Source organism: Athene noctua, chromosome 2 (genome assembly GCF_965140245.1).
Source record: "Athene noctua chromosome 2, bAthNoc1.hap1.1, whole genome shotgun sequence".
Classification (NCBI taxonomy): domain Eukaryota; kingdom Metazoa; phylum Chordata; class Aves; order Strigiformes; family Strigidae; genus Athene; species Athene noctua.
This window is the reverse complement of record NC_134038.1, coordinates 66,033,805-66,148,940: the sequence shown is the minus strand read 5'-3', so window position 1 is coordinate 66,148,940 and position 115,136 is coordinate 66,033,805. Positions and strand designations below refer to the sequence as shown.

The 115,136-nt window shown below is 44.3% G+C and overlaps 2 protein-coding genes across 5 annotated transcripts; one reads left to right on the top strand and one right to left on the bottom strand.

Moving 5' to 3' along the window:
• The first annotated feature begins 47,580 nt into the window (after positions 1-47,580).
• Positions 47,581-100,112, top strand: RIPOR2 (RHO family interacting cell polarization regulator 2). Of its 2 annotated transcripts, XM_074899332.1 has the most exons (23): positions 47,581-47,868; positions 64,957-65,083; positions 66,308-66,463; positions 67,077-67,155; positions 67,374-67,397; positions 68,421-68,474; positions 71,397-71,546; positions 72,488-72,551; positions 76,695-76,738; positions 78,059-78,184; positions 79,454-79,602; positions 80,627-80,756; positions 81,318-81,464; positions 82,799-83,488; positions 86,081-86,265; positions 88,081-88,249; positions 89,685-89,820; positions 90,757-90,918; positions 91,913-92,071; positions 93,101-93,303; positions 94,784-94,867; positions 96,951-97,041; positions 98,486-100,112. In XM_074899332.1, the coding sequence occupies exons 2-23, from the start codon at positions 64,983-64,985 to the stop codon at positions 98,584-98,586; spliced, it is 3,204 nt and encodes a 1,067-aa protein (XP_074755433.1). In that variant the 5' UTR covers positions 47,581-47,868; positions 64,957-64,982; the 3' UTR covers positions 98,587-100,112. The 2 variants fall into 2 exon arrangements, with proteins under 2 accessions (XP_074755433.1, XP_074755434.1); XM_074899333.1 differs by lacking the exon at positions 81,318-81,464.
• Positions 100,113-104,773: 4,661 nt separating this feature from the next.
• Positions 104,774-110,901, bottom strand: GMNN (geminin DNA replication inhibitor). Of its 3 annotated transcripts, none has more exons than XM_074897783.1 (7): positions 110,831-110,901; positions 110,200-110,263; positions 108,294-108,392; positions 107,773-107,911; positions 107,021-107,103; positions 106,835-106,945; positions 104,774-105,251 (listed from the first exon to the last, which is right to left on the bottom strand). In XM_074897783.1, the coding sequence occupies exons 2-7, from the start codon at positions 110,254-110,256 to the stop codon at positions 105,054-105,056; spliced, it is 687 nt and encodes a 228-aa protein (XP_074753884.1). In that variant the 5' UTR covers positions 110,257-110,263; positions 110,831-110,901; the 3' UTR covers positions 104,774-105,053. The 3 variants fall into 3 exon arrangements, with proteins under 3 accessions (XP_074753884.1, XP_074753886.1, XP_074753885.1); XM_074897785.1 differs by having other exon boundaries at positions 107,773-107,908; XM_074897784.1 differs by having other exon boundaries at positions 110,789-110,885.
• Between the last annotated feature and the right edge of the window lie 4,235 nt (positions 110,902-115,136).

Here is a 115,136-nt window from a genome sequence, read left to right as displayed (position 1 = left end):
ACGGTCAAAGATGTGTCTACATGAAGGCACTAGGTAAAGAAAATCTAAACCAACAGAATTACAGATTATATTTTAACACACAAAGGAGATCTGGAAAACAAAAGGAAGTGAAGAATGTGAGATTACTTGAAGCTGATTCTTTGGCTAATTGTGTTGCAACACTAAGAAAAGGGACTGTTGTGATGTCTCTCTGCATCTTTATGTGACATGGTGTCCTGCACCACACATCAAAAGCTACATAGTTCTTCTCTCTCATATGTACATTGACTTAAGCCCTGTAAAAGTATTAGTAAAGCATTATCTCTTCTGGAACTATGACTGAAGGTCATAGTCTTATTTTTCTGGCACAGAGGCATATGTGCAGTATTTTTGTACTATGACACAACTCTTCTGGTATTGCTTTAATTAGCAACTATACCTGTTAATTAAAATGAAAACAAGGTACTCTGTGTCTCAGGTATTTTAATTAAATGTAATTTAATTTTAAAAAAACACAAAAAAAACCACAAAAAAACCCACCAGGGGCAACAACAGATTTCACGTACCTTCTAAGCTTAAGGTTTTCTCCCAGCATGGGCTCAGTGTGTACATACAACAGTAACGTGAGCAGGGTGGACGTGGTGGCTGCAGGAGCTGTGTGCACAGGGAGGCTGTCAGGTGCTCTGATGGGGCACCCATGGAAGGGGGTGCTCTTGGGAGGGTGATCTACCCCCCACAGGAGAGAAACAGGAGATCTGCCCTTCTGCACAGCCCCAAAGAGCCCCTCTCCTGAAATTGCTCTTGACTCTAAAATAGCCCATCCTGCAGCATATACACCCGTGGAAGGCTTTTGTTCCGATTTTCCTTCTTTTGCGGGTTTTTATCTTTCTGCTGAAAAGCAGAAGCTTAAAACCCTCTTGCTGTCGTGGCAGATGGCATTTGGGGGGCATTTATTCCTTGAAGGCAAAAATGTGTGTCCAACTTACGATTTCATTTGTATGGTAAACTTACAATGTGGCTGGAGCAGAGATGCTGAGCTGATTATGCCAGCTTCCTCTAACCAAGTTCTCTGTAGAAAGAAAGTGCCAAAAATAAGGTGTGATCTTCTTTTCTCCATTACTTCACAAGGATTGTTCAGTCACATAGAAACAAAGTATGTCTGAACAGAAAAATTCAGGTTGGTATTGCAAATATCAAATTGGAGGTGGGGTAAGGCTCAATAAATGCTAATACATTGCATGCTTGATAAATCTATATGTGCTGCTAACTCCACTTGCCTTACTAACACAATGGCAAGTCCATCATCACAGCTCTTTGGTGGAAAATTTTTGATACAGCAAACACTTAATCAGGGGTTTGAGTGGTCTATGTCCCCTGCACTTCGAGATAAACCTGCCTCCATTTTCTTCCAGACCCTGTGGGTCCCATCAGAGACTATGACTGCTTATTTTCCCCAGGAAGAGGTGCAGAGCAAAAGTCTGCAGCCTGTCCTGCCCTCCCTGCAGCCATGCAGCCTCTCTATACTGAGACCAAGCCTCCTCTCCCAGGTGCTGGGAGTGTGGACCACTGATGGACTTGCAATCAGCTCATCAAAGGTGCAGCACAGTCCTAAAATCTCCCAAAGGAAAGTTCCCCTCTACATCTCCTGAAGAGAAGAAAGTACTCTGGAGGCTGGGGCTTTCAGTGTGATACATCTGATGCTCAGCTGCCCCCAGATTGTGCAGAATTAGGTACAATTTGTCAGGCATTTATGTTCTTGAGACTGAAAGAGCCTAAAACAAACAAACCACCCTGTAAAGCTGAGGAAGAGCGGTGTAATTCTCCCATCCATGGTTTAGGTATGACCATAAAAGGACTGAGGACTGAAACATCCTGCTCTGTTTGCTGAAGGCTAAGATTGCTGTGACTTTCTTAGTAATGGTCACAGTTGTCCCCTTTGAGGGGGCCTGTGCATCAAGCCCACCAACAGGAGAACCAGATCTTTGCTCAAAGTCAGGCCCTGCTATTCCCATCTGTGGTCTGTTATTGACAAGGTCTCTGCACTCCATTCGGTGTATTTCCTGTGCAGCCACAAGAAATAAGATATTAAAAGGAAACAGCTCCTCTCTCAAAACTTACATAGACTCTCCTTTTAGCTGTAGATCTCTAAGCAAGATCATCAAAGTCTGGCTGCTACAGAGAGCACTTTCATTACAAGCTCACTTCATCTTGGGCTAAAAACACATGACTACCTCTTCACAGATGGCATGTCCTCCCACCCGCTAATTCAAAGGGACAAGTTTGTCACTGTGATGCTCTTCCTGAGCTGTTACATAGGGTTTAGAGAAACAGGTTTGGGGAAAACAAGAGGGCAAGCCATCAGCAGCCTTACCAAGAATGAGCCTCCAAGCTACTCTGCCCAGGCAAACCAACTGCAGGTCCCTCCACCCAAGTTTCCTGATTCTGCAGAGAAAAAAACCCTGCCATATTCCAAATGCCTTCATATTTTCTTGCTACAAGAAAGGCAGCTGACCAGCATCACTGTACTGGGTTTGTGTGTGTGCCAGGGGTTTTTGGTACCGGGGGAAGGGGCTTCTCAAAACTTCTCTGGCTCCAAGTCGGACATGTCTCTGGCCAAGGCCAAGCCAATTAGTGATGGTGGCTGTGCCTCTGCAATAACATATTTAAGAAGGGGAACCTGGGGGGAGTGGGAGTTGTGAGGAAGAGTTGTGAGGAAGTCACCTGTGTGAACACCGAGGTCAGTGGAAGAAAGGAGCAGAAAGGGGGGGAGGTGCACCAGTGCAGACACCACCACCACCACCCCCCGGTATCCTGTGGTGAGACAGCAGGGCTGCCCCCCTGCACCTGACCCCATGGAGATCACTGGAGGAGCAGATGCTGACCTGTAGCCTGTGGAGAACCCCAGCCTGGAGCAGGTGACTGTGCCCAAAGAAGGCCAGGACCCTGTGGGGAGAAGAAGCCCCCATCGTTGTAGTGCGTTGCTGGGAGGGTTGCAACTCATGGAGGGAGTCCACGCTGGAGCAGCCTGGGGAGAGCTGTAGCCTGTGGGAGGGACTCATGTCAGAGAAAGTTTGTAAAGAACTGTCTCCCATGAGAGGGGAACCATGCTGGAGCAGGGGAAGAATGCCAGAAATTACCCACCCAAAGGTGGAAGAAGCAGCAGGACTGACTGCACCCGCCATTCCCTGCTCCCTGTGCTGCTGCGAGGGAGGAGGAGGTAAAGAAATCAGGAGCAAAGCTGAGCCTGGGAAGAAGGGAAGGGTGGGGAGAAGGTGTTTTTAAGATGTGGTAATGCTTCTCACTGTCCTACTCTGTCTGTTAAGTGTTGTTGTTGCTAGTGTCTGAATTAAATGGATGTTCTTTTTCTCCCCCTAATGAGCCTGTCTTTTGCCTGTGACTAGAACGGGTGAGTCATCCCTCCCTGTCCTCATCTCAGTTCCTGAGCCTTTTGATTTGTTCTCTCCTTCCCAGTTCTGAGGGGGAAGGGGTGAGTGAGCAGCTGTGTGGTGTGCAGTTGCCCTCTGAGTTCAAACCACGACAATCACAAAAGGATTTCCTCATAGTATTTATTCAACATTTCCGTAATACACATCATAATGCGACTGCTTTTTACTCCTAAGCATTATGTGACTTAATTTAGGTGGAAAAATTAGCACAATTATCAACTGAAGCTGAAAAATCCATGCTGAGATGCTGCAGCTCATACTATTAAAATGCAAGATAAGATAAATGAACACATTTTATTCAGATAATGCAGCAGACTGTAAAGAAGGCATTTCTCATCGTGTGTGAGATTTTTTCTGAGAGCTCCCTGCTGGAGGGGAAGCACGGCTACTGCTGGTAGCTGCAGCATGAATGCTCTGTGCTGACCATGTACCTGTGCAGGCAGTTAGGCAGCTACCCATCACCCAGGGACTGCTCACATCCCAACAATACCCATTTTCAGAAGGCAGAAAAGGGGAAAAAAAATGAGGGAAGCAAAGCAGATGCTTGGAGCATTGAACAGCATTAGGTACCAGACTCCTGTTAGCACTGGCCTGAACCTGTACAGGGAAGAGCTTTCTGCAAAAGTGGAAAGTGCGTGCATCAAGGCACGCAGCTGGAGGTTTATTCACGCTAGTGCTCCTGTGCATTTGTTTGATTTGTACCTCCTTATTATGGTGGTCAAGCTTTGGAGCTGGAGGAAGTTGACTTTGGTCTCATTACCTTCAGTTCCTGATTTCATGCTAATTAGCCACAATAGCTTCACGCAAGGCTTAAATGGTCTAAACAGCTCCTTTTCCTGTCTTTTTTCTGTTATTAACTTGCCACTATTGTTCCTTTTTTAAATATCCAGAGATGCTATAAATAGAGATGTTGATTGAAAATAATTCTTTATCTTGTTTGAGTGATGCTAAATATTGGTGACACTCAGCTACATTTCCCTTTACAAATGGGGCTGACAGCACCATCCGGCATTGTCTTTAGGCAGCTATAGCTATCATCTAGAAGCACTGAAAGTATTTTGAACATGTTGCTAATTAAAGCCCAGAGCTACAAGAGGATTTAGGTGTGGCCAGGATCCCTGACAATCATAAATGTTGAATAATAAAGTGACACAGCTGCTTTGAGCTGTGCCAAACCACATGCTGGTGTGTATGTTAGGAGTATCACAAGCACACCCAGGAGACCCAGCTGCTCGGGGAAATTTTTTTGTAGGTTAGGTTTTACTGACTGTGCTCCATTAAAGGGATCATGGTGGGAGTAGATGCGTTCTGGTGTCAACAGCAGGGTGGATGGGGCCACCGCAAGGCCCACATAAATGACTTTATCCTGTGAAGGAACATTCTTCTGCTGCCTGAGGACACTGGGCTGCTGCATTGAAAATGGTCTCATGTCTGAAAGGTGCTGAGATAGATATTCAGTAGTATCTCTGGGAGTCAGCAGTGAAACTTTTGGGGTGTGTGCTTGCTGGTGAAAATGTTGATTCCTATGATCTTTGAAAAGCTTTGGTTAGTCTGAATCTCAATACTGCCAGTGGACTGAGGAGGCCAGGTTCCACTGAAGTTGCACTGTGGGTGCAAACATGTTTTGTTCTTTTTAGTTTGGGTTTGCAGTTGGGTTTTTTTTAGGCTGTCCATTATGTACAACCACACAGGACCACACACGAAAGCAGGTGAAATTCTGGTTTCACAACACCTTCTGAGATCTTTGTGATACGTTTCCACTGCATCTCACTCACTGTCTTTTTATATGTCTAAACTTATATTTGTAATAACTCTTGTAACTCTGGAAAATACTGTCCTTCCTCTTCATTCCATCTGCTAGTTCATTAGCATTGCAAGAATAGTCATGAGGGATTCAGGACTGGTAAAATTAACTTTGGCACCTCTTTCTCTTTGGAAAATGGTATACAGATAGTATAACTGATAACCTCTGCATTTTCCAGTGACCTACTACAAGTAGGTGAGATATTGCTAAAAGACAGTTTTAAGGCGTCGAGAAAAAGAACAAAGGTTTGTCTTGGATTGGAAGGCATCCTGATAGAATATCATTTATATGTGAGTGGTTTTAGTTGGTAACTGCTAACATTTAATATTTAGCAATAGAAATACTTAGGGAGGAGAACCTGGAACAGCTATGAAGCTGTAGTACCTTACTGGAGACTGTGGGAGCACTGGATGCCAGATACAAAGTACTAACTTTGTCATTATGTCTAATTATACAAACTATGTAATGGAGTGGTCAGGAATATAACCCAGTTCTTCTGAATTTCAGCATTTTATAAGTCTGTTCTCTCACTGTGAGGTAGTTGCTCTGTCTGAGATAAGACTCCTCACAGGAGATAAGGACACACACTCACTGACTAGTTTCCACATTAAAACTGTTCAGAGCTAGCAATGATGCCAGTCAACAAGTTCAAAAACCTCTGATGGTAGTGAAAGGAAGTAATAAATTCATAGTTACAATGAGATAAGACTCAAAGGGACCTTCTCTCGTTCAACATGTGGATATAACTGAAAATGCAAACACATGCTTTTGGGCACAGAAACTCTTCAGGTTGGAAGCAGCAAACTTTAATGCCAAATCACGTGTACTAGGAGTTCTGAAGTAACAGCTTCGGAAACTGCAGGGTTTATCCTAACACTGCTAATCATTTAGATATCTCAGGAGAATAAAGAAGCTCCTAACTGTGGTGGAATGGGGAATGCTAGTCAGAAGAAGGGTAATGAAGTCATTAGCCCCCATCATACAGACAACGAGAGAGATAGCCATCACGTTAAGGCATTAGCTGGGATAAGGCATAGGAGAATTATTGTGTTACGAAATCAAGTTCTCAGTTGCATTAATTATTTTTTAATTTTAGTAGATTTATTAATTTTACTTCCCAGTCTAGTCTTTAGAAATATTTTGTGGGCCTACCTTAGTTTTTTATGTTTAGAGTATGTCACGACATGCAGCAAGAAAGTCCCTGCAGGATGAAAGCAGAACTCAGAGGCAGAGAGTGCTGATATTGCAGTGTTCTAAAGAATAACACATCACCCTTCTGCTGTGCCCTGGGCAGACACATAGCCTTTGGGCCACTTCTCTATTTTAGGTGAAGTGGTGGGCACTCATGAGAGAGGAACTGATAGTGCTACTTAACACCCAGCAACCTGTTTTCAAGAACAAGCCAACCCACAAAGCAAGAACAGTTCTTGCTACGGCTGCATCTTAAACCTTGGCCTCAAATGTCCTCAATGCCAAAACTGTCAGAAATGGATCATTAAAGCCAGCTTGTCCTGTCTGAACTTGAAGAGGCCACTGCATGTTACTGAGAGAATAGAGCCAGCAAAAGGTGTGTGTTAAATTAATGGGATTGACCAGGAGTGAAGAATATTGAGAATTTACATAAAAGCAAGAGAGGAAAGCCTGTTAGACTAGTCAGATCAAAAAAAAAAAAAAAAAAATCACTGGCTGCGACAATCTTGAAGAGAAATTTTTATGCTTGGCTACAACGGGGTTTCTGTAAACACAGATTGTTGTTTGATGGGTTCAAGAAGGAAAATGGTGTAAGAGAAGAAGTGCCTGCAAATGCCTTCTCTGAGCATTGACTTCTACCCCTATGTATCTTTAAGCAATGGAAAGATTTCTTTTTTCCCCCCTATTTTTTTCTTTTTTTTTTTAAAGAGGGTGTTGCCAAAGGGTGTACTATGGCAGCAGCAACCTGCAGCATGTTATTTGCTTCCTTCCTAATCAAAATATTATGGAGTTGTTATTGCATATCCCTGCTGTAATTTTGGAAATGTAATCCCCAGCATTTGGGGGATCACACTCCTCTCTGTCATGTAAACTTCCTAAGCAAATTCTCTGCCAAGTTTTCAAGTGTTCCAATTTCAAGTTATTTTGATCTTACCTCCGTTGTGTTTCCTTAGTGTATTTTATCATTAAAGATTATCACAGTCAAAAATTGCATATGATTGCACTCAGGCTCTGTGAACACAGGCCATTGCAGTCTGGAGCAGCCACATTTAATGAAGACAGAGCAAAAAGTCAACTGGGCTGCTCCAGTAATTCTGAGGAGAGGCACAGAGATTGTAGCTTCAGTTTGAACAGCTGGAATTTGCCTCACCTAACTTTAACAGACCACGTGCCACACATCTAGGTGACCCCTCTAACTTCAGCTGGTTTGGAGTTTAAATCTTCCTGAAGATTGCTAGAATTTTCTAGTCTAAAAGCTACAGAGTTCTGCGAATAGATCCACGCTGACACAGGTATAAAAATGAAGTTTTGAGTTGTGACTGGTATCCTTAAGTGATACAATAACACAAATAGGTAGTAAATGTCCCTTCCCGATTCCTGTCTTTTTGTAGAGGTAGGGTGTCCTGAGGGAATTCCTCCTGCAGCTGCTTTTCAGCAGTTGTTGAAATGCCTGCCGTGTGTAGCAAGGGCGTTGATGGACCAAGCTCCCTTCACACCGACTTGCCCGTTAGCTGTGTTGCTAAAGACGGCTCCGGTTGGTGCCTCCCAACAGCAGTTCTGGCACAGCTGCCCTGCCTTTGCTCCTCACATACAGATTAATTCAGAGCTGGAAAACAGTGTGTAACACCCCAAATCTTTATCTTGATTCTAGGGCTGTTCTTTCATGGGAAAGAACTTTGTGCACTTTCGGTTCATTTTATATTTGATAATTTATTCTTTTTAAACATCTTTCCTGAACTGCCTGCTGTTATGAACTCTTTCTTGGACATCCAGGTTTTTGCAGCAGTAGAGAGCGTTGCATGGCGCTGGGAGGCACATTCCTCCTGGTGAGACTCAGGTGGTTCATTTGCACCTAGACACTCGGACACTTATTGTCACAGCCTGTCTTAAATTCAGGGATTGACATACTTGATAGGAAACATACCTTCCAGTATGGCTGTTTAGAAACATCTATAGCATATCTTGGGTCAATGAAACACTTCACCCACCAAAATGGTGTGTTATGCACAAAGTGCACTTATGTAGATGTGTTGAGGCAGATGGAGGCAGAGACTATAACTGAGCAACCTGTGGAAAATTGGCTTTAGAAGAAAAGCTTTGACACCTGTGACAACCACATAGAGCAGGCAGGAATGTGAGGTGCTAAGGTCCCAGACAAAAGTTACCACTGTGCATTAAAAGCAGAAGGCTTAATTTATCTGCCTTGGAAGCATCTGAGCTTGCTGTTCCAGAGGGCTGATGACACTTGGCCATGACAAGGTGAGCATAACATGTTCAGCCAGTCACTTAACGAGAAACTAAAGAAAATATTTATACACAGTAGGATATCAGTACCTATATACCACCATACCACATGCCAGTGACGAATAACTATTCACATCTCCCACAAAAACTGGGCATCACACCCTCATGAAGCAAGCAGCAGCAGAAACATTCACATAGTCATTCTGAGTCCTGCCTCTTACTGCCATCAGGAATGGCTTTTAAAAAGTTTTAACGAATGTTTTACATCAGTCACAATCTTGATAATGCACAGAATGACTCTGTGTCAAAACCTCCCTGTGATACTGAGGAGGCAAGCAAAACATTCACTTAGGAGGGTTTTCCTCCCCTAGGGCCTGCTGGGGTTGCTGGACCATACTTTGCAATCTTGGGTGAGCGTTCCCTTGTTTACACCCTGTCCTCCCTGGGATTTCAAACCTCATGCAAAACAGCCTTCTCCTGCTGGGACAGTCATGCAAATAAACAACTTGCTGCTATTTTATGACTTCCCTTGATTTTCTCAGTGAGACATTTCTAAGCAGCAATTAATGAAAACAATACCACATAGCATCATCTCTGCTCTCTTAGCAGGATTGCTCTAACGCTTGCAGCTGGAACTGCACATTCCTGAATGAGGGCTGACTTAGATACAAACCTCTCTGTCTTCCACTTTCTTCATTACTGGTTTTAATAAGCCTTTACTTACGTCAAGTATTTCCTTCACTTATGAAAACGAGTGACAGATGATGTGTGATGCTATTTAGAAAACTAACAACAACAGATGATGCATGATGCTATTCAGCTGAATCAACCCATTCATTCCCTACAACAAGCAACACGTTTTGTTTTGCCTCTCTTTGTCATGTACCAAAAGAGTTTTTCCACCAAGACCACATCAGAACTGCTTCACCCAGACACAGCTGCACTCCGCCTCGCCCTGTACCTCCCAGCAGCTTGTATCCCTGTTACACCTCATGCACAGTGCAATATCAGATGCTTGCTAGAACGAGCGGCCAGCAACAAGCAGAGCTGAACCGGTGCCAAGCACAAGGGCTGCGGCAACACTTAAACATCCGAAACCTCCCCTCCTGGCGGCAACAAGTATCAGGTGTGGTTCGGTTTTCTCATGCAAACCCAGCTGTGAGGTCAGGGCAGGACAGTGCGGGAGGAGCCCCTGGCAGGTCATGGACTGGTGCTGGGGAAGGGGAGAGGCGCTTGTGGGGTGACAGGTAGCACCGGGCTGGGGGACCAGGAGCGGCTGTGTCTTGGTTTCGGCAAAAGGGGTCCACTCACCCATGGCAGTCATCCTGCTGCCCACCTGATTGAGGTCCCAGAGCCAGCCAGCCCGCAGCGAGCCTGGCCAGCCAATCCATCGTATCCACCCCTTGGCACAAGCCCAGATGTTTCTGCTCTGCGGCCCATTACTGTTGTAAAGTTGAGGGTATGATATGAAACCGCAGCATTCATTTCACTACAGAAAGGGGATGTTAGACTCAAAACCATAACTCTTTTTGACATGTTAATATTTTTGTTCCCAGAATCAATCTTTGCTTTTGTGTCATCCCTTTGAAAAGTGACTGTCCACAAGGAATTCAGGGGAAAGGCTTGAGACTGTTGCAAATAAAGGCTTCCTAAATATCTTGCTTGAGAAAAGTAAAGAAAAATTCCCTAATCAATATATTTCCATTTAAATTGTACATAAATTCAACATATTCGCTAAAAGGTAAACGTTGCATTGATGTTTGGTCTTAAACTGCTGCAGGACAGAGCTAGATTAGACTTTAGGCAACCTTTAGTAATGGTGAAGACCATGGAGCAGTGAGACAGGCTGATGGGAATGGCTCAGATCCCCATCACCCAAGGTCTTAGGGAACAATTTAGCCAATATCTGTCTAGAGTGGTCTTGCCTTGGGGCAGGAGAGTTAACTTCTGCAGGTTTCTTCCAGCCCCCTTTTAATTTTCTACACTTCTAGATTTTTTCCTCTGTACCTCTGTCCTTAACTGTCGTTCCCAGTCAGCATTGGGTGGCAGCCACCAGCAGGTCGCAGGCCCGGTGCCAAGGGGGAAAGTGGGTACCCTGTGGGTGCGGGGGGGAGACAGGAGGCCAGGTCCCAGGTGCTTGCCTCCTCCTGGAGCTGCAGGGATGGCAATGGGTACAGAAACACCGTCTCCCACTGGGGAGACATGGCTGCTCTGCCCCACACATGGCAGGCTGGGAGCCCATCCCCGCCAGCACCGAGCAGTGTCTTCACTGCCTGGCTGGGCTGCTTTTATAACCAGGCATTTGTTGTGCTAAAAAATGAACACAAATACCAAACTGTTCTCCTTTTAAGTTATTCCATGAATAAGATAGTCAGCTTTTAGTGACACTTTATTTTCCTTGGCTGACAAGAATCCGCTGACAAGGAAAAGAGCTGAGGGTTTATTTTGTGACAAGAGGGCACATGATGTAGAGCACACCCTGGGATTTGCATAAGGCGATTGAGCACATGCCGCAAGAATTTGTAATTATTTCATTGTGTCGTCTTTGAACATTTTTCCTGCTTTTTAAAGACCGACTTACTACCAGGAGGAGTAAAGTGTTTTCCATGAGGCAGAAGACTTGTTGTCAGGCAATGACCTTCCAGCAATTGTGATACCACAGCCAGGTTCTGCCCTGAAAGGACATTTTGCCAAGTAGCTTCAGCAAGGAATCGTTCTCTTACATTCGCTGCCACAGATTTTTCTGATGACTGTTGGTAAACATTTTCCCAGTCTGTGCCTGACTTTTCTCAATTCTCCAATGTTGATGAGAGGGTTATGTGGCTGCTGAGTGTTTGCTGGTGAAACGGGCCCTAAAAACCCCACGCATGACCACAGTTTTCAGATCAAGTGGAAATTATAACTGATGATCATTTCTACCTCTACCAGAAATTGATTAAATTCGCTGAGATGGTTTTGCAAGATACAAAATGTCCTGTCAGAAAGTTACTGGGGATCTTCTTCGAGAAAGAGATTTTCAAATTCAGGTTAACTTTAAGGGCTTAAGTTTAGGGTTAAATTTAGGGTTTCAGCATCTCTTTCTGTCAGGAAGTGGCTCTCTGAGGTCTCTGACCCAGCTGCTGAGTCTCAGCTGGGCCAGGGGCTTTGTATTTAGCTGATGCTACATGACTAGTTCTCCAAATTCCTTCCTTCCTTGTCCCTTTTCTCTTCCTCCTTTCCTTCAGGGGAAAAATTGGCACATGTACCCACAGTTTAACTGGGTTACCAATGGGTCTTTTCCAATCTGCTTCTGTTGTTCTGTTACCTCATCACTTATCTACAAATTATAAATTGTCTTCTTGACAGTCACTTTGCCAACCCATAACCAGATTAAGAGATTGCAGATTAAGTGATGAGCTGTTGTTTGGCTAACAAGAGTGCACTAACATGAGAAGCTGAGCTCATGATTTTCCTCTGCTGGGATGCTCCCCTTGCCCATTAGCCTGCCAGAGCTGTTGGCAGTGCTCATAGCCCCCATCCAAGGTGCTGTCACTCCTAGGACATCATAACCAGGGCATTAGCAAAGCTCTGCAAAACTCCCAACCGTGACAGCAGGGCACAGTGATTTCATGGGATTTGAATTTGCTCTCCAGTGTAGTGGATTTGTGTTAGTATCTGACTTTGCTTAAAGAAAAATCATGTCTTCTATGCCTAGATAAGAATATTAAGTGTATGCCAAAAAGGTGTACAACTCTGTATTCCCATCATGGGTATTTTGGGAGTCCTTTTGTTGTTCTTGTTTGTTAGGCTTTTTTGTTGGTACCCTTCTAAAGCATAGCAATAGAACATTTGTCTTTGGAGCTCAATTCCTGCCACCAAAGTAGAATAACAACTCCCACTATTTGATATCAGTAGAGGGAATTTGTACCAGTAAAGACGTGTTCAGAAAGTACAGCGATATATTTTTATTTCTCACATAGTTCGAAATTTCAATCCTTTTAATAGGGCTGATTCCCAGGCTTCATCTCCCAATTACTCTGGGGTGATTAAAGATACACATCTCCCAACGGTTTGTGCCCTCCCTCCTCCCTTCCCACCATACTTAAAGCCATAACAGGAGAACCTGTTTCTCCACCCACCTTCAGACTGTTGTTGACCACAAGGCTGTTTTGTACCCAGTGGTTGTGGATGCTGCATTCAAGGGTGTGATGCTCTGGCTTTCCACAAACTACTCTGGAAGCAGCCAAGATAGATGAAGTCATCATCCTTCCCCAACCCTCGGCAGCCTCGCCTGCCCCTCACCAGCATGGGTTGTGAGGAGTGGCTGTCTCAGCTGTCACCACTGCTGGACTGTCCCAAGGAATGTCACTGGGACCTTGTTGAAAACCTCTGTTCGAGGGTTTTGTTTGTTGGTTGCATTCTGCATGGTGTCTGCAAGTGCCAGGATGGGCTTGGGGCAAAAGCTGGGGGTGGGAGACCAGGACTGTTTCCTCGCCCTGAGAAAAACCCAGGAGGCTAGCCCAAAACCTCAATGCTGACAACTGTGTGCATGGTGTGTTACTACTGGTGGGACTACTGTTTGCTCGAGCCTCAGTTTCTGACTGCAGTGCTTTGTGCTTGACGATTCCTTGGCCTGTCCATGACTTGGGAGCAGAGGAGAGCCCCTAACCCCTGCAGCCAGCATTGAATAAAGGACATGTTACACTCCTGGATCTTCCCATACCAGCCTTTTCCTCAGCACTAAGATACTCAGCAAAATATCTGTGCAAGTAATATTTTAAGAAACAAAGTGCAACAATTCATTAAAGGGAACATTTTTAACATAATCAGAAGTGAAACCATGCAAGCAAAGCAAAGGAAAGCTCAAGGCAAAACCAGCTACCGCTGAGTCCTTGGCCCTGGGAGTGCATTTCTGCACAGGTCAGGTGATGGTGGGGCTGTGGGATCTGGTCAGAGAGGTGTGTGGAGCAGAGGGAATACGCAGGGCTGAGCACAGCAGGGATGAGCAAGCGGTGAAGGTACTCTGGGCATTTTCTAGCCATGCATCCAGCAGTACATCCACATAGTTTTGTGCCCTGAGACACTCCAGTGTCTCTGAGGGCCAGTGCAACTGACTACTGAATCACCGTGAATGCATCAGCCATCTGGAGGACTGTCTTCTGCCTAAGAGTGTTATCATCTCTTGGCTTTTTGGTTCATGCCCATTTATTTGACTGTTCCTCCCCTCTCTGTGGCTTTGAGCTACTGTGCAGGTCGTGGTGGTGCTCTGAGCATCACAGTTCTTTTCATTCTCTATTCCACATCCAGACAAAACTCTTGATACTGTACCTGCACCTTCCTTGCTGAGGAATACCAGCCCTATTATAATGTGTCTATCACCCTGCAGTTCCTGAATGCCACCCACATGCTCACCTTCAGTAAGGGCTGCCTGTTTTTTTCAGGTGGCTGGAGTTTGTGGATTTCTGGTTTGGGGTCTTTTGTACTAAGAGAAAGGTGAAACTGTAGGACTACAAAGAAGCCCAATGTCTTCATTCATCCCCTTTTAAACCTTCATGAAACCTCTGACAATCTCTGACAATCTTGGTCATTAAGGTCTGTACTTCCGTCACAGACAGAAACAAAACCCTGAATGACAACATTCCCAAACCAGGCGATTTTGAACTCTGCATTGACTGCACCCAAACATAATGTCTTCTAACATTTCATTTGGATTTGGTCAGTAGATAGTAGACAGGAAAATAAACCCTGTTCTTTAAGGTAAGGCTCAGATTAAACCTTTCATTTTATATTCTGTGCAGATTTTATCTCCTAAATATTTGATGTTATCCCTTAAATGCCTACTTCCTGGCTTTTTGTTTTCCAAGTGATGAGAACAGATCTAGTCTAGCAACTGTGTATCTTTAGAACAGATCACGCTATATGCTTGTGCTGGCAGTCATTGCTTCCTTGATGGAGGAAATGAAAGAAATCAAGTTTTTCACCATCTTGGTGATAAGAGAAATTCAATACCTTCATTGCCTACGCAAGCAGAGAGTTTCTTTTTAATCACATAGTACTAAAAGCAAATTAGTCTACCTCCAGATCTCCTACCATGGATTCATAACACCTCCCACATTCATCACATAGAATAATGAATAAATAATGTATGAAAAAATGCCTCTTAGCTATGAGTGGCATCCTTATTACAGGAACACATAGCATTTCAGACTGGGGAAATCTGAGGAAACCCACTGAAATGAGTTCTAAAATAGCTGCCATAAAAATTCACAGAAGGCTGGTATGACATAGAGATGGCTTTTTCCCACCAGAAACATCGCCAGGCTATTAGCAACATGGCAAAAAGCTATTATAAGTATCACGGAAACAGTAGGAGTAAGACCCAGCCGGTACTGTGAGAGCACCTCGGCTGCTGCTTTGCTCCCGGCGCTGCTGGTGTGTTCGCTGGGTGACGGGTACGAGTTCATCCTGTTCCTGCAGCTGCTTCAGTCCTTGATGAGAAGCAGCAACCCGGCTGCTGGCCGTCAATCACGCAGTAGTTAGGCCTTTATTACTGCATTTTAATTACAGCATTCTCAGAAAAGAAGAACCATCTCATCTCTCATTTCCACACCCTCTGGATAAACTGGTGAAAGGATGCCAAACTCATGTGAAAACTTCCTGGCTTTAACCTCAACAGTGGCACCAGGAGCCAGTGTGCCTGGCTTTTATCAGTATTTTTAGGTTGTGGCCTGGGGCCCGTGCAGTCGTTGCAGCTTTCTTTTGTCTCTCTCAGCCTCTTAGATGACAAGTGGGTCTGCCCCTTGAACATGCTGCTGCGGCTGGTCTGGTGGGGCAGAGCCAAGGAAGGGTGGTGCAGGGACATGCTGCTGTTCAAGAAAGGGCTTCTGTGTGGGCTGCCCCCATCAACCCGCTGCTGAGCTACTGCCTTGGCAGGGTTTGCTAGGGATGACAAAGTGACAGAGTGGAAGTATTATAAAACCCAGTCACAAATACACTGCATAGGGTTAGTCATTTATCTGTTGTTGGGTTTTGAAAAGTGAAATTAATAAAGACAATAAATTAAAAGTAAAATTTAGTATAGGTAGTTTGTAAGTCATTCAGTCAGGATCTTATTTTGTACGCAGAAAAGTACTTACAGTAACTAGCTTTGTAGAACTTCCCTTGTTCATGAAGGTTTTGTGTGTCTTCAGCAAATCTCTCCTCTTTTGTCGTTTCTTTTAAACTAGCTATGCCATATAGGCATCTTCCTGACACAAGCATAGCTGCGTCACTGCTGTCTGCCACCCAAAGTGCTTGTGAAAAGAGTTATTTGTCCCCAGCTAGAGTTATTAGAGTTATTTATCCCAAGACTTAGTCCTTCATGAGCTTCTATTTGTATTTTGGTAATTCACCAAAGGAATTATTTAGCTCTTCACAATACATGCAAAGTATCAACAATACAATATATCAACCCTTCCTATCTTAATATGCTTTAAGTACTCAATTTCCCAACTACCAGTTGGCTGTCTATGAAAAGAGACCAATACCACTAATGAGCAAAGGGCTCACTGCTGGTGGAAACGAGTGGGATGATCCTCTGGGCTGCTGCAGTTCTGTCACTTTGGAAGACCATTTCTAATCACAGAAGAAGAGGAAAGGACTGAAAAGGGATTTGCTGCTTGGTGGAGTCTGTAGTTCTGTTACTGACAAATAGCACCAAAAATTGCATTTGCTTCCAAATAGAGACAGGATATCACTGCATGGGGATCAGATCGTGTTGTCCGAGCCTCTTTCACAACAGCCTTTGGATTGAATCATCTCAGTTTTTCACCTACAGACTGTGAGAATCCAAAGGCTTTTTATGTTGTTCTGGCTGAAATAAAATCTTCTCCTTGTTGAAAATTAATTATTGAGTGTTCTGCTGCTTTATAATATATTTATGTGCTCTTGGGAACTTCTCTCCTTTAGAGCATGGAAAGCATCATCTTAAACACAGCTCAGGCAAGAGAAATGCCCCACTCTGCCACGTGATGCCTTTCCTGCAAGTAATTCGGGAGGTAATGCTATCCACAGGCAGTGCTAATATGCCCATTACCAGACCTTGTGAGCATTGGCTATGAAACGGAAGATAACCCTGATGTTCAGGATGGGCTGCTGCTCTTATGAAAAGCACTTTGCTCAAAGGGCTTTCCTCAAATCCAGGTTAAGTGAGCACTGTGCAAGCCTACGAGGAGTTGTGTTCCATTTTTTGCTGAGGTCCACAGCTGGGCTCATGCCCACAGCAAGTGCACCCTTCCAGAGGTGTGCCAGACAGCATGACTGACATCTGCCATAGCTCCCTTAGTCTCTTTTCCTGTCCACAAGTGATAAGTGTGCGTAATGGAGTGTTTTGGTTTGGTAACCTGTCTGTGAGGGTTTTTCTAATGAACGTAATTATACTACTGCGTGTGTGTCAGGAAAGGCCAACTAACAAAGAGCAGATTGGACTGGCAGCTGTGTCAAGAACGGTCGCCAGCTCTTGCAGCAGTCCTCTCCATGGGCATGGGCCATCCACTGAGGAACATGTGTTTCTGTCTCAGATGGTTTTGCTCCGCTTATTGGGCTGCAAAGCAAACGATGGACGGTGAGAGCTTACCCGCAGTCAGGTCTGAAAGGTGGAGGCAGTCCTGTGCAGTACAGCTCTGCTCTGCCTGCCCTGTTCTCAGAAAAGAGGGCTTGAGCAAGCAAGAGTTGCTCACCCTTGCTTGCTCAAGCTTGCTAGGGCCAGGCAGAGTCACTTGCCTGTGAGAGTGAGACTGAGATGAAGAAACAGGAGAGCGTGGGGTAAAAGGTCAGTATATTGCTGTTCTTGTAGCTCCCAAGAGAGAGAAAGGCAATTATGAAAGTAAAACCTGCAGATTCACAAGGCTGGGTCAGTCCTTCTGTTGCTGTTATGCCATTAACATATTTTGTGATCCTCCTACAGTGAGTTACTTTCTTCTTATACTTAACCTTGGCCAGTAAGTAAAAAAATAAATCTGGTGACTTCAAATTTGGTGATTCATTCCACCAGTTATTGCATCTTCTAAAATGTAATCTATTCTAAAGGCTTAAGTGCAAGCTTATTGCCTGCCTCAAAAGTTTAGCTTTGGCCTTGAAAATGAATACAGCCTTATTCAGGGACATTTACAGAGCTAGGCCTGCAAGCACAGCGGTGATGGATTGCTGACCTAACTGCTGAAGTAAGTGGGGACTAGAGGGAATTTCATTAAAACCTTCAAGACAAGACCGTTTGCCTTTCTTTAATCGATCACAAGTCCCCAGACTTGGCACAGGTACAACTGGGCACTCTGGGAAGGGCTGGCGTTAAGGAGTGTCCTAGCTTTTGTGGAGCAAGGAGAGAAGAAAAAGTCAGGCTGTCAGTCAGACAATAAAAGTGAAGAAATGAAGAGAAAATCTCTATGAAGATTTCAGTTTCCTAAGCCCTTGTCTGAGGGGGTTCATAGGTGTTTCCTTCCCACCTCCAGCTTCCCTGCCACCCCCAATGACATCCTTCCTGCACGGCAATGCCTCACCTTCCTCTGCTCCATTCATCAGCTGCAAGTTGAAACAGCATACTTTTCAGGTGGAAATAACATTTCTTGGACGCTAAGAGAAAAAAAGCATCATTGTTTGCTCTTAGGAACGAGAACACGGCAAAAACAAAGGGCTTGGATTCACTCAATTCTTTATTCAAGATGCAAGCCCTGAATATTAGCTCATGAGCATAATAAGGTTTGGTTCATGGCCAGCTACACAGGCCTGGCTGTGTTTGAGCTGGGGAGCTCTGCCTGCTCACCCTGCACACAGGAGGTGTGTAGTGCTGGAGGAGGTCACCCCACATTTTCCACAGCAGCCCCCATTTTAGCAAACAGTTTCCCAGGCACCACTGGCCACACCTGGAAATCCTAACATAAATTCATCTGCCTAGCATCTTTCTTTAGCCTCTTCTAAGTCTTAAATTTACCGGAAAACTTGCCAGCAAGATTCAGAGACCAGATTGAGATTAATTTAAAATTTGGCTGACGAAAGAAGGCTCAGACAGAGCCAGTGTTGCACTGAATATGTCACCAGATGCCTTTCTTCTCTGCTCTGCTCTGCTCCAAAAGACAACCTATCTACTTCAAACAGGCAGCCTTCATTTTCCACCTTTCTCAGATGTTTTATGAGCAACCTAATTTCACTGGAGAGCAGTCCATGGGGGTTGGGGTTTTCTTACTTTGAAAATGTGAGACCTTCTGGGCATCAACTCCAAGGAGAGCACCAGTCACCAAAAACAGGTAGTTTTGGATAGTTACCAAAGCTGCTGCAGGGGCACTTCTCCACAGGGAGAAGAAAGGTTTAGAAATTGTTCTCAGACAGCTTGGTCCACATGGTGAAACCCTTGCAAAAAGGAAATGGTCTTCCTATGTGTCAGTTTTGACACCACCATCCTGTTTCTTGCCTGTATTTCAGCATGCTAATTGCTTGGAGAGGTGGGGGGTAAAAGATCTTATACTTAGATCTTCGTGTAGGTGCTGTTGCTAAGATGCATGATGAAAAAAAATATTAACCTTTTTTCTTTTGACACTGTATTTTATCCCCATCCTCGCCAGCCTCTGAAGAGCAGCAGGGTGGGCACCATCCCCATTTCCCATCAGCCCAGGGTTTGGTGGGAGGGCAGGATGCTGCGTTGGGGTCAGCCACCCAGGGAGAGGAATGCCCAGAGGGCAACTGAACACCACATAGACACTCACTCACCCCTTCCCCCCCCCAGCGCTGGGAAGGAGAAAGTAAAACAAAAGACTTAAGGATCAATATAAGGACAGAGAGGGAAGAGTCATCTATTAAGGTCAGGGGCAAAAGACAGACTCCTTAGGGGAAGAAAAAGAACATCAATTTATCTTAAACATCAACAACAACAACACTTAACAGGCAGAGTAGGACAGTAAGAAGCATTACCACATCTTAAAACCAGCTCCCCCCACCTCTCCCTTCTTCCCAGGCTCAGTTTTGCTCCTGATTACTCCCTCCCAGTGGTGCAGGGGGCAGGGAATAGGGTTACGGTTAGTCTGCTACTCCTTCCTCCTCAAAGGGAGGCCTTGCATTCTTCTGCTCCAGAACGGTGTCCCTCTCACAGGAGACAATCCTCCATGAACTTTCTCCAACATGAGTCCTTGCCATGGGATGCATTCTTCCCGAGATGCTCCAGTGTGGGTCCCCCCCTGTGTGTTGCAACTCTCCCAGTGCCGAACTACAACAGCAGGGGCTTCTTCCCATGGAGTCCTGGCCTTCTGTGGATGTAGCCACCTGCTCCAGCGTGGGATCCTCCATGGGCTGCAGGTGGGCATCTGCTCCAGCAGTGACCTCCATAGGTGGCGGGGAGCGTGGCTCTGCCATCTCACCACGGGATACAGTGCGAAGTCTCTGCTCCAGTGCACCTCTCCCACTTCCTCCTCCTTTCTTCCACGGATCTCAGTGTTCACATAGGTTTCCTTCTTGTAACTCCTCCTCACAACTCACCCCCCCTCCTAGGTTCCCCTTCATAAATACATTAGCATCGAAGGGCAGTCACCATCACTAATTGGCTTGGTCTTTGCCAGAGGTGGGTCCAACTTGGAGCTGGGGAAGCTTCGAAAAACTTCTCACAGGGGGCCACCGCTGTAGCCCCCTCCCCTGCTGCCAAACACCCCACCACACAAACCCAGCACAGGTGGGGAGAGGCTCTCCCCACGGCTCTGCCTCACACCACAGCAATGGTAAAGGTGAGCAGCTCCATGCTGGGCAGTGCCCACTGCTGTCCACTAAGCCAGCCCACACCCAGGCTCCCCCATCCCATCCCATCCCCAAGCGGTTGCATCTCTCTGCCTATCTCCAGAACCAGGTGGGCAGCACGAAGTCAAATTGCAATAAAATATACACTTTTTTCCCACATCCCCCCCAAACTTTTTCACAGGCTGTAGCACTCTCCATGCAGAGAGCATGAAGTAGGGCATGCCAGTGTGACTTCCACAATAGCTGCTTTGTTGCTCACTGTAGGTGAGCACTTTGCTGTCACCAATTTCTTGTGTCTTCTGCAATAGCGAAGCCTGTACAGAGGCTGTTGGATCAATCACAGCACCATTCTGTACTAGAACAGAGAGTCTGCCCACAGGAATACACTAGTTTGTTTCTGGTTTTCCTTTTGGCCAGCATATGTTATTTTCTTTCAGTCATTAATATTATTTATGAACTGCCTGTTGTGTAAAATACTAAAACACATTAACACTTGTACTTTGGACTGAGCCATTATTTGTTTACTTTGAGAAGCTAACTCCATGGTCCACCACTTTTTAGGAGAGCCTCTCACTAGCCTCAGTACGTGTGTGGGGGTGGTCTCTACACAAGAGTTAAACTTGCTAGAAAAAGAAAATTCAGGAGATACAAACAGGAAAAAAAAAAGTAATTGCATGGAGTGCCACATTTTGCTGAAACTCTTGTTGCTATTTTTACTTTTCTATGTTGTATGGCTCTCTCTGAAGTAGCTCTTTCAGCAAACAAGGCTAGGATGAAAGACAGGCTGATTAACAAAATCAAGGCTGCTGAAGAAACACTGATGCAGTGGGTGGTGATCTTTTCCTAAACCAGCTAAGTATTAGTGTAGCAATGCAGCAGGAGGGAACCAAAATCCTTGCCGTGTACAGTCAATGGAAGGTTTTAGATATATTTTATGAGTGAAATTTGTTTGGGATACCATGGTCAACAGTAGCCAGTTTATGTACACCCATCATTTGAAGGTGGAAAAGTTGCTCTTTACTTCCCATCTTAAAATACTATACACCTTTGTGGGCCAGGGAATTGCAGATGCATGTAAATGTTTGCAGGGATTTCCTCATTCTAAAGTATTCTAAGGTACTCCACAAATATTGTCATTGTTTGTCCACCCAGCTGCCAGAACTTCTTCCTGGAAAATATGGATGTAGCTCTCCACTTCTTTCTTTTCATGGCCCCCAAATCCACATCCCTTCTTTCGACTCTCTGTGCTTTGCTGGGGAAGCAAAAGTGTTACTCTTCAGTTAAAAGCAACCAAAACCACAAATGCCTAATCAGTCTGCTCTGGTCATTGCAATGTTTCTGAGCTGCTAATCACTTCAACATATTGTGAAAAGTGAGACACTGTGCTAAAAAAAAAAAAAAAAAATAAATTAAAAAATCCTCTTTTCTGTCCTACTTTGTAGGAGTAAAAATGAAGCAATCTCTCCAGGAGAGCTATTACCAGCCCTGTGCACATCCAACCCCACGCATGCCCTGTACTGCTTGCTCAAGAAGGAAGGCAAGCAGGGCGGGGATCCCTTGCGGTGAGATTTCCTTTACCACAGGTTCCGTTCTCAGCTATGCTTTTATTCTAGGGCTTCAGAAAAAGGAGAAGTAAATCCTACTGTTGCAATTATTCAGAGAACTTGATCCCAGAGTGGCACCGATGTACCAAGAGGTTGCAAATATAAAGCGGGGACATTTTTCAGAAAAAGTTCTCAAAAAGCTGCCTGGAAGCCAGAACAGAATAGGCTCATCTCAACAACCTTTTTGTCCTTAACAAAAAAAGTGCTCCTCTGCTGTCACTTGCAAAGCAGGCAATATAAGAGAGCTTTTATATCCTTTGGAGCTAACTGTTTGTTTTTCTAAACCCAAGATGCTCTGGTTTTAATACAAGCCCACTACTAATTGTGCCATGGTCATCTGCAGTGCATGGGTTGGAACAAGCAGCCTGGGAAGGATCAAAAGCTTGAATGTTATCATTGCAACTAAGTTTGGGCTTAAATGTTCAGATTCCCTGGGACCTTGGTACCAGGTGTGAGTGACACATGGCCTGGGAGAGAGCACCTAAGTCAGGACCAGTATCAGCAAAGGTTTCACAGAAACCAGACCAGGCTAGAAACCAGACTGCCTCACTGGTGTCTGTCTCCAGCCTGTGGTAAACCTCGTGTCACACCGGCTTTGCAGTTACCTGTGTGAGATAGATTGAAATGATGCCTTCCTACAAAACAGAGGAGGTTCAAGGTTTAGAGCTGTTTCAGCTCTTGCAAATATAGAGTCTGGCAGAGAAAACCCTGCCAGAGAGGATCTGTGGTGTTTGAACCATCTCTGTTACACAATTTGGAAGCAAAGGCATGGACTGAATTTCATACTTCTTACCTGGAATTTTATTTGCAGCAGCAATTCCTTATATCCACCAACCCCTGCTAAGTGGTGCTCTGCAAGATTTCTGCAGAATTGCGTTAAATGGTAATTTATAGCATTTTAGTGACTGATGAAATGAATGCATTGTGGGTGAGGGGGAAATGCTGACTTGACAGTGACCTGGTGATGGAAGTGGGTAACTCAGACTGCCTTAGAGAAATGCACGCATGCTCCTTTTGCAGCTGCTGCAGGCAGGGTCTCAACCATCTCACAGCTGCAGCTGCCCATCTTACACAGAGTTTGCGGGAATATGTCTTCAAAAATTCCTTTAGCAGAGAAACCCCCCACATTGCAAAATGCCTGAGGTCAGTACTGTCAAGAACCATCTCACAGCAGCAGAACAAACACTCTGCTGCTTGGAAAAAGCAGAGAAGCCTAGGAGAGAAGGCCAACTCCTGAACTGCTTCCAGCAGCTGGAGAAACTGGAAACATGGTGTACACAGTGAAGAGCAGTAAAGACCCCAAAAACTGAATAGTCTACAAGGAGAATTAATTTAATGTGAAAGAGAGAGATTATTCTACAGGCACCATTTGTTTGACAGTGTGACCTGGGAGTCTAAAATAAATGCCCCTTCATTTCTACTAGTCTACCTAAAGTGAAAGAAGGGGAACTCATATTTTTCTGGAAATATTAATGAAATAATGCTGTAAATCAACTTGCAATATACTTTACCTGGGATGTAAGACATAAAGCTGAACAATGAGATGAGTTTCTTCCCTGTATTTCCTCCAAAACTCAAGAAAATTACTATTGGGGAAAAAAAGTTTGATTAACAAATGCTGTGGTAGAGAAAATTGGGAAGGACTTGTGACTTTGGCAAAGGCAATAGAATATCATATCCACCTCTCTGATCCATTGTATAATTTGTTCAAATTGATAAAAAGATTCTATAACTGATGTGTAATCCTTAATAAACATAAAGTTTTGATGAGATTGAGCAGGATTGAGCATTTCTGTTGGTTATGCTGGGTATAGCATCAGCTAGTTTACATGTTATTATGGTATGCAGACTGCTTCTCTAATTTATGGAAACAATCTGAAATACTTCTGAGAGAAATCCATGGAATTTAATAATCAAAGGATGAAAAATCCATCATCTCTTCTTCTCTGATGACAGTGACCTCACTGGATCACAGAGGAATAGGTGTGAAAATAACATGGAAGAAAGAATAAAGGCAAAAGCAACCAGACATGAATATTTCTTACAGAAGGAGAAAGATAGTAGGGATACTTAAATTGGTTGAAACAGCAAAGATATTCCCATCCCAGCCAAGAGCCACTTGAATGAATGTGCTGGACCCCTCAAGCAGTGGGAAAATTTAGCACTCAGATAAGTATCACCAAGAAATAAATCTAACAAGTAGAAATCCAGCATTACTCATAGCTGCTGTAGCAAAATAGCATCGAGCCTAAACTCAAGAGATCCCGTACTCCCACTGCCCTTCCCTGAGGCAGAATCAACTATTTTTATATTATGCCCAATAGCTACTTGTCTCCTCTGTTCTTCAAAAGCTTTACAGATGCTTTGTAAATTAAAGAAGCACTCTGATTCACTCGGCACTGACTCATCCAAGCACTTGCTTTTGCTTCTTCACCATCTGACTGTTGGAAAGTTCTTTTTCCTAACTTACTTATTCCTAGTTTCTGCTAGTTTACCACCTAATTTGCTTCCTCCATTCTGTCATCTAAGTCCATGACTCCTTGTGCACCACAAAGGTGGGGAAGAGGGCTTGAGGACTGCTCTTATCTCCTTTATTCATCTTCTCTCCCTCAGATGAAGTGGTTCTGGTTCCTCCTATCTTTTCCTTAATTTCCTGTTTTCTATCCCTCTGAGCAGTCTGGTTGCTTCCCTCAGAACTGTCACCAAACACATCTCTATCCTCCTTGAACTGAGATGCCTGAAACTGTGTCCTGCCTTGGCAGAGGCCTTGCTAACCCCAACCACAGTGACCAAATTACTTTGTGTCTCTGCTTTTGATCACACCTGATGGCAAGTTGTCCATGGTTTTCAGGTGTTATTATGGAATCCTATTTGGCTGCCTCCAGCCTCCTTTCTGAAAACATGCTACTTAAGCAGCCATCCCTCAGCCTGCATTTATAAGGTTGATTATTCTTGCTTGATCATAGTATTTCACAGCTCACTCTCTTGCATTTAATTTTTTCCAGATCACTTCTCCAGTTTGCCAATAGTAGCTTGAGTTTTGATTCTGTCCTCCAGTGTACATACACTCCTGAGCAACTTGGTATCTTCAATTGTAATGAGTGTGATTATATCAATTCTACCATCTAGGATATTAAAGTGTATATTGAATAATACCAGATCCAGTGCTGAGCCCTGCAAAATTCACACTTGACCATTTTCTTCTCTTTTGATAATGAACCACTGGGAACTACCTACTGAGTACAATTTTCAAGATTGTATTCATTCTGTAGGGGTTTCATCCAGGATACTTTGCTTCCTCCCTTTGAATTGAGAGTATTTGCTGTGAGAAGGTAATGATTTACTTCCATAGACCAAGTGATACTGGGATGAAAAATGTCTCTCTTAGCAGAGGAAGAAAGCCAAAGTCACTTTTTGATGGGCCCAGTGGGATGTGCTAGGTGTTGTGGATTGCAGTGACACACCTGAATGGACACACAAACAACTCACCTCCAGGGCACGTGATGGGTGGTGGGGAACATGAAGGCAGACAGTAGGGCATCAACAACATGTGTGTTTTAGGTCCTGCTCACTGCGATGTGCACGTCCACTGGGGCACTGAGTACCAAGCTGTGCACAGACCCCCTCCCAAGCCCCCAGACTGAAGTGTCCAAGATGGATGTGGACACCAGCTGGGCTAGGGGAGCCAGCCGGTGGTTCTTCAGCCACTGTGGCTTTTGCATAGCTCAAGTGCGTTGAGCTACATCCCAAACTGGCACCATAACCTCCCTGGCACAAGAGTGCAGTTTTCCTTGAGGGCAGCTCATACACCCAGCTTGTCTCTACCATCTAATGCAGCACAGGGGTCCTCAGGAACCACTTTTCTCTCCGCTGGGTGAACAGTTCCTGGGGCCTGACCTTTTTTCAGTTCTCCAAAATACATGGGGTGTATTTTATAGCCCCAAAGATTTGCGCACAGGGCCTCTAAGGTCTGTGATGTTGTGTGGCGTGAGTCATGTCTTTGGCCATCCTGGCCTGCTGACTCTCTGCCAGACAGTAAGAGGGAGAATTTCTCGCAAGTTTTCTCTGGAACTGAATATCCCTATTTAAAGAAAAAAAGGAAAGGAGAGGAAAGGGAAGGGAAGGGAAAGGAAGGGAAGGGAAGGGAAGGGAAGGGAAGGGAAGGGAAGGGAAGGGAAGGGAAGGGAAGGGAAGGGAAGGGAAGGGAAGGAAAGGAAAGGAAAGGAAAGGAAAGGAAAGGAAAGGAAAGGAAAGGAAAGGAAAGGAAAGGAAAGGAAAGGAAAGGAAAGGAAAGGAAAGGAAAGGAAAGGAAAGGAAAGGAAAGGAAAGGAAAGGAAAGGAAAGGAAAGGAAAGGAAAGGAAAGGAAAGGAAAGGAAAAAGAAAAGAAAGGAAAGGAAAAAGAAAAAGGAAAGGAAAAAGAAAAGAAAAGAAAAGAAAAGAAAAGAAAAGAAAAGAAAAGAAAAGAAAAGAAAAGAAAAGAAAAGAAAAGAAAAGAAAAGAAAAGAAAAGAAAAGAAAAGAAAAGAAAAGAAAAGAAAAGAAAAGAAAAGAAAAGAAAAGAAAAGTTAAGTTTAGGGGCGGGGGGGGGGAATGTGCAAAAAGTTTCAAGAGTTGGCAAAGAAAAAATTACACTAAACTCAGTCACTGACACAGACAGTCTAAACATAATCTAAATCCCTGGAGTCCATGTAACTTGCAAATGAGTTAACAACTATTGTAACTCTGTCCTTCGGTTTCTGAGGAGGGTGTTTACTGGGAGAACTGAAACTGTAGCAATAGCCAGAGCAAAACTTTTGTGAGTACTCTAAATCCATATGAACACTCCCTTTCCCAAACTGACCAGTAACTGGTGTCAGCCACCTTTTCCTATGTCCTCCTTCATACTGTCTCCACCTTAAGTTCATCTGCCCTTCATTTGTCTCTTTTTCCCTCCTTGTTTTCCATGCAGGTTATTTCCCCCAATGCAGTCTTCACTCCTCAAATGGCCCTAGAACTAAAGCAGGGCACTAATGAACCCTCTGACGCACAACTTTCTGTATCTTGGGAATCCTTCTTGGGCTGGAGCAGGAGGAGAGTTCAATAGAGCAGAAGCTGTTTAAGACACACCCCTTCTGCTACAGCATAACAGGGCAGAAAATGGCCAAATTGTGTCTCCTACTGCTTGTGGAGGTGTTGGTAATTTAAGGTATGGATGAATTAATACAACCCCATCCAACACTGCCAAATGGTGTATTTTTGTACACTTCTTTCTCATTAAGAATGTCTTGGCTTTTAGTCCTGTATCTGAAGATAAAGCATCAGAACACTTGATTCTTGTCCTGGATCAGAAATTCTAAAAAAGTTGCAGGCAAAGAAGAATAAAGTTGGGGTTATTTGAAGAAGCTGCTCTAAAAGCTGCTTCCTCTTGCCTGATCCACCCTTGTTTTTGACATTTTCCCAGTCTCCTCCGCTTTTTGTTGACAGGTTCTTAGAGGATGGGTGGTGGCTTTTTCTGAGAGCAACATCAGATGTGGTTACATGAAAAACATGCATGCGAGAGCTTTGCAGTGACTGCAAAATTGATTTGGGGATTTTTTGGTGTGAAGTGGGGCTTCATTAGCCAACAGGTGAAAAGAAAAGTTGCCATCTTTTGGAACAGCTCAACAAGAAAACCGTACTTCTTGCGGGTACAGGAGAAAAAATAAAGCTGAGATGCTACAAAATAAAGCAGGGAGGAAGCCACTTCGTTAGGCTAGATGATTGAGATCAGTAAACAACAAAGACAAGGGCATCTAAACTGACAGGGCAAAATTATGCTGCCTCAAATGCAAAGGGACAAGGGGGGCCTGGGCATCCATGAGAGGTGGGCTGGTTTTGTCTGTGTTAACTTATCCTGTCTCAAGGGAAAGAGCACCGCACTCCCCTAGGGGACAGGTTTTTGGGGGAACATTGCATGTTGTGAGTGATGTAGGTGATGTGCTGTCAAGGAACGATGTGGCAAACGGGAACAAATCAAAGCGACTCCTCTTTGTGCATCTGCAATGGAGGCTGAGTCATTACCATTCATCACCAGCCAGGCTGGCGTGTTCATTCTGGTGACAGTTGTTTTTGGGAGAGAGGACAGCTTTTGATGCCTTTTAATTCCTGAAAATAAAAGAAAAAAGGGCTGTCAAGGTAATAGGCATCTAGAGAGGCTGACTGAAAACAGTGGGTAAGGAAATAAATTTAAGTCCCAGGGAAATGCAGTGCAGAAGGGAGCTGCCACAATAACCAGGACAGCATGGCTTGCTCCTTCATGTTTCTGAAGGAAGTGGTAAATGGCCAAAACTTCCCATACCCAATTTACATATGAGCTCCAATTGCAGGACAACACATGAAAGTTAGCATTGCTGTTGCAGGGTATATTCTCCAGGTTTCTTCCTGCTAGGCTGTCTGTCTGGTTTTGAGTTAGTCATATATGTACGTGTAGCATCGTTTATCTTGCAACTTACTCGAATCAAGCCCAAAAAACCTCCTCAGCAGCAACAATGAAGCCACTTCTGGCCCAAGATAGTCCTCAGAGACTGACGTGCTCCAACAGCACCCTGGGGTAGTTTAGCCACTGACTTTATAGGGGCTCAAGTTTTCTCCCATCCACCTCCTGCTGTTTCAGGGAAACAATATGGCAGCAGCTGCCTATTGGTGGGAGCTGCTCTTGACGGGAAGTTTTAAGGCAAGGTACACCCTGTGACTGCCTTTCCTTCAGCACTTCTTTCCCTCACCCCCGCTGATATTCTCATGTGTTTGCCCTGCCAGGCTCTGCAAGCTCAGCAGTTTCCAGCTCCAACCCTGGAAGGCAGCACCCTGAGAGGTGCTGTCCCCATGTGTTGGCATCACCTCCCTCCAGATTGATACTTTTCCTCTGCAGCTTTCATGTTCCCATCTTGTTATTCCTCTTCTCACACCTTTCTCCTTTTTCTTACTGATCCCCTCTTCTGCTCTGTTTTCCCTCATCACCCTGTAATGGTGTTTCTCTCTTTTTACCACTGTCTTCAACTACTCACCACCATGGCAGGAGGGCCTTAGCGAGGCAGAGGGCTGCTCCTGTTGAGAGCAATAGGGTGCAGTTACCACTTAGAGTCCTTGCCTAAAGAAATCACCTCAAATAAGCAGGAGAGGAAAAAGGGTGAGGGGGGGAAGTCTAGAAAGGAGAAGTCACCTCTCCAAGCTTGTCCAGTGGGGCCAGAAACAAGTCCTTTTTCTTACCCATTGAGCCAAACTGTCATCTTTACTCTTCAGAGACTTAAACAAGTGCAATTTTAAAGCAAACCAAAGCACAAGAGGGGCCTCCTAGGAACAGAGCTCCTCAAGGAGTCTTGCTGCTGCAGCAGAGGAACAACCAGGCAGTCAAGCTCCATCAAAAAACAGTCCTAGAAGGCTCTTGTCTTTGGCCACATCTATCTAGGAAAACACAGGCTCCCAGCCCTGGCAAGGAGCAGCCCCCAGGTTGCACAGCCAAGAGACCCAAATTGACAGCAAGGGAGAGGCTTGAGCTCCATGGGATGTAGTGCCACTTCCCAGGGACTGGGAGGCACCTTACCCTGCACCGAGGAGAAGGCTGTGCTTCAGCTGGAAAGGGGTTTTTCACCTTCCTATGATGATCAAAGTGCTGCCACAGGATCTGCTACATGAACTAATGAACATAGGTCTAAGGCCTGAGCTGGGGTTAGGTCAGGCGCTCCAAATGGACCTGTCCCATCTTTTGTCTTGTCTTCTCCATCTGGACTAGTTCAAGCTGTGCACTGCCTAAAAGGCCAACTGTCTCCATTTTCAGCCCTGCAGAAACCCACTGCTAGAACTTTACAAAACCCCAAACATAATAATTAGAATGAGTTCATTATATCTGCTTGTGACCCATCTACCGGAAGCTGTAGCAAACACTGCTGCTGTGCTGGGAGTTTTGCTTTCAAGGGTGTGGTGACACATGTAATTACTAGACTGAGTAATCAAAACTCAGTACAGGTTTACTGTCATAACACACAAACTTCTGATAGCAGAGATGTGAGAGACTACTGTTGTCAGGCCCCACAACTGTATGTGCACACCCATGCACATGAATATCCCCGGGTGGTCTGATAAAGTCAGCAGAACTGTGCAAGGCTCAGACACTACCAGAAGCCCAAATGTATTTTTGTGCAAGTTTAGAGTAAGTTAGTTTGTAGGCAAGGTCCTCTCATAAATTGAGAGACCTCACAGGAAGGAGTCAACTTGCTTTATAAAACTCAGGAAACACAGTGATGGAATGAACCAGTATGATACAGAATTAGCAGTGACAGAGATACTCGAATATGCCTATTATTGACAGACATCAAGTTTTACTTTGTTATTTGTTGTTCACCTGATCATCAGGAAGGTCCTTAGGCTTGGTAACGCACCAAGGACGGTGACTTGGGAAAGCCCAACTGCAAGAATCACATCCCTGATAGTTCATCTGTTCATGGGACAAATGGTGTCACCTACAGCTTTCCAGCTTGTCCACACATCCATTGCTGTGGGTGAGCCCAGCATGGGTGAGAATGTGCTATCACTGGTGCCGTACAGTACTAAATAAAAACTAAAACCCCATGAACGCATGGCACTGAGAGAGCCTGGGGGGTTACTCTGGTCAAACTGGCCCTGGGGTGAAAGCGAGCTGCTCTGCAGACAGAGCAGGGTGAGTTGTTCCCTGGCTCTACCTCTGCCACCAGAAAGGATTGACATTCATATGCAAAACCCCTACACCCCGAGCTGACAGGGCTGCTGCTGCGCAGCAGCATTCTCAGAGACAGGGCAGGGTGTGTTTGGAGCCCGTCCTGCCTGCCTCTGCTCTCAAAATCAACTTCTCTCTCAGCAGTAAGGACACCCCACCTCAAAACCCGTCTCAAAGGCTGTCTGTAAAAAACAAGAAGCGTTTTTCATATGAATGAGACTACTTTCATAAGTGCAGATGCGGAAGCTGTTACCACCAAAATGTTTAGGAAACCGGTGAAAGGAAATAGTCGAGCTGTAGCGTAGGGACCAGTTCAAGCACTTGGCTCTGGCTGCTCCCCGAGCCGCGTCCTCGCCACAATGCAGCACGCCCAAGAAGATCTGACTGCACCGGGAGAAGAAGATGATGCCTTTGGGGAAGGTAAAGTCATCTTTTATTAAACTAATCCTTCCCCGACTCAGACTAGAGAGCGGTTTCTAGCTTGGGTGGTATTTCTTGGGTAAATCTGAAGTTGGCTACGGGCTCCAAGGTCACAGGGTGACCAGACTTTCTTTTTCTCCTAAGAGAATGGAGAACAAAAGCTTCCCAAATACAATAAAAATAACTTTCACACTGGTTCAGCAGCTTGCTTCCCCAGCAAGGAGGTTACTGCAGAAGAAGAAAGCTGGGGGGACACCAAGTGTGTTTTCTACAGTGGCTGAACTATGCGAAGTAGCGCATTGGGCATTCAACACTGCAGGTGCAGCTGTTGTTAAACTACTAGGGGCTCTTTACAGGGGCTAAAGGCGAATTGCTGCTTAAATTATGCAAGCAAAACTAGCCTCCTCCTCTCCGACTGCCACAACCCCGGGCACAAAGCAGGTGCTATAGTTTCTTATCCCTAAAACTGCCTCTGCTGACGCTTGGTTCCTCACTGCTTGCATCCTGTGCCGCCATTTACATGTGTACCGAGTGCTACCAGGTGAAAATAGCAGAGACGCAGATAAGAGGACCCAGAGGAGGAGGAAGAATCTGGCCCTCGGTGTCTAATTTCTGCCGCTGCTCCCTGCTCCCCTTTGCACTTGAGTGGGGGGCCGGGGGGAGAACTTGCTCATGCAAATCTTCTCCCGGCCCCCAGCCCTCTGCAGTTTCCAAGGGAGTTGAAGGCACAAAGAGCTGCCTGGATCTGCTCCAAAGACTGTGAACCTTTAAACTCACTTTCAGCACAGCTTCAGCAAACCTCATTTAAACAAAGCTCAGCTGCGGTTGGTATGGAAAACTTAGCAGTGAATAGTGCCAAATCAAGTTATCTGAGCCCCAGTGAAAGGCATCAACACAGAAAAGAAAGCAGTTTCAATGAGGTACTGTCTGTACTCAGATACATTTCTCACATATATATCCCCCACTCCTCACCCTGTGTCCCAGTCCAGGCTCAGAAGGGCAATGGATTTTCAGAAATGAGAAGTTAGAGTATTTGCGTTCAGTAAAAAATCCTGTTGGCCCTGGGAAGACCTGATGCCACTGCACAAATTAGCTGGCATTGAAAGTACCCTGTTGCATTCTCTGCATGCTGCCCCCACACAGGTGGATGCTTCTTCCCAGGACAACCAGCCGCATGCTCTGACTTGATAGGGACATTTTCAAGTGCTCTGAAGAACCAGTGGGACTTAGAGTACATTGCTGTTTCTGAAACCTCTGGCCTATGTTCTTAATCAGAAACGTAGGAGGGAAGGAGAGGAATGTGTGCAGGTTATTTGACATTTATATTGTGTTATCTGAAGGGAAAGATACAGCACTTAAGAAATTCTCTCCAGCCTCTCAGCTAAGTTGTTTCTGGCAGGGCTGATCCAGCAACAGCTAGAGGAGACTGGCTTTTCAAAGGCAGGAACATTTTTAAAACCTCTCCATGACCCTGCTTGGAGCAGGAGGTTGCGCTAGATGACCTCCTGAGGTCCCTTCCCACCTGAGTTATCCTATGAGCCTATGAGTTGGTGACAGCCTCTTCAAGTCATCTGCATATAACTGGGAACAAATCTACCCCAGCTGCTCTCTCGGCCAGAAGGTCTGTTGGCTCCCAAACCTGCCAGCTGGAAAACCCAAACAACACAGGCACAGTGCTAGCCTTCCCCTTCAGCCCCCTCTCCTCTCTCTTGAATGGGTTAGCAGGGAAACATCAACTTTCTGGCTGCTATTTCTGGAGCGCTGTTGACCCTGCACAACCCAGCGGGCTCCGCTGGGCTGGGTGGGATCCGAGCAGGGAGGAGCAGAGCCTGTTGTGATCACAGGGCAGCCCCCACCCTGCTGATGCTGCAGAGATCTAGGCACCAGCCAAAACTTAGTCGCAGATTTTCAGGCCAGATGGAGGCGTTTGTCAGGTGCGGAACTCCCAGCTCAGCACAGACCACAGCTCTTAGGGTGTGGGCTGTTTTTTTTTATTTTCCACATCCAGCTTGATTTGGAAAACAGTGATGGCAGATCTCCTGTCCACCTTTTTAACTTGTTTCAATGCTTAGCTACCATCACAGTTAAAGATAGTTGCAAGTTATTTCTTCTAGTGTTGATTTGTCTAGTTTTTTGGAGTTTGTTGTCCTCTCATCCAGGAGAGCAAAGAACTCACTAGCGCTTGTACATATAACTGTCCACAGACTGTATTCAGACTGCTCTTACCCTTTGCCAAGCAGACTGTTATCAGATGACTGTTTCTTTATAAAGTGCAAGTTTTAATCTTCTAAGCATTTTCCTGGTTCTTCTTGAGATCAGTCCCCTGGGGATGTGGACAGCAGCATGGAGCCCACTGCCCCAAAACTGTTACACCAGGGACAAATCCAGAAGATAGATCATCTGTTCACTCACACTTTATAAATATATATATCAGGATCAGTTCAAGGATCAGTTAATATGTACAAGGACTGCTTGAGTCCTTTTGGATCCCAGCATCACATGAGCATCTCCTCTTCATCAGCTTTTCCTCTATAATTCTCAAGTCTTTCAGTGCCAAAATTTCTCAGGACAGGGTCAACACTATCCCATAATTATGGCTTATCTCCTTTGCTCCTGTCTATGTCCATACTAAAAACAGGTGAATGAGCTCACTTTCTCAAGTAGCCTGTTCTCAGAGTGATTTACCACTTCCCCAGACATTGTGCTATCTGCATATTCAGTCAGTCACTGTTTGAAGATCCCTTTCAGGTCACTGGCATAAAAAGAGTTAAATCTCACTGGGACAGAACCAATCTGTGCAGGTCCTCGCTAGAAACTGGCATCCTTGATGATTCCTCAGCTGGATTACATCTGTATTCAGAATTGTTTCGGATCCATTCAGCACATCTCAAATTGGTCTACTCCATTTCAAGCTTCTTGGTCAAGATCTCATGCAGTACCAAGTCGTATTTCTTAAAAAGTCCAAGTATACTATCAATACAATTATTTTCTATAGAACCTTAATGAGTGCCACTGATTATATTCCATCTCTTTAATTTTGCCTATATGATTCCTACATCAGCTATTCCGTAACGAGGCCAGGACCACTGCCAGGTTATTGCATTGTTAGTGACATAGCATTAACTCATAGCTCTCTGGAAATCCTCTGGTGTTTCAAGATTTCTGAAAAATCAACAAAGAGCTCCTTGACTAGCTTTTTTCAAAGATACAGTTTAAATTGTCCTTTGGGAAAGATAAAGGGGAAAATGTTTTCCCATTGATATAGACCATAAGCTGGCACTGATATTTTCCCACATGCAAACAAAAACATTTGTTGAAAACTTCTGTATTTTCTGCAGCATCATTGATATTGCCACCATTTTCACCTACTTTTGCTCCAATAGCATCATTTTTCCTTACCGCACATTGAAATCCCAAGTCACAGAGCTGGGTGTGACAAAGTATACTATACATTTCTTCACAAAAAATCAGGCTGACTCTTGCAATAGGTATTCAAAGCTTGAAAATATTCATCCTTAAAGAAAATCTGTTAGCTAATTTTCTTGTTTTCTAATAACAACCTTGCACTTACATTGTGCCTTCTCCTTCAAAGGATCTGCAGAGACTGTGCGAATGACTGCTTAGGTTCAGTGAAGCGCAACTCCTTCTCATCTGCAACATGGCCATTGTTTAACAGGGCACAGCTGTAGTATGCAAAAGTTTAGAGAAAGAACTATTTTAGTCTCTTGAAAGTACAGGCAGTGATATGTTTTGGTTTTTTTATGGCTTTACTATGTTAATTCAAGGCAAGTAACTTCAGCTAGTCTCACACCTGCATTAGGTCAAGATACATACTTTGGGGAAAATACATTTTCATTTTTAGTGACTCTGAGGGCCTGAGATTCTGGAGTTATATTTCATTAAAAAGAAATCACTTCCACTAGCACAAAGCTTCCCCTCGTCACTGCAACCAAACAGTCGTGGGTTTTCCTTGGGTCTGTCTAAGCTGAAGAGCCAGGAAGGCTCCTGTGGCTCCCAGGCTCAGGGAGGGAGGGAGATTTGGGCACAAGTCAGCTCTCTTGGCAGATCCTGGTTTCCCCTGGGAGGAGAGCTGACTGCTCGCACAGAGGCACGATGCCACTGTCCCAGCACAGCCTCTGACCAGGGCTGGGAACTTGGCACAGCAGGAGCTCCTGGATCAATGATGCAGACACATCCATGCACAGACTCTGCAAGCACTCAGCAATCATGGCAAGCGTGTGGGTGGGTCCAGGCATTTCATTAGCAGTGTTAAACTGAGAATGCAGGGGAGGAAGAGAAATTAGAATGTGATTTATTGCACATCTTTTCATACAGCTGCTCCATACTGACCTCACATCTCCATTTCCCACCTGCTGTATGTGCCCTCTGGTTGTACCTGCATTAACCAGGACCTGCCTCTCAGTCCAGTGCTGACACAAAATCCCATCCATATTTCCAAAGTAAAAAAAGCAAAGCTGTCTTGTTCAGTAAGTAAGTGCATGCTCCATTTCAGTAGACCAGAGCCCTACTTTATATGGTGCACTGCATGGTGTCAGAGTCCCAGGGCCCTCTCCTTGCCCAGGACTGGTGTGCTGCTATGGCACACAGACATGCTCCAGCACTGCCACCCATCAAGGCTCCCAGTAGAACAGTAACTGCATCAAACTTTTAAGGTATGCTTCAAAAATGTACCAGATGCCTTTACATCCTTGTAAAGCCTGCCTGCCCTTTTTAAGAGAGAAAAGAATTTTAGCTCTGGGGTTTGGGATCAGCTTTGAAGCTTAGCTGAAACGAAAGGTAGCTGCTGTTCATGGTTATGTGCACCGCCTGGTGTATTGTAACATCACTGCTGATGTTAAAGAAAAATGAGGATAAAGTCTTGGATGTTAACTTAAAGTGGAGACATGCTCTTTATTCAGCAACAATTCAGGTTAAGCAACCTTTCTCTTCCCCTAAAGCAATACAAAACGCTAGGCTTTCCTTGGCCATACAGCTGCAGTGACTTGTCTTAAAAGTCAGGTGGGAAGATTACTGTCACAACTTGTCTGTGACCCACTGGACCAGGCTTCTTTCCATGCATAGCTAGCCAGCCATTCACCCACTACTGCCAGCCCCACTTTGGTGGGAGCCAGTGGTGGCCCCTCTCCACAGAGTGTATCAAACTGATGCAACTTTAAGCAAATTATGTCTTCTAAGGATATTCATGTGTATATATCAGTATGGCATTCCAGAGGATGTCTACCTCAGAGACCTCTACTTTTCTAGCATACGAGTGCCTAATATCTGAGAAGGCGTAGCAAAGATGAGCAGCCTTGCAATGTATTAAGCGTGGGAACTTCTCCTCCCTGACTCCTGGGAGACTATGGATTATTGTCCCGAAAATGACTATAGGTCCCACCAGCCCTACCTGTCCTTTTGCCTTATCTTGCATTCATGGAGATGGAGAACACAGAGAACCTGTGTGCTGCACTCACTGTGGCCGGGAGGAAGGGAAGTCCCATGACTTCATCACCAAGGCAACAGTGTCTGCTTCAGCCAGATAGATGGATTGTAGTAAGAGATGTTTGGCCTATAAAGTCAGATTCAATCACCTTTCTCCAGGAGCATGGCAGACCTACTTAATGTGCAGGACAAGGATGGTGTGGAAGAGAGGATGCTCTCTTACGGAGCGTTTTTGCTTATTCCTGTTCATGCTAAATGCTTTGTTCACCTGCTTCTCGCAGCTGCTTCTTTTTGGTTGTGGTCCATGGGTAGAGACAGAGTTATGCAGATGGGTGAGAGAGCTTTTTGTGGTCGGAGGATTCAGTGTGAGGCACTCATCCTCACATGGGTGCCCCCACACTGACCCACCCACAGCGCCCCAGCCCCCCACCGCTTCCAGCTGTCCTGGGCAGCTGGAGGGCTATTTTTAACAAGGCATCACGCTCCATAGTTGAACCAGAAACGACTGAGTCCATGAGACCTGAAATTAAAAAAAGATTGACATGAGAGGCATGTCAATCATTCTGCTTTGTTGTCTCCCTAATTTTTAATTAAAGATCTTTGATCTTTTTGTTTTTTCCTTTTCCTTGTCTTGAAGGCAATATGTTTGGTATGTATTTGTTGACAATATTTCTAGATCACTAATAATGACAACAGTGAGGGGAAAAAACAGGTCAAATAATAAACAAGTGGCATTTAACCAGCCCTCAGAGAAAAGAGGAAGGTATGTGCAAGCTGGAGAGAAACCACTGATTAGGTGTGCTGGGGCCACCTTATAGGCTTTCAAAACAAGTGTCTCACCAAAGGCTGAAGCAAAACTGCCTTCCTTTGCACCCTTTTTTCCCCTCCTGTTTTTAGACAGTGTCTTTACAAAGCTCTGTAAAACACAAGCTTTTTGTCATCCAGTCCCATCATTAAAGTAACAAAATAAATGTGACTTGGCTAGCATGAGCTGGTGGCGTAAACAGCTTAACTCCTTTAACAATTCGAGGCACAGCTCAGCCGCCTCTGAAATGAGCTTCCGCCTGCCTGGATGCTATAACCAAAGCCTTGTGGTTGGTGTACCAAGGGTGTGACAGTAACAAAACAAGCGAGTCAGGAAGTGCAGAGTTAAAAGGCAAGAAGTGAAAAGAGTCTGTGAACATGAATTCAAGAGAGAGGGGAGAGTAGTCAAGCACTTGACAATGTCACAGAGGCACTAAAAAGTTGATGGTGGGATGATTTCCCGATGGTAGGATTTCTATTATATCACAGCATCACTTGGGGCATGAGGGATGTTGTCAGGCCCCACAGACTTTTAAACCATGTTGCCTTGATCTGCCATCTAAGAGCAGGGAAATTGTTTGAAGAGGGGTCCCACTGTGGCTGCCACCTTGCTTGCTCACTCCTTCCTTGCTGCTGAAATTCACAGCTCAGCCTACAGACCTTCTGCCAAGGTGGGGCGGATGTACGTATATGCATTTGCACACCCTGAAAAAGATAGAGTGCGAAGGGTGCAGGAAACATTTACAGTGTGAAGAGTCATTGATATTCCTGTGTCTTTGGCAACTGGATAACAGGTGAAGCAAAATTGCTATGGAAATCCTGAGCACAATAGGCTTAATGCTGCATAACATCTTACGGGAGCCAATGTTGGCTGAGGTTTAGTTGCAGGTAGTCTGGCAATTGGAAGGTTCAGAGACCCAGAGCTTGAAAATGATGCCTAGAGTTCAAATAGTTGCTGAAAAGATGGAAAGACAAAAAGTGAGGTGGAAAGAAAGGAAGCCACAGAGAGAGAGAGTGAGAAAATAAAGTGGAATTTTGGGGAAAGTCCCAGCCCCTGCCCAAAGAAACGGCAGTGGATAAACACATCTGTCTGCACCCAAATTGGGGCAGTTCGCATCACCTCTATTCCAACCTTCTCAGATACTTAGGGTCCTAACTCCCCAATCTGGTTACCTTAAGTTCACCTTATAGTCAATAGTGAGTGTGTGGAGAAGGAGGGAAGGCAGGCATGGTAATGAGAAGCCCCTCCAGGTGCCGATTCAGAGCACGGAAATGGGGAACCTTTGCTGCTGGAAGATCCTGCCTCTTTCCCTGCCTGTGGCAATCCACTGCTGCTAGCTGGGCATCATTGGGCACGCGTGTAGCTGGTGCCTGTAAGGCAGCACGCATGTCTCTGGGGGTGGCTGGTCCCCAGGCAGGGCGACAGGAGGCAGATTCACTGCAGGAGCCAGGTAGACACATCTTTGTGATAGCAGGTCCCAGCTAGGAAGCCCTGCAGCAACTGCTTACTATTAAAGTTATACTCTGCTTGTACTTTGCTCTAACTGGGACTCAGGAGGTGAGGTACTGCCCACACATGCCTAGGGTTAGGTTCCTCCGGTGCACAGTGGTGCTTTTCGTTATGCTCCACTGGGAAAACTGCCTACACTTGCTGCTGCCCTGTTGCACTGCAGAGGGGGAGCTGAGTGCCCAGGTTGCTCCTGCAGCATCATTCACCAGATCCATGCCAGGACAACACCTGGCTTTTTACGGCCTACATCATGGCATTGCATAACTGCCCTGGGAAGCAAAACCCAAAACTGCCCCAAAAAGTCAGACAGAACTGTCTGAGGTGCATGTAGCATTACACACAAGGGCTTGCAACATGTCCCCTTTCATCATGCCAGGCTGCTCCCCCAGCCAGCCCTGCCTTCCTGCCCACCCTGTGCTCAGCCCAAGGGGAAGTCACCCACGGTGATGAGCTTTTGTGCAAGTGATCCTCTCTTCATTAGGTGCAATACCAGAGCGGAAAGCCGCTTGGGCTCCCCTGAGGAGTGCACATACGGTTCAGGAGCAGCAGCGCAGAGCCGTGGTCTGGGAGCTTCCCTTGAAGGGTGTCAGAGCCACCTGCAGCAGAAGAGAGAGGGACAGCCTCTCTGAAGGACTCAACAGGATAGCTAAAAGCTCTGTGGATATATTGTCATTACCATAGACATTAAGTAGACATTAAGTTTTCAAGGATTCCTGCAGGAGCCTCTTGGAGATGAGCCTATAAAACCTTACATCTTTGCCTTACAGCTCTCTGAAGTTTGTGATTAAGATGCTAGTGGCTATCAAGGCTGGCCAACATTCAGGCTCCACGGCATGAATGGAGCTTCCTTCGCATCCTTCTCACTTTTGTAGCTCAGGGCAGTGGAAAAGTTCTGCTGTGAACACAGATATGACCTACAAGGCACCATGTTCATTTTAGCAGGGTGGTTGGGTTTGTGTAGAAGTGCAGTTTGCCAGCTGACAGCTCCCTGTAAGTTTAGGAGTGCCATTCACTGCATTTTCTCACTCGAGAAGGAAGAAGAAAAAGATACGACAGGACCCTGGTAATGTCACAGAGCTAACAGAGGTAGCACTTAGCAAATGAGAACTTTTTCTGTCTCAAGCATCACCAGCAGATAAGAGGTCACTGAAGTTTCTTAAAGGTGGTGTTGTAAAGAGCAGAACAGGCACAGCCTGCTTCCTCTAGAGCACCCCTAAGTTCTTGGGTTGCATCTGGAGAATCTGTCTGATTTATAAATTGAATGATTCGGGGAGTTTGGGTTACATCAGGACTGAAGGAGTAAATCATAATGTGCACCTTCACACTGAACTAATGGATTTCCTTCTCTTGAGGGTCTTGGAGAAAAGAGAGGTTTTATAGATGTAGATAGATTTGAATCTAGATTGAGTCTCTGAGATCACCTTACAAACACATGCAAGGAGTGGCACGCTAGCAGTATTAGCGTACATTTAACAAGGGAGGCACATTTTTTATGGGGAGGGGTGGGAAAGTTGAAAAGAGTCCATATAAAAATATTCTCAAAACCAAATGAAACCATAGGAGGAGCAGAGCCCTCCAGCACTGCTGAGCTCAGCTCTGGAGTTGGATGGCTATAGCTTTTTTTTCATTTTCCTGTAGAAAAGCAGGCAGCTCGGGAGGTCCTGATCTGCTCTGCTTCTTCTGTTGCTCTGGGGAGCTTCCTGCCCTTTCTATTCCTGATGCCTGTTGTGAGCCAAGGAAGAGTTATCTTAATCAGCAACACCAGCCACTGATTAGTGCCAAGTTGTTGTCATTAATCACTTCAAAAATCACTGTGCTGAAAATAGTACCCAGGGTCAGATGTTCAAAAACTGGTGTGGTTTAACTGGTGTCATTTAATCTCAGTCACAAAGCCAGACCACACCCCTAAAGAAACACAGTTTATTTGCTTTATGTTACAAATTATTTGTGATTTTTAAATTCAAATCCACTCACAGCCCCAGTGATGTGGCACAAAATCTACTCTTCACCTTTCATAGAGGAAAAGACTTCTGCAAGTGGTTAAACACCTCCAGGTGAAGGCAGGCTGGACCAACAAGCAACTAGTATCCCCCCTAAAGATGCATAGGGTTATTGGCCTGGGGGTTTGGTCGTGAGCTTCTTTGTGCTGTGGACCCCCCCTTGCCTTTGGAATCTCCGTCCAAATATTTGGCAGATGCACTTGGGGCTCATTACATTACAGAGGCAGCGTGTTCATTGCGCTCCCCCGAATGGCATTTCATGTGCTCTGCACTTGTTTTATATTTGCTATATTTAAGCCACAGAAATATGCACTGATGAGGAAAAGAGGGCTGTGGCGGTATCTTGGAGGCTGGAAGGGAATGAAAATCATTTCTCAAAGCTGCAATCCTCTGTGCAGAACTGTGGCCTGAGGGAGGAAAGAAGCGCGGTCAGCTCGGGTCGTTGGCCACACTGAAGACCTGGTTGGGTCACCCATACTACTGTCCATCTGGAAAAGATTTCAGGGCAACTCTGGTTTTATCCTAGCATAACTGAGGATGGAAATTGCTTGGAGCCTTTGCCCCAGAGGACTCTTCCTGGGTTTCTATTATGAAACCGCCACATTAGGATCATGCAGAAATATAGGTGTGCAGCACTGCAGGGTTTGTACATGGCACTTGATTTTAAAGCTTGTCTGGCATTATTTGCTCCTTTCTCTCCACATCAGCCTTTTCATCCTTCTCCTACCTGACCATCATTTTCCTCAGACCATGCTCTTCAAGCCTGCAGCTCCTCCCCATTTTGCTGTGACCTGTGGGATGTGCTGAGCAGGCGGAAGGCAAAGTCTGCCTCTACACTGCTACGCTGCTGCTGGAGGGCACAGCAAGGCCGGCCAGAGCCCTGGGTGCTTCCGACCCACTCTTTCAGTCATGGACCTAGGGTACCTTTGGTGGTTGCTAACGCATCCCACAGTGTCTTGCCCCATACACTAGCTATCCTTCATGATCCTTGGTCCTTTCAGGTCAATTAACTGCTTCATAGCATGGGGTGGATGAGGATGGGGCTGGCCCAGCCATTCCCAGGACTGCTAACCACAGTGTGTATGGTCATGAGTCACAGAGAAAGGCTTTCTCCTCCTCTGTGCTTCAGAGCTTGCTCCCAAACTGCCTCTCAGGTACAGGTGAGGCTGCAAGGAGAGTCTGGAGGTGAACATGGGCTGGGTTCACATTTTAACTGCAGTCCTGATGTAGCCAGCAAGTTTAAGCAGCAGGCATTACTGCCTGGTAATGTGGGTAGAGATGGCATCAATCCCTAAGAGACCCCCAAACACAGTGGGGAGCCCAGTCCGCTGTCATGACGGAAGATGAAGTTTGTGGCAGGGAGCCAGCTCTGGGCACTTGGAGCCAAGAAACAGGAAAGAACCAAGAGATTACTTAAAGATTCAAGAGGATCCCAACAAGGAAGCTGGGGTCAGATTATCTTTCTGTCTAAAAAGCTGAATCCTTTCCTAGAGATGGTCTAACAGGGCCTTCTTGAGCTTGATATATGTTGGTTGTACTGGGAAAGGCAGCCCTGAGCAGGTATCTCATGTACTTTGTCCCACTCTCCACACTCCTTCAGGCAAGGTGGGAGAGAAAGTTTCAAGGCTGTCCAGCAGCAGGACTTCAAGCCAGCCCATCAGCGTGGAAGAGGTTGTCTGACAGCCACATTCCCAAAAAGCAGGCCGACAGTGCCATACCTGTCATTTCAAATCTCTGATCAGTACTGTAGCTTTGATCATCGCATTGCGTAGCTGACTTCCAGCTGTACAGGAAAGTAAAAATAAGTTTTCAGCAGTATTTCGTATGCCTTAATTAGAGAACAAGGAATGCTCTTCAAGAACAAGAAAGGGAAAAAAAATAAGGCTAGAGCTGCAGTACTAGACATGCCATCCACACACTTGGCGTGCACTTAAAGAGTGGCTCAGCCGGCCCTGGTTGCTAAGCAGTCTGAGAAACTGGAATGTGCTGCTCCCTCCAACTCTCCGTGAATATTGCCACCCAAAAACTGCCCAGAAGAGGTATTGGGGCTGATTTTGAAATGAGGACAGTTCTGGGGGGAAAAAACGCAATCAGTATCTCCTTCATCCTGATCCCACAAGTTATATATGTGAGGGCAGGTAGAGTGTATGCTTGTGCATACACCTCCCAAAGTTAAGTTGCTATCTTCAAATGCTGCCAGAAGCACAGGCCATCGATGGGAAATATTCTTGCTCTGAAGGCAGCTATCTCAGACCACCACAAATGCAGCAAGGTGGGACAAAGAAGAGATAAAAGAAGGGTTACTTATGGATTTATCTCTTGCAGTACATTAAAAGCTAAAGGCAACTTCCCTTTCTGTCACAAGCCCTCTCCCCCCACACCCACAGCTGTTCCTCGGTATACCAAGTGTGTCCTGACCACCATGACACAGGGCACAACCACTGCATTATACTTCAGTCATTCTCAGAGATCCAGTTGCACTGAGCATCTGGCCACAAGTCCCAGAAAATTGAATCCTTTCCCGATTCACTGCAGAACATTAGCTCAAGTAACTTTTTTTTTCCCAGAAAGTGTCCTGATTGCTGCAGGTGGAAAGCTTTGCAAATGCAACATCAAGAGAAATGAGGAACTTGAGGGTGGAGCAGCAACACAGTGATCGGAAGTAAAAGGGGGGGAAATGATTGCACAGTGGTCAGAGGATGTCAGCAGTGAAAAACAAGTGGCTATCAAACTCTTTTAGAAGGAGAGCAAAAAGTGTTACAGGATGATGCGTGCAAGCCAGATGTACTGGGCAGGCTCAGCTGACAGAGAAGGTATAAATATGGTAGTGGAGTCAACCCAAAGAGCAGCATGGACAGGGTGTAGTATAGAGAGTAGGAGAGTTGTGGCAACATTACGTATGTTTAGCTGGAAAGAGTAATGAACTTGTGTATGGTCAGCAAGTTAAAGTTCATGTCTCGTCCAGATTGGTTGTGGCTTTTGTCTTTTATGGCTTCCATAAAAGCCTTTCCAAGTGATGGTTCTGGCACCTGCCATGCTCCCCACTCCCAAATATGATCATTCATCTCTTTTTTTGGACTAAGGTCCCCAGGTAAGAGCACTTATGTTTGCTACCTGTGTTCCCACAGAAGGCTTGCCTGGGTGTGATACCTGATGGAGACATCCTGTGGGGTGTCTGTCAGCGATATGAAGACAGACACCCCTTTCTGAGCAAGGGAGTTACACAGAAACACAGCAAAGAGGAGTTACAACAGAAAAAGCCCATATACAAACTGTCTTTTTTCAAGGCTAGGGCAGGCCTGGTCTACCTCATGCATCCAAAGCTCAAAGCCATGGTCTGCCCACCCGTCTGCCCAGCTCCTTTGGCTTTTTGCTGATTTGAACATGCTAATGAGACACCTTCACGCAAATTGCTATCTGCATGGTCTGCTGAGCGTTGCCACCCACCACCAACCCTCACTTTCAGGTGAATGAAGTCAGACAAGACTGGGCTAAGTCTTCGTATGTGCGTAACAGACGTACATCCCCACAGTAAGCAGGGAAACTGCAGCAATATCCCACATTTTCACAGGGCTCCTCACAGAGCCCTCCCGCAGAGTGTCTTTATGGGGGAAAGAGGGTTTCCCCCAGACCTCTGTCCAGACTACCAGGTCCTCCTTCCCATTTCCAGGTTTCTTTAGATATGTCTGCAAGGGACCTGGAAGCCAGGGGGTCCTCCTGCTCTGCTGATTTGGGGGATTCAGTGGGCTGGAGCCTGTGGGGTGATGGGAAAAGTCAAGTACTTCTCATTATATCCACTCCCTAGAGCGATGTGTAACTGATGCATGTCAGCCAGAAAATCCTGCTCAGCCCTTGCGAGAAGCCTTCCGGCTGCCTGGGAGGAGCAGAGCATTTAGGTATTCTCAGACTATAATCTCCTCTCTGATAATCCTGATTTACTCTTTGGCCTGAGAGCAAAGGCTAATAGAAAGCAAAGTGCTCTGGCAAAGCATGGCAGGTAATTTAGGAACTCTGGCTTAGTTGTCTCAGGTATAAAGTGGGGTTACCATTGCTGGGAAATAGTGTTTGTGGAGGTGCACTGGAGCTGGCAGGGAGGTGGAAGTGCAGCATAATTGTCAATTACTGGTTTGGAAAGGTCACTGTTTTCTGGAGACAAAGCTAGAATCAGCTGTTGTCACTTAGAAATTTCACTGGGGACATTCATGCTGACCTATTTTTGACATAACAGCAGATTACACTGCAATACAGTGAATAATTTATAGGAGTAGTAGCATGATCACAGCCACAATACAATGGCAGCTTCGGTTCCTGCCTAATTACGGAGGGAGGCAGAGCTCTCTGGCATTTTCCACTGAATTAGCAAAACGAGACACACGTGGAATGACTGACCCGAGCCTTTCAAAAGCATGTATGTCAGGATGAATACATGTCCGGAAGGACTAAGTGGGGCAAAGATTTTATCTAGAGCATCTGTAAACCTACTCAGTCTTCCAGCAGTTTCAGTAGGCTACAGCACTGGGAGCAGGAAAGTGGGAATGTGTGTAGGGCTGAGGGTGACAGAGAGGAGGAAATCAGCTTTCTGCGTTTGCTATGCAAAACTATATTGAGAAACCAAGAGAAACAGCTCATACATCCTTAGCACATGTATTTGCATAGGATAGAGAATATTTCCTTGAAAGAGGAGGCTGCAAATGAATGAGCTATTTGCATCTGCAACCTTAAGTTCAAAAAATCTTCAGCAAGATAAGACCAAAAGGGCCGGAGGGAATTTGTAACATGGGTTACACACAGAGTAATTGCCAAGAACTACTGTAGGAGGCTCAAGGTTGAAGTAAGATGCTGCATGCAATTAGTATATGGCACTGAAAACCTTTAACAAATTAACCAGGCTTCCACAGTGAGAGCTGCCACCCCCTAAAAGGCTGAAATGGACTCAGAAGCATATTAAGTATGCATGATGAGACATTTATAGCTTTCAGCATTGCCACAAATATTCCCTCTCCTCTTCCCCTGGCATTCCACAGCTCGAAGCGTACAGCTGCTTTTTCCAGAAAGCAACTTCTCCGCCTTGGCCTCAAAAGTTCATGTCTTATGTGAAACACATGAAATGGGGGCATAGCCGATTCAGTCAGAGACATAGAAAGGTCACCCTAAAAATTCTGCCTTGGAGCTACAGCAATAGCGCTGTCTTGGCAGCAGTCCCTACACTTTTTCCAGTGGAGAAGTGGGTGCCTCTGGAAATGGCACCACCATGATTGCCGTAGAGCCCATCTGAACTCAGAAACTTTGGAAATGGCCTGTAGGCCTCGGAGGTCTGCACACCAGTGTGAAGACCATCCTTTTCTGCTTTTACTGAATCTGCAGCTGTTTTCTCTCATTTCTACTTCTTAAGGCTACAGGGTGCAGTTTATTTTCAGCATACAATATAAATAACACATGTTCATTATTACTGCTGAAAATTACTTAAGATGATAGGTCAGCTGGAATTGGCAGCTTGGATTTTTTTTATTCAGCAAGGTTTTTTTTTTTTCCCATGCACAATGCTCTGTGCAACCCCAACTCTTCTTCTTTTTCGTAATTTCCTAAACTTCTCCCTACAGTATCATCCTCTGTGTGACAGGTCTGGTGCTCCAAGAAAAACATTTCCATTTGAAAGGGTGAGTCTAACAATCCTGACCCGAATGGGGAAAGATAGAGGCATATAGGGAGGGTACTGGTATTGCCACCTCAAGCCACCTTCCAAATTGTGGCTCTTTACCAACCCCACAGATTTGCCAGGGATTCTCTCTGCCCCCTCTCCCCAAAAGAAGCACTTCCAGCTGTTTCAGAGGCACAAGGAAGAGCTTGTTTGAAGGGCTTTGCAACAGCTTTAGATGTTGGAATAGCAAATACAGAAAATACGACATGGGTGTTTGGTACTTCTGTTGGGTGATGGCTGATGTAAAGTCCAGTATGGAAAAAAAAGGCGCAGAAGAGAAATGGAGAAGTTTTAAGCGCAGCAAAAAACATACACAGAATCCTTACCTCTATGGAGAGATGTATTTATAGCAAATAGGACTACACAATTTTTGGAAGGAAGACAATTTGAAGAAAATACCCTCGCAGTCTCTGGGAAAATACAGCATTCCCGCTTTTTTTTTTTTTTTTTTTTTTCTCCTCGGGTTAATACAGGAGAGATGTTCAAAGGAAGAAATGCAAGGTCCAGTCATTGCACTGTTCTTTCATTTACATTCGCCTTTAACTGCTGTCCTCAGCCCTCCCCATAGCCAAGTTCAGAGCCGGCTCTGGCACACACTGCTGAAGGTAAGGGAGGCTACGGCTAGTCGCCCACCGGCCACTGGCCACCACGGGGACCCCGGGCCCCGCACGGTTCCCCGGGAGAAGCACCGGAGGCGTTCCGCCAGTGTCCCACCATCCAGCCGAGCCGCCCCGAGGCGACAAGCGTCGATTGAAAACATGGAAGAGCCCCGTTCGCCGCCGTCGCCGCTCCCAAGAAAAAGATGCAAAGCCACCGCCAGCGCCGGCCTCGCCGCATCCCCCCGGGGCGAGCTGGGGGGGGCGCCCGCGGGGGACCCCGCGCCCTCCGCGCCGCCCCGCGCCGTCCGTGGGGGACACCCCACCCCTCCGCGCCTCCCGCGGGGGCGGGCCGCGGCCGCGCATCGCCGCGCACCGGCGCCTCCTCCTCCTCCGCCTCCTCCCTCCCGCGGCTCCGCAAGGAAAAGCCGGCGGCGGCTGCGTTCGCTGCCAGAGCGCGCTGTGAGGGGAGACGGGCTGCCCCTGCTCCTCCTTCTTTTATTTTTTTTTTTATTTATTATTTATTTAAGATTCGTATTAGCTATTACTAGTTTTCTGGCTGCGGGCGCTGCAGCCGGGGATGGGGCGCCGCGGTGCCCCGGGATCGCGGGGAGGCGGCGGGCGGCGAGCGGCGGCGTCCCGGGACGGGCTGTGAGCCGCGGCGGCGACCGGCAGCTCCGCCGGCACCCACAGGTACCCGGCCGGGGTCGCGGCGGGGCGGGCCGGGGGCAGAAACCCGCGTGGGAAGGAAGGGGGCTTTTGCTGCCGAGGCCGGGAGGTGGCCGAAGTGAGCCCGGGGGCTGCAGGGCGGAGGAGCCGCCGTCCCGTCCCCTCCCGTCCCATCTCGTCGGCCGCCGCCCCGCCAGTCGCGGGGATTAAGCGGCGACAGGTTTTTGAGGAGGGAAAAGGGGCTTCGGTGGGGCTTCTTGTGTATGGTTTTAGGCTGGAAATGTGAAGAAAATCTTGTTTGTGGGTGTTCGCTGAGGGATATGAAAAGCTGTGCGGGGGAACTGGTTTAATGTTTCCTCATAGCGCGTGGAAGTGCTTAGCCTGGTTTCTATAAAAAAAAAAAAAAAAAAAAGAATGCAAGCAAGCCTCGGCGTTTCCTTAGGTCTTGTCTTTCTATTTCCAGTGAGCTTTTATGGTATTACTGGTTGGAGGAAAGCTTAGACCCTCGTAATTCTCCTTTCAGGCTCTGGCTCATTCCCAAGAACTGATGCAAACACATTACACACTGGCATTGCACTTCAGTTTACCTTTGAATGCCCTGGTGACAAAAGGTCATCCTAATCCTATGACTGATCTTTCTATCGCTGTGTCAACTGAGCATTTTTCTGTCTCTCATTCAAAGTTTCAAAAAGGTTTCTGGAAACTCCGTGTGTGCGTTTGCGTGCGTGTGGCCATTCTGCCTTTGCCCCCTTTCATCCATCTCCCTGGGAAGAGCTGAATGTATTTTCAGAGTAATCTCAGTGTTCATTAATCTGGCCGTGCATTCAGCCATGCTCATCTTAATGACCGTGTTTGAGCTGCTGTCACGCAGCTGGAGCCCGGGGCAGGGAACACACTCCCAAACAGAAACATTATCTTCATCTTCTCCAGTGGCTAATTAGGTTTCACAAGCATCCCTCTCCTGAATAAACAAAAAGTGGGAGCATACCCAAACAGGGGACTTGAGGAAGGAGGCAAGAGGAAGGTGTCTTTTTCCTGGAAGGCTTTCCTGGGCTCATTGCCCAGCCGTCTCCGAGATCTTCACACACTGGGAAGAGTGGTTTATTGTGGCCAGACTCGAGGAAGGTATCCACTGGGATGGGCTAGGAGCCCTGCTTTGTAACCATAACAGGCAAACATGACAGATTGCTCCACACTTACTTAAATGTGGGTGGGTATATATTACACAGTGGGAGTCTAAAGGCAGCAAAATCTATCTTCCATAAATTCAGCGTTTTTCAGCCAGTAACTAAATCACTAGGACAGTCACTTAAGATGGTGTCTGTGCTGCTTGCAAGGGCAGTTAAGCACTTGTGCAATGTGGACTTTTAAAATCCCAGCATCCATAACCAGATGCTGGTTTAACTTTTGAAATCCGAGCAGCATTTCCTTGACAAGGTGTGGGCTTTGGGTTTTATTTTGTTTGGTTTTCTTTCTAAGAAGTAACAGGTTGAATTTCTTTCCAGGACCCTGCCTAAGGAACAGAACAATTAGCTTTTTTGTGTCTCCTCTTCTCTAGAATGACAGTAACATTGCATCCTAGAGGTATTTCTGTAACAGAATTAATATTTCTTAAACACTTGGGAATGTGTAAGGGGAGAGGTCTGTGGTTTGTGAAGGAGCATCCCTAAGTGAGAAGGTTGCTTTACCTCCTTGTGGTCTTGAGGCACATGACTATTTTATTCACCTGTATCACAGAGCAAACACTCAGGGTAAGAGCAGTACAAAGCACAGCCTCAGAACTCATAGCAGCACGTTCATGTGCCATGCAGGGTTACCTTTTGCTCTTTGATATTTTTAAACCTGTGCAAGGAGGAAGGTAACTTCCAGACAAAGCACACTACTGGGAAAGGTCCGGTTCTGGGGGAAGCCTCCTTGCTTCTCCGCTGGGAAGAAGTGGGAGTGAGAACGAAGGGAGCATTGGCTTTTTCCAAAAAAGGGATGACTGGTCTGACTTTTTTTTTTTTTCTCTCGTGCTATACATGTGGCAGTGACAAGCTTGCTCATGGACAACCCACTTACTGGGGTAGTTTTCATCAGTCAAGCTAAGCTGCAAACAGTGGGGAGACAGGCAGCTTGTGTCTGTGGCCGTTCAAGCAGCACAGAGCATCAGCTGCCAGCAGACAGGGAGGGAAGTGATGAGAGCGATGCCTGCATGATGCTCCTGGCATAGGCTTGTTAGAGAGGACCGGGACATAAGTCAGTATCAGATAGGGTCCTGTCACATCACTTCCAAGCTATGTGGTTCCTGGATGACTCTGTTAACAAAATGGAAAGAATCATGGTTCTTTTCCTACTTAGCAGGAGCTTGGAGGTCACTGTTTTGTTCACTCCACTTCCAGTGCTTGCTGCTCTTCTGGCAGAGAGCTTGTTAAAGAAGTTTCTCACTAAAAGATTTTCAAAATTAATCAGCAAGAGAGTGCACTTTTTTCCCCCACCAGTTTTACATAGATTGTGTCACTGACTCCAAGATGTGCTTGTCCTTTTAAAAGGCAGAGAGAAAGAATTGTGCCCACTGTGAATTTAAAATCAAACTTAAAGCCTTTTGACAGCAGAAGCAATTTTGTTCCAGGGGACTTAACAAACCGTGGTGGCTCCCCTTTGGATGTGCAACAGTGTAAACGAGAATGTAATTTCCTCCCTGTGGCAAAGTTGCCAACATCTTTGTTTCTCTCCCTGTCCTTCAGGCAATTTAGTTTAACTAGAATGAGGCAGGAGGGCAGTCTGTGCGAAGAGGAGCGTGGCAGCTGGAGGAGGAACAGCGGGATGGGCTTTGCCAGCTCCCTGTGAGAGGGCTGGAAGGAGAGCGGCAGCAGGAGCCAATCCTGGACGCAATAAACCGGATCATATTATATCTCTTTGCCTAGTGTCAGGAATGGTTTATCTAAGGCTGGGCAGCCAGCTCACTTTGAGCCCCAGGACTGTCCTTCCCTGCATACCCCAAATCAAAGAGAAACCACGTATTTTCGTGGCCACAGCTGCTCAGCAGCTTTGTTTCTGCTCCTTGGTGCAAATGCTGCCCTATCCCTGGCTTACCTGCACCTGGGTGGGCTGTGTGACAGGGCTAGGACTGGCTCATTCCTGTCCTGTCCCATCCCACAAAGCTGGTGTCTGAGTCCAGCTCCAGGCAGGTGTTTCCAGGAGAAAAAAAGCAGCAGGTGTGGTGTAATCCTCTCCAGGAGCTGGTTTTACCCCCATTTGGCAACCTGGAGACAGCTGACATACTAAAACCTGGTCGAGCATCCTCCTGTGGGTGAGCACTGTTTGTATGCTTCCCGGAGCACTTTGAGCTCTTTTTTTACTGCAAGTGTGCAGCAGTTCTATCTCAACTTTCATAGAATCATAGAATGGTTTGGGTTGGAAGGGACCTTTAAACATCATCCAGTCCAACGCCCTGCAATGAGCAGGGACATCTTCAGCTAGATCAGGTTGCTCAGTGCTCCCTCCAGCTTGACCTTGAATGTTTTCAGTGATGGGGCATCTACAGCTTCTCTGGGCAACCTGTTCCAGTGTTTCACCACCCTCACTGTAAGAAATTTCTTCCTTATAACGAGTCTGAATCTGCCCTCTTTTAGCTTAAAACCATTACCACTTCTATCACTACAGGTCTGCATCTAGGAGATTTGGATTCAATCCCCTGAGTTTTGCCTCTCCAACTCTAGCTTTCAAGTATCTTTGCTGTTGGGTCTGGTGCTGTTGGGAAGAAGGAGGATTCCTCCCCTCCCTAAACATGTCCAGGTTAATTAGGGAGTGCCAGCGAGGCTCCAGGAACCGGCTCCATCCCATCTGTGATCAAAAAGCAGGTCCCGGTACATGCTGCCCTGCTCCCTGGAAGGTGTGGAGAAGAGCAGGTTCCTTGGTGCTCTTGAATTACTTTTTGGCAGCACAAGCACAGACCTTGCCTTGGTCTTTGCATTCAAAATCTGTACCCAGTGGCCTAAATATGAAGCGAGTCTTCTAAGTGATGTAAGAACTGTTTGTTTTTTTTTTTTTTTCTAAAGTTGTCTTTTTCTGCTGTGTTTTCATGTTACAAGGGTATCCCTGTAATTTTTACCCCCTAACAAGCACAAAAGAAATGAGGGATTAGCACAGAAGTATGCAAGTATCTTTCTTCTTTTCAATGGGAAGAACAAATTGAAGCTGACAATTCCCTGGAACCAGCGCAACACATGAAGTAGTCACAATAATATATTTTATCTTACAGCCTTTTTAAAGCATCAGAAGCTCTCCAGTCTCTGATGCCTCCAGTAAGCTGACCTTGGCTGGCAGAGCCAGCCACCTCATTACTGCTGTCCCATTGCTCACAGCCTGCCCTCTCTCCCAGCCCTCAAACAGCCCGATTAGCTGCAGCAGCTAGAGCTTCCCAGGTCAGGCAGCCTGCTGGTAACCTTTCAGTGACACTATTATCTGCTTCAGATAATCCCTTCTGAAAGAAACTATTTTTTTTTCATAATTCAAAAAACCCATTTAGTAACAACACCCAGAGATTTGTCAGACTTGATTTTGTCCTGAAAACGTCACCAACAGGAAAAACTTCAAGCCATCCATCAACTCCAGAAAGCAGTTTCAGTAGAGAACATCTGTCTAGTCATCACTGAGGTTCTGGTTTTAGCTTGTGCCTTCACCTCTCCAAAAGACCAATCTAGACTGACCCTATCTATTACTATTTAAACCTTTCTATTGGGGTGACCAAAGGAAGGAACTCATTTACAGTGAAATCTGTTGGAGATAGGCAAATAAGCACCTGCAAATAGCTGCAGGAGGTTCAACAGATGGGGCAAGATTGAGCACCGCGGCTTCCTTTCTCTTTCCCCAAATTATCATCTGTCTGAGCATCCAAACCGGCTTGATCTGTCCCTTAATGCGGAGTCTGTCTTTCTTTGTCGAATTTATCTTGCATCTGCTAGAAGAGTGAGGCAAAACAGATAAAAAATACGGTCTGTAGTGAACACACCCATTGAAGATGCCTCAGAAGTCTTGGGGAGCGGGTCTTGTGCTTGGGGCTGAGGCGGTGGCCCTGCTCCATGGTACTGCTACAGGCAGGCAGGTAGGGCAGTCGATGTAGCTCTGTATTCGAAGTCTGACAAGCATTTTCTAATCGCATAATATGATAGAAAGGACCTTTTGCATAATTAAGAAACTGGACATCCTCTGATGGTATTTAATTTAAAAATGTTTGGGTTTAAAACTTCCGTTGTGGTACAGAAGTAGGGATGTATGTTACAGCTTTGTGTGGTAACATCCCTGCAAGTAAGTCTTTGGCCAGGGAGTCTCACCGACTATGGAGACATCTTTTTCTCCACTCATCCCTGCAAGCATTGCAGGATTATGGTAGCAACAGCTATCCTTGTGTACTTTCCCAACTGTACGGGCACGTCTGTGGGTGACGATGCTGTTGAAAAAATGCCACTGCTCAATTAAGTGTATAATGTGTCAAGTCCTGCATGACTAACTGCCCTTTCCATGTCATGTTCAGTACATCTGCAAAATACCGTTTTGTTAGTTCAAAGAAGGACTTGGGTTCTGGCATAGCTATGATTGTGGGATAGGAAGCAATTTACTGTGAGGTGCTCTTTGAACCGTGAGGCTTTTTCCTGAATTCACTGTAACACTCGCAGCCCACATCTACTTAGATATACACAAAATCCTGTGACTAAGAGTAGACATTCACTAAAGTAAACGGACATGAATGTTTGGTTTATTAGATGATCAGATTAATAAAACCAAGGGCTGGAAATGCTTACTACGTCATCTGTGCTACACAAAACCAAACTGAAGCCATATTAAAAATGCTAAGACGTCAGCTGAGGCTGGAGAATAATCAGCTTAAAATCCTGCCTGCATATACTAAGGTTTTGCTTTCTTTGAGATCAGAGGGAGATATTGCTGTCATCTCTCCAGATGGCAGCTGGACCATAAAGCCTTGTTTCCATGTACGCAGGTGCTGGACTGGAAGGGTTTGCAGTATATTTGATTTCTGTACCCTGTGCTGGAAGCAGAAGCTCCCTGAAGGGTAGATGGCTTTTCATCTGCAGTTATCCAGCAAGGAGTTGCTTTTTCCCCATTCTTTCCTGGCACTACCCTTAAAAAGAAAATAATGTCCCTTCTTCCTAGTAGAGAAAGCACTGGTGGATCCAGCGTGACAAGCTCCTATGTGAGCATAAACCAAACACTGTGTGCATGATTTTCGCAGCCACTGTATTTCTTGTGGGCATGTCACACAGCCACCAGGTGAGGAAGACAATTGCTTCCATTGGCAAAAGTGCAGAATAGTTTTCCATCATCATATAAAGCCGTTCTATCCTCCTTTTCCTATACCCAGAAATGACAGTCAATTACTACGATCTGAATTGGAAAATGCAGAAATCTCAACAGAGAAGGAAAGGAGAAAAGAGTGGGATGGCAGCGGAGGACAAGTCTGTCATTAGCCTGTGATGGCCCTTGTGGGTTTTTCCTTTAAATGACAGACTATGGAAAAGCGGGGCTGTGCCGAGATGTGTCTTGCCTTAATCTGTGCAATGAAAAGTTACGCAGGATAATTAATTACCTTGTAGTTCAGCGACAATAAATGCTGTCAGATCTCTTCAGTCCACGCTCGGTTTATCTGTAGTATCTCTGTGTCTAAAAGACTCAAATGGTAACTAATCCTATAGCATGGCTGCAGTGTTGGATGTTTTAAACTCAAGATTTCTTTTTTTAATGTTCACTACAGAATAAATTTACCAATTTAACCTGACTAGATCCACTTATTATATATTTAAGGTTTTCATCAGGTTTGCATTGGCTGTGCCTGTGACAGTAAACTGTGGGCATTTGGGATTGTTCTCAGGCAGTAATGACAACAGGCATAGACCAGCCCATATCTGTAGCATTAAACTCCCCTCCAAAAGAGGGAAGCACATGAAGACTGTTTTGGGAACGGTCCTTGGCCCACGCCACTGCCTTGCACCGTGCCTGGTGTGTCGGAGAGCGCTGACTGGCCCAAGCCAAATCCGTGCCAGCGAGCGATTGCTCAGGCAGTGTAATCTCCTTTGCCCCAAAGAGCAGAAAGCCCTTGCAGTTTCAAGAGGGAACAGCTTTTCTATACCAAGCAACTTGATAGCTATTAAAATGAAATGTGGTTTCAGAAAGCAGCAGCGAGGATAACAGTTCTCCATAAAATTCTACTTTTTTTTTCAAGTGGTTTCTGTAGACACTTGTGTGTCTGTAAAGCTGTCCTGCTTTTTGCGTTGGTGGGCTGTGACTACTCCATGTAAAACATCAGCGTGGGGACAGGGACCTGGGATACCTGTGCCTCCTGGCCATCTGCACATAGCAATAACCTTTCTGGTGTTGCTCAGCTGCCCTGTTGGTCATCAGACAAGGTTTTCCAACAGGGACCCTCCCTTACCCTTTACCCCTTTATCCTGCATGAAATATCTTTCAGCTGCTTTTTATATCTCCTTTAATGATCCTGGCTAGAGAAGATCATGGTGGTTTGGGGGAAGTTTAAGATATTGATGATATTAGATGTGCACTGTTGCCTCCTACGCCTTTGAGAGTTTTTAAAATTTAGAAGATTTTATTCAGAAGAATAATCTCTGCCATAATTTTAAATAAAAGTTTTAGAAGTCATATGTAAGATCTTCTTCAGCACAAGATTCAAGTTTTGAATTTAAATGAACTGAGGCCGAGAGACAAGAGAGTTACATCAGAGCACGCAGCCGCTCTTGGTTGTGCATGGACAGTGTTCAACCACTCTATGTACTAGAAGAAAGCTTCAGACACATGCTATAGCCAAATATAAATTAAGTAACACAGGACTTTTATGGCAATGCTCTTAAGATGGCCACACTTGTGAGGTGTCAAAAAGATTAAATAAATCTGTTGCTGCAGTACTCACATCTAGGACAAGAATGTCCAGCTTTAAAGATCTCCTGTCCTAAAACATGTAGCGATGCATCTTCCACAATATTTTAGTGATCGATGTGCCATTAAGACACCCCTTGAAATAGAACGATCATATAAATATCCAAGGCATTTTAAGTCACCCTAATCCCACATATTTAAAGAGGAGCAGCAAAGTGTTTGTGTCTCATTAGCAACTGAAAGGATTTGACAACAGTGATGTTTTACTTGCCTTTCAGGGATGAAATGCCTGTCTTATTTGTTTAATTTGGCTCACTTATGCTTATATTAGAGCTACCTGGAGTGCATACCCAGTACAGCTACAGTTTGTCTGTCTTGGTTGAAGCGAAACAACTGATCACTGGAGCATCCCACTGGTTACCTAAACTGTCCTACATATGCTTACTTGCTGCGTTTACTTTCTTGCAGATACAAAGAGGTAGTAGCCTTGGCTTGCTGTCCTTGCCAGTGCTGCTGCCATCTGCATTAAACGAGGGTTGTAAACAGCAGAAATACTGGTGCAAAGAAATAAAAGAAAGCAGCACTCTTAAAGATGATTTCATATTAAACACTAATGGATCGTTGCTTTTCTCTCCTGCCAGTGAGAAGGTTTTTATGTTCATCGCTTACACAGTCTGAGAAAGTGAAGCCACTCTACTGCTTAAACTTGACACACAAATTTAGGTCACTGCTCAGAGTCATCATGGATTTTGTCAAGAGACTCCCACCAGAGTTGTATTTATTGACATCAGGTCTGACTTACCCCACTTGTTCTCAGATCTTACTCATGGGCTCGTCCAAATGGTCAGTAAGGGACAAGGGAGACCACCAGCACCATTCATGGTTTCACAGGCCTCCCCTACTGCTCATGCTTGCAAAAGTGCAGAATAGGTTGTTCGCTTTTTTGTGATCTGAGCTAAGAAACTGAAATTCTACCCAATGTGTATGGTCAACCAGGCAGTGTTCATCGGCACATGCCAAAAGAGGTGGAGAAGTAGCCAGGCTGCTGCTAGACAGAGTAAGTAATTCCCACAGCCTGTTTTGCACCCTGCTAATCTTAATACTTCTCACAAGATCACTCCTTGTAGTTTATCCCCTAATATAGGGATGGATAATGGAGCAGCACAAAGCCTTCCTCCTTTACTACTGCATAGTGCTGCCAAAATGACAGCGAGATGTATTACTTGCGCAGGTCACTCACGCTGAACTGCTGTTACAGATTTGGTGCGAGGTGGGTTTAAAGCACAAAAAGATCATTCTCGGTTGATTTTCAGAAATGCCTTTTCTTTAGATTATTTGCTGGCACTTGACTGACAGGGGGCTTTGTTTTTAACTAAATATCTAATTGACATAGTCATCAGTGATGAGTAGTATTGGAGTTGACTTCTAATCAAAGATAACTCTGCGTACCGGAGTGGGTTTGAAATGAATGAACGTCAAATCTAATTAGACGAACAGATTCTGATCCCTCAGCCACACTCGTACGTACTGTTACATACCAAATTTTGCTTCTCTGCACTAATGCCAGCTGAATATGATTGCTCTCTGTTTCTAGTGCCGTAAGGGAACGGCATTAGGGAGGGCACTGCGTGGCCTCGTGCACACGCTCACGCCAGCTGCCAGCACAAAACAAATGTTGGAACTGAAAAAAAGGAGGTCATCTACCATGAACCCATCTGTCGTGTGCGGGAGCCATTTAGGATCAAATTTATTTTCCTTGGATTTATTACAGTGAAATAACTCATTTGCATTTCCCTCTTCTTATGTTTTCAGCATGTGCTATATCAAGGGTAAGGAGCAGTGCTGGAGGTGTTTCTCTGAGGAGAGGTTAAGCAGAGGAAAGGACAGTTTGTGGCTCCCTGGCGGAGGAAATGGGGCATGTACTGAGAGCTCTGGTGTACCGAGAGCTCTAGTGAAAGAGTAGCTAGAAAAAAGGCAGGAAGAAAGCTAATCACGGTACAAGACAGAAGGGGTGCTGCATTTACCTTAGCCACGCCAGCCATTATTTCTGTGCTAGTGAGGTGATGAGAGTTAGAGCCAAAGGCATGTTTTACGGTGAAAATAAAAGATAAAGTTAAAAGTCACCACACTGACTTTGGCACCTAGACCGGTGTGAAAGACAATCAATGCTTACTGAATTTATGGAGCTATATTGGGGTGGGAGCATCGGGTATCAGGTACTATACATTTACAGCCACATACTCTTAACCATTTTGCTATTGACCTGGACTGTTACCTTTTTTTCTTACTATTACTATCGCTTTTTGGTTTATGTACTTCATCCAGTTTGGATAGGAGGAGCAGAACAAACAGCATGAGCTATTCCAGATGGTAGACAATTTGTGTTTCTGCTCAGGGTGTCTAGTGATGAACTACCAAATACTGTAGCATTTGAGTTGAAAATGTCCTTGCATACAACATAAAAAATGTTCTTATGGAAATGAGACCATAGAGTAGTCTTGCTGTTAGTATTGAGTCTTGGGAAAAAAAAATATTTGAAATAAAACCTAAATTTAGTACCAAAATACCCAAAGCTAACATTTTCATTTATTAGAAACAGGTAATGGCACCTTGTGCTCACTCACAGGGGTTTCTGCATGACAAAGTAAAGCTCCCAGCTATGGGCTTAAGTAGAGCTATAAAAGATGCATGAGTTGCATAAACACTTCTTTGTGCATTGTAAAAACTGAAACCACCCAAACTGAAGGTATTGAAATAGGAGTAATAAAAGAAAAAAATCATTGCAGGTGTCACTGACGCAGATAATGCCATCAGTGGAAAGTGAGCACTAGCCTTCAGAGGGATTCTGCTGGATAGTCGGTGGTGAGACTTGGATGTGAATGGGGAGTGGGGAAGAGACCCACCTCAGCCTGCCAGCAAGGGCAGAATGAGCTGTGGTGGGTTAAACTTAGTTTCTTGTTGCTGCAAGTGATGGGGCAGAATTTGCCTCCTTGTGCTGGGACAGGAATACATGGCTACCAATGGCTTTGATGCCCACCCAGGTGTGACCTGGGTGCTCCCATATCTCCCATTTGAGGGAGAGGGAGCTGTCTTGGCTATAGCTCCTTCTCTGTGCAATACTGCTCTTCGCAGCCATGCTGGTAAGCCCACGTGGCTTTTCTGTATGCTAAAATTAACATTTGAAGCTCACAGATCTGCTGGCCTTTCACCGGCTGATGTAGGCTTGGGAAGTGTGGTTGTCAGTATAGCCATATGCTGCTATTTAGGAATATCTCATAGTCTTGGACTTTGATGGAACAAATGCACATGATTTTGTTCTGGCAACCAAGAATAGTTCTTCAGATGGAGCTCACATGTCTGTACAACTCTGGCAAATGCTACCCTGCACAAGGAAGGAGCAGCCCAATCACTGGGAGCATAAAGTGTGCCATGAAAGTTGTAATTCATGTAATCCAATAACCAACAGAAGACGCCCTTCTGTAGGTGCTTCCAGGAGATCCTGTCCCATAGAAATGTTCCCGACACATCCAGGAATTATGAGCCTGTGCACTAATGCCTAACAGTTTTGTTCTAAAAGTGTAAAAACTCTTGTGCAAGAATTAAATTTCTTGTGAAAGTTTTTATAATGCTCCTGAGTGCTCTTACTCATATATTATTGTCAAATTTTTATGTTAAAAAACCATCCACAAGAATGTCTACAATCTCATCCAAGATGCATACCTCTGTGCCTTCTAGGAGTCTAGGGAACATGGAAACCATAAATTCCAGGTGGTTATTTGGGCTACTGGCCATGCTGGCCCCATATTGCCAGGGTGATTCAATTAAGTCAGAAGGAAGAAGTTGGAAAATAAATATTAAAAATGATTAGACTTTAGGCTGCAGAAACAAGGGATGCCAGATGAAGGTGTACTGAATGAGCTTAGCATTGAACTGAGCCTGAGTGGGTTTAGAATTTAATTGTGCTTTTTGGGTTCATGAGAGCAAAGCAGAACAAATTGGCTGGCTGGGAAGAGGACGTGACTTCTAGGGTATAATCAGTTTCTTCCTTTATTGGATTTATTCTTTTGGAGATGCATACTCCTAAATATGATTTTATTGCAATTAGAAGTTTTTACCTTTGTAAGGTGACCAGCTAGTCAGATAAGCAGAACATAGGCCTTGACAGAGATCAGAGGAGAACATACTCTTTTCTTTCATTATTCAAGACATTGTTAGACATACCCCAGGTTTGCAGGTAAGAAATGTTCCAGCATGCAAAACAGAATCAGTTCACTTCTGTAGCCATCCACTTGCATCAGTTTAGTAGACCCCTTCAGTTTACCTTAACCTGAATAATTCTAATCAATTTTCAGTGGACAGCCTGCAGACCACAGATCAGCAGAATGAACAACATACAAACCATCTCACCTTGAAACATGTCTCACACACACACAAATAATAATAGGAAGAAAGGATTATCAAGGATCCTTTCAGTCATTGAGTCCTACCCCACACTCCCATTTAATCGAGGTTTATACATATAATCCCAAAGTGTCCTCAAAGCCTCTATTCCATGAACCCTCAACTGCAGACAGCTTCCTAGCACCCTACAGCAAACACTAGACCCAGAGCCAAAACCATAGCTGCTACAAGGAGAGACCAGGAGGAATCAAGAGCATCATCACCACCGGTATATTTACTGCAGCTTTACAGGATTGCTAGCACATGTTTAACAAAACCAACTTCCCCTCATCATGTCATGAACAAAAAATACCTTCTCCAGATTGATCATTGGGAAAACGCAAACAAAAAGGGACCGGCAAAAGTCAGTCTAGATTTGGCAGATGTGTTTCTGACTGAATTTCCATTCTCTTAGTTCAGATTGAAGTCCACACTCTTTATCAAATATTTTGGCATTATGGGAGGTGGAGGTCCATGCTGAGAGTGATGAAGAGAGGTCAGCCCCATGGAAGTGATGGGCTCAGTGATCCCTTCCCCTCTCATTAGCTCAGGCTCAGCTGTTTCTCTATTTCCAGACTGAAAGGAGAGCTGGGAGAGGGGACTTTTATTTCCCTGGAGACAGAGACATCATCAATTATCTGCCATTCCCTGCTGCAAGCTGTCAGTGAATAGGGCAGAGAAAGAGTACTGATAGGATTTCACCTTATCCCTCAACTTACTGATGGGCTCATCATTCAACTGCCATGCACTTAGTACAGGCAGTACTAATTATATTAATTGTGTTTCTGCACAGCTCATGCTTATATTAGCAGTAAGCAGACTGGTCACTTTTCAAATTAAACATCAGTGGTTCGTTAGCTATATAGATTTTAAAATGTCAGCATACTCATTGCAGCCACTGCTGAGGTGGATCTCTCAAATCTCAAAAGCATTTAATACCATTTTAGATGTGCAATATGCTTTATACTGAGAGAAAAATGTATGCTGTATCTGGAAGACTGTAGCATTAAGTACTAAATGCAGACTTAGAAACGTGATCACTACGTTGGAGTAGCACTAAAATCCCTTAGTGTTTATCTGTAGGGATACCGGTCAGGACAGCAAGAGATCTGGGTAAGTCCTTGTGGACTGAACCTTACTGAAATTATACTTGTAGCTACATCTGTGCATATAATCAGAATACAACTGTATTAAATTCAGAAGTAGGTTCTGTGAATGGTTTAAGAGGCAGGAAAATAAATCCCCGTCCACAAACTGTATTAAAGCAGTGTGACAAAAGCTCATCGCTCGAAGTGTATTTGCTAGATGTAGGTATCATAAATAATCCATTGACGTGGTGCCTGTATCCAGCCACCGTCTCTGTGAATTTGGGCTAAGGGGCTGCTGCTGCTAGGCAGAGTTAGTGTGATTTTGTGAGGTCAGTTGGAAGTATCTGAGATGTCAGCCATATAAGTTTAAATCTTAAGAACAGATTGTGTTTGTACAATAGAGTCAACCTCTAACCTGATGAATTGAAAAGTAACTGAACAGAACTGTGAGATTTCATTACTTCTGACTCTGTTAACTCCTTTTATCACAGTTTTCTTCTGTACAGAAATTAAACATACATTAATCACCAAGATTATATATAATATATATAGAGAGAGTACAAGCCTATCTGGGCTCTGAGTTCTGACCATTTTATGCAAAAGCAAAGCAGAAGCTCCAGGCAGGTCTTCAATTTGCATTTCAATTGCACTTCTTCCACACTTCCTTCTAGTATCTTGAGGAAAGTCTTGGGTATTAAAGCATTGCAAAGCCATCCGAGTGCTTGAGCAAAATAAAAAAAAAAAAATCAGTAAATTCCTTTTCCAAAATTATTAATTTTTTAAGTTTCTCCAAAGGAAAACTGAAACGCAGTGTATCTACACACAGTCAGTCACACATGGACACAAAGATTCTGTTCAGAGCAAAACCCATTCATCTTTTCGTTCACATTAATACAGAAGATACTCATTGTGTAGATGATGTTAGCATTTTGACAAGAGTTTTGAATCTAAAGTAATTACATTTTTATAGCCAATGTGGTCATGATTAGCACCCATCTTCAAGTTTGGTTTTATTCCTCTTATTTTTTGATGAATGGCTGATGTTTATACAGTTAAATCTCCTCTGACTGTCAGTGTTGTTTAGCTTCCACCCTCAAAAGTCTCCAGATGCTGTCAGAGTGTGTTGTTAATCATCCTGTCAAACAATGCTATTGCTGAATACTTGCAGGAGATTTTCTGTTCTCTGGCACTCTGAACCCAATTTTTAATGCAAATCTTTGTATGCAAATGGGAGCATACAGCATGCAGCCTAAACGTCGGGTGGTTTCTGCTTTATCTCTTGGGAGCTGGTTCTTGATAGGATTTGAAGTGTTAGACGTCAGCTGGCACCGGTGGGTGCTGTACCATCTGCAGGGATGCGAGTTTGACCCTGGAAGCTGTGAAGTGTCTTCTGCCAAGTGCTGGGTATCAGCAAGCCTGAGCACAACTCAGCCCTACAGAGGTGTGCTGAGAGACTTAAGGAGCCAGAGGTGAGTGGAGGGACAAATCTGGGCTCTCCTTGACCAAAGACTCAAGTATCTCTGTCCATGGCTGGAGCGTATTTCTCCCTGTGCAAGTTAGCCAAAGCTCATGCTCACTGTGGTTTTTCCTGAGCTTGCCAGGAGCGGTTGCTCCTGAGCCCCTCCTGCTCCCACCCTCTCCCTTTCCTCCGTCTCTCCTGGCCGTGGGTTTCTGCCCAGTGCAGGTGCTCACAGCCCTGGTCTGCCTGAGAGCAACTTCTCTATCCAAAGGGTTTATCCTCACTGCGTCTGAGCTCAGCCAGGGACAAGAATGATGGAGCACCATTATCTGCTGGCCAGAGTGGAGGAGAAAACTCACCTTAATTGCAGACCAGATGGTATCTCTGAGGGCTGTCCAGTCACAGAGTGAAGCACTTGCTTCCAATACATACAGATTTATGCAGTTTTGGTCATGCAATAGAGAAAATTTCACATCACCAACAGCGCTGGCGATGCTGGGACTGGAAGAAGTATTTCTGGCAGAGCTCTTGCAGAAATATTCCTGACAAAGCAGCATTCCCTAGGAAGGGCAGTGCAGTCCTCTCCACAGAGAAGCAGTAGCTTGCCATGGCACCTACTGCCACCTCAAAGAGTATTTGCCCAGCTTAGCACTACAAATAACTGGATAGTACACAATGTCTCCCCATGTGTTTGCTTTCTCCATTGAGTGTTTGCTGTGCAGGCACCTTGCAGCTCTGGTACTTACCTTTAATATTTATCAGTTGTGAGGTCTTACATTGCAAATCTCTGGTCTTCAGAAGTGGCTGCTTTTTTGGGTGCTCATGATCATTTCCCATCTGTGGGGATGAGAGGGTGGTTTAAACTCACTGTCAAGCCCCTCAGCGCCATAGGTCATGGTTTCACAGAGCATCAGCTCCATCAAGCTTCATCATCATTGGCTACAGCAACCAAACTCACCCCTCGGCAGGCTGGGTCCAGCTTTTAAAAATGAAAAAAAAAATCTTTTTTTCATTTTTAGTCAGGTTATTTTTAAGCTGGCCTAGTTTCTCGATTCATTTCACAGTACAACGGCATTAGCAGCTGTGTTGGCACCCCAGGAAGGAAGGAGGCGGTGAGAGATGGGTCCTGCGAGACAGAGAAGGCAGTCCTTGGCAGCACCTAAGGACCAGTGCCCCCTTCTCCAGCATCCCCCTTCCCCTCCTGCTCCCTGCTCTGCTGCCTGGCCTCAGCTGACTGTGGTGCTCCTCAGATGGCTTGGTGAGGCCATTCATCTCACCAGAGCAGCACAAAACTGAGGCAGCATAAAAGTCTGCTTCATTGTCTGTCAAGGACAGTGAACACCAGAGTTGGGACACAGAAGACAGCAGAGCAAGGAGGAAAGGAAGAGGGAGACATCCCCCTTTCCCCTCGTGGCAGCAGCAAGCTGATGGACCTGTTGTGAACCATGGCACTTGTTTGCCATTTATTTATGAGCAGATTGAAACCACTTTAGTCTGGTGCCGATGCCAAGCTAAGCATTGGAAATGAGCACAGACAGAGCAAGTGCTTCCTCCCGGGGTGCTGAACCCCACTGATCACATGAAATGCAGAGCATATAGTGCCTGGAGCTTGTTTACTTGCCTCTCATCATGGTGGAGAGCATCCCTCTCTCATCACAGCATGCCATGGCTGCGTGTACACCCACTGCATCTTCCTTCTCAGTGGCCGGGCGGGAACAGCCACAGGGAAAATGAGCAAGGATCAAAGGGGAGCTGCAGGACTTGATTCATGCTGAATTAACCTTCTTTTTTTATTTTAATACACGTAATAACACTTCACAGTGATTGTGAGAGCGCCTGATGAGCTCTGCACACTCCCGAAATAATCTCCAGGACACCCTGATGTAGCACATGGGGATGTCAGGGCTGGGGAAGAAGCATGCCGGGCATGGCAGAAGTTGGGGACAGCATTGAGATTAGCACTCTGAAGCATCTGGTTTCTAGTCTCACATCCAGACCCACTTTGTGTCTCTGGCACATTTTCAGTAGACCCTGGGCTGTAAGTCAGAATGGAAAATAGGACTGTCTTATTTTTGAGGTAGGATGATTTGGCAATGCAAACAGATTTGTGCCCTGGCTCACTGCCACTTGTGGGATTCAGTTACCCTTCAGCATGTCTGATGGGCACCAGGCAGCCCTGGCCTCACTGCCTGCCTCTTACCCATCATCATCACTGACCTGCTTTCTGTTGTTTTTCAGGAATATCTTACCGGCTCCCCGAAATCATGTCAATAGGATCGCATTCATTCTCTCCAGGAGGTCCTAATGGGATTATTAGAAGCCAGTCCTTTGCTGGCTTCAGCGGGCTTCAGGAGAGACGGTCCAGGCAAGTACTGTGCTCTCTAAGGGGAATTTCCTCATCAGGCCCTAAGGGAGGGCGAAGGTGGAAAAGAGGCGAGAGAGGACTGCATTCTCTCTGCTGAAAAACGTCTTCTGCACTCTCTGTGTCTCTTGTTTGTGTAATTAAGCTGTTACTCTCTGCTTTAGCTACCAAGCGCCTGTTTGCCTCTTCCCCATTAATGCAAGGCTTCCTCACATGTCTCAGAGCTGTGAGAGAATTTCAGAGAATCATTTTAATTTACTAACTTATGCAGTGATCTTTTCAACATGTGAGATGTGCGGGAACATGATACACTGCCCACCACTCCCAATTTAAGACCGTTGCTACCTAGAAGACAGTTTTCTCATTGCCACGCTGCTGTGAATTCAAAACAATTCCGTTTCCCTTTCAGGGCTGCCTTCATGTCCCGCCGGAGACAGGGCAGACCTCGGCTGCAGAGCCTTTCCTGGCACAGCCCTTTAGTTAGACAGGGCTTGGGGGTCTGAGTCAGAGACTTAGCAAATCAAGTCCCTGATGCCTCCAGAGGCTACTTCACAATTAATTTTAACTTGTGTAAAGTATCTTAGTGCCAGACCACCAGTTAGCAATTGAGGAGGAATTGCAGGCAAAGGGTTGCCTCCCATTGTCAGCTCAAGTCAGTGATGGTTGTTAGATGCTGACCTAGCTCCAGCAGAGTCACCAGAGAAGCTCCTGTGTGCAGCACAACTATCCTGTTGCTCTACAGAGCTACCTGTGGTCCATGTTCAGGACCAGCAGCATGATGCTGTCCTCTAGACATGCTCTTAACTGAGCCCAAATCTTCCTTAGGAGCCCCCAGGCTTAACGCCTGAGACTATCTGGGCTGCCCTTTGTTTTTAACACCTGTATGTAGCTCAGCCCCTTTATGGCTGTGGCTGAGCAACGTGAGGCAGAACAGGCATGATATAAGACAGAGAGAGAAACATCTCATGAGCCTCAGACTCAGCCTGGCTCTTCCAGACCAGTATTCATATCTCAGCAAGGCAACTGGCACATCAAAAGCTGACAGCACATGTCCCAGACTGCTGAGACCTCTTAACCTGTAAACAAATGCAGTCCCTTAACTGGCAGGCACAGAAGCAGATTCGTTTCTGCTAGCAGAGATAGTATCAGAAGATTTCTTCAAGCTACACTCCTTTGAGATCATTATGATTTATAGGGGTTTCCTCCTCTTGAATGTTCTTTTTGCAGGTGTAACTCCTTTATTGAAAATTCCTCTGCACTCAAGAAGCCCCAAGCGAAGGTGAAGAAAATGCATAATTTGGGCCATAAGAACAGCACCACACCCAAAGAGCCTCAGCCGAAAAGGATGGAAGAGGTCTACCGAGCCCTGAAGAATGGCCTGGAGTAAGAGTCTTTTTTTCTGCCTGTTGATTGAAGCTTTCTGTGACATTTTAGATCCTAGAGAAACGTATCACAGAACAGGGATCCTTAATCATAGGAGGGGAACATACAGCTACTGGAGCCTGGATTGTAACAGTTAGGATCTGAAATATTTGTATGGGAAACAGGAGTACAGGGGACAAAGTCCACTCAAATTGCTAGGAAAGCTCCAAAAGGTTGGGATTTCAACATCAGATTTTTTTTCCTCCAAATTTCCTATCAGAGGCTTGTATCACCTTTAAGATAACTTACCAGATGATAACAGGGCTTTTACCAGCCAGATACAAGGGCAGTGGCTGGAAAGCATCAGTCCATAAACTAAGCAGCAGATTGGCTTACTTGAAACTGTTGTTCAGCAAAGGAGACCACTGAGCTCTTACACATAGTGAAATAAATGGCTCCCAAAAAGGCAGTAGGGAGCTGCTTTTAAGACAGATCAATGGAAATGAATTTTTGTCTGAAAACACACCTAATGAGGAAAGCCATTTGTGGCACAGATTTTCTTTTAGGATGGTCAGCAGCCAGCTCGGTATGTGCTGCAGAGCTCATGCATCCCTTCTCTGGTTTGTGTTTGCAGTGAGTATCTGGAAGTTCACCAGACAGAGCTGGATAAGTTGACTACTCAGTTAAAAGACATGAAAAGAAACTCACGCCTGGTACGTGTCATGTTTTTTCATTGTGCAGATGCACAGTAACCTTCTTGAGGTGCTGTAGCAGCCAGGGGGTGGGAGCAGGATACAGAGAACTTTCACTGATGCTCTTCTTCCCTTCCAGACCTGGCCTTGTTTGTGATTTCTGTTGACTAACAAACACTACTTTCTCGTGGTGCTACTATGTTGCAAAATTAATCACAGTTTCATATCTTCTGTTGCAGGGAGTCCTGTATGATTTAGATAAGGTACGTTACTCCCTTTGAGACTGGTTTTGCAAGCAAGCGCTAGTATCTGTACGGTGTACGGAGCTGGCATGGGAAGCCTCTCAGCCAGACCATACTACCCAGGTCACTGCCATTGAAGAAGTTATCTGACAATTTGCATTCGCAAAGGAGGAAGTCCCACTCCCCTCTTCTTCCCAGGGGCTCTGGTACTTGCCAGGCAGCTCCACCAGCAAGCTGTGCTCACTAACCCAGCATCAAACTTACCCCATCAGCCCTTTCCTGGGGTCTGTTGAGTTAAACTGGCTCTGGACTAGTCACAGGGAAGGAGGCAGACCCCTGTCAGGGGAGGAGGGAGGCAGAGGAGTGAGACCTATTTCTGTCAGCTGCCAGCAGTTAAATCCATCGCCCTGTGTAACTTTGCCCTGCCAGCTCTCGGCGGGTGGGAGGCTGGCAGGGGCACCGGAGTGCCTGTTGGAGCTGGGTCAAGCCCTGGCTCACCCCTGCTCCTGCCAGTTCTGGGGAAGGAAAAACTGAAAAATTTAAAATATTTTCCCTGCAGGAAAATTTGAGTGAAACAAAAGGAAAGCTTTCAAAAATGTTTCCTGAAGAAGTTTGGCTTTTTTTCAGTCAAAATGCCAAGCTTGGTTTTGCTGTCAAAAACAGTTTGCTGAGGAAGAGAATGGATTTTGAAATACAAACCCCAATCAATTTTAATACAGGTTTTCAAAGTATTTTGGGCTAAAAAAGTTCTGATTTGTTTTTTAAGAATTCAAAAAACTAGGGAAATCCCAGCAAAGATTTTTTTTGTTTGTTTGTTTAAAAATATATTAAGTACGTGAGTCAGTGAGCTCCATTTTCAGCAGCAGATTAATGGTAGTAAGGTGAGACAGCTAATTCCAGATTCACGGGCAATGAAACCCTGCGTGTTTTAAGGAGGAGTTTCTCAACCTCACGGGGACCCGAAGACCCAAGCAGAGCTAGCATGGTAGTGTCTTACTGATTTATTTAAATGTGCCTCACCCTCTGCCTCTTCCTTTCCTTCAGCAAATCAAGGCGGTTGAAAGATACATGAGAAGGCTGGAGTTCCACATTAGCAAGGTAATGAGCACTCCTATCATCTTTCTTCTGCATCTGCTCCTATGTTATTAGGAAAACAAACCCTTGGCCTCCTGTTACACCCCTGCACCAGGGAGGTCGCCTTGACGAAGCCTCTCCCAGATTCAGTATTTTTGCTGTGATGGGCTGGTGGTTGGAGCCAAAGAAAGGGTTGTCATGTGGTTTGTAGCCCCCGAGGTCCAGCCGTGCCTGGAGACACTCCCACCTGCTTTTAGGTACAGAGAGAACATAGGGTCAGGTGCTTGCTGGGAAAAATCTATCTCATTGCATGCTTATTGTTAAACTATAGGTAGAAAGAGAGTTGCATCTGAAAGTAATTTAATTCAGCAGTTGTCTCTACTGTATGCAGCAGCTAGATTGGATTTATTCCTGGATTTCAGTGCTAATGCTTTTGCTGCATGGTTTGGGGCCCACATCCACTTCATTACATCCGTGAGAATATTCAGTAGAGGTACTTGTGATTTATACTAATACATTTTAGAGCTGGACAAAATCCATGTCGTGTGTTCTCTTAGTTATAAACATATCTGCTAGCGATTAGTTGCTTTTCTGAGCCTGACAAAAGAATGAATTATTTTTGATGGATGAAATGTCTTTTGAGAGTCATTTGAAAAGCGTTTGCACAGCTTGAAGTGTTCCAATTATGACAACCCATCCAAACCTTTTAATTTCAGTCTTCTCTTACTCTTGGAGCTGAAAAAAAATACCTAAATCATAAGGCGATAGACTGAAATTTTGTTCCCCAAACCACCTTCTCTCTTGCTGGCAACATGAATGGCAAAATTAATGCTGAAAGAACATTTCCATTCAAGTCCTTCCCACTCCATCCTGCTCAGAGCTAATGGTTTCTGGGATTATAATAGGCCTGAAAAGCACCAAACGCAAGAGGTAACGCTGGTCAGTATTACTCAGGCTTGCCGAGTACATTAGTTCACTTTCTGTAACCCACAGCAACAGAGACAAAAGGAACGGAGCTGTGCTCTGTTAAAGCTTACAGGCTTGGACAGGTAAATAAATATTTGTCTCTAATGATAAAGAAGGTCTTTTTCAGCTGTACCAAATCAGGGCAGCAGCGATGCCTTCTGCCATCTACCCATCATTGCTCTGTACAGGAACCACAATGAGGAGAACGGGATGCGTGGCAGCAGACCCCAAGTATTTAGCGGGGCAGATGAACATGCCCTAGCCACACTTGCATGGGCAAGGGCAGGACATCAACCCCGGGTTAACACTTCACCCTGATAGCAGAAGTAAATACCAAGTGACAGCTATTTATAGTAGCTGTCTTTAGCTTTCTGACTCGCAAGAGAAATAGAAGTGGATGTGACTCCAAGAAGCTTTTTTTGTAACTTTGAAATGGCAAAATGCTACCTGTGCCTCCATTTCTCTTTGCTGAACTCTCACTTTGCAAAACAGTCCCTGTTTTGGTTAGAGATCTCTCAAGTCAGGGGTTTTGGCCATCAGGAATCCAAGTTGGCCTTGTACAAGTCGACCTGAGGCTTTGAAGCTGTCAGGAAGACCTGTCCCTTTCCAAACAAACAAGCAACAGTACTTTTTGTTAGAGGTTAATCAGGCTTGGAAAATGAGATTTGGAACATGCCTGGATTGTCACATCAGGCTCATCTCTAATGCAGCAGCATAAAGTTATAGACTGAGGGGGCCAAGGTGCTGGATGCTTTCATAGAAATTAGGCTGTGAAAAATCACTACTGAGTAACAAGCACCATGGGGTACAGGGCAATCACTTGATGTCAGAGATAACAAAGGAAAAAAGTTATTCTAAGTAAAAACCAAATATCACCCTATCTTAGGAGGGATATTAGAAGCAGAAGGAAGAGACATCTTCTATTCCTATCCTTCTCCTCACCTTTATAAGGTCAGGTTAGAAAACTTACATCTTCGTATCTGGCAGATTAAGTTTATATAAATATATATCACTACACATAGTTGGTATATATACATATGTACGCACCAGCTATACCACTGTAGACTTCTACCAAACAGGTCAGATGGAATAAACGTATACATTCAGTACAGGGATAAGAGGGAAAAGGGAAACCAAAGCATGAGACATGTAAATCCATTGCACTCTGAAGCTACATCCAGGTGACACTTTAAACACTGTGTGACTAGGTTTTATAAAACTTCCAGAGTGCTTACAAAATGTTGGGTGCCTAATTCATGCTAGAGGAGTTTAAGAAGATGACCAGGAAATTATGTGAATGCCTGGGGGGGGGGGGGGGGGGGGGCGCTAAAGTTCAAAACACTTTCTTAATTTGATATCAGCTGTTTCTAAGCCCTTTACTTGTGCTGATTCTGACTATGACTACCAGTTTCTGGAGGATGGGCAGTGAGAATTAAAAAAAATCACTCCCTGCTTCCAATACTACCTATTAGTCAAATATTGCAACAGCCTCAATCCACAGCTGACGTTAGCAATACAGAAGACATTGCTGGCCCTGTTAAATGTGCCATTTAACACATCCAGTCCCATTTGGCAGTGTGGATATTGCAGTTGCCTTTGAAAGAGTCCTTCCACACCGATACATTTGAGAAGCTTGCTGCATACCTGCCCTTCCCTTACGATTGTACATAACCCAGACAGGGTTGGGGGGGGGAAGGGAGTAGCAATGGTTAAAGGCATGCAAGGCAAGAAGGTGAATTGCTGGCAGCACCTAGTGTTGCTGTGATGAGATTTTTACAGTGGAAGTTATTTTTATCTTGTGTATCTTGTGTTTCTTTTTCATAGACTGTAACAGTATCACAGCTTCATTGCTCAGCCCCTCCACTGGATCTAAGAGTTTGGCTGCGTTTCCTTGTAATGCAAATGACTTCATTGTTTGTTGGCTTTATTTTGTTGGGTTTTCTTGGGTTTTTTTCAAGACACCCTCATTGTTCCCACTAGGTGGATGAGCTTTATGAAGCCTATTGTATCCAAAGACGTCTCTGTGATGGTGCCAGCAAAATGAAGCAAGCTTTTGCAATGTCTCCTGCCAGCAAAGCGGCTCGAGAGAGTTTAACAGAGATCAACAGGAGTTACAAGGAGTACACGGAGGTACATTCTCATCAGTTCAGTCTTTTTACTCTCACACTGTTTGAGGGCCATGGGAACTTCGCCACTGATTTCAGGGAGAATTTCATCCGGATAAAAGAATTAAAAGCAAAATCAGCAAAGAGAAATGATTATTTCTTTGTTTGTCTTCAAATGAGTACCTGATGGCTTACAGAGAGATAGGTGACATGGGCCCAAAGAGTTCCGTGAAATAATAATGTTTATGCTTTGTGAGAGCAGGGTTATACCCAGGAACTGCTGCACAAGAAAACAACAGAAATATGCCCCAAACCTACATATATGCTAACTTTGTCCTCCCCACCCTTCAGATTTCGGGATGGCAGGTTGGCTGGAACCCATGTGTATACAGACATCTGGTGCATTTTACCCTGTTTTACTTGCTGCAATCAGCATCTGTTTTATTAAACAGGTAGTAGATGAAGAAGGATCTAATAGTGCCACAAACACCCCAGCACACAAGCTGTAACATCCTTCTAAAATCTGAAGGAAGAACTGGAAAGGTTCCGGTACCTGTCTCCCACAGTCATTTTTTTTCTTAATGTGGTCCACATTTCTTGAGAGATTAAAAACAGGCTGAGAGCCACTCTGACAGGGAGCTGCTGCTGGCACATGTCCTGACTGGAGAGGATTGGAAGAGGGACCAGGTTACACTTCAAGGGTCACAACTGCCCTGTGCCAATGGGAGGATTACAGTGCAATCCACAGAAGAAGGGCACGGGGTTACATTCAGCTTCAGCGTGAGCAGGCATAGCTGCCATTTTTAGGGCCAGACCTAGCTAAACAGCAGGGCTGGCTCTGGCAGATTGACTTTATTGCAAAATATCTTTCAGCTGCATAGCAGAAATTTCTCTTTCCAAAGAGACCTTTAAAAAAAAAGCATCAGGAGGGTTTGTCTGATCTCACTATTCTCTTTTCCAACGCAGAACATGTGTACTATAGAAGCAGAACTGGAAAACCTATTGGGGGAGTTTTGCATCAAGATGAAAGGTAATTGCCTTTTCACCTTTCCCTTCTTTCCCCCTGAACAGTAGCAGTCTCTGTGAACGTTAGTGAGGGCATCGAGACATGCTACTGTGACGCGTATTTATGATAGGTGTGTTTTTCCCCCACTGCACCCATTGCTGCCCCTTCAACCCCCCCAACTTAGACCTCTGCCAAGTGGAAAAGATCACAGAGCCAGGAACTTCAAAACTTACAGAGAGATTTTCTGAGATGCTGCTTCTTGATTTCAAGGCTAATTACCTCCCACAAACACTCCTCCCAACAGCCAAAGCAATTCAATTTCCAAGGCTGCTGTACCTTTTGCCTCTTATTTCCATTATCCTTCAAGAAGATGACGGGGAGATTATGTGAATGCCTGTGGAGCTGAAGTTCTAAATAGTTTCTTAATTTGACATCAGCTGTTTCTAAGTCACTTACTTTTGCTGATTCTGACTACTACTATTTTTGAACAAATGTAAAAAAGCAAAGACCTGGGGCTAGTTTATCATTTAAACACCTAGATAACTCAGTGGTAACATTCACCTCTAAGTTTTCTTCCTTGTCTTTATGACGGGAGGGACTTTATGGATTTGAATACAATGGAGTCAGTTTTACCTAAAGACTCGGTGAATCACTAGGTATTGTTAATGCTGTTACTTCTTGAAGACTAAATGTCTTGAAGAGATTGCAGGGGGATATCTTTTTCAGATCTTCAATCACTGGCATGAAAATAGTTCTATAAAGCAAAATTAGCATCTAAACATTTGTGGGCTCTTAATTCTTCACTTGAAATCTCACCCATTTAGAAAACCCATTGTATTGCTGGTGGAGTTTTTAGAATTCACAAATCTCATACAGGGTTTTGCTTTTGCCTGCCCTATCACAGCTGTGAGTTAGTTGTGTCCAGGGGTTGCAGTGCACAAGACACGATCTAGCTTAGATCAAGCTGAAATAGTTACTCCAGGCTTGCATAGTAGAGAAAACAAACGCAGCAGCTATTATTGTTCTCTTAGCTCCATCCCACAGCACCAAACCTCAGGTTTTAAAGACGACACTGTTTGCATCTTTGACTGCCTTTTCAGTAGCTTAGACGTAAAGTTACAACGTGGACATGCAGAGCCTGAGCCAGATATTTCTCTATGAAAACCCACAGCAGAACCACAGTGTAGGTGTGCTGAAGGAAACATGAGATCACGCAGCGTAGAAAAGGAATTGCATCAGGCCAGGTCCCTCGGAGCGTTTCCTTACTTGCTGTAAGTGCAGTGCAATGCACAGTCCTGACAGCAGGGCATGTTACAGAAGGTGTCATGGCATCACAAATGGCTGGGCTGAAAAGGTCTGGCCCCTTCTCTTTGGTATGCACCAGCAAAGCTCAAGGGCTGTCAAGAAGGCAGGTGCTGCACTCACAAGCAGGAGCAGAGCATAAACCACAAACAGCCACTTCTAAACACAGTTCTCATAACATAAAGAAGCCCAGATTAGAAAACAGCAGAGAGAAATGCTATATCATTAAGTATTCTCTAATTAGGACATCTAAGATTTCTATCTAGATAGTTTTCCCTAGGAGTAGGAATCCAATGGGACAATCCAGCCGTTGCTCTTGCTAAAGCTTACAACAACTCTAGCACAAAAGCCTACAGATCACGCAGCAAGCTTCCCCCTTATGTTATATTGCAGCATATCCAGCTAACTTTAGGATCTAATTTAAAATCAAAGCATTCCTCTCCCTAAAGCTTATCTGTTCTAGCCATTCCAGTGAAAGTTATTTTTATTTTGTGCCCTTTGTCACTTACACTGAAAGCAAGCCAACCTACACAGTGCTGTCAGGAAGCAGGGGACTCACACTGTGTTTTTGTGACTGATATTTTAAAAATAAAGCCTAATCATTTTTCAGAATAAAGATAATAAACTTGCCAGCAGGCTTAGATTACTGCTCAGGATTAATCAGCTGTTGAAATTAAACAGGGAAACCCAGCATGGAAATTTAGAAGTTCCTGTATGGAATCTGTGTGTCCTGTTATGATGTATAGGGAAGTGCCCCTATACCTATTGGAAGTGTCTGGACAGCAGGAGGTGAAATGCCCAGCCGTTTGACACAGGGAGAGCAATACACTGGCCTGATGCACCAGGGGCTCTGCAACATGGAGCCCAGCACCAGCAACCACAGTCACACGTCCAGCATCCTGCACATGAGCAAAGCTGTACATGCTGTATGAACTTCAGGTGGCCCTGCTGCCTTACCACAGCCACATGATGACCCTATTCCCTAATTACCTGTGCTGACACCCCAGGGCAATCTCTCCCTCCATGTGTATTACAAGCCCAGTGCTTTTACAAAGGTGTGATATTTGAAATGCTACAATAGAGCCGTTGACACCTGCCATGAGTTTAGTCCCCCAAAGCCATTCAGTTACCAAAAAGTTGTTTCCTATGAATGTACTTACCTCCTGTAATCAAGTCAGTGCTTAGCCCCCTCTTCATCAGACTGAAGAGACTTGACCAGCCTGGTTGGGCCAGTCACCGTGCACAGAACCTCGACTCTGGACAACGTCCATTTCGAGTTTTAAGCTGTGTTTCCCCATGCTCCCACCCCATCCACTGAGCAAAGAGAGGACCTTTTATTTTCCTCAGATACTTTCAGTTGTATGTCCCAGCAGAGATCAAATTCACTTATAAAAGCATGCCTGGGGAGAGAGAAGCAGCAGTGGAGTGTTAGTAAGCTTAAATTATTTATAAACAGTAAATAAATTAGAAAGGAATCGGTAATATGAGCTCTGTGCAAGGGCCTCTCTGTTCTGCTAAACAGCAAGATGAGCGAAGAAAACTTTTCTGGTGAAAGAAATGGAAGAGGAGAATCAGCAGACCACAGGGACAGGCCATGACTGCCTGCAGGGATCTAGTTGCTCCTACAGTCCAGCTAGCAAGACTAATTCAGCCCAGTAAAGAAAGCCAACACTAGGGTTCATCATACTTACCTTGATTTCAACACACCCATATATGTTCAGTCATGGCATTTTAGGATAAAAGACCCCAGCAAGTTCATTCCTTTCTCTGCCACAGGCTTTGTGTGTGTCCTCAAGATGTTTTCTTTGGGCGTTGCAACACTAGAGGCATAGTTTTAGGCTTACCCAGGCAAGGCTGGGTAAATTTTTATACTAAAACAAATGCAATAGCTACCTACTGAGGAGATCTGTGAGAAAGGAGAAGTTCCTCTTTGGAGGAAGATGGTTAAATTAATGAAAAACAACCAGCTGAATGCTGTAGAAGAGCAAGTCACAGGGCCAGGAGAGGGATGGTAACTTCCCTGGTATTTCAGCATGGCCCCTCAAGAAACTTCCATTTCATATGCACAGTCTCAATATAGAAATAGCATCATCATGTCCTACCTTTAAAAAAAAGAATCAAGCAAACGTATACCACAAGTGCTTTGCTGCACTGCTTCTCCCCCTCTTGGGAAAAATGGGATAAATCTCCTATTACAAATGTCAGTCATGCTTTGTGATGTACTTATTATTGAAAGACACTCGGATGGTATGGGAATGATAACATTATGGAAACGCCAGGCAGAAGGAGCCCCTCGCACTTGCTGTGTCTCTATTAAGATGTACTAAAAAGCAATCTGTGTTATAATGTATAGCTTGGTCTGATTAGTGTTAAGCAGCAAGCATTACATGGTAATCAGCAGTTCGCCTACACCTCATGATAGTAAGGGTGTTAAACTGAGTTTCTGAAGCCAGATGACATCAGGAAGCTGTTTCTACTTTTTCTATAATTATTATATAAAAGGAAACTTAGAGCTCTTGTAGGAAAAAAAGCTGGAAAGTACAAATCTTTCATATGCAAAAAAGCACAACCGAATGAATTTTATACCAAAAAAAAAGAAAGCAAAAAGAAAGAAAATTAAATGGGGGTGAGGGGCTGGGGTTAGTCTTGGCTTGTAGGATGCGGAGGCAGCAGTAAGAGGGCATTTAAGAACAGGTCCCGGCGGGCCCCAGCAGAGCAGCCGTGCTGGCTGCGGGGGGCTGCCCCCTGCTCCTGCCCAAGCACAGCAGCGTCGGCCCTGGGCGCCCCACTGCACCCCGCTGTCAGACACCCTTGCGCCTAGCAGCTGAGGCTCTCCCACAGCCCCTCCGTGTCTTTCCTTCTCAGGTCTGGCTGGCTTCGCTCGGCTCTGCCCAGGAGATCAATACGAGGTACGTCTGCGTTGGTTTACGGTTTAGTTAATAGCAAAAAAATCATAAGGAAGACAGATTTCTGTTGCTTTTTACATTGTGATGAATAGAGCCTTTTCACATCAGCACCCCAAGAAACACCTATTATTTTTCCTGTATTTGCTCTGAAAAACCTTGTAGTTCTCTGTGTCTGCCTTTGTCAAGGTCTCTGTCAGAAGACCTGAAAATTATATTCAGCGCACTGGATGATGGCTATTTGAAGAACTACAAGCTTTGGTGGTTTTTTAAACTTTTGAAAATCTTATTTGTGACAAACACTTCTAATTCCCCTGGAAAAAAAATCATATGCCACATCCCATGCACGCAGTGCAAATTGAACACATCATTGCAAGCAGTCCTTTACTGGATGCTTAGGCTTTACTTCCTCATCAAGCAGAGTAGCAGAAAGACACAGAATAACGATTTCTTGAGACCCAGATGTTGCTGGCTGCATCAGGACCTCTGGTCACTGCAGTGTTCCAGTAGAGAACATCAAGAGCAGGTTAATTAGAGATGGATTAAAATAAAAGCCTCATGCTCTATCCAGAAGAGAGCTAACCCTGCAAGAAATTCACAGTGGCTTGATAACGGATCCCTCTAACCTGTACCAGCATTCTTGATTATCAATTAATTTGTTTCCAACTCTCATTCCCTGTGACAAATCTCTCCTGCTGCTCTCATGCCTGCAAGCAGCATGTTCTTCCTCTGCAGGGCTGATTAGTTAACTGGTGCAGGTCTGTCCCAGCCAGCCCTGCAGCCCAAAGCAGGCTTGCTGCTCTTAACGCTTCAAACTGTGTTACTGCACTGTGGGTCTCACTCATTTCCATCACCAGCTGGCCAAACTCTCGCAGCTGGGGAGGCCTCTGATTGGGAAGGCCAAAAGCTCACCTACCCTCTCCCCTGCCTGGCAAAGCTGCAGATCCAGCAAGCTATAGATTTTAGGGGTGGGGCAGGGCACAGGGGTTTTCATCCCAAGTCTCTCTCCCCCTCCTCCCTGCCACTGCTGCTCTGCCTGTAAATAAAGTGAAAACTACTGCAGTTTCTTTGTTATGAGTCATCTATTTACCTGAGGGTGAAAGCTGAGGGGATGGGTACATTGCCGGAAGGCCGATTAGGAGAGCTGAGAGGCAGAGATGCTGCAGGATAGACCTTTTCCTTCTGGCTCAATAGGAAGCAGAAGGGCAGCACCTACGCTGCTCACTTTTCTAACCGACTTTAGACCCTTTCTCTAATTCTGCTTCTGATATTTGTGCATCATGGGAGCAAATTTCTCAAGAAAATATGAGGGTTTTTCTTTTTCAGATTTTTATGCGTTACGGTCGCCAGCGGTGGAAACTGAAAGGCAAAATAGAAGTGAATGGCAAGCAAAGCTGGGATGGAGAAGAAATGGTTTTCCTCCCTCTCATTGTTGGGCTGATCTCCATTAAGGTACACATGCTCACTCCTTTGCCTGCAAGCAAGGCAGGTGTCAAGAAGCTGCCTTCTCATGCACCATCAGCAACAATGCGGCAGCAGATCATTAAACTCTCTGGAAATGAGCCGTCATTCCAACACACCTACTAGAATGAATTGCTATAGTATTGTCCAATCTAGATGCTACAAGACTGTAAGCAGTTTGGGAGTCCTGTGGGAGAGGTGGTACTAACTCTCCCCAGGCTGGCGTCATAGCCATACTAACACAAACCTTGCTTCACATTGCTCTCCAGCAACTCAGATTATTTGCACCAAAGCAAGGGAACACTAGAAACCTGTTTGTTAACAGTATTCAGGAAAACAACAGTAATGAAAAATCCCAAATCAAAAAATTCCACTACTGATGAGCTTTTAAATACTGCTCAGATAAGAGAGCACCATCTGCTGATCTGGAGAAATACATAGGGCTCTCATCTGAACACACACAGGACCAGCTGAGCATAAGCTGGAACAGTCCTGAGGTCCAGTCCCTTCACCCTGCTCAGAACAACAGTGCTACACTGTGAAGTAGCAGCGCTGTGAGGTCTGCTCACAGTGAGACAGGGGTGCGTAGAAAAACCACTCTGACTTTTTTGGCAGCTTCCTAGAGCACAACAGTTCCCAAAATTTCTTAATGAAAGTCCCTCTGGCTCCATGCCCTGGGAGTTCCCCAGAGAAAGAACAACTTTCGCCACTCCTAGCAATCAGCAGCAACTTTTCCTCCTAAACCAGAGTTGTTCCACCACTGCTCCATCCCCTCATTGCCCCAGAGTTTCAGGAGTCACACACATAGAATAGGTTTCCCTTGGGAATTACTAAGTAGACCAGCTACATCAGGAGATTGCGTGACATGAAAATTGTCAATTGCTGAAGAAATATTAGAGAGGAGAACATCCAATATGCTTTCCCTGTTCGTACTCTTCCCTTGGGCTCTGCTTGTGGTCACTGCAAAAAACCAAATACAAGATCTGATAGCCCCTTGCTCTGAGCCAGTACGGTTGCTCTCTTCTGACACCCATAAAAACATATATAAAACATAAAAGCATGACCATATGCAACTATGCATTTATTAAAAAAATAATAAATCTGAATTTTCCCCGAAGGTAAGAAGATGCAACAAACACATTCATATTTTAGAAGCCTTTCAAGGAAGGAGTCTAGGCCAGAAAATCAAAACCATTGCCTTGTAATTAAGGACTACAATGCCTTGTGTGGTCCTAGATGTACTGTTCTTGTCTCTTACAGGTCACAGAAGTTAAGGGACTTGCTACTCACATCCTTGTGGGAAGTGTTACCTGTGAAACAAAAGACCTCTTTGCAGCTCGGCCTCAGGTGGTTGCAGTAGACATTAACGACCTTGGCACAATAAAGCTGAACCTTGAAATCATCTGGTAGTAAGTAGAGCTGGTCAGGTGGTCAGTCGGTCAAGCATCTGAAAATTCAGCTAAAGAAATACATCCATCCGTGTGGTCTCTTCTCTCCATTTTGCTTGCTGCTGAGGCAGATGGGGAAGGAATTGCAGCATGAGTTTGCGTGATGAGGAATAGTTCATGGTCAGCCACAGGTTCCCTGTGTTACCTGTGGCAAATGAGGTTGTGCCTAGTTTCAGCTGTTAAATTAGGTTTGGTAAATACTGGCATTACAAGATGTGAAATACAGTAATGAGAGATGAATCATAGAGTTACCTAAGCAATTGTTTTCCCCAAGCTCAAAAAAGGGACATAGCTGAGTGCTCATATTTTCTTTTTCATATTAATGTAAAGTTTAGTGGAGTTGCCTTGGATTTAAACTAGCATAGTCAAGTTTAGAAGTTGACCCGTCTTTAAAAGCTGGCTTTTAAGGGTTTTATACACCATGGGGGTGGTGGGAGATTTCCTAGCATTGTCTGCCTGCATCGGTCGGCTTAGGTAAGCTTATGGCGTTATGATTCAAACCCAATTCTCACTGTGTTTTAATGAAATAGGCAAATGTCATTTCTAAAGAAGCATTGATGCATTTAACTTTTACATTCCTATATGCTGTTTCTTGTAATGCGATAAACATGAAGCCAGCAATAACAGCTACTGGTTTCCTTTATAATACAACAGCTCTATTAATAGTTGAGTACCTTTCTCATTAGTATGTGTGACACTTGGCAACTCCAATCCAAGAATACTTTTCATGTGAGAAGAATAGCATCAGACTATGCTACATAAATGATTTCTGAGAGTAGAACACTTTTATCAGGACCAAAAAACCACACTTCTGAGCCTGCTGTCTAATTAACATTTTCTTTTAAACACTTCTGTTAAAAAACTTGCTACCTCTGCGTTTTGATGTGCTAATAAACCACCTTTTCAAAAACGCTTTCCATAGACCTGAAATTCGTTCTCACTCAGCCTAACAACCTTTTTTTTTCCTCTGCTTGTGTGTCTGTAGCCCCTTTGATGTGGAAGACTTGACCCCATCCACAGGAAATGTGAGCAAGGCATCTGCTCTCCAGAGGAGAATGTCCATGTACAGCCAAGGCACTCCCGAAACGCCAACCTTCAAGGACCACTCATTCTTTGTAAGCTCCGTTCAGCTTCACATTTGTGTAATGAGAAGCCCTAGAGCAGTTTGAACACTAAAAATGCTTCATTGCTTTACATGTCTTAAGCTTTTTTCCCCTGGTTCTAGCAGGTTACCCTTACAAATACTTACAAAGCAAGTGCATTCCTAGCTGCTAATCCTGAAAGAAGGTGACTATGATTCTGGCATCTTTGAAACTACGTGGCCAATTACTACATACCTATTCTTCTTGCCTGACTGCTATAATATACTTGAATAATCTTTATAAAATGTGTCTTCATTTTGTAACAGTAGTTAAGCAACCATTATAGCACTAGTATTTTTAATGTATCCCATGTTAAAATTTGCCCCTGTGCTGAAGATCTTCACAGGGTGCTGCTACATTTTGCGTGAATCAAATTCTGAATGCTTAATCAGGACTGTGTATAAACTGAATATGCCATCTGTACAGATATGAATTTTACAAGTGCTGCATCCCGTGCCTGTAATTTAGTACTCTGCTACAAAGCATTCATTTAAATTGCCCTTCCTCACACCCTCTTTGCTTTAACTGTTGAAGAAATGGCTGCATCCCCTGCAAGACAGGCCAAAGTTGGCAATCTTAGATGCTCTACAAGACACTTTCTTTGACAAGCTTCGTCGCAGTCGCTCTTTTAGTGACCTGCCATCGCTCAGACTAAGCCCAAAAGCAGGGCTAGAGCTTTATGTGAGTCCTGGTTTTCATTTGGTGAAGGATTTTTTCAGTCCCCATGTGGCATCTCCATTCCCACGCATGCTTCATGTGTTGCTCTCTGTTGCAACTCACTCATTTTGCTGACTGATTAGAGGGGAGAACATGACTGTGAGCCCATGCTGCTCGCATTAAATCAAAATTCCTCTTGGTTTCTACAGGGATAATGATCAGAAACGAACTATCTGTGGGCAGAGATCAGGGCAGGAATACAAGCCAACACGGTATTCTTAAAAATTGCCTGCTACACTGATTGCCTAGTAACATGACTTTTAGATGCTAAAAGCATACCCATGTCGAGGGAGAGAAGAAATGAACCTTTGAGTATAATTATGTTTAGGGGAGAAAAGCTGCTAATAGTGCTGGTAAAAAAGGATGCAAGTTTTGGATACTTTGACCCTGTACGCCTTACCAACATGTGAATGCCTACAGTTCTTTCCAGCAAATTGTCAGCAAAATAGTAGTTGCCTTTCATCTGTGCTGTGCATGTCTGTGAGTTGGTCACATAACAAAAGCAAGATTTGTAGGTCAGATAGGCATATTATGACTCCTGTAGAGTTTTTTCCCCATAATTCAGTCAGAGAGATGAACATATGTATATGCTGTGATCATTTGGGGGTTCATGTATGCTGTTTTTGCTTCCTGAAAGATCAATGTCCTAGTCAATACATCACCACACAATTCTTCTGTTTCATTTCAGCAGAAACTGATGTTGAACAGGACTCCTGTGTAAATCATGTTCAATAATTATTAGAGATATCCATGCCACATGCAGAACATGCTTTCAAGAGAAAAGAAATAACATAGTAATATCACCATTAAAATGCCATGACACTAGAGAAACTTTTGGAGCAAACTGTATTAAATTTTAGGATTGCTACTTTAGAAGCCAGAAAATAAATACATCAGAAATCTATAATAGTTAGGAAAATGCAGACAACGTGGCTTAAGTACTACCCCATTAAAAAGAGACATGCCATAGGGAACTAGAGCAGTGCACTGGAAATGCAGTCTAAGGGAATCTGGTAGGACAAGCAGAATTCAGGTCTCTGTTCTGAGACTCACTTGCCAGACCTCTCTGCTTACCAGAGAGATGCTGAACCCATGTTTTCCAGCAGTTTTTCTGCTGAAAACAGGAGCCATGCCAGATGAAAGCAGAAGTTGGATTTGAAACACTTTTCCCATCTCTCAAATCTTGAATGCTTCTTTAATCTTTTTCCTTGCATTTTTCTTTTGGGGGCACATACTGTATTTTTTTTCTCTTTCCAGTGCTGCATGAAAAACATTTTCTCTCTTTATTATCTTTTTAGTCACATTTGCCAGATGACGTCTTTGAAAATGGAATGGCAACCACTGAGAAGCGGCCTCTTTCTTTCACTTTTGGCGACCTGCCTTACGAAGACCGCGTGCCCCCTGCCAACTCAGCAGAGTCCTCTTCTGCTCACATCAGCTCCAGCCCTGACATCACTGCAACCCCCACCCAGCACCAAGCTCTCAAGTCCTCCAAGAGCTCAAGCCTGGACTGTAGCAGCAGTGACTCCCGCAGAGACTCTGTCACTGAGGCGAAGGACCTGCCGTCCCAGGGAGAGGAAGCAGTGGTTGAGAACAAGACCACCCCAAGGGCAGCTCCTGAAGTTTGCCAAAAAATCTCTGATGCTGGGAGCGGTCATGTCTTCATAGAAACAAGCGTCCCAGTGTCTCTCCTGCAGGACACGGATGAAGGTTCAGAGCTCAAGCCTGTGGAGCTGGATACCTATGAGGGCAACATCACAAAGCAGCTGGTAAAAAGGCTTACTTCAGCAGAGGCACCCATGACCCCAGAGAGGCTGCCGTGCGAGGGATCAATTAGTGGGGAGTCAGAAGGATATAAGTCTTATCTCGATGGAAGCATTGAAGAAGCCTTGCAAGGGCTTCTCTTGGCTCTTGAGCCACATAAAGAGCAGTATAAAGAGTTTCAGGACCTGGACCAAGAAGTAATGCATCTAGATGACGTTCTAAAAGTGAGTACCTTTTCAGAAAATACTACCCTAAACAAAATCTGAGTGGGTGGAATCTCCTCCCCTTCCTTGCAGACATCGAAGTAGGGATTTTGGAGGTCAGTAAAATTCTTCAGTAGCAGCAGATTTGCACCTGTTTGGAGAGTCTTTGCACAATGTTGCATTTTTAAACTTCTGTCAGCCATGTGCTTACCACAGCCTTGTATCCTCAAGCAATGAATCTTTTAATCTGTTCAAAACCTGGGGGAAGGAGAGGAAGGTGCAGTGACAGAGGGGTAATTAAATTTTACCCTTCTCTGAAGAAACCACTCATGAACCCATTGCTTGTGCCATACTGGAGATCAGATTATAGCCGACCTTCTGCCTTTGAAATCTGCAGGTCACATCCTCAGTGGGTGTACTTTATCATACTACCCCTGAACTCTGTGGAGTTGTGCAAAACTACACCAGCTGAGGATCAGGCCTTGTAGCCACAGAAGCTGAATTTTCTAAATTGCCAAAGGGATTTAGAAGCACAAGTCTCACTGAAAGTTGCCATCCCCACATCGCCTAGCTTCTTCCAAGCCTTTTCCTTTTTCCCTCATCCATTTTTAAAATGAGAAGCATCCTGTCATTACATCAGGATGGACATAAAATATTGTCTATTTCTAATAGAAAGAAAAGGGTTTCGCATGTGTGTTATTAATACGTTTACTGCTGATCACTGTGACTTGTATCTCCCCCATGAATAACTCATGACGCATTACTGTGCAAAGAGTATTATATGGGAAATAATCATTTCAAATGCTTCATATTCATGTGCAAGTTGGTCTACTAGTCATTTAAGCTTCATTATTCAAAAACATGGCTGAGGAAGAAGGAGGGAAGCATTTATCCTTCAGCGTTATCTTTTTATGAAGAAACTTTATTAGCATCCTTGTTTCCATTGGTGCTTGCAGCTGCATGGTACTTTCCCAAGTTAAGTGCTTTTTTGACAGCCTGCAGCCCCTGTTTCTTGCACTATTTCCCAAGGAGGTTCAAGCAGGCAAGGCTACCATTACTATTATTTTTTAACTTTGTGGCTGCTCTGCAGCTTGTACTGTTTACACTCCTTTTTATCAGAAGTTACAAAGGGGCAGACATGGGATGGGAGGGAGAGAGGACGGACGTGTGCAGAAAGGATTTCTGCAAACTTGAGAAGGACGCATATTCCAGATCTACTTATGTCTGCGTGTTGCCTATCAGTCAGCTTGCAGACCAGTGCTCAGCATCACCAGCAGCTGTGCTGGGCTCCTGACTTAAAAAGGTTTAGCTGGAGTCCAGCTGTGGCTGAAGAAATCTCTCTTGGCCATATTAGATGGGCAGAGAAAAGAAGCCCACGTGTTGCTATTTGCTTTTGCCTGAAGAAGCTTCACTACCAGCCCTGAAAGAAATGGTAGCTAAAACCATCAGCGCTGCAGAGGAAGCAGGATACAGCACCCACCTGTGTCACAGATGTGTTGGGAAGTGTGTTTGATCAGCTAATGACTGTACAGTCAGTTTAAGGAGTCAAGCATCGTAAGTGCTAACATATGACCATTATAGCATTAATACTGTACGCAAACAAATTGGAAACAGAACTCCAAGCCCCCTCAGCTCTAGAGGAGCTGGTGCTGAGTCTGAACACAGAGGCCAATGCATTTCTTTCTACAAGCTGAGACAAAATCCTGGTTCCTGCCTGGGACTGGAAGATATGGTTTGTGTAATGGCACTAGTGGCTCCTGGCTCTTTCTGATCAAATAATCTCATAGTGATAAAGGTGTTGAAGTCATTGCACAAACCAACGGAGGTGATCCCTCAGGTTACATCTGATCCTGCAAGGTGACCCTGGAAGCAACTTTGTGGGCATGTCCTGGATGAATCACCGCATGGGACCAGGGCCTTTGATATTTCCTACAGCAACAGCAAGGTTTCTGTCGCATTTCTTCCCAGCAGTGAGATGGGATGGCTCCCCCCTCTCTAGCACTGTTAATTTCTGAGTTACAATACTGCCTTTCTCTGTCACCTAAGAATCTGATGCCTGATTGGCTTTTCCTTGATAAGCCATGTGGCTTCAAAGGCCACAAAGTCCTCTCATCCCATGAATCTGCAGATATGGGACCAGATGAATTACTGCTAAGGTCCATTGGAGTTACATCTGGAATAAATCTGATAGTGCCATTGGTATGTATAAATCGGCTTCTGGAGCTAGAACAGAAATTATGGAATGTGCCTTCCCCTTTCAACTTCCATTGCGTTAATTGCCATCTCTCCTTTTGGAGGACGCCGAAATCTGTCACTTGGATTCAAGATGTACTTCTCGTTTCTGTAAAACACATCAAATTTTGCCTTTGAGAGTTTTCCTCTGGGGAAAAGAGGGGGTAGGATGGGGAGGAGGAATGGAAGGGTTTTTCCAGTTCTCAAGCTTTGATTGTGTATGCTATGAATATGAAGATTTGAAATGAAAGACCCAATAAAATGAAGTTTTAAAAATAAAATGAAGAATTTGAAAGTTTTAAGCTTTATCCTTTTTTTTTTTCTTTTCTTTCAGTAGTAGCTAATATATGGGGTTTTCATTGGTTCATTCTGCCTTTGCAGTGCAAGCCAGCAGTAAGCCGAAGCAGGTCCTCCAGTTTAAGTCTAACAGTTGAAAGTGCTTTAGAAAGCTTTGATTTCCTGAACACCTCTGACTTTGATGATGAGGATGGTGGTGGTGTGGAGGTTTGTAATGGTGGAGGAGGTGCAGACTCAGTATTTTCAGATACTGAGATTGAGAAGAATAGGTAAGTTTGTAGTAATTGCCAGCTGTGCTTATGCCAAACCGATAGCCTAGCTCTTTGTCGCTAACAGGGGATCCTGGTGCACACATTATTCAAGGAAGACTGACTAATCCTTGATGAGTTTATAGGGTTAGAGGGTTCCCTGTGGCTGCTGCATACAAAATCTTTAGCTTCCAGGATAATTTTTTTCCTGTTCAAATATATGCAATCTGTCCTCCAAAGGAGAAGGGTAAATTAAATTAAGCTGACATCAATACTGGCAGAGCCTCTTCCTTGACATAGGTTTGGACCTGGTTTTCCTTGGATGTAATTACTAATTCCTCTGTGGTTTTTCCCCCCTCCCTTTGTCTTTTCTCTCTAGCCGAATGAGTCTTTGCAGTGGATTAAGCTTGTCAGTAACAGTAACACAGGGCCAGATTTAAGCAGCATGGTGTAGGTTTCGTTTGGAATGTAAGAGTGATGACTGGTACTCTGTTCATGGCCCTGCGTGTTATTTGCCCTTCTTTCATCACTTTTGGTCTTTCTGAGGAAAAAAAAAAAACAAACAACAAACAAGCAAAAAAGCTGTGGTGTTTGTGCTGTGGTCTGCCATTGTCTTGTGACCTTAAGATGCTGTGTTTCAATCATTAGATCCTAAAAGCATGTTTGCATCCCCAGAGCTGACATGATGCCCAGCAGGCACATGTGGCACTAGAGGTGGGGAAAAAAAAATAACATGATTCCCTCGCACGCCATGCTTTCCAACCAGCTATACTTCTTGCAGCTTATCGTGGCCTGTTTTTTGAGTACAATTTTGAGTACAAACAAGTAACTACCATGCAGTTCCCATAATCTCACTGCATATCCCCTTTCCAGAATAAGACTTGGTGGGAAGAAAAACCTGGAAAAGTGTGTTGCTTGCTAAATTGGCACTCTGAGCTCAGTTCAGTCTGCACTGATTTAAGGATCTGGCTTTAACCAGGCACTTCAGCATAAATTTAATTTAAGCAGCAGAAACTTAAGTTAGTTATAAGATAACTTAAAGTCAATTAAAATATTTTAAGTGAAAGTCGAAGTTAAAATTTCCTTTTTTCCCCCTCTGGCTCTTCCCCAGACAGTGTAGATTCCCGCTTCCATTTTTAGATTTGTAAGTGTGTGACTCAGTGTAAAGATTGCAAGTGTTGAAACTTCTTAACTTGCAGCCAAATACACTTGCAATCTTGGGACTGACCTGGGGCTTTGCATTTGAACATAGGGAGGATCATTTGGACAAGAAGGCAATGTTGGAAATAATGATTTAAAACACAGTAAGACTAGCTTTACGCTGTTACAGAGAACGATTGGCAAAGTAAACTGTACCTGTTGTGTTTAAAACAGCATATGAAAACATCATGTCTCTTAATCCAGCAGTGGTTTTCCTTTCCTTCTGCAATGAGCACTAAATTTGGCAGCAGGAAGACACGGAAAGCACATGGCTGTTCTTAGCAGCTTGGTGCTTGGGGTGGCACTAATTGTAATGGTGCTTAATCCAGAGCGACTGGGGAGATGATTCACCAACAGATGGGAGAAAACCATCACTGCCAAGCAACACTAACTGCGGGTTAAAACGACTTGCTGTTGAGGGCATTGCATCTCTCAAGGTGAACCAGTCAGGGGACAGAGACCTGTTCCCTCGGTGGGCACTGCTCCTTTGTGATATGATGTGTTCATTGCGAGGTTTCTGGCTGCTTTCAGCTCTTCTGCCGTGCTCATTGCTCGTCGCCCTGAGTGAGCGTGTGTGTGTGTGTGTCTGCCGCGGCAGTGGTTGGCCCTGCATTGACCTCCCTCATCCCTCCCCAGTTACAGGACGGAGCACCCAGAAGCCAGAGGCCACCTGAGCGAAGCTCTCACCGAGGACACGGGTGTGGGCACCAGCGTGGCCGGCAGCCCTCTGCCCCTCACCACGGGGAACGACAGCCTCGATATAACCATAGTTAAGCACTTGCAGTATTGCACACAGCTCATTCAGGTACCGGGTGTAGCTCATTTAGGGCATATATTTTAAAATCTTCCCTGCAGGCACTGGTGTGCTTGCAACATGGGGTACAAGCTGGCTGGCAAGGGCAGCGCTGCTCGCGAGAGCACAGGGCTGGGACAGCCGCCATGCTGGGCTGGAGGTGACACCAGAAAAGCCTCCATCTTTTCTGTCCTGACCTGTCTCAGAGCAGGCCTGACGTACAAACTATGGGGCACTGTGCAGGTGCCACCCAGCAGGACTGATGGGCAGCACAGCTGGTGACAAGGGCAGCCCCTGCTCTGGGTTACAAATGTCCACTGGCTTCACCAGGAGGTCCTCGATGAGATCTGTCCCCAGTTAAGGTAGCCCGTGTCTTCAGAGGTAAACCAGAAGCCTGTGGCCCCACTGTTTAACTGAGCCCCAGACAAGGCTGTTGTTCATGAGCAGAAACAAATGTCTGCATGTGAGCTGGACAGATTGTCTGCAACACACACAGTGAAAGCAGCGTGTGACAGCTCCCCTAGGACATTGAAATTGTCTGTTGGTGCTCACAACTAACTGTCACAACCTTTTAGAGGTTTTTTTTTCAGACCCCAAGCACAGAAAATGTAATTTTAAACCTGCAGCAAGTGAGGGCATTAGGATTTCCCTGACAAATCAAAACGTACCGCAGCTTCCTCTTTGCAATTACTTGACTCTTCCATCTTACATATAATTAGCTTTATTTTCCCAAAGACCCCCTGAAGCAATGTAGAGTGATCCTGATTCCGGCACCCTTAGTGCTGAGCTGGACGCTCTGCTGACTCACAAGTATGAGAAAAACAAAGGGTTTTGACTTAAATACAAGAGTACACAGTAAATATGCACTTGGGGAGGCAAGCTTGAACAATGTCCACACATTGAGCAGATTTGATATGAACAATATTTACGTGGACTGCTAAAGAAAATGCAAATATCATCAGCAGAGAGTATTAGCAAGGCGAAAGCACCAAATTAATAAAGGCACCTGGGTAGTTGATCAGAGCTGAAACAGAGTGGAGAAAGAGCAACCTGTGGTCTGCCTCCAGACAGGTATGTCTTGAAAGTCCACAGCCTATGTCACACAAAAGTCAGACTAATATTCTTTTCTGACTTTAAGGCTTATGATGATGGATTTGTTTAGCTTTGCACAGTGTATAAATCAGAAATTACTTACGCAAAAGGCTGCTTGGATATTTAACTGCCTATATCTGGATGTAGATGTTAAAGATATAAGCAACAGTGCCTATCAACCAAGACCATAAAATATCCCAGAGACAAAAAACTTTTGAAGCTAAGGAGGCCCAGTGGTTCTCAGCAATGAATTTGCCATTGTGCTTCTTCAAGTGCCACATGTTTCGGAGCTTTTTTTTGTCTTCTGAGATGTTCAATGACTCCTTTTCTTCCCTTCCCATATTGTCTTCACCAGCAAATTGTGTTCTCCAGTAAAACACCATTTGTAGCAAGAGACCTGCTGGATAAGCTGTCCAGGCAGATCCTCGTGATGGAGAATATTGCAGAGATCACCACTGACAACTTGGGAAACATCACCTCCCTTACTGATGGTAAGAGACGAGTTAGGGGGTTTCCTTCTGAAAAGGGTTTGTTTGGGCACGCATGCCTGCTGAAATAATCACTGCGCAGAGCTCACCGTCACTGCAGCAGATGCCACTGTAGTAAGGTCAACACAAGTTACCAGTAGATGTGGCAGTCACCAGAGTTGGTCAGGGGCCTTATTCTATCTTCAGCACTGGCTTCCAGAAAGAAGCAAGTGAGAAGAGAAGGGACTTACCCTGCTTGATCTGCAGAAGATGCATGGAGATCATTGCTGCAGTGAGGTGGGGGGATGCTGGCACCTCTGAAGAGCCAAATTCTTCCACCACCTCTCTTTCCTGAGGAAAGGCAGGATCTGCCTGGTATTATGAGAGGCATAATACAACTCCTTGAATATTTTATCTATTTTATTTTTAGTCATCTCTATGGAGAATTATTTAGTTATTTTTCTTGTTGTTGCATCTATTTTAATACCTTAGAAGAGTTTCACAAACACGTAGTTACCCACCCTCATGAGCACTCTGACAGGATAGGTAAATACAACATGGTGTATTTATTTACTCTGCTTGTCAGACTATTGAGTGACTGACTTCTTACCCAAGGCCACAGAGCAGTTCTGGGACACAGACCAGTCTTGTGCAGACCGTTTGCAGTATTCCCTTAGTATTTTGTGGTATTTAGAAGAATGAGACATCAGTGCTCAGAACTGGATCAGGGGCAAATTTTCTCACATCCTACCATGGGAAACGGAAAAAACATGTTACAAACTTGGGGTGAACACATGATCACGCTCTGTAAAGGTAACGTCACAGGGCAACCCACCAAACAGTAACTGTCCATCAGTGGGCTGGGGTGAAATTTCCTCCACTCTTCCCATCTTTTCTCTTTTGGAAGTCGATGCTTCTAGCACAGCTTTGTTTCATCATTCATTTTGTCTTCTCCTCCAGCAATTCCAGAGTTCCACAAGAAGCTGTCACTGCTGGCTTTCTGGATGAAGTGTACTGGCCCTTCAGGAGTGTATCACACATCTGCAGACAAGATGATGAAGCAGCTGGATATCAATTTTGCTACCACTGTGAATGAGGAGTGTCCAGGATTTGCAGAAACAGGTACCAACTGCTGCAAAAAAAATGTGTCAGTCATCAAAATGGAGAAGAGTTGTGTACTGGGCTTTACTCAACCTTCATTGCTTTGTTTTCCAACCCCTTGGAGGTCTATTTGGCCATGGCTCCAAGATCTCATTTGAAAGCTAATGCTACAACTCTTGAAACAGTTTTGGCCCAGAATCATCAGATCAGAATAGGAAAAAAAGGTGAGGTCAGCAGGCAAGAACATACTGTTTTAAGGTTTGTGAGCTAATTAGAAAGTAAGTCTGTTCCCAAATACAGGTTTGTAAGTGCTTCAGTGAAGTAGGAATCTTCGCACTTAATTTTATGAGTCTGTATAAGGTCCATGCCCTATTACAGTTCACTGGTATGGAATTAATATGCATCCGAGTCTATCTGAATATATAGGTTCCTATTTGGCATAGATGTACCACATTGACTAGCTCTCCCTGGGCTAGAAGGGAGGATGTAGGATGACTTGCTCACGTGTGGGCACCTGCGCTGCAGATGCCTACACAGGGCAGTGTTTTCCTTCCTGCTGCATGCTACCGACAGTGCCTTGGACTACCCTTCTGCATGCCACATGCTCACACAGGAACTTAAAACCAAGTAAAGTCAAATCCTGCTTCAGTGTGCATCTCCCCTACTTCAGTGGCATCGCAGAGATGTAACTGGCAGTGCATGTGGATATGTGTGTAGTGATTCAGGATATTGACTGAGTAGAAAGGATGCTGTAGTGATTGGATAGGAAGCTGCACTAGCCATCTGTAAACTGGCAGAAATTCAGGCTTACAGAGATACCCTCTGGTGATGAGAGCTAGACAGGGAGAAGGTATGTCTAGCTTCTAACCTAACCACAGCTGAGGTTAGAAACATTGGGAAATACCTAGCTTTGCAAATATACGGTTTGTTCTTTCTGGCTTTGAAATGAACTATGGCATTTTGCCAGCAGCTTTTGCTCTCACTAAGATGTCCCTTTGTCTGTGACTGCCTGCAGTCTTCAGAATCCTGGTGTCTCAGATCCTGGACCGAACGGAGCCTGTCCTCTACTCCAGCATGTCCTCCGAGATCATTACCATCTTTCAGTATTACAATTATTTTGCCAGCCACAGTGTTAATGACCTTGGAAGCTATTTGCTGCAGCTTGCAAAAGAAGGTAGGGTACATAAATTCTGGTGGATAATGGGGGAGTACATTGGTGTCCTTCTGAGCTCAGCATGAAACATTTCAGCCTTGAGGCTGATTTTACAAAAGAAAGGGTGAAAGGAGACAAAGAAGTGCCTTGGATACTAAGTCTGAATGCACCTGAACAGTTGTACATATCAAGGGAAAGGAGATGATGCAGCTACACCCTTCGTCATTTCTATTTACATATTTGAATGGGGAAAAAAATTATGATGAAAGAGTTAGTTTTTAGGAAATAGCTGATGGTGGTGGGCTAAGCCCAAGGTTTTCTGTGCTTGCAACTTGAATGACATTCCAGTCTTTCACCATCCTTTATGGAGTGACCTTCTGAAGTTCTGAGCAATTCTCAGGAGCCAAGGGATCACAGCACCTCAGTGTTTGGCAGGGTCTGCCACCAAGAGCTAAAGAGAGAAGCAGACACTCCACAGAGCATGCTGGACTGCAATCCCTGGCAAGCAAAGTTTTCTTCTCTATTTGAGAGGGAGCTTGAAGAACCTTGCCTGGTTTTCATTTTTATTTGGGCATACTGGGGAGCTTTTCCTCAAAAACCTGGAAGGAAAAAGGCATTTCAGCCCTGGCTCTTCATGGCAGACATCAGTGTGCCTAGCAAAAGCTCTCACAAAGATCCTCTAGAAGTCAATATACTGACAAGAATATTGGGTTTTGCTTGCTACAGGGAGGCTTTTCATCTTCCAGCAGAAAGTGAAGATCTGACAGATAGGCCCCATATCTCTGGGTAGGTGTTAAGTGCTGCAGTTGTCCCATCTATCCCATCTAACTCATCTCTTCCTTTGGAATAATGTCTGAGAAACCAGCCCAATTTAAAGCCCAGATATTTCCCCATGCAGACACACTGCAATGCTGCAGTTGTTCAGATGGGGATTTTTTTCATGTCCTTTCTTTGTATAGTATAAATTGAGGATTGCTAGCAGGGAAAGGAACAATCTGAAATACTGAGACGGTAAAGTAAGTAACAAGGACCTTTCTCTTGTACTTCTAGCCTCTGTGGTTCAGGTGCTGCAGTCAGTGAAAGATGGAAAACTGCAGCAAAATGTGGCCAAAATAAACTCCAATAACCTTCCACCACAGCAAGAAGTTTTGAGAGCTTTGGCTTTACTTCTCAATGAAAATAAAAATGAAGTCAGTGAGACTGTGGCATCACTTCTGACAGCTACTGCAGAAAACAGGCACTTCAGGGAGAAGGTAAGTGGCAGAAAATCACCTGTTGCATAAGAGACCTGTGTCATCGTGACATTTTTTCTGCCTGTGTGTCTCAAATGTCTACACATATAAAATAATTTCTCCAAGCTTGATTTAAACTGATCCAGAGGGGTTCCCTGTCTTAATTTTTCTGCAAATATGGAGGTCTGGTTTTGTCATTATGCCAGTCTGCTTCTACCTGTCATTACACTAAACAGGTACTAACTAAAACTCTGCAAATACTTACTGAGTGCTGTGCTCTCCAGCTGTCTTCCACACTTCAGCATTTCTGATGGCCTGTCAGACTTGGCCTCAGTCCAAGGCTTCAAGGCAACAGTCCCCAGCATCACCAACACGCAAAGATGTAGATCTGAAATTTTAATTTTTTTCCCAAAGGAGGCTGGCACCTATGGGACCTCCCACCATTTCTGGAGGGGACAGACTGCCTTGGGCAAACACAGCTCAGCTGTGAGATCTAAGATTCGAGTCTATTGCAGATACCGAAGGCAACAAGCAGGGCCAGATTAAACACAGAAATTAAAGATAAGGGATAAGAAGAAATGGGGGATTGACTTCTACTCTTTCATGCCAGACATTTCGCTACTATCCTCATTCCCTGTCAGCAGAGAGCGAAAGAAAAGGCAGTTAGAGGAAGAGTGGTGGAAGGAGGGCAGAGGGGAGAGAAAAAGGAGCTTGCTCTTTGCTGCTCTTCTCTGTCAATGCAGTCCCCTCTTTGCTTGCCCTCCCATTTCATCTTCCATTTTTGCAGCCTCTTGGTATCTCATACCATCCTCCATCCCCAGCTTCATGGAGGCAGCATCTCAGTGAAAATATAACCTTCTTCTGGAACAGAAGTTCAGCTGAACAGCTGATAGCTGGTTCACTGCCTGCAGGAAGGACCACAGGGCACCTTGTGTGAGGGCGTTACGCAGCCTTATGCCGCAGATAAGTTCATCACACAGACAACTGCCACTGAGATTTGCTGCTCGCACTGCTTTTGTTTGCTCAGCAGTAGCTACTAATTTCTAGGGCCAAGCAGTAAACTGGTCTAGCAGCTCAAGCTGACCTTGTAATAGTTATTTTCAGTCTCCCTGGGGTCCATCTCAGCCTGTTCATTACTATCCCTACATTAGAGAGACCATCTCGGGGGTCAGCTCTTGAGCCATTTAAGGTTCTTTGGCAGAAAGGCCCTCAAGGGTGCCAGATTGTGCTTCTCACTTTAATATGAACTTTTCCTCACCTAAAGCTGGCCTGAGACTACTAAACTATAACTGGTAGAGCCTGGCCTGGAGCTGCTGTAGGGAATTACCCCACCACGTTACCTGTAGCAGGGGCTGTGCCTCTCCATCCTACGTGTTCACTGCCAGGGAGGCAGACTACAATCCCTCTCCCTATAGTAGCGTAGCAATGCCTCCATGCTCCACCCTTCTGCTCTACACAGGCATAGATGTTTTCATCACTACTCTTATTTATCTGTTTTCAGGCCTTGATTTATTACTGTGAAGCACTAACCCAGCCCAACCTCCAGCTGCAGAAAGCAGCTTGCTTGGCTCTGAGATACCTCAAGGTAAGAAACAAGGAATTCACTCTGGCACTTGGTTTTACTTTAAAGAAAGGACATCTGACAGGTACAAACAACAAAATAGAAATTGCAATAGCAGCAGCAGTAGTGGGTTTGGTTTGGATTGCTGCACTGCATCCTTTTACAGATACTGTGCTGTTTTGGAACAGTTTAGAAGCTTCATTGCAAAAACAGCCAGGCTCTGTGATGATGACAAAGTTTATCTTTTGCATATTATTTTTTCCTCCCTCTCATATTGACTTTAGGAGACTTGCTTCCATATCATAGAGAAAAAAAAAAATCATCCATAGAGTACTGACTGAGAGCGAAAAAAATCCTTTCTCGGGATAAAATTAGCTGTAATGCATGTGGGTTGCAGCAGTAGAAGAGACGGGGAGAGACAGGTCACAGCTCATTTTGTGACAGATAACTGCTACATCTGGGCACTACAGCTTCAGCTAGCATCTGCTACCATTTCTGCACTCCCTTCCAGGATGTGAAGGAAAAACGTACTTTTGTTCTGGCTGTATAGAGACATGGGAAACAGCAGCTGCCCAAGCCTGACTGGTACGGGACACTGGGACAAAAAACCGTGTTCTGTGAGACAGACCAGCTGCAGACTGACTATTTTTTCCTCAAAACTGTCCCCTGGAGAAGACAGCTCTAAAATGTAATTTCATCCCAGCCAGAACTGATGCCATCCAATAATACATAATCCAATATTGTTTAAATACGAAAAAAACTGTTTTCCCATAAACAAGATGTTAGCGGGCACCCCTGAGAGGCAATGGTGAGGAGCATTACATCTCTACTATGTGCAGGGTGCAGTGGGGGTTTTGATCTCTCAGGAAAAGGCAGACTAGGAACCAGTCATGGGAACTCGAGCGAGACATATTTAACTTAAGCAGTGTCGCTCTGGTGCAATTTGAATAGTGAGAATGGCAATTCCTGGGCAAAAAAACTACTGAGGAGAAGTATTGTCATTTGGGATCTTCAAAAGAAAGGCCGAAGCCTTTCTGGGAGATACTGTTTCAGAGATGGGAATGCTACAATGGATAGGTGACTGCAGATGAGCTAACTCACTGGCAGTCTCATCCACACCAAACCATGTTGACCACACAAGGTCACACTGTAAATCTCTGAGAGGTTTTGCAGATCGTGGCAAGCTCTGTGTTGCTGTGGCCCCATCACTCATAAGCATTCAAGCTGTAGTCACCAGTGTACACCCATCGCAGACCTGCCCTGAGTTAAGCATAAGCAGCCATGTTGAGGACGGGGTGGTGAGATTTAGTGGCTCTGGTAGCTAAGCCCACATTCAGAGCACCATAGACCAGACCTGTGCCCCTCAGATTGACAGGGCTCATACAAATACTGACTCTCTGGCTCGTCACCTCTTCCACACATCTTGCTGGGGCAGTACCTGCCTTTCCTTTCACTCATCTCTCGTCTCGTCATGTTAAATAGTTTGCCAGAGACACTATGACAGCTGCTCTCCCCAAAGGCCTGACATTTTTGTAGCCGAGACCAGGGTTATTCCTTGCTTTTTTCCAAAAATAGCAGAGGCAAGGCAAAAAGGTGGAAACATTGGTGAGTGCAGGTGTTGGTAAAGAGCCTGCGATGAAGTGACTGGGCTGACCAGCCGTCGTCCCTGTGGACACAGTTAGGCTGGAAAGAACAGCCTCTTCAGACCCACCAGGCTTGACATGCTCACTGTGAAACTCATTCTCTCGACGCCTGTCTCCTGGTCTTCTCCCTGCCATACCCTTACCTTGGCACATTTATGGCCTTGTCCCATGGCCCATCACCCAGCCTACAGTCAGAAGCAGCAGACGTAGCTGGTCAGCCAGATTTACACCTGTAGCACATAGGGTAGGAAATTTAGAAAGAGTTCAGACTGACAGCAGAAAATGTGCCTTCTCCTAGTAGATGCTCCCCCTCAGGGAAACCCCATTCCTCGTCTCTCCACAAAGGCCCTTCCCTTGGAGTAGGAAGGGCAATGCAGAGGATGGTCTCTATTTCCATGCAAGGCTGTGAACTAAAACCACAGTGTACTATGTGGTGCCAATGCTGTTCTTTTTGCACTTCCCAGGCTACTGAGAGTATTAAAATGCTGGTCACGCTCTGTCAGTCTGACAATGAAGATATCAGGAAAGTGGCATCTGAAACCCTGCTCTCCCTTGGTGAGTTGCCTGTTTTAGAGCAGTATTTCATTTGTTTTTAACAGAGCAGCATGTAAGACACACGAGTTATACAAACACAAGACTCTAAATTGAAACAAAACTTTACCTGGAGACTCGAACCAGTTAGAAAATACATATTCTTAAAACAATTCAGTATGAAAATCATAAAAAGAGAGAGATTGAATTCTGTGAGTCTGGAAGGGGAAGTAGAAAAGGGAAAATAGCAAAGGAGAAGTCAATCAACAGAAATAATTTATAATGAATCTGAAAACCAAGCAGCCTCAAGGAGGCAGGGTGGGCACACTGCCTGCTGCATCTCATACACCATCCTTTTGGGGATCCCCTCCTATCACCCCTGTAGTGCCATAGTTACACTCTCAAGTGCCATTAGGACTGCCAAGGGTTCATTTAATCTAGATTATATGCTTAATCAGACAGACCATAGCCTGTAAGTCCTCCTTCACACAGTACCTCAGGCACCTTGCATTGACCCTCATTTGTCCCTAAGACACCAGATACCCTGTTTATTAACCTGCAATCTAGCTGCAATAGCAGCGTGTGACTGCAAGTGTGGCTGCACAGTTTCAAGGCACCAGTACTTCAGTGGCACAGAAAAATGGTATTTTTCTGGCCTTTAGGCAAGGCATGAATTTCTACTCTGTGGACATATGATTTTAGTCTGTCTGTGATTTTAGTTATGCAAACTCTTCAAGTACACTTTCATTCACCAATTCAGCAGGAATTCACTCTGCTGTTGGACATGTTATTGCTCAGGTTATAAAACAACGAGCCTGGGCACACTTCTGAAAACGCTGGAAGAGTGTACTGTCATTCTTCTAGACAACATACAGAGACCATTTTGGTTCCTAATGGCCAATTCACTACACTAAGCTCAGTGCTATCTTCAGGTGCATATAGATGACAGTATCTAAGAGAAAAGGGTTTAAGAGACACAAATAGTTAAATTTAGCAAATATACGCATCTTCTTTTTCAGGGGTATATAAGTGGCTAGACTCACTTCTTTGAAGTGCCAGGAAGCAAGCCATGGGTAAACTTTATATTGTCCAAAGTAGAAGTGGATAAACATCATCTGCCTCAAGTATATCACAGCTGCAGCTGAGACCTTGACAAGCACTGTAGGTCATTTAGTAAGACAAGTGTACAGATACTGTCATCTAATCATACAAGCCACATCTGTTTCCATTTTGCTCTAGATAAACCCAGCAAATTATATGAGAAAATTAAAAAAATAATAATTTGAACATTCATACCATGTTTAATTTTTTCCAAGTAATTTCTGAAGTTGCCTTCAACAAGATAAATGTTAAGGAGGGGAAGAAGTTACTGGCAGATCAGTACTTTCTAACAGCAGAAAATTCAGTATTTTAAATATTGTAGGGCATTGATATAATACATTATTATGCTTCAACATTTTGCATTCAGGTGAAGATGGGAGACTGGCATACGAACAACTCGACAAATTTCCCCGGGAATTTGTTAAAGTTGGAAGCCGCCGCGGAACTGAAGCAGCCACGGCTTTTTAGTTGGAAAAGAACCTGACTATATTTAACAAGCATTAAAGCAGGATGGAGCTGCACTTGAGCATGGGGAGCAGAAGGAAGACTTTGAAGAATTCTATTATAATGTCTCAAAATGTAGCAATTTACAGACTTGTTAAGGAAAAGCAAAATCCAATATCCAGCTTAAAGGTTCCTATTGGCTCCTCCTTGCAGCTCATGATGGAACAGTTTGGATGCTGAGGAACAATACTTTGATTTGTAACAAATAATGTAATTGCAGTTATTCAGCCTCAACAAACTTCTGCGAGTTTTTAGAATTTGGCATCTTCATATATTTTACTATTACATTTACTTCCTTGAAGTTGTCGTGAAAGCTTGAGGTGTGCGATATTGTATCTAACAAGGACAAGTAGAAGGTCACCTGAGCAGGACAGCAAAGCAGCTTTCTCTCCAACACGGAGCTAAGCATCTGCTACCATGCAGTGTCCCCAGCAACACTCCAGCAGCAGGGAGCACCACTCGGCTTTCTCAGTGTTGTCTCAGTAATGAAATATAGAACAAGTTTCTTCAAGTTTTGCTTCCAGAAACAGCATGATGTAAACCCTGGGAGGTGTCACTTTGGTGACTCATTCTAAATGCCTCCACTGGTCTTTTATTTCCTTTCTCCTGCCCTCCAGCAACAAGCCATCATTAATCCATAGATTTGTGAGGGGGATCAAACAATCATGTAGGTTTCTGAAAACTAAATGAAAAGGTGAAGTGCATTTATTCATTCTGAGAAGGACTGAATACAGCTAATAGCACAAGTCTCTAAAGCCATTTGGTCCTCTAAGTTTGAGGCAGGATTGGATTTCATACACTCTAATTAGCAGATCATAGTTTCTATAGAGTGATTTCAATCTAAAGAACAAGAACAAACTAAAGTGGACCTCAGAGGCAGAAATAAACAGAGGGTGAAGTAAATGCATTCCCCCCCACTCGCTCACTGCAAGGATGACAGACAGCAAGTGCTTCAAATTGTTGATTACCAGCCTTAAGTTAACAGAGGAGGTGAATAGAATTTAACAGAAGAGTGTTCCTGTACTGTGTTTGTTATGCATGAAATGCTATTTAGATGTCAATTAAAAGTATCCAAATTTGCATAGGCTACATAGAAAAGATTGCAAACAATTCACATCAAAAGGAAGCCTCGTGCGCCAAACATTGGCAGGCAGGGGTTGTTTTGGTTTTTTTACTGTGAATGTTACAATGTACATATCTGTATATTTATAAATATATATATTCTTCCTTTAATTAAAAAAGTACATTTTGTACAGTTCAAAATGCTTACTTGTTTACTGAGGCATATAGACTCTTTTTGCAGAAGGTGAAATAACCATGTTAGGGTTTTTATACCACACCTATCCCATCAGCTGAATTCTTCCAAGGTGTCCTTTTGTACTGACTTTTTTTTATTTTTTTTTTTTTGCTTTTAGTTTCATGGCATTTGTACTCACCATATTTCCTATCACATTTAAGTTATAATAAAGATTATTTTTAATTACTAAGCACATCAGTCCATATGTATAGTCACTATTTCTATAGTAGCCTCTCCACTGTGAGGCTCATACAACCATCAAACATCATGCATGTTAGGGAGCTATATCATAGGTAGCTCTTACATCCATTATTCACAGATGGATTTGGGGCAAACTATTAGGGTTTTGTTTAATCATATTAACGGAAAAGGCTTGTAGGAAGTATTTGTCTTTTCAAGCCCAGTCACAAGACTTTGACAATCTCAAAGAGTTTAGCTAAATTACGTGAAATCATGAGCTAGATTCCTTACAGCATAGTTTGTTTCACACCATATCAACTTTGTTAAGACTTAGAAGAACATTACTTTCAGATCTTACAAAAACATCTAAATTAGAGCAAGTGAGCAATACATGTAGCAAGGACTACTGCCTGAGGGTGGACAGAGAACTGCAACTTCTGGTGCAAGGGGAGAAATGGTACAATACTACCTTGTGTTTTAATATGCCCAACTCTTGCATTTTCATCTTTCTGCTGACCAAAAGGTAAGTGGCAAACTTTTAGTAACTGAAATAAACATGCAAACCACAAAAGTAAGAAAAGTAGAGATGAAGCTATAGCAAAAACTACTGCTTAGTTGTACCTCTGTGAGGTGAACCAAAGCACATTTTAAAAAAAAGCCAGTTTTAAACAAAAATGCTATTGTGGAAGCAAGGGGAGTACTGTGCCCTCCCAGTATTCCCTCTCTTGCTGCTTCAGTGTGCATATGCAGGCCCTTGCTCCCATCCCAGAGCATCAGCAAGAGGCATATACTATTTAAAAAGATGAGAATATGCTTATATTCCCCTAGCTGTCAAAAGCTCCTACCTGTAATATATACTGTCATAAGCTAGCTTGTAGTTCGTGTATCACAACACAGAGTATGATTTTATTAAAGCAAAAACTACAATGTCATTGGATTGTAGGCACTACCTTCTGAACTGTCATGAATGAGTTTACTTTCAAGCAAGCACTAGTAGCCTACATTTCTAGCTACTTCTAGTGTAAGTTCAGAGCAGCTTTGTGTATCACTCAAGATGCTTATCAAGAAAGGCTCCACAAGGACAAGCAGAAAATATGCTGAAGACACTCCAGGACTGTTACCAAATTTTCGCTGATTACTTCTCCCCTTCTGTGAAGACAGACTCCTCTCAGACAGAAGACACTTTTCCTCTCGCAAATATTCAGGCTTATGGCAGAGACCTGGGGAACACAGAACTGTCTGTGGAGCAGAGAGCCAAAGCTGCAGAGAGCAAAGGGCTGATCACATACACAGGTACCATGTCAAATGAACCTTACATCTAATCATATCTTTCATCTCACTGTGGTTTAAATTCACCCTTTGCAAAATTTATTAACCTAAAGCTGATCTGCTACTCCATTATAACCATTAAAAACCATGTATACTGCTCATACAAACCAGACAGGAGCAAATACTGCTCAAAAAAGTGAATGAGGAAATTCACAGGAATTTTAGTGGGAACATTTAGACTAAATTTATTTCCTGTTGTGGTATCTGAGACTGACAAGCTTGAAGCTGGGAGGTACAGAGGCTAAATTTCACTTTGAGCATTTTAGATAATAAAACAAAGAATCATGTTCTAACATGATTCATTACAACATATAAAAAAAGAATAACTCTTAAATTTATAACAAAACCAAACAAAATCCCTCAAGTTTCTGCCATCAGGGTAACAAACCCTTAAAAAAAGTGAACAAACTCTAAATCTTCTGAAACCAGAGGCAAATAAAAACAAACCCTATCCTTGTCTTGTAACTTAACATGTTTTAATGCTCAGAGTTGACAAAGCTGCCCTTTCCTACCACATTAATGCAAGAGCTCTCCTTTGTGGAGTAGGAAACCAGACGCATGGAGGTGAATGTAAGACAACAGATGCTTACCAACTAGCAAAGAAGGAACCAGCAGGTGGTAATTATAAAACCTTTCTTAGGGCTGCCTCAGGTTGACTCAAGCAAATGTAAATGTCTGTGCCACCCCAGAAGAGTATGTTAGGAAAATGTTCCTGTACCAAAGTAACTCGGCAGCAGTGCAGACCAGAGTTAGGGAGCCCACCAGGAAAAGTGCACTCAGGAAAGGGGTTTGCCTGGTAGTTTTGTTGGTGGCTTAAGTCTTACCTCATGTTTTTCATGAGCTATGGTGGTTTTTACTAACCCTGCCATGTTGTTACTGTCTCTGTTTTGCCCAGTAGATACAAACCTGTAGTGCCTCTATAGCACCCTAAATATAGTAGCAGTGTAAGTCAGATGCATGAAACTCTGGGCAGCCTATCAGTAGGACTTCTCCTGTACCCAATATACCTTCAGAAAAGGTATCTACTATACCTTTACCCTATGATGCAGTCCATTATATACAGAATATTGCTGACTTTAAGCATCCAAAATTAGGAATGAATAAGCCAGACTGTATCTCTTTAAATATGGACCCCTGCTTTGCTGATCTGTAATGGAATTATCCTGCTGATAGGATCCACAGCACCCCACTTCAAATGGCTGCAGTGCCCCCAGGGGTACAACAGATGTATTATCACACCCAAGGGTTTGACCCCAAACATAGCTGATCACATTTCATTACAGGCAGCTGTTGGCAGATCAACAAAGCAGCAGCAAATTAAAGTTTCTCAGAACACCATTACCATTTGCTGAACCATTTTTGTTATTACAAGAATGGAAAGAGAAATTAACAATGTACAATAAACACTTTCTGGTGAAGAAAGTGTTGATAACAATGCAATTCAGTCTCAAGAACAGAGCACTGCAAACACACCACCTTGGCAGATCTGCAAATGTGCTCAAAATCTCAAATCCTGTTCTGAAAACCTCCTCAGATGGCCCTTAAGGAAAAGTAAATGAACCTGCATCATGCCTACCTGCAAAAATCAATGACCAACTTTTCTACTTATACACAGGCTGCAACAGATGACAGTGCTGTAGGCCCTCATGTAAGCAGCACAATGCCAACCACCAAGTGAGTTTGTTGGCCAGCCAAGCAGTTATGGTCTAATTCAGTCCACACATTGTCTTAAATACAATGGGTGTTCACACTAAAATTGTTATTTTTGCTAAACCAATACGAAGTTCTTCCTCACACAAACCATCCACCCACCCCAGAGTTTTCCTGGCTCTGCTAGTCCCAGCACAGCTGTTCCTTCCTGAAACATCTGACACCTGCAAATGGCCCATCTCCCCCCACTTCACTCTTACATATCTGAAATTCTGTTCCTATTAGGACACACATTTTATGGGAGAAGTGCTAGGACACAGTAGATGCACCCACTTCTGAGCAGCCTCAGGATGTTTCAGTGAAAGATGATATGGCAGCCATAGTCTCTGCAACAAAAAGGAGTCAGCATGCTGGTCAAGCTGGTGCACAAAAGTATTTGACTTCTGGGAAAGAATCACATTCTGCATTAGGTTCCGGAACTGATTATTTTATCCTGCTAGACAGAATGTTCTGTGATTCAGCTGGATATAAAGTTTGTCTTTAGTGATGTTGATTTTTAGCTGTTACATAGCTATGTTTCAGCTGCACATGAGTCTCCCTCATTGGAAGGTGTAATCCTGTTTACAAAGTTGTCAGGAAAGTATGATGCCTCATCTTGTAGTTACCAGATTCAAGGTGAAATGGGAGCCAGGAGTATCACTTCCTACAATGGTTCTGACATTTCCTGGATGTCACAACTAATTTCAGTTGTGAAACATCTATCAACTTACCGACATCCACTGGGAGAGCAAGATAAGGAAACTAAAGGTGCCAATCTGATAGCTCCATGGGTGTGTTCACACATACTCTGAAGCACCCATGTTGGTAAGGCCTGATAGATCCATAAATCAGAATCCTTCCAGTTATCTCTGCCTCCTAAAAGCCACTCAGCTTGAAGCTCTTCACAAGATATTGCAATGGCCATCATCTTTTAAGCCTATCCTGGGAAGACCTTGTTACTTACATAATAACTGCTGAGTTCACTCAGGACTGGAAAACCTCCCCTTCTACCTCAGTGCTTTCAACTGCAAGTATTTCTCCTCTCATGGATGCCAGATAAGGTTCTCAAAGTTTCATAGTGTTTTTTAGTTCTGTAAACCCTTCAAGAATATTATCTCAGTAAAAAGGCATCTCATCTCTTGGTAAATACCAGAGCAGTACTTTGAAAACAGACATTGAGTTTCCTTTCAGAATAGCTCTGAAGCACTGGCTGCTTTGTCTCCACCTAGTTCAGTTCTGTTACTAGGAGCAAGAACACTCCACCTTTTCTTTATAAGCCAATAAATGTATTTCTAAAAGAGACCATCTAATACCTTCTACTTAAGCTTTCATTTATACACCTTGGAAAATACTCCCTTGAAAGACAGAGGTAATTATTTAAAAACCCCAGAAAACATAAATCTGAACTTTAGATCTTGACTCTTATTACCCATTCTTGACTTTCTGAAGCCTCATCAACAGCACACAAGTTTTATTTTGCTTACCCTACCCACCAAGACCACTCTGTTCTCCAAAATTCTGGAAATCTCTTAAGGACTTAAAAACTGCCCAGGCACTCCCTAAAAAACTTGAAAGCTTCCATCTACAGTAGTCACAACTGACTTACAAGCCTAGAACTAGCTATTCCCCACTCAAGTAAGAGGCTCTTTTGGTAAGGCAAAGATTTATTTATCAACTTTCATGTATCATGTCAGATCAGATATTTACACAATAATTTGAAAGACAAAGTATTTGCATTTTATACAAGCAACTAAGTGCAGCCTGTAGAAGGTTTTCTACACAGTATCCAGATGCTGCCACTCCTACATAATTCCAGTTAAAAAACAACATATGTAATGCTTCCACAAGTTTCTGTACCTGAGAAGTTTTAGTATATCCTTTCAAGAGGAAGACTGCAATTAAAAGCCACACACATAAGCCTATTTAAAGGGTTGCATTACAATTGCAAATTATTTGCTTCCTTTGAGGCAAGACCTGATATACTCTCCCTTAAGCCACATGATACTTGTGATGGCCCTTCAGAAGTGCTGTCTGCATCATTTCCACAGTTAAGCTCTTCATTTTCTTGTTTGGATTCCTCTAGAGCCAGACTCTTTGTTGTCTCAAGATTGTCAGGTGCTTGCCCAGTTAGCCTCTAGAAAAGAAGACAGTGAACTTAATAGTTTTTCTACTTAAAAGCCAGTGAAATAAGACTGTGCATATTGAATTAAACTAATTATCTTCATTTGGAGATTGTTAATATAATTAAAACATTCCTGTCACAAAAATCTTAGACACTTGAATTCAACTCAAATTGCTACCTCTAACTCACAGACCACAGCTGCTTTGTTGACTGTGAAGTCCTCCTGAGGTTATTCCATAGGACACATTTTATCTTAAGCAACCTAAAAATATGGGAAACATCTTCCCAAGTTAGATATTACTACAGTACTATATAGGTTTAATTTTAGAAAAGTTACAACAGTTCATAATATTTAATCAGAGATAATGAAGCTACATTAAGTCTGTACATTAAGATGAACTGTAAGACCCAACAGCTTCTAGCACTTGATCAAATTAAAAAGTTCTTCACCTCATCTGATCCAAGGAAGAAAAACAGGACTGTAAGAAGCTGATGCTTGTTTGATGTCTTAAGGCTCATTAAAGCCTCAGACGTGAGCAACTTACAACTAATAAGTGAACTTGACTGTTGAGGAACTGCAGAGAAGTTTCCAACTTCACTAGTTCTTTAAGTCCTTAAGTCATTTAATTCCTGCCTGTGGGCTTATCACTAACAAGCAGCACTCCCTGAACACCAAAAAAAATTTCAAGTGTAGCAAATTAGTGGAGTCTTTCAAGACTGATCTAAATAATTGCACTAACTGAAAATTAAGCTGATCAAGTTTACTTCTTGATTAATCAAGTTGCTTGCAATATAGTCTTCCATTTTGTTTCCACCTCCTCAGTCTAATCAGAGACTCAAAGCACTTGCCAGACACCCAGCTTCTCATCCCTACAAAAACAACCTAGATGGTAATTTTAGTATCAAAGTTCCACGGCTATGTATTTATCACAGCTTCAGAGGCTGTTACAGACAATCTACTCCTGGGAGAGAAGGCATGGAATCAGTGACAACTACCTGACCCCAAGGAATTCTCAGAGGAAGCTCTTTGAAACTTACAGGTTTATGAACCCTACAGACTTTGTGCGTTAGCCCTTCACAAAACTGGCAAGTCCCTGGTGAAACCCTGACTTTAAAGAGCACTGGAACAGTGAGAGGGAGAAGGGAGCACCTCTTTGTGCCCCTGTTTCAAGTTAAGTTCCTCAAAGGACACAGCCAGTACAAACACTTCATTTAGCCAGCAGCCACACACAACTTACTAAAAATCTGAATTTAAGTCATCTCAGAAAAGTGAAAAATGAACCCTTCCTTCCCTCATCCTCATCTCTAACTTGCAAAGCCTGTTCTGTTAAGACAACAGGTTGAATCTCCCCTTCAGAAAACATTGCTCTTAGTACTTTCTCATTACTCCTGTGAGTTCCAAGGTAGAAAAACTCATCCCCTAGAAGGGGCTTTATGCCTCTGGATTAATGCAATCCTGCAGGAAACAGGTCAGACAGTAATTTAAAATGAAAAGTTGTGTAAACACACAAAACAGAAGTCACAATTCATTAAAAATCTTTGCTGGTTTCTCACATTTTCATCCCACAACATTAATTAAAAATTCCTTTAAGTACCTCAACCAAGCTGGTCATATAATGCACATGTTCAGCAAGGGACATGAGCTCTTCATTTTCTTCTTTTAGGCGGGCAATTTCACCATCTTTCTGTTCGATTTCTTTGTGCAACTGAGTTGAAATAACAAGGTGTTAAAACAGGAAGACAATATCCAGTGGTAAAGTTAATTGTCTTTCACTAGCTACCTTTTCATTTTCTTGAAGCACTTCATACAGAGCCTTCCTCCTTTCTTCAGCCACTTCTTTCCAATATTGAGATGAAGGACTTCCTGAAGTAAGAAGCTACAATAAGTCTGTGCTAGAACTGAATTCTTGAGATCACCTTAAGTATACAAGTGTTCTCTAAACTGTGATAAGAGCTCACTATGTAGTGTATTCTCAGACATTAGCTGTAAATCTACAACTAAAGACAAAGTTACAGAAAACAGATACTCCACTGTATTAATGGCTATACAGGCAGAGGCTTCAAGAAGCTGCTTCAAACACTGCAGCAGATTTTGCAAGATGGTCACATGTGCAAGTGTCAGTCCTAATGTGTACTTTGTAGAAGACCTAAGTCTTATTTCCAAGTCACTGTCCATATCGGGCTTAACAGTTCGGAGGAACTGCACACACAGCACACTTGGCCAAAACAGTCTTTCATTCCAGATTATGAGCCACTTGAAAGTTCAGCACCAAGCCAAAGTAACAAACTACAGGACTTCTTAACACTGCAGCACACAATGGTTCTCTGCTACTGGTTACCATAAACTCATTCTTATAGATATCTATACTGTATTTACTATACTACCAAGGATAAGTATCAATTCCTGCTAGGCATTGCAAAAAACACCCATGAAGCCCTTATCTAACTGATAAAGGAACTGTGTTTCAAGTTAAGACACTATGCTCTCACTGGAATATAAGGGCAAGAAAACATTTCAGGAATTACCACATACCTTTTATCATGAGATCTACAGCTTGAACAACATCATTCATGTTCTCATTTTCTTGCTCCTTGTTTACAGACACCTCAGCTTTACAAGCTTTTGAGGTGAACTTGTTATTCCATAGTTTCCTTCTGACTGAAGATTTCTTCTGCATAAAACACAGGCAGGTTTAACTTCAGAGCAACATTTCAGCTTTTTTAAAAATACAAGCTTTTAAGTCTGTTCACTCATGGCTGCAAGTAAAGTCTTCTTCAGTAGGAAGCCCTACTTCCTTCACATTATAGTTCTAGTTTACAGACATCTTCCCTCAATACCCATAGGTTCAACAAAAGAAAAGTCTTTAAAGATTTTCCAGAAATACTCCAAAATTGCTTGGTTTTAATATTGTTCATTACTCAAGTAATAGTAACCTTAAGTTGTATGACACTACTTAGTGGATTATACATATTTTTCAAATCTATTAGTCTTCAGTTAAAAGTTCAAAAGCATTTCACCAAGTAGAAATAACTACACATCTTTTAAACTCATACCTCATTACGTCTGCCAACCAGGCAACCTGTTGCTGAAGGCTGAATCATTTTAAGAGTCCGTCTTGGGGCAGCATTGCATGCGGTGTCTGTGAGGTATTTCTGAAAAGACAAAGCTTCAGATGGTTGCCACTCTCCTCTACATGAACTGAAACTTAGGAATTTGTCTTGCTTCCATTAATGTAACCCACAGTTCATCTTTTCAAGATAAAAAGATGTCATGTCTATGCACAAACCTCATAATGTCTATATGTCTACGTTAAGGCTTGTGTTAAGAAGAGGATCTAGTTATTTGCAGCAGAGACAGATCATAGTCACATGAAGCTATGCTCAGTCCCTCTTAGAACACCCTTACCCTACCTAAAGGAACTTGAACAGGTCTTGTATCAAAAACATAGCCAGTTACATTGCAGTGACACAAGAACTTTAGCTGAAGCTCTTAAAGTTGGATTTGACAATAGCAGTATTAGACTTAGGGGAACAGAGACAAAAGAAACTACAATTGTAAGTTTATGTGGTGAAATTACACAGATCAGGCAGCTTTTGTTACCTGTGAACAAACCCTCAAGTGGTGCCGATTTGAACAGATGTGTTGCTTCGATTAGCCATTAAAATGGATATAAAGCTACCTTGCTGCGATCCAGACAGGCTATTGTTTTGTATAAACAGTATGTTTATCACCCTTCCTGTCATGCATAAATATCCATTTCCTGCATTAAAGCTTTCTGATTGGGTTGGTTACACTGCCACCATGGGACAGCAAACAATGGCAGACAACCAAGCAAGAATAGCCAGAATACAATGCCACAGCAGCGTGAGAAAGTTACCGATTCACACTGCATTTCATATGACAAGAGTTCCCACGGCAGTTTCTGCCACCAATTATCCTACTGTTGAACTACAGGACAAACACTAACTGCTGTGGGAACAAGAACCACACCGTGTGACAGACACTTCTTGCTGCTATTGAAGGTTAGTTAAGTATGCTCTGCCAAGAAATTGACTAATACCTGAGTTAACCCACTGAAAGTGCAAAAGCCACACTGTGGCATTTATACCCTACAGTCACTATAGGGCAAGATTACCATGTGTATAAGTCAAACTTATGAATTGGCAATCTTCATTAATACCAGAAATTTCCATTACAATCACCCTATCCCTCATGATAGAGGGCTACTAGCCTCTACTTTACATGGTACTTGTACAATTCCAATTAGGGTCTACATTAAAAAGTCCAATAAAACGATTCTGGACTGTTTGCAGAAGAGACTGGAATAGGTATAAACTTTAAGTAACTTATTAGTCACCTCTTAAAAACCTAAATCCTTTAAGCATTTCACCAATTCCAAAGCAACTGTGGTTCATAAGCGTGACTTCAGAAACAGACCTCCATAGATACTTCTGTTAAAGCATGCTCAAGTCCAGGCAGATTTAGCTTAGTAAGTTCACCCCTATAAAGGGCAGACTACAGAACCCACTCTACAACTCCTTAGCAGATATACTGACACAGTAATCAAATCAAGGCAAGTAGCCAACATCAAAAAAAAAAAATCACATGGAAAGCCAGCAAGCTCAGTGTCAAAGTAAAAAGGACCTACTGAGCAATAAGAAAAGTGGCCATAAGCCTATATGCCCAAGTAGGACAGCATGTTCCCAAGCCACACTAACTGCCAGGAGGTTACTCAAGCCAAAACGACATAAGCCAGGTGGAAGCACACTGCAACAGATCCCTTTGTACTCCTTCACTGGATATAAAACTTGTGTCAGAGGGATTATTTCCCAGAGAATTGAGTGCAAACCTCAGAACAAAGCAAATTCTGTATTTGAGATACTCTTAATAAACCTTATCTTCTACTTCCTAGCCCTTATCTGCTCCCATATTCTAGCTTCAAGATTTTAAAGCCTATACCTGCAAAGATCCTGATGATTCTTCTGCACTCAGTTTCTCTTTCATTTTGGAATTCATAGGATCACTGGAAGAAAAAGTAAAAAAAAAAAAATAATATCCGGCTACAACCGAAGTTCGAAGTCAGTCGTTACTGAATATTACAGTTTCAGTTTATCAACTCTTGTGATTCAGTTATGAATCGCGCGCTCAGCAGGCTCTTCCAAAGCCTGTGGAGCGCCTCTTTGGGTCCCGCCCCGAAACAGAAGCGGCAAGGGCACTAGAAAGGCAAAGCCCTGAAGAGACACCCCGAGCCGCCGCCACCAGCGCTGCCACATTAGCCCACCACGAATCAGAGCCCCGTTAAGCTTTTCCACGGGGACGGCGGGGTGGCACAGACGCACACCCAAGATGGCGGGGGGGGGGGAGAGGGAGGGGGCACCTTTCCGTTCCCGCCAGCCCAGTCCGCATCGCCCCGCCCCTCTCGGCGGCGTGGCCAATGGGGAAGCGAGGAGCGAGCCCGCCAACACCCAAATGCGGCCATGAAAGCCTAAGCCCCCCCCCCCCCCCCCATGGCTCAACCGAGACGGAGCGGAGCTCCCCCCAACCTTACCGCACATGCCCAGCGACCGCGAACGACTCCGGCCCCGCTCACCACCAGCCGCTCCCTCCCGACTCCCGCCAGCGCGCACTCCCCAACAGCCGCCCTCACCCGCCCGGTCTGCGGCTATAAGGAACGCCGAGGGCGGGGGCACCATCACGTGACCCGCCGGCCGCCCTCCGAGCCAATCGCAGGCCGAGTTCCCCCGTCCCGAGCGCGGAGCCACGCCCCGCGGGAGGCTGGCGAGGGGGCGTGGCCGGAGGAGAGAGAGGCGGGGCGGGCGGCCTGAGCGCGGCGGAGACTCGCAGGAGGCAGGGCGGGTACTGCTGCAGGTGCTCTGGGGAGAGCCTTCCACCCTGAGGAAGGGGAGGGGGAAACTCAAAAGTACAGCAGTGGGATATAAGACACCTCAGCTATGAATATGCATCCTGGCCCTGCCAGAGCCTCGGACGGGGGCACAGGCCTGTCTGGTGCAATCGGCCCCTCGGCTGGAGTCACCTGAACTGAAGCTGTAGGGAATGAAACACACGCGCATTGCCTGGTGCTCATCCTGGCTATTACAACATGGAATAGGCAGTCTATTCACTCCATATTCAAAAGTCTTCCTGTAGCTTAAAACTAGATACGAAGTCTCTAACTGCTTTCTCACTCCCATAATTTGTTGTATTTTATAAAAGATGTTGTACTAAACCAAATATAATCACGTACCCATTTTATTGTCATCACTCTTATCTAAATACAGTATAATCTGCCAAACCGGGCAAGAAAATTAGCATGGTTAAGCCACAGCAAGTGATACACGACAATATTTTTACATATGATACAGACTAAAACTCTCCATCAATTATGCATAAGGTATGCTGTTAAATTTGTTAGAGGACACTTTACAAGTATGTTCCTGCAAATATTTGCACATTTAATCTTTTATTTATACTAATAGTATCTTCTATGATTTGTGAGTAAACATTTATAGAAATAAGGACACATTCCTTGCAATCAAGGCCTCATAGCTAGCTTAGAGCAACAATCAACATTTTTTTTCCAGGCAATATGATGGAACTACTAGAAATTAGGATAATCAAAGAGAGAAGTAGGGTGGAAGGGTGGAAGCAAGAACAGATAGCCTGGGAGGAATACAGAGAAACTGTCCAAGCAGCCAGGGATCTGGTTAGGAAGGCCAAAACCCTGACAGAATTAAATCTGGCCAGGGACGTCAAGGACAACAAGAAAAACTTCTGTAGGTATGTCAGGGATAAAAGGAAGACTAGGGAAAATGTGGGCCCTCTCCAGAAGGAAATGGGAAACCCGGTTACCTGGGATATGGAGAAGATTGAGGTACTCAATAACTTTTTTGTCTCAGTCTTCACTGGCAAGTGCTCCAGCCACACCATCCAAGATGCAGAAGGCAAAGGCAGGGACTGGGAGAATGAAGAACCGCCCACCATAGGAGAAGATCGGGTTCAAGAACATCTATGGAACCTGAAGGTGCACAAGTCCATGGGACCTGATGAGATGCATCCCTGAGGCAACTGGCAGATGAAGTGGCTAAGCCACTGTCCATCATATATGAGAAGCTGTGGCAGTCCAGTGAAGTTCCTGCTGACTGGAAAAGGGGAAACATAACCCTCATTTTTAAAAAGGGAAGAAGGGGAGACCTGAGGAACTACAGGCCAGTCAGTCCCACCTCTGTGCCCAGCAAGATAATGGAGTGGATCCTCTTGGAAACTGTGTTAGGGCACATGGAAAATAAGGAGGTGATTGGTGACAGCCAACATGTCTTCACTAAGGGCAAACTGTGCCTAACAAATTTGGTGGCCTTCTATAAATGTATCCTGGGCTGCATCAAGAGAAGTGTGGCCAGCAGGTCGAGGGAGGTGATCCTCATCTTCTACTCCACTCTCGTGAGACCTCACCTGGAGTGCTGTGTCCAGCTCTGGGGCCCCCAGCTGATGGTTGGGGTTGTTCAGCCTGGAGAAGAGAAGGTTCCAGAGACCTCATAGCGGCCTTCCAGTACTTAAAGGGGGCTACAGGGAAGGTGGGGAGGGACCCTTTATCAGGGAGTATAGTGATAGGATGAGGGGTAACAGTTTTAAATTGAAGAAGGTAGAATTAGATTAGATATAAGGAAGAAATTCCTTCCTGTGAGGGTGGTGAGACACTGGCACAGGTTGCCCAGAGAAGTTCTGGCTGCCCCCTCCCTGGCAGTGTTCAAGGCCAGGTTGGACGGGGCTTTGAGCAACCTGGCCTGGTGGAAGGTGTCCCTGCCCATGGCAGGGGGGTTGGAACTAGATGATCTTTAGGGTGCCTTCCAACCCAGATCATTCTATGACCTATGATTCTCTGACTTCAGACCATTTATCAAGATCAAAGTATTTATTTAGCATGCCACTCTGTCAGTCTTCTGTTTGGAAATAAACTGTATGGCACGAGAGTATCTTAAGGTGAATGTCATGGTCCAATGAAAGAAAGAAGAAAAGAAAGGCAGGACATGAAAAATGATGAATTAGGAAATCTTTAAACAAGGATAAGGAAATAAAGCTGATCTCTCTTGCATAAACTTGTTCAGTCTCCCATTGATCCATTTAACCTTTCATTGTCCACAATATCATTTGGCAAATATTTATAAAGCTCACATAGCCATTGTCTGAAGAACCCTCTCCTTTTTGTATTTCTTTTGAACCCAATTCCTATAGCTTCACTTGACATCCCCAGTCCTTGTACTGGAAGACACCACAAACAATTGGTCCTCATCTAGGCCACTGTTACAGATTCCCCTCCAGTTCTCTCCCCCAGGTCTACTTAGCCATCCCTTATGTGAACGGTGTTCCATCCTTCTGTGCTTTTGTGAACCGTACACTGTTTGATTTGCCTTTTTAACCACCGCTGAACGTCAGGCTGCCATTCTTGTGGAAATGTCTGTCATAACTCTGAGACCTTACTCTTGGATGAAGGTCAGTTCAAAGTCTGTCATTCAGTATATGAAATTAAGATTTTTTTTTTCTGGGTATGTTCTTTTACATTTATCTACACTGAATTTCCTTGACTGCTGTATTCACCAGTTACTCAATTCCATCGTGCCCTTCTGCAGCTTTTCAGTAAGCTCTGTTCTATTACCTTGAATAATATAGTGTCATCAGCAAGCTATCACCTCAGTAATCTTCATCTTCTATCAAGAAAATGAAAATAACATGTGCAGAAATGTCTATCTAAATTACTATTTGTCTTATGGTACTAAAAAAACCCACCTTCACGCTTTTAATTTAATTCTTGTTGATTATAGAAGAGAATCTGAAATTTCCGTAATTCCAAAACACTAGCAGATATGCTAAACTCTGGTCAAATATACACATAAATCTTACCAGCATTAAATCTCCTTTCAGAAAGATCTGGATACAGGTAATGTATACATAAACACAATATAAAAACCTTCCTATGTTTGTGTTTTATGTATTGTTATATAGCAATATAAATATTCAATATAAAAGCCATTGTACAAAACATTTAAATTATATGCATGCATAGGTTTATAAAGGCAAAAAAGGCAATGTGTATATTTTATGACTGATACAATTTTTGTAATACTGTTTTCAGGTGAAACTTTCTCAAATATTATCTTTTCAACATTCAGTTTTAAAAAGTTTTCAGGTGGGTTTACAGTTCAGAAGTGGAATAACTGCCTTTGGAAATGATGATTGGAAAGGGCTGAGGTAATGGGAGATGGTTCTGATGTGACAGTTCTATTTGTTTTTCCTTTTAATTTGTTCCTTGCTGGAGGCATACGATCTGGATGTTTTTTACAAAGCTGCCACTCCTTCAATTAATCCAGCTGAAGAACATGTCCTATTATGAACCACTGTGTCTCAGAGTTTTCCTTCAGTTCAGTTGCTTCAGTTTGAAAGGTCTGTAAAGAATCCCTTCACCATGTCAGAATGAACACTGAGATCTGATTATTAGAAGCTTATTCATAGTCCATAGTCTTAACTGTGGGAAACTAGTATAATTATATAAAAATCTCACTAAAAGGTTTCAAGTTACTTTATTTTAATAATTCCCATTTTTTTGGCTGAAGGTTAAATTTATATAGGGGTTATGGCATTTTTACATGCAAAAATCTGTCAAACCAATGTTAGCAGAATATGTGTTTCTTCAGACTGAGTGCAATATAATGCATTTCAGCTTGTTTGTTTCATAAAAAAATAAAACTCTCTGTCAGGAATGACTGTTTGCACTTCAAGTGAGCCTAAGCAAACACGCCGATGTTTCCCATAGAGCTCAGCCAATTTGTTAGATTATTCATGGCAGTAGAGAATGTGTACTTTTTAGAGCTTTTATACTCCATTGCTATTGATAAATGTTATTA

Bases quoted from the DNA above. Each gene is read 5' to 3' on its own strand.
- RIPOR2 (XM_074899332.1), top strand. From the start codon at position 64,983: ATGTCAATAGGATCGCATTCATTCTCTCCAGGAGGTCCTAATGGGATT. The intron at 72,552-76,694 runs GTAATTGCCTTT...TTTCCTTCTCAG, and splicing joins GTTTTGCATCAAGATGAAAG to GTCTGGCTGGCTTCGCTCGG. The intron at 78,185-79,453 runs GTACACATGCTC...TGTCTCTTACAG, and splicing joins TTGGGCTGATCTCCATTAAG to GTCACAGAAGTTAAGGGACT.
- GMNN (XM_074897783.1), bottom strand. From the start codon at position 110,256: ATGAATTCCAAAATGAAAGAGAAACTGAGTGCAGAAGAATCATCAGGA. The intron at 107,912-108,293 runs GTATGAGTTTAA...TGTTTTATGCAG, and splicing joins TGGTTGGCAGACGTAATGAG to AAGAAATCTTCAGTCAGAAG. The intron at 106,946-107,020 runs GTAGCTAGTGAA...ATTTCAACTCAG, and splicing joins TGCTTCAAGAAAATGAAAAG to TTGCACAAAGAAATCGAACA.